General features: G+C 36.1%; 4 protein-coding genes across 7 annotated transcripts; 1 reads left to right on the forward strand and 3 right to left on the reverse strand.

Annotated features, from left to right (window-relative positions):
- Positions 1-230: 230 nt before the first annotated feature.
- Positions 231-6676, reverse strand: LOC306857444 (growth/differentiation factor 10-like). Its single transcript, XM_079397389.1, has 3 exons — positions 6290-6676; positions 4285-5156; positions 231-1434 (listed from the first exon to the last, which is right to left on the reverse strand). Exons 1-3 carry the CDS (start codon positions 6522-6524, stop codon positions 1243-1245), a joined length of 1299 nt encoding a protein of 432 aa, XP_079253515.1. The 5' UTR covers positions 6525-6676; the 3' UTR covers positions 231-1242.
- Positions 6677-36147: 29471 nt separating this feature from the next.
- On the reverse strand, positions 36148-55595 carry LOC306858099 (FERM and PDZ domain-containing protein 2-like; the record flags this gene model as incomplete). The annotated part of the gene is made up of 24 exons (XM_079398496.1): positions 36148-36339; positions 37864-37949; positions 38098-38191; positions 40436-40534; positions 41211-41389; positions 42046-42162; positions 42252-42359; positions 42442-42519; positions 43879-43964; positions 44047-44164; positions 44243-44402; positions 44969-45154; positions 47707-47859; positions 48671-48809; positions 48892-49027; positions 52221-52395; positions 52495-52566; positions 52661-52799; positions 52940-53009; positions 53116-53185; positions 54498-54671; positions 55029-55094; positions 55224-55387; positions 55475-55595. The coding sequence occupies 24 exons, from the start codon at positions 55593-55595 to the stop codon at positions 36148-36150; spliced, it is 2982 nt and encodes a 993-aa protein (XP_079254622.1).
- Positions 55596-63249: 7654 nt separating this feature from the next.
- LOC306858061 (mitogen-activated protein kinase 8) lies at positions 63250-82539 on the forward strand. 4 transcript variants are annotated; one of them, XM_079398436.1, is made up of 12 exons: positions 63250-63425; positions 67442-67621; positions 67727-67856; positions 68481-68539; positions 68778-68916; positions 70293-70458; positions 71740-71811; positions 74677-74859; positions 76350-76474; positions 76603-76666; positions 78795-78872; positions 80062-82538. In XM_079398436.1, the coding sequence occupies exons 2-12, from the start codon at positions 67500-67502 to the stop codon at positions 80190-80192; spliced, it is 1269 nt and encodes a 422-aa protein (XP_079254562.1). In that variant the 5' UTR covers positions 63250-63425; positions 67442-67499; the 3' UTR covers positions 80193-82538. The 4 variants fall into 4 exon arrangements, with proteins under 4 accessions (XP_079254562.1, XP_079254564.1, XP_079254563.1 ...); XM_079398438.1 differs by having other exon boundaries at positions 63263-63425; positions 80057-82539; XM_079398437.1 differs by lacking the exon at positions 71740-71811 and adding an exon at positions 72072-72143 and having other exon boundaries at positions 63263-63425; positions 80057-82539.
- Positions 82540-85654: 3115 nt separating this feature from the next.
- LOC306857795 (rho GTPase-activating protein 22-like) lies at positions 85655-113448 on the reverse strand (the record flags this gene model as incomplete). The annotated part of the gene is made up of 10 exons (XM_079397956.1): positions 113291-113448; positions 105767-105966; positions 102293-102380; positions 95377-95499; positions 93440-93647; positions 93225-93357; positions 92339-92412; positions 92134-92255; positions 87446-88241; positions 85655-85877 (listed from the first exon to the last, which is right to left on the reverse strand). Exons 1-10 carry the CDS (start codon positions 113331-113333, stop codon positions 85655-85657), a joined length of 2010 nt encoding a protein of 669 aa, XP_079254082.1. The 5' UTR covers positions 113334-113448.
- Positions 113449-119475: the final 6027 nt, after the last annotated feature.

Below are 119475 nucleotides of genomic sequence, written 5' to 3' on the forward strand. Positions count from 1 at the left end.
ATTTAACAACCCTTATTTACAGGTTCTTACAAAAGCAACTCCATTGTATGTTTGTGTGTGTATATAAGATGCTTCAACTAATCAGCCTCAGCTATGATAAATATTAACATTATATAGATTCCAGTGCTTCCTTTCATTTTTATAAACTTCAAAAGCTGGAATCTGGTTGTGCAAGGGTTAATGGGTCTGAGTTGAACTTTGCTCTATTGTTGCAAACAGTCTACATTCCTAATACAACTCATTAGGTCTTTATTCACAAAAAGTCCTCCAGGATTTCAGAAAAAACAGTGGTTTAAGAATCTGGCTAAAGAAATGTTTGCATAAAATTCTGTAAACAATACAGTTTGAAAAAATAAATAATAACAATTGACATGTAATTGCTATTAAATACAAAACTCTTCTTTGATAAAGTATCACACATCTTTGACATAACCTCTGGGATGTTGTTTATTTTAAAACTTGAATAATAATTAATATGTAATTCAATTGCTTTTCTATAGATATGGCTAATCGATTTATCTGCTCTAATTTAGACCTCATAGGGAAAACTTTAATATCACAAAGCACTAGATGGCAGCATTATGCTGAATTTCGTTCATATTATCTGTCTTCTCACAAATGACCAAAAATAATCTGCAGTTTCTCTCCATTCAAGATCCCAGGTGTTTAAATCATAGGTTGAAGTTCTACAAATCAAATAAAAACCTCCAGTTTATAAGGATTTATGGTAAGACTTTACAAAAATGTTTAATTTGTTAACATTGGGTAACTGCTTTAGTTAACATGAAGTTACTGACTTTGTTATTAAACTTTGTTTGTTCATTTCTACTAATAAGTTTTAAAATGAAAAGTCATTTGTTTACATTAGTTAATGCTCCATGAGCTAACATGAACAAACAATGAACCGTATTTTTATGAACAAAGATATATTAACAAAATATATTGCTCATGCTGCCTAATGCATTAATAAATGAAACCTTATTGCAAAGTGTTATGGGATTTATTTACAGAAATCCAATATCCAAACGAAAACAGTTCTGCTTACTATATGTTACAATAAGGTTTATATACAATTAATTCCAGAAGAAAGAGTGGAAAGAGGATACAATGTTTGTGTCCAAAGATCCTATATTATTTGAGGTGTTGAGGTCTTATTTGCAGAGATAAACGTTCATTTGTGTCACACGTGCTTCAGCAGTTCTTCAGCTGAGTTTGTTGTGTTTATTGATGTCCGTTAGTTAGTTATCGACAGGCGCAGGTCTCCACAGACATGCTGGGATAGACCTTCACGACCATGTTTCTGCTGGAGTCCAGGAAAAGCACAGCCAGAGAGCTCATCTTGTCCGGGACGCAGCACGGCTCTGGGACTCCAGGGACGATCCCTACGGCTCTCACTATACTCTGGATGGTGGCGTGATTGGACGGATGAACAACCTGCATTTAAAGAAGTAAATGTTGGAGAAAAACTGTTGCCTGTTAACAAGACAGTGTTACATGCATGAAAGCCTTTCTTAAAGGGATAGTTCACCCAAAAATGAAAAGCTCTCAGATCAGAAAGCTCTCAGATTTCATCAAAAACATCTTAATTTGTGTTCTGAAGATAAACGGAGGTCTTTGGGACAACTAATTAATGACAGAATTTTCATTTTTAGGTGAACTATCCCTTTAAGGCTGATGATACACAGGGCAACTTTTTTTGTGCACTTTGAGAATAGGTAACAAATTTCTATCTGGATACTTTAGATTGGTCGTGGGTTCTGTGTCTCACCTGGTTGCCCGTTGACAGCAACATTAACCAAAGTTGCCCCGTGTATCATCAGCCTAAGACCCATTCTCAGTAGGAACGATCACTTTAAAGAGAACTTTAACAATAACCATATTAGTGCCAATGCACAATAAAATTCTGCTGCAGTTTTATCATCTGCAACTTTAAATGCTCGGTTTTAAAGTCAGGTGGATTCTGATTGGCTGTCAGTGTTTTTATCATTCATCAGCTGAAAAAAAAAATCATAATTCCAATGATATTGTTCCTCTGTGCCTTTATTTTTTTCCCTGTTCTCTTCTTAAAATGTTATCGTTATCATTTTAGTTATCGTCTCTGGTGTGAACGGGCCTGTGGTCCCATATGGAGAACTATAATGCACAAAATATGAAAATATGTTTGATATTTTATATTTGATATGTGCATTCATGTCCTAATTTCGTATTTACAAGTTGGGAAAGATGTTCAGATGTAAAAAAAAAGTTTGGGAATGCCTGCATTGCATGTAGATAAGAAATAACATGAATTTGTGCATTTTACAGTAATGAGTTTGAAAGACAAAAGCCTTCCAAAGAAATAGTAATACATGGTTAAATAACTTTCTGAGTGATAATTCAAATATTTATCAGTAGTTGATGCAATGTTAAAACACTTCTTAAGCCAGATTTTATGTTTTATACTATATATATATATATATATATATATATATATATATGTTAAATTCTTTTTAACAAATTTACTATCAATACAGATGCTGTATTGATTGCATATGATGTCTTTTTTCACTGACATGCCTCCAATGATCCAACATGACTTGAACATGCCATGTTCTAATAACAAATTTGCACAGTGATTATATAGGCTATAACTGTCTCTTATTACATTGAGCTATGGAATACTTTATTCTCCTTGGTCAGTTACATTATTAAGGGCCGCCCATTCCAATGTGCTACTTTCCCATTGTTTCTCTGTGTAAACATGCACTAGATGGACTCGTATGACCAATTCACTCACGTCTTTTGCAGCGTCTCACACATGAGTGCCGAGTTTTTAAGACGCCGTGTCAAGTTAAAATTATTTCAACTTTTACAGGCAGCACCACTCATCAATGTCAGTTCCAAAACAGTGGACCAATCAGAAGACCCTAGAGGCGGGGCAAGCATTGCAAGTTGGCATGGCAACTGTTTTATTTGACTGCAACACAGCGGAGGTGCTCTGTGCTGCTCTTAAAAAACAAAAACATTCCTGAGCACTGCATCTTGAAGTATGACATGTTCTGTGTGAATGGCCCATCAGGACCTGATCCCATTGGCTCAAATAACGTTTAATGGACACTCTCTTTAACGCCTGATTACAATTCCTACAAAATCACCTTATGATATATGCCATCTGAACTATGTTACGTTTTAGTTAGGTTACATACTAGCATTGCATACAGATTTATGATTAACCTGATAGCTTCCCTTACGAAAATTAGCCATGCTTTTACTACAAATAAAACCAAAAAATCATGGCTACTTTAGTTAAACAATGGTAACCACAAATAAACAATGTTTTTGCTACACTAACCATAGTTTAACCATGGTATATGTAGTACAAATGTGGTTATAAAAGTGGTAATCAATGCGCCAAAAAAAAACATGGTTACTACACATTTACTACAATAAAACCATGGTTAATTTTAGTAAAGGTTATCTTATTTGCATTTACAGAAAATGTATTGACTGCATTCAGTGTAATTACACGTGTTAAATGGCCAAATACTCTCTCATACATACAGCTGGCACCATCGTGCAACTCATTTATCGATTATAGTGAAAATTAATTTTCAGTGTTAACTGACCCTTTGCAAAAACCCGCCCTCCTTAGTTACTGTTGCTATGTCTGACAAGCCATGCCACTCTCACACTTCACATAATGTTCTCACGCAGTAAATAATACATCGCGGAGCAAAGAGGAAACTGACAACACACCGCCAGACAAGACAGAGCAGGTTACTTCTGGTCTTTTTTTCACAAGAAATTTAAACAATAAATACTGTTTTGTGGCTCTTTAATGTGTCGTGACAGATTGCTATATTGTCTTAGTTCAAGCGGCATGTGAACTGAGAGTCTTTTCATGTTTACTTAACGTATGATATAAACATGAATGAACATCAGAAGGTGTTTTATTTCAACCGTGGAAAGACGTCAGTGTGCATTGACAAGGTTTAGTCCACCAAAGTTTATCTACTCTCCTGTCTGATTTGTTTGTCGGACAAGATGGCGGATTCAGCGTTATGATTGGTCAGATCGCCTGTCAGTCAAGCTCTTAGCGAACGGTCAGTTAATTAATCAGTGTTCATCTTGCTTGGACAATTGTGTTGTATGTTAGAACAGGCTATTTTTCTAAGACAATAAACAGGGGAAATGATTGCAGCCCAAATCAATATTTAATTTCCACATATTTATTTTCTCTTGGTGAGCCGTGGATTAAGAGAGAAAATGAACAGTCACCTGGTAATTATCACAAAATACACTGACCTTTGGGATTGGGAATCCGCACGTTCCTGCGCAGTAGTAGGCATCAAATGCTTTCGGCGCCAATATCCATTCGCTCCAACCGATGTCGGCAAAGTCCACCCTCAGGTAACGGCGCGAACACATTCGTGGCTCACTCCACTGCTTGCGTCTGGCTTTTTTCATGGTCTTCTCGTCAAAGCTGAGCTCCCTCAACCCTCTCAGTCCTCCGTGATTTTCCTGACCTTTCGACAAGGATTTGGGCTTGTTCACAAAAAAGGCATTGTCCCATATCTCCCTGCTCTTAGGATCATTATATTGGATGTCAGGTAGGTAGTTACTCTGCAGGTGATCTACTTCCCTTCTGATTCTAGAGTTCAGTGAAGATGGAGGTGCTTTGGTTCTGGTGTCCTTGTGCACAGGAGATGGACTGTATCTCTGTAGACTTACAGCAACACTGTTCGGCTCTGTTATGGCAATGTCATCGGCGTATAGAAGAATGAACGGCAGGCTGTGAGGAGACAAGCGATCCTGACGTCTCTGATGCCCAAAGTCAAACTCAACACTAATCGAGAGCTCGCCGTTCACACGGGCTTGTTTGATAGCTGATGATACGTCCGTAATCTGCCAAAGCCCCTTTCTATTAGGAGACAATGTGATGTTGCTCAGCTGCGAGGGGACGGCAGCGTTTGGTGATGTTCCCTTAATGATGAGATGTGTGATGGTAAGTGACTGAAGGTGCTGGAGACGGCATGAGGCTCCTCGGGAACGCCGGCAGGCCCAAGGCCGTTGACGAGCTTGTTGGTCAAGAAAGTGTAGCGTTGACATCAGTATCACCTCTGAATCGGGGATAGAGGTCAGGTTGAAGTGGAACACGACCTTGTGGTGGGAGATATCTGAAATACGACATTAAAAAACGGAACGAGAAGGTAATTGCTGCTCGTCAATATAGCGTTGGTTTTACGCTCATGCATGCATGTGATTGACCAGTAAAGTTTGCAGACAACATCCTCATAAACAACACATTTTTCACATTCTAGATTTAATATCTACGATTTACGAGGTAGTTTAATAAAAAGATAAACACGGCTCCCGAATCAGTTTCTGGACATATGGTAGTGTTTAGTGAGCGACTCTCAAGGTCTCTTTCTTTCTTTTTTTCTGTTTCCACTAATACCTTCTCAGTGTTTTAATAGCACACCTCCAGCGGAAACTTAGCAGCTCTGAATATATGGCCACCAAAACTGAAATAATGGGAAATTGCTTTCTGTGCATGTATTAACCAATGCTTATCATCAGGGACGGACTGGCCATCGGGAGCACTGGGATAATTCCCGATGGCCTGGAAGCCAATTTGGCCAGCTGCCCTAATTGGTTTTATTTATATATATATTTTTTATATTGTTGCTGTGTTTTTTTGTTGCCTGCTGAATGTACTAAAGTGATAATTTCCGAATTCACCATTCAATAATAAAACTCTAATAAATCATGAATTGGTTAGTCTTGACTGGCAACGCGAGTGGGTGGAAGTGCCCAGGTGAGGCTAAACTGTCCTGTTCAGGACTTCAACTTCAGGTCAGTTACCTGTAAACAAACTATTGTAGTTTTGCCTTTGTTTACTTAGTTAGGCATTAAACTGCTAGCAAATGTTAGCAATAGCAGCCAATTACTGCAAAATTACCATAAGGACATAATTACTATTTTGAATTTAGCAGACAAATATTCACATCGTTTTACAACAGGTTTAGAGGGAGCTAAGGCACAGACAGACAACAGCACAACACCTTCCAAAAATGAACCAAAAACCATGGTAACCACGGAATTATATTATATTTGAATATATATATATAACGTTGTTCATCAAAACTAAAATGATCATTAAAATCATTAAAACGTATCATTTTGGAAGTGAAAAAACAAACAAAGTGTAACATGAAATGTGATTTCATCAGCACAAACATTTCTATATTTGACGTTGTTTTTAACAGCAGTCTCAGACTTTGAAAGGTTTTTAGTTAGTTTCACTCACCTGGGACTCCTCTAAAGCTTCGGATTGTATTTATGCTCTGTTGTTGATGATGATGCTTCTTGCTGTATTTATCATAAACTCTGTACATGTTAACAGTCATCATGTCTCGAGCAGGACTGTGGAATGACGGCTGTGTTGCAGGAATATCTCCGTTCACTTCTGACGAGTTCACGAAGTAAACTTTGACGATGTTAAGATAGAGAAAAACGCGTGCCACCGCGCAAATTGATGCCATATTTATCCTCCGCAATCGCTTTAAAATGGATCAAACATGAGATGAAGCGGAGGAGTGCTGGAAAGCTCGGTTCTGCTGGTGAAATCCGTCTTCTGCAGCTGTGTGTCGGTGGAGGATGACTGGTGCTCGATGCTCTTACACTTGTTTCTCGCAGCTGAAGCGATGACAGATGATGACGCTTGAGTCATGTAGAAGCGTGAAGCATCATCCTGCGATACACTCTCTGTATTCCTCTGTCATTGCAATCGACTATTCACACTTTACCATTTAGCCTAAATGTGTGGACGCACTTAATCTGCTTTCTCTTTCATTTTAAAACGTTTTGAAATGAAGGCGATGCTTACAGCGTACACACATTTTCAAAACTTTGCCTCTTTTTTCTTTTTTTTTTCAGAACTTTACACAAATCCAAGAATTGCATACAAAATGCCTCACATCTCTTGCAAAATATGTTTTTATGCCAAAAATCATTAGGATATTAAGTAAAGATCATGTTCCATGAAGATATTTTGTAAATTTCCTACCATAAATATATCAAAACTTAATTTTTGATTAGTAATATGCATTGCTAAGAACTTCATTTGAACAACTTTAAAGGAGATTTTCTCAATATTTAGATTTTTTTGCTCCCTCAGATTCCAGATTTTCAAATAGTTGTATCTCAGCCAGATATTGCCTCAAATCTCAATTTAAAAAAATTGACCCTTATGACTGGTTTTGTGCTCCAGGGTCTTGGATATATCATATACACAGTTATTCAAAACCTAAAGCTCTTCTTTTATGAGCTCCATTCTGTACCAGATTGAAAGTAATTGGCAGAAAGATGTTGAAAAATAGATGTAAACACAAAAGCAAGATTGAAAGCAAACTTTTTTTTTACTGTAAGCATCTGTGGTTGTGAATACAGTATTACACAGTAAAGAAAAGCAATACATCAAGCTAGATGTGTAGATGTGTGTTTATAGGCCTGTTCTAAAGCATCTGTTCTGAAGTTGGGGTTCAGTAAAGCACATGTGAGGAGTTAGTATGAGGTGCTGAGGAATTAAGGCATTTTGATTGGTTGTGTTTGAAAAAGGAAATCAAGACACTTCCTGAATTGTGTGTTGTGTTTTGCAAAAAGTGTTTTATGAAATTGTAAACTGAGTCAAAGGCTGAGAGTTAGTGTATGGTGTGCGCTTCTGCTGTTTGAGAGTCATGTTTCAGAAAATATGTGACAAGTAAAGATTGTGTGTTTTAACTGCAAATGATTGTTTTAGACACGATATAATCAAAGAATCTTTTGTCAGAAAGTATTTGTTGTTTTGTCTTTCCTTTTCAGTACATAATTCCCATTGATATATTATTTCAAACTTAACATGCATTACTTACTTTTAAGGGGCATGGCCTTTTGTAACGTGAATGTCCAAGACTTCTGGAGACATTTGCTTCCAGATATTTTAGCTGTACAACTCGTGGGGCTTTCTTTGATATTGCAAACTGATATTTTTTATTACATTCTTTTATTGTGGTAATTATAAACGCACTGCTTTGTAGCACAACAGTTTTACCGTTTACTGCACTTTTTTCTAGTTATTTACCTCTAAGTCTCACACACACAGAAAACAGCCAATACATTTTCTAAATATTGCCGAAGGATCATAATGACAAACATTAATAATATATATATTTTTCTTTTGGTTTCTCTGTAGAAGACTCTAAGCCTTGTTAAAGAAAATCCAGTAACACTTTACAATAAGGTGCCATTTGTTAACATTAGTTAATGCATTAACTAACATGAAATAATGAACATTTAGTTTTTGCAGCATTTATTAACCTCAGTTCATTTTAATAAAAAAGTTGATGTTAGTTCACAATTAACAGGTACAACTTTTTGATTTTAATAATTTATAAATGTTGAACTTAACCTTAAATAATATTAATAAACCGAAAATCCTACTCTGATTTAGAAAGCTGATTTTTTTTTCTGAGATGGTAACTACTAATATTTTTTTATGCAATTGATAATTGATAAAAGTGTTTGTTTTATTGCAGTGTCAATGGCCAAACCCATCAAAAGCCCAGGATGTGGATTGCATGGTCTCACGAAAACACAAATGTTAGAAAACAAGATTAATTTGCATCAGAGGGAAGCAGCCATAAAGTTAGTAAAGTACATCTCAAATGCTTGTAGAATGCAGTGCATTTCTTAGATAGTGTGAGGAGGACAGATTACAGTGTAAATGTAAATGTAACCTCTCGGGAAGAGACTGTTTCTCTGGGTTTGAAGGGTTGAAAGAGGTGGTGACAAGCTAGTAAAATACTCCCAGCTGCTCTCTACAGCACAGTTAGGGGTTTCTTTTCACATGGGGCTCGACATGCCCTCATTTTGTTCTGAAGTTTGCCCCATAATGAATGATAAAGCAAAACGGTTTGTGATTATATGCAACATCTTACAACACCACATCCATTTCTGTATGCACGCCTTCACACAAGACGAAACCGCCTGACTTTATACATGCAGAGCTAGGCTTTATCCATTAATTCACCTAAACAGAGCGATACTTAAAAATGTCGCTATAATGATACATTTGTGTGACTTTATGCATTGCGCAGCCATAATCATTCATCTTAAAGGAGCAAAACTCAAGTTTGCAAACTCAACTGAAAGGTGGAATAATATAGGCTGATCTGATTTATTGATTTGCATTCATTTATGTTTCATGAATGTTTAAATGATGGAAAAAACAAACTCCCAGATCAAGAACGCTTCAAAGTAATAAATGGCTGCTAAACTATTCAATCGTTCCAGTGTTTTGGTCTGAAAATGACAAATATGTCTGGTGCCCTGCAGACCTCTCTGGACTGAATGCTAGCTCTCATTATTGAGTTTTTTGCATTGAATGCTCATCTAAACTAAAAGACAGTGTAAGCGATGTTGATTTTGGACCCTCACCAACCTCCCACTTTTTTCATTTCGCTGGCTCCAGCTAAATGACCATTTTGACCGATTCGGTCATGGATGTCCGTGGGCTATGGAAACCTCTGTTAACCGCCTCGCCTGTGCCAAGATTCATCAATGTTTGGCTTCACCTCGCTTCTCTTGTGTGGTGTACATCAGCGGCTTGCTTTTTGACAGCTTCAGTCTCTCAGAAATATCCGGTTGGTCTGTTGCATTTGCATATGGAGACCAGTCACGCGAAACGGGTTGATGAATAAAGCTAAATGAACTATATTTGCATTTCCTGAATTAAATACTAATGCTTGCATAGCAAAAAAAGTGATTCGTAATGCAGAGCTGCCTTAAACGTTACTGTGGCCCCTTCATATACTGTATATGCAAATAGAAGAGCAATGATAATTAATTATGCAAATATTATGATATAGTGCAGTCTTACTAAAAATGGACATCATGCCTAATTCTGATTAATTTTTATTTATAAAAAAAAAAAAAAAAAATAACAGTAATAATATTGAGGGATATACTTGAATTCTTAAATGTTTTAGAAAAATATAAATTTACTATACTTTTAAAATGTATATGTCATTGGGAGATTTCAAACTGAAAAAGTATAAAAATGTATAAATACCAAAAATAGATATCATATCCAATTCTGGTTTGTTTAGAAAAATTAAATTATATTAAATGCATTTGTTTAAATGCTTAAAAATAATTTGAAAAATAATTAAATATTTAATTTAACACTTACCTTTCTTAGTGAGAGACAAGCAGCCAACAAAGTATACAAAAGTTGTAGTTTCGTAAGAGAGATTTGTATTATTTTGTCTTTCTTTTGTCATTACATAATTCCCATACTTCCATGTTGCAAGTTTTGAGTTAAATTGAGAGAAATTTTAAGTCAATAGGAGATTTTAAACAGAAAATAAATACTAAATTAAAAATAAAATAAGATATATTTTTACTTTCTTATTTGTTGACTGAAGCACAGACTTGCAGAAAGATTTGTGACTATTACTGTAATTTACACAATAATCCAGACATATAAAATCGATCATCAATCATCAGGATTCACATCTGGAGCGAGGACAGACCACTGGAACGCTGACCACAAGGAGGGACAACCAGGAATGTCGTCCTTTCTTGAGAGACAGAACTTCACCAGAGGCACGTTCTGTCTACAAAACTCCACCACAATTATCCAGCATTTATTTTCAGAAATCATCTTCAAAACCATACACTTCTCTAAATCACATTTCTGAGCAATTCTTTCCTCCTCAGGTCATCATTTATTGTAATTTTGCTGTCAGAATCTCAGTTGTATTCACCATCAGTGAGATGAAAAGCAGGTTTGCTGTGTCAAAGGACATGTTGGATCATGGTTTGAAGTTATGAAGTTTGACATGATCTACACATGGCAGTTTAACTTGGTTTGCTTTGTAAAACAAAAGTGATATGAACACTAATCCTTCAATATAAGCACACAAAAAAAAAATCAAATAAACCTAATCAAAATTAAATTGTGTCATGTGTATTTTTTATGTATAGAGAAGGTTAACTTTTTTGTGTTTTTAATAAAAAGCCAAGACACTTTTTGTCAGTTTTTGGATATGATAAAATTAATAAAAGGATGGCTCAAGTATATCACACTTTCTGTGGAAAAAAGGGAAATGCACTTGAATGCAAACCTTGGCTAATGGGTCTGTTTTATAACAGATAGCTCTGATATGTTTTCTCATGAAAGTCTGCAAAAAGTTCTGTAAGTGATCATTATCATCTCCATTAGAAGTTTGTAGTCTGTGGACGTGGCTATATAACAGCTGTTTCTGTGGGACATCTAGTCAAAGAAGAGGCCAAGACGCTACTCCCTCCTGGTTTGTTTATCCATAGATTGACTAAAGGAGAGTGTGACTGGTCATAGGCCGTTGTTTTCTGTCCTTACCGCTATCAATCACTTCAAGGGCTCCTGAACCGGAGGGCCATTTTCCCATCATCACTCCCTCAGCAAGACCATTACACTCCACATTAATGCCTCTCCTCTGCAGCTCACTAGATCTGCTGCTTTCATTCTCCATAAATCAGCCTCACTCACTGCCAAAGCTGTGAAAGGATTTTCCTTTTTTCTCTTTTGTTCGCAGCATGTTTTTGTTAGTGTAATATAATGCATGAGCGGTATAACCTCACAGGTCAGATCGAACTGTGTTGGTAAAGTAAACAAGATGCTATCTTTTTTGGTATTTATTTGATTTTTTATTAAATTATTCTTACAGGTGAATATATAGATATATACATATACACACACTGAAAAAAATATTTATTTTAACAAACTAATAAATTTAATGTTATGCATATTTGTCAGTCATACATAAAACGGATACGATTTCTGTAATAGTAATAATAAATAGAATATGTTATAAATACACAGTATCCAGGTTTATATATTTATCTACAATCACTGCAGTTTGTTTAATTTTCATAAATTTTAATTAACTGATTGTTGCTTGTTTTTCCAGCTTTTTAACTGAATAAATTTTAATGGTTTCACATTAGATTCAATTTGAAAATATGATTAACTGAAATCAAATAGATGCAAAGTTAACACATTGATTTTATCAGTTTATGTTAAAACTGTTTTTATTAGTTTATGTTAAAACTGTTAATCCAAATGGATTTTTATATATATGTTTGAGTGTGTGTGTGTGTGTGTATATAATTTCTTTTTTTTCCCTTTTTGTATTATTTTGCACGTTTCAGTAAAAACAAACACAAATAAAACAAACAAACTTGTGGTTTCAATTAGCTTGCATTTAACTTCTTAAAAGTTAGAATAACAGTAAATGACTTTTAAGGTAATTACAGTTGAAGATCATGCTTAAACATTTCACATTCAGATGTATGCAAAAAAAATTCAGGACTAGAATTGTCATTAAAAATGATCACATGGCTGCATCAGAGGATGCTTTCTCTCTCTTTGGTCCTCTGAAGTGACTTCATCCCACATAACCACAGTCTGCACACACAGCATCGATCAGAGCGTTGAACTCTGGACTGCTGTCAGTCTTCATTAGTTCTGCTCTAATACTGCTGCCCTGACCGCTGTATGAAACAACCTCGCTGCTGTGCATGGTGTGCAGCTATCTGAACTACTTCACCAGCGTAATTTGATTATTTTCAAGCATGCAGATTGTTAAATGACATTAAATCTTACTTCTTTCTGAAAAACACACAATTGAAACTAAAACTTGTTGAGACATTAACTTAATATAAAAACAAAACCAACATGATAAAGTAATAGATTTATTTGGTTAGGCTTTTTGAACGTTTCATTTAAAATAAAAAAAGTCTCAGAATTGATTGTAAAGTGCATTTAAAAAATATTTTAAAAAATACATGTTTCTGGTGTTATTGTGATTTATTTGGTGCAAATTATTTTAAAGGGGTCATTGGATGCAAAATTCACTTTCCAAGTTGTTTGAACATAAATGTGTGTTGGAAGTGTGCGTACACATCCATCCTATAATGATAAAAATCCACCCAGTGGTTTTTTAAAATCCCCTTTCTCAAATCAGGCTGTTCTGAGATTCCTGTCAGTATGACATAGTTCTGTACAGACCCCTCCCACAATAGTTGATTGACAAGACCGTCTTACCTTAGACCCGCCCTGACTGAGCTGTAAACAGTCCGACCGACTCTGGTGCAGGGAAGACAAGATGTCTCAGATTAAGTGATTGAAGTGTTTTGTAGTTGGATGTAATGATGAACATAGCAGTTGTCATGTACTCCAGGCATCTGAGCTGCTGAAGATGCAGAGGATTAACGTTACTTTTGTTCTGAAGTGAATGCGCCGATCCTGATCTACATAAATGCATCTATGTTCGCGCGAATCATTCGTGATCTGGCTTCATCTACAGAAGAAGTGAGTATAAGGGTTTTTTATGAATCTTTGCAAATCGCCTTTCCTAATAATGTGCTAGTTAGTCAGTTTCGTGGGCCAGTGGCGGCTCGTCGCACAGCCTCCCCAAAATTTTCAGGTAAAAATGGGAGGAGGAGGACGATTTAATGTTAATAAAATTCACAACACTGTAAAAAAAAGAAAGTTGAGCCAACTTAAAATTTTAAGGCAACCAGCTTCAGCAGATTTTTTCAAATAATATTGGTAATATTATCAATATTACAAGGGTAATATTGAGTTGTCACGTCCCAAAACCATTCAAGCTGGTGGTTATTAAGCCTCTTATTAAGAAACAACAACTAGATTCTAATGAACTGGCAAATTACAGACCCATTTCAAATCTTCCGTTTATGTCAAAAATTTTAGAAAAAGTTGTGTCTGCTCAATTGTGTTCCTACTTACAAAAAATGATCTCTATGAAGAATTTCAGTCAGGTTTCAGGCCTCACCATAGCACAGAAACTGCACTTGTTAAAATTACTTCTTGCTTCAGATCAAGGCTGCATCTCATTGCTATTATTACTTGATCTTAGTGCTGCGTTCGACACTATAGAGCATGATATACTCATAGACCGATTACAAAACTATACTGGTATTCAAGGGCAGGCTTTAAGATGGTTTAGATCCTACCTGTCCGATCGCTACCACTTTGTTCATTTAAATGGGGAGTCATCTCAATTATCACCAGTAAAGTATGGAGTACCACAAGGATCTGTCCTAGGTCCTCTGCTATTTTCAATATACATGTTGCCCCTTGGTAATATTATTAGAAAATACGGGATTAGTTTTCATTGTTATGCTGATGATACTCAACTATATATCTCAACAAGACCAGATGAAACTTCTCAACTATCTAAGCTAATAGATTGTGTAAAAAATGTAAAAGATTGGATGACCAATAATAACCTATTAAATTCAGATAAGACAGAGATATTACTTATTGGACCAAAAAACAGTACACAGAATCTCTTGGATTACAATTTGCAACTAGACGGATGTACTGTTACGTCCTCTAAGGTCAAACATCTGGGTGTTATATTAGACAGCAACTTGTCCTTTGAAAATCATATTTCCCATGTTACAAAAACAGCATTCTTCCATCTTAGAAACATTGCCAAGCTTCGAAGCATGCTCCCTGTTTCTGATGCAGAAAAGCTAGTTCATGCATTCATGACCTCTAGACTGGACTACTGTAATGCACTGCTAGCTGGTTGTCCTGCATCTTCAATAAACAAGCTACAGATAGTCCAAAATGCAGCGGCTAGAGTTCTTACCAGGTCAAGAAAATATGATCATATTACCCCAATTTTACAGTCTCTGCACTGGCTACCTATTAAGTTCCGGATCATTTACAAATTATTATTACTTGTCTATAAGGCCCTAAATGGTTTAGCTCCTGCGTACCTAACTCATCTTCTACCACGCTACAATCCAACCCGCTCCCTAAGGTCACAAAACTCTGGACTCTTGGTAGTACCTAGGATAGCAAAGTCTACTAAAGGAGGTAGAGCTTTTTCACATTTGGCTCCCAAACTCTGGAATAGCCTTCCTGATAACGTTTGGGGTTCAGACACACTCTCTCTGTTTAAATCTAGATTAAAGACACATCTCTTCAGCCAAGCATTCACATAATGCATCTTAATCTTGTACTGCAGTTATATCTGATCAAATGTACATTATTATTATTCTTTAGCTTGGGTTGAACAAATCATTTTTGCTTAGATGGAACAGCAGCTACGCTAATTATGTCTAAGTATTTGTTTCTCTGTTGATTAACATCCCGTGGTAACTAGGAATTACAGAAGCTTCAGTCTGGATCCAACCCTTAAATGATCTGAGATGACCGAACACCTGAGAAAAGATAATGCCAACCCCTCAGAGGACCTCAGAGGATGCCACCGCTCAGACAACATACAGAATTACCAAATTTTGCCATAAGTTAAATATATTAAGGTTCTGCAATATATAAATATATTGTGGAAACTTACTTTCCTGTAGAGCTGCTTTGCAACGATTTGTATCGTAAAAAGCACTATACAAATAAACTTCAACTTTAACTTGAATTATATTTCTAAATGATTCCTAAACGACTCGTGCAAAGCAGTTCAGAGAATCTATCTCTTTAAACCACACCTTTCCGTGAGCTCTCGCTGCTGTGATTGGTCAGATGGCGCAGTCCTTTGTGATTGGTCTACCGCGTACGAGCGAATGACAGCCCATGGGCGGACATTATGCAAATGTGTTACTTTGTGACGTACAGCCGTAACAGAATAAGATTCGAATTCGAACTCGTTTAGGCGATTGCAAGCCGACTCTCTTTTTGATAGACAATAACTTTATATATCGTGCACTTTTGGCTTCACAACTTTGAAGAAAGTTTATGTTGAAAGGTAATATTCGAAAAGGCATAATAGGGGCACTTTAAAGACTGGCATTGTTACCAATATAATGTTTTGTGGACCTAGACAATGCACAGAAAATGTTCTGCTATGCAAACTATGTTTATTATTGTTTTATTACGGGTACTGTCGCTTTTCCTTTTTGCTTGCAAACTCTTTTTGGTTCGAGGTTCATTTTTTGTGAACTCACTTTAAATTTTGTTAATTTTGAACAAAAAATGTTCAGTGTAGCTTTAAAATGTACATAAAACACTCATAAAATCACAGGTAAAATTTTAAATCCAATTTCACATTGCATCGTATTTTAGGGTTGAAGGAAATGTCTAAATTTGACGGAAAATGTTATTTTCTGCCAGGACATTTTCCGTTTTCTAGAATTAGATTTTTTTTCTTACGTTGTGACACCAGACAGTTCTACCAGGGTGCTCCTTATTCAGTCATTTTTGATTACAAAATAAATGAAAAATGGGGGATTAGAACAGAAAATTATTGAAAATATTTAAATCAGGAATGTCAGAATCAAAATGTGTAGCTCGTGCATAAAAGGAAAAAACTAAAAGTCCGTCAAAGTCTTCCTGTTTCCATCAGAAAGTTTTTCATTTTGAAGCTTATTTCTTGGCTTGAATAAATGACATTACTCAGAGACTGACATGATTGGCTTGTCAAAAATGTTACATTCAGCTGTCGCAAATTTGTTGACTTTTAAAAATAAAGTTCTTTTTTTTAAATGTATTATAGTTTTTTCCAGGAATGGAGTGGTTTTGATGCACAAAGTTGTTTTTATTGTCTCTTATAGCATGTTTATTTTTTTATTTAATAAAAATATGTTTATTTTCATGGAAATGCAAATCCTGTTGTAAGCAATGGTGAAAAAACACTTTTTAAAGCTGTTGTTCCATCATTATCCCTCATAGACAGATAGATATAAACTGTGGAAACACACCAGAAACAGACTCGTCTAGCTGCTAGACATTCAGTGCTCTTTCTCGACCTCATTCTCTCTTTCTCCACCTGCTCTTTCTCGCTTTCCTCAATGAATTCTTTTGAATCGGAGGCCAGCAAAAGCAGAGGTCCAGCCAGCATATGTGAAGCTGATCAGACGTTTGGGCAGAGATGATGTAGACTGTTGCTATTCCCATTCAGCGGCTCTGTGAAATACAGCCCGTAGCAGGATGAATTGAAACGCAGCCGCTGATATATTTGATTATCGTTACTTTTTGAGATTCCCCAGACATCAGGCTCAGGTTCCCAAAGACGGAGTCAGTAATTTATTTGTCTGGGGATGGATAACATTCCACTTCTTCATTTCCAAATGGATGTCTTTTTCGCTTTTCTTTCCCTTTCTCTGTCCTTCCTGATAAGCATGTAATATTCAGACGTTTCTTTTTGGATGTTTCTTTTCCTTCACATCTCCTGTTCTCCTCCTGTATGGGTTGTGTGTGCGAAACAATGAAGTGTAAGACAAGTGATTGTTTAAACAGCTCTCGCGCTTCATCAGAGCGATGACAATGTTTGTGCAACGGCCATCAGTCAAGTACACTGACTATCTCAGCCGAATCCAGTAAGTCATCCATCTCTTCAGCCTAAGCACGGACTGCTTTACTTCATCATGAAATTTTTATGTGCAGAAAAATAACAAGACGGAAACCTGAGTGCTGTGATTTTCCCATCTTTTTTTGTTTCGGGAGAGGTATTTAAACAAAAGGCTTCTGTTGTTACTAAATCAATGTTAATTTGCGACTTGGCAAACGTTCGGTCAGAGGAAGCTTGTGGTTGAAGGATATTTCTTTCACATAGCTATCTTGTGTCTTTTTGTAGCCCAAATTCTATACTTACACTCAATATGACCTTGTAGATATGAGAGGAAATGCTTGAAACGTTCGTCATGGCATCTCAAGACGTAGGTTTTATTAGATTGTGTTTCAAAGCTAACAATGAAGTACAGCTACACCTTTGTCCAGACATCATAACATCCGATGGTCCCTTCTGAACCCAGAATCTTGAAGAACTGCTAAAGATTATGCAAGCGCCGCTGCCAAAGAAGGGTAGACAATACTGTGAAACTTCAGAACACGGTTAAAAAAATAATAATAAAATGAAATAATGAACTACAAAACCCTGACCACAGGCAGTCATAAATACAGTGTTGTTCCAAGACTTACAACACATGGACAGCTCTTGGTGCAGTGGAAACTTGCCCAGTTTATCAAAGGGAGATATTTGAACCAGACGACGGGCTGAAATATGGAATCTGAGACTGGGGTTAACATGCTTTCATCAGCTGGTACAGTCGGTATTGCTTGGAAATCTAGTTGGTTAGCTGAAAAGGTTTAAAGAAGCATCACAACTGCATCCTTGAGCTAATAATTTAAACTGACCTTGATTGATGGCAACTGCCTAAAATATGTTGATTAAATCAATTTGCATAAGTGTGAGTGTGACATGCATATTGTGTAACATTTATCGTAAGACTCTTATGCTGTTTTAAACTCAGTCAATGCACATTAGGATTATTATCATTAACTAAAACTGAAACCATATAAAACATTTCCATTTCTTGAAATAATAAACATTAACTGAAATAAAATTTATAATAAAGTAAACTTATTTCAGCTTGTTGAATTTTTCAGTTTCATGTTGTTTAATTTGAAGTATTAAAATAGCTAAAACTAAAAACAAATTAAAAACTAGGCATATTAAAAAAAAAACTATTAAAATGAGATAAAACAACTAAAAGTCTAATTTAAAATATTAGCAAAAACTATAATAGTATATAAATAACACTAATGCACACATTGTAAAAAAAAAAAAAAAAGTTGAGCCAACTTAAAATTTTAAGGCAACCAGCTTCAGCAGATTTTTGAGTTTTCTCAACTTGTTGTTTTAAGTTTATACAACAAAAAGTTGAGAATGTCCTGCAAAAATAAGTTGAGAGAACTCAAAAATCTATTTTTTACAGTGCATACATACATTCTATACTTTACTGTATTTATTTTGAGTCCTTAAATTAGTTTTTTCAGGGATTCTTTCTGAAGTTTACATTTTAAAGCCATTAGGTTGAGACGAGTAAGATTCTTTATGAGTGAGTCACTGAATTATTCACTCAACCAATATGCAGATTAGTTTAAAACAATGCTTCATTCAGAAACACAAGTCTTTGTGAGTGAGTCACTGAATTATTCACTCAACTAATTTGTTTAAAAGCACTGATTTATTCAGGAACAAGAAGACTGGAGACATGTAGTAAAGGTTATGTGGAAAGCCTTTATATGGAGGTTATGTTGTGTTCAAGTGACTATCCTTGGACAAATGGTTGTTCTTTTTTTCCATGTTTATATGCACATGTTTTGAATTAGGCTTTTCCCAAGTTTTTTCTGTGTGCATAAATACGAAATAATTTGTGCAGTTATTGACAATTACTGACAAACCACCTGCTCTTCCAGTTTGTCGTGCAAACCCCATGTTAAACCAGCAAAACTGACCAGCTTAACCAGCTCGGCCAGAACTATAGGTTAAAGCTGAAGTATTGCCGTGTATTTTTTTATTTTGAATTTTCATGATTGGGCTTATTTAAGTGTCAACATCTCAACATAAAAGATGCTAAATAAATATTGTAAGTCATCTCATCTTTAGTCTAGTTTGATCTATTTTCAGCTGCTAACTATGTTTACCGCATGTTTTGGTCTGAAAGTGGAAATCATAGTGGTAAATTATTGTGTAATTTGCAGATATCATCTTTAAACAGGAACATATGAGGTGAGTGTGAACCCGTTTTTATTTTTGAAAGAATCTGCATTTATTTTCAAAACCATCAATACTTCTATTTCCTCTCGTGTATTCCACTAGACCTGTGTTCGGTTAGCTTTTCTTTAAAGAAGTGAGTCTTAGACTCCAAAACTCTTTCGTTTTCCCCAGGTTTTGATTCTTGTGCTTTGACACAAAGTGATAGAGGCACAGTTCACTTTTCCAGTGATCATGATCCATTTGGAGTCAGAACATTGGTATTTTTCGCTGGGCTGTCTCACATCTGTCTCGGTCTTTATCCGAGTGATTTACTGCAGCAGAATGTTGACATCTGCAGATCCCATACAAACGAATCTACCGTTTCATCACAGAAACAAAAATCCATCATTCCAAAAACTGATCGAAATGGGATTCTTCAAAGCTCTAGACTGTGTATTGTGAGAAAGAATTCTGCCTGTAAATGAATGACTTCAGCTAGTTGATGGATGGAGGGAGTTGTGTTATACAGTGGTCTGTATTATGAGTTTTAGAAATGGTTTAGAAGTGGTCGGCCAATCTGCGCACATCTGGCGAGACGCGAGAGATTTTCAATAGCTCCGCAACAATTACTGGCAGTAAATAACGTGTGAGTTTTTATGATGTGTCTCAGGCTGATATCCATGCTTAAGACATAAAACAGCTCCTTAAAAGAAAATTCAGTCAGAAAAGTTGATGGACAAGCTTGTAATCAAAACAGCCTAATTATTCCCATCCAGTGTTGGATTGGAATGAGCTCAACGTGAGGCTGAGGTTTTCGTAAAGATTTACTACAACCCAGCATCTTGTTGCTGTTGTCAGTATAAAGTTACTTTGAAGGCTGTTGCATTACATGCGGTTTTGTGAGGAAACGAGTAGCTGCATGTGTCAACACCTAAATGTAATGCCTTTGTGTGGCTTTTTACTTTATGTATGAGTTTCTGATCTCATTGAAAAAATTGTGGTAAAATAGTATCATGATAATGTGGAAAGGTGATATACTAAATAAAATTCTTAAAGAACAAGTTCACCCAAAAATTTACATTTGCTGAAAATGTGCTCATCCTTAGTTCATCCAAGATTAGGATGAGTTTGTTTCTTCATCAGGTTTGTATAAATGTGTCTCTGCATCAGTGTCTCAGCAATGGATGCTCTGCAGTGAATGGGTGCCGTCAGAATGAGAGTCCAAACAGCTGATAAAAACATCACAATAATCCACATCTACACAGTAATCCATCATTAAGATGTTTTTGACTTTGATGCTTTGGACATGAGTCCATAATCCATAATAACTCTTCCTCCAGTGAAAAGTGTTCTGGCCTGAATCAGGAGAGAAATCTGCACAGATCAAGCAGCGTTTACAAGACTGGATTTTGATGTGAGAGACAACAGGAGATGCACTTTTTCACTTGAGGAAGCTTATTATGGACTTGTATTTTAGTTAAAAATGTCTTGATGGATTTGTTTGAGTTTTTGTCTTCTCCAGATGTTAACTGATGGACTGGAGTGGTGTGGATTATTGTGATGTTTTTATCAGCTGTTTGGACTCTCATTCTGACGGCACCCATTCACTGCAGAGCATCCGTTGCTGAACAAGTGATGCAATGCTACATTTCTCTAGATCTGATGGAGAAATAAACTCATCAATGTCAGATTTTTTTTTTTTAAATAATTAATATTGCGCTTTATATTAACATTATTCTTGTGTGTCACATATGGAATGCAGCTATGTTAAATAATTATTAGGAGAATGGATGGGTGTGTTTGGCTCACTGAGGTGCATTTCTGGTATCTGTAGTTGTGATGAAACACTGGGTCATTGTTTCGCACCCAGAATGGAGGGCCGTAGGGGGTCCCATCAGGAAGCCAGTTACCACAGACAGAGGGAAATTCCTGTCCTCCTATGAATGTTTTATTAGCCAGGCTAGTGGGTGTGTGCAGGTTAAAATATTCCCCCCTCACCACAAAACCAAACCAACTTATATGTGCTTGGATTGAAGCAGACATGGCGGTCCAACTGGCTATGAGCTTCTGTGAGTTCTCATGTGAAAAAAATGAGACTTCAGTAAACAATGTCAGTGATAATATCAAGCTTTTCAAAGCTCTGAAGAGCCTTGGATCAGGGCCGGTCTGTGGGTTTTTGCGGCCCCGGGCCAAATCATGAAAACGGGCCCCATCCGTGTGAAATAATTTGAGCTGAATCCATTCAGCAGCGCATTGTGATTCTTTCTTTAGTAATTCTGAATCAATCCACAAAATATAAAATTCTTTCAGATTCTCTAAATTTATATATTTTCACTGGCTCTACCACTAAAGATTCAACCTATTTTTATTTTTAAGCAATGCATTCTTATATTTCCTATAAACATTTATTTTTGTAGTAATTACGTGTTAAGGTTTCTTTACAAATTGTTTTATTCACTAAAGTATCATTAAGATGCTATTGTATATTTTAAATCAATATTTTGGATTAGTTTTTATTGTTATTTTACGTTTTCATTTTTAAAAGTTTTAGTAATTCTGTTGTGTATTTGTAATTTTTATTAGTTGTTTTTACTATGTCTATGCAGTGATTATTATTTTTTTTTTTCAGTTTATTTTAGTACCTCAAGTTAAACTAAATGAAAATGAGAAATGTTGCATTAGCAGCTAGCTGAAATACAATAAAGTTTGTTTTTAAATGGTTTTAGTTTAACCATAATAATAACCATTCTCCATCCTTACATTTGAGCCCTGTCTTAAGAAGTGCTTCTGTTGGTGCATTATATTTTTCACTTGAATTCAACTTATCAATTCTTTTAGGTTACCTGACAACATCTGCATGAATATATAGACTCTAAAAATGTTTAATGCAACAAAATCAGAGTCAACTAACAAGAAGATTTAAATCTAAAGTGTGCATTCACTGAATTAATTTTCTGTGTATTACTTGTTTTAATAGTCCTGGTTATTGTGATTTAATGTGACATTTGACCGATCGCTACCAGTGTAGAATGGGTGAAGTGCCTTGAAATAGGAATCTTCTCATTTATTATGAACCATCTCACGGGGCCCCAATTAGGGCCCTAGACGACTCCCTATGGAAGGGTCTGGCCCTGCTTGAGTCTGAACGTCAATGTGTTCGCTTCAAGCAAAGTTTTAATAACTCAGAAGCAACATATGGAGCATGTCTTTCATCATTCCCCTCCTCCGTTATACTCCTTCTGAATAATACTGCATGTATGGCCAACTCAGACCTCTTGATAAAGATCAATTCACAGGTTGTTGCGAAAAAGGTGACGTCGTTCTTGAGGACTGAAAGCATGCGGTGGGAGTACGACTTTTAGCCATCGATGTGAATAACATGTGCTTGCTCTGACGTCAGCGAGAGGAAGGTGTCTTGAAGTTCATTCCTCCGTATATTGAGTTGGCTGAAGAAACGACGGTACGTCTGGTGTCGCGTAAGTCAGGAGATTGAAACGACCTCTCAACAAGTTCACACTCTCGCTAAGCTGGAAAAACAAGGAGTGCATTTCTCGGCTTTTGAGAAGCATAAAATCTGCTGTTAATAATGGCACACTGATGTGGTTTGGCTCCTTCACGCTAATATGTCACTGTCTGGACGAGGTTAACGGGTATTTGGGGGCGACCTGTGGATCTCTGAGTGGTGAAAACTAAGATCACTACTGAATCTCTTGGTGCGGCTTCACTTACACGCCCAGATTTATCCTCTGAACTGAGCTTAGACCACCAGGCGAAGAAACAATAACCAGAGCCAACTGTGAGATATTACGACAGGAAAGCTTCCAGAAGCTCCGGTTCACACCTACTCTGGATTGGCTTATTTGTCATTCCCTATCTTGTATTTTCATACAAGTTCCTGTCTTCAGTATTGTGGCCTTTCTTTATGCCTTGACTCTTTTTGCTTTTGTAAAGTCTCTATGGCCTCTTTATTTCCTATTCCAGCACTGCTGCTGTTTAGTTTAATGTTAGCTATTAAAATTTACCTCTCGTTATGCCAAAATAAAATCATTTCCATCAAATCAATCAAATTTATGGCTGGTATCCCGTCACTTGTGCTCAATCTCGAGCCGGTTCAGTGACATGATGCCTTATTCTTCACTTTTCCTGCCTTTGCATGCATTTTTTCATGTTTAATTAAATTAAATTACAATAAATAAATAGGTGAGGGGCTGAAAATAGACATGCTGTTGGGTTGTTTTGTGAGTTTATGCATTTGAAAATACACACACGTCTTCTGAAGTCATGTGATGAAAAGACCAAAATGCAAACATTTGCAAATGTTCAAAGTTTTATTTGCATTTGTGTTTAGATTAAAAAATACCATTGATTCATTAATTGTGAGATTCAATTTTAGTATGCATGCACTTTTAGAGACTCGTTTTGGTCTTTTCCTCTTAATAAAGGTATTGCATGACTTGTGATTTTGCTGAATTGACTGCTTTTATGTAGTTTTCAGTTTTTTTGGAGCTTGACCGCTGTCGATATGAACTGTACTTCTCACAAACTACTGTACATACAGCTTTGAAATGGCATAAATGATGAACAGAACTGAACATTTTCGATTAGCGTTGTCTCAATATTTTCAGTGCATGAGGAAGTTGAAGGTTCTTGAGGCTCTTCATGGACGCTGGTTCTGGGACGGTCCAGAAAGAGCATCACAGTACGATCTCAGTTGCGAAGACAAAGCAGACGTGGCCCTGCTGGGAAGTTGTCTAGGCAGGAGCAGGAATTTGTCCCCAATCACTCTGTCATGTTGTCACTTCCCTCGCTGGGAATCAAATGAGAAACAATATGGCAACTCTACTGGATGAAGTTTCAGTGAGTACTACTTCATCCAATAGCATGCATCTAAATTTCTTAAAGGGGCAGTTTTTCCCAAAAGATGAAAATTAGGTCATTATTTACCTTGTGTCTTTACAAACCTGTATGAAAAAAAGTCTTAGTATTTCTTTTTTTCCATACAATGAAAGTCAATCAGGTCCAGTGTTGTTTTGGAATCCATTGACTGCATTGTTTGGACAAAAACAGTTCCACAGAAGAAAGTCATACAGGGTTGGCACGATATGAGGGTACATTATGACAGAGATTTTATTTAGGGTGAAATGCCACTTGTGAAAAAGTAGTACACATTAGCATACTTGTAAAAAATGACTTATTATGGAAGTAATGTACTTTAACAGAATATTAAGTGCAAAGTTCATATTGTGTTTTTGGACACAACTCATGCTACATGTTAAATGTATTATAATTAAAATTTATATGGAATGCAATCAGTTAAATTTAAAGTTTTTTTTACCCACTTAAGTAAGTACAGATACATCTAAACAAATTTGAATATCATGAAAAAGGTCAATATTTTGTGTCACTCATTTCAGAAAGTGAAACCCATATATTATATATATTCATTACACATAGAGTGAAATATTTCAAGCCTTTATTTCTTGAAATTTTGATGATTACAGATAGGCCAGATTGGCTTACAGATAATGAAAACCCAAAATTAAGTGTCTCAGAAAATTTGAATATTACATAAGATCAATAAAAAAAGGATATTTTATACTGAAATGTCAGGCTTCTGAAAAGTATGTTAATTTCTATGCACTCAGTACTTGTTGGTTGAGCCTCCTTTTGCATGAATTACTGCCTCAATGCTGCGTGGCATGGAGGTGATCAGTTTGTGGCACTGCTCAGGTGTAATGGAAGCCCAGGCTGCTTTTGATAGCGGCAACTTCATTGTTGGGTCTGGTGTCTCTCGTGGGGGAAGTCGTGGCCTAATGGTTAGAGAGTCGGACTCGTAATCCAAAGGTTGTGGGTTTGAGTCTCGGGCCGGCAGGGATTGTAGGTGGGGGGAGTGAATGTCCAGCGCTCTCTCCACCCTCAATACCACGACTGAGGTGCCCTTGAGCAAGACACCGGACCCCCAACTGCTCCCCGGGCGCCGCAGCATAAATGCCCACTGCTCCAGGTGTGTGTGTGTGTGTGTGTGTGTGTGTGTTCACTGCTGTGTGTGTGCACGTTGGATGGGTTAAATGCAGAGCACGAATTTCGAGTATGGGGGTCACCATACTTGGCAGTATGTCACTTCACTTCTCATCTTCCTCTTGACAATAGCCCATAGATTCTCTCTGGGGTTCAAGTCAGGAGAGTTTGCTGGCCAATCAAGCACAGTAACACCATGCTCATTGAACCAGCTTTTGGTACCTTTGGCAGTGTGGGCAGGTGCCAAGTCCTGCTGGAAAATCAAATCAGCATCTCCATAAAGCTTGTCAGCAGAAGGAAGCATGAAGTGCTCTAAAATCTCCTGGTAGATGGCTGCGTTGACTGTGGACTTCAGAAAACACAGTGGACCAACACCAGCAGATGACATAGTAGCCCAAATCATCACTGACTGTGGAAACTTCACACTGGACTTCAAGCAACATGGATTCTGTGCCTCTCCACTCTTCCTCCAGACTCTGGGACCTTGATTTCCAAATGAAATGCAAAATTTACTTTCATCTGAAAAGAGCACTTTGGACCACTGAGCAACAGTCCAGTTCTTTTTCTCCACAGCCCAGGTAAGATGCTTCTGACGTTGTCTCTGGTTCAGAAGTGGCTTGGTAGCTCTTTTCCTGAAGACGTCTGAGCGTGGAGACTCTTGATGCACTGACTCCAGCTTCAGTCCACTCCTTGTGAAGCTCTCACAAGTGTTTGAATCAGCTTTGCTTGACAGTATTCTCAAGCTTGCGGTCATCCCTGTTGCTTCTGCACCTTTTCCTACCCAATTTCTTCCTTCCAGTCAACAGCCACAGCTTTCAGTAATGACCCTCTGTGACTTACCCTCTTTGTGGAGGGCGTCAATGTTCGTCTTCTGGATCATTGCCAAGTCAGCAGTCTTCTCCATTATTGTGGTTTCAAACAACAAGAGACCCTGAATGTATACTGTAGAGATGGTCATTTATTGAAACTCAAATGTAAATATTCTAATATTTTGAGATACTGATTTTTGACTTTCATCAGCTGTAAGCTCTAATCATCAAAATTAAAACAAAAACACTTTTGAAATGTTTTACTTTACATGCAATGAATCTAAAATATATGAAAGTTTCACTTTTTGAAATAAGCTACAAGACATTTTTTTCATGATATTCAAATGTTTTGAGATGTAGCTGTATATGTTTATATGTCATTTTGTGATTACTTGTATTGCCTTTGAAATATTGTTGTAATTTTAAAATTTTAATTGAAACTTCTATGCCATATTTAAATATATTTGTAATTAGTCATTATTTAATTTAAAATATTTTCATTATAAATGTATATCAAATAACACTACAGTTAAAATTATAATCAAGTACTTTCGTATATTAGTCAACACATCAAATTAAGTGTATTTTAAAGAATGTCAAAATATTATTAAAACAAATTGATTTAAAGTGTCCTCTAAATTAAAACATTTAATTGGACATTATTTTAAAGTTTACTTTTTAAAAGTGTACTTAAGTGTGTTAAGAAATAGTTGTGTAAGTGTGTTGCCGCTTTAAGTGATCTTTTTATATCATTAATATTACATTATTTGCAAGTACTTAAAAAAAAAAAAAAACATACTTTTAAGATTTGAAGTACAATACAATTAAGTGCGCTTCTATTTCAAAAGGCTCCCTTTAAGAGCCGTTTTAGCAGTCATTTTAATATGCCAAGGGTTGTGATGTGACTTGAGTTTGGATGGACACCAAGTAACAGCACAGAAGGATAAAACGCAGTGACCAAAGAACCAAGACGGTCTTAAACGAGCTCGAGGTTATAGCTGTGTTTGACGTAGAAGCAGTGATTATGAAGCCCTTTCAATATCTAATCAACATGTCACTGCACACAGAGAGAAGCAGACAAAAGAAAGTCTTGTTATCGTGAATCATTAGGATTCACCCGAAGCGCTACGGCAGGCATGTAAAAGTAGCTTTATTCCTCTGCTTTGTCTCGTTATTCTGACAGTCGGTGTCATAAAGTCTTCTCTTTTTTGTCTTTACAAGCTTCTCTTCCCTCATCCATTAAACCCATCTCTCCTCTCCAGATCGTTCTGCTTGATCGGACATGAGCACAAAAGAGCCACAGTTGCATTGCCGCCTGCTTTCTTGCCTGTTGAAAGGTAGAGGTGGTTTTGTCAGTGCCTCTCAAAAGTTATAGTCGCTGTCGTTCAGCTGTTAAGAGCAGATTTAGAAAGTGCCTGGATTTGATATTTTCCAGACTGTTTTAAATCAGCTGTTGCACCATATTTTATATGTAAGGTCTAAATATATGTTTTGCATTACATATAATGTAAAGTATGTCTGGTTCTGTTTTCAAAGACTTTTAAAGTGTGCACTTATTTAATCACAGTTGTACTATCAGAGTTTTCAAACGCCTTTAAGTTTAGGCAAGAGCTTTTGAAGTGTAAATATTTTAGTATATTGAACTGGAAAACATGAAAATCTATCATATAGGCTATCATATTTCACAAAGCGGCAACATACTGTGAAACAAAATTGAATTGCTTCCAGTTTAGCTTAGAAAATAGCCATAACATTAGTGGGATTTTTGGGAATAAACAAGAAAAATAAAAAAGGATTTCTTAAAGAAAAATTAATAATCAAAACTTTACTTATTTATCTGTTTATGGCAAATCTGTAATGAATAACAGCGATCATGCGTGTTGCTGGGTAGCTGATTTTGCATGTGAAAACATTGCATGAGTTTTTAGAAAGAGTTGATTCAGAGCCGCACACTTTTTGACGTTTGGCCAGAAGTCGCCACAGGCTGTTTTTCTTCAACGAGAGCTTGCATCGCCCATTAACTTGCAAAATTACACCCAAAATTGACCATAATTGTTGCGATTATGCAAAATATGCGACGAGTGCATATTTTGTGCGCAGGATGCACACCTCCTCAAAAGATGTGACGTGTTTACGGCTTTTCTCATTGATATGATGTTTTGTTTCTAAGCCGCCAGAGCACAGCTTGAGGAATGGAAGTGTGTAATGTAAAGACAAAAGCTGTTTTAGAGCTGTTTGTTTTTGGGAAGCAGCAGGGGTGTGTATGCGGCTCGGGAGTTTTGCCAGACTGGAGGCCTGCGGTCATCCTCTTGACCACCCATACCGGGTGCCTGGAGGCCACAGAAATGTTCCCCTGATAACGCAGGCCCACCACAGAGCCAGAGTCCAAATCAGCGGTCTGTGAGAGCAGCACTGCCATATATTGTGAATGTTTGGTGATGCTGTGCATGTGAAACACACAGAATGCAACTGTGCATGTGATCTAGTTGTGATCTAGTAGTCTGCTCATTTTTTTTTATTATTTATTTATGTATTTATTTTGCCATAATGCTTAATCCTTTAAAAAATTCAATCAAATGCACTATATTTTATTTCGTTAATGTTTTTTTTATTTTAATATTCAGTATTTTTAGTCGATTTATTGGTACTAAATTATATTGATTGATGATTATGATCCTATTATTAGTTGTTAACCAATTTTTGAGCATAGACCTTGAATGCATACAGTCTTCAATGCTTTTGAGCATAGACTTAAATTTGGTCTCTATTTAAAGAAGACGCTTGAAAAAAATTGAAAAAGTGAAACAAAAACAAAAGTTTTAAGCTAATTCTTATGAAAAATGCACAAAATTACTATTATAATTTAAATGAATCTAAACAAGTTGCATTCCAAATATGAGGTTGGTATCTCAAAAAATTAGCTTTCAGTAAGATTTTGTTTGGGCGCAGTACCAAACATTTCCACAAGATGAAATTAATTTCCTACTCATTTCCAATGCAGACATTTTTGACTGTGAACAATACAAGTGTGCCAATTTTTTTTTCAGGACCATTTAACCTTTTAAAAAAATTTAAATTTTTTGGTCAAATGATCGAACAGCACCAGCAAGTTAATAATGTCTTCTTTATGTAAGCAATAAGGTATGAGAGGTTGTGCTTACAGAGTAAAATGATGGATGTATAGTACCATACCTGAAACAGAAAACTAATAAAATACAGTAATATTCCTGTATAGAAGATATGTGACACTCCTGGAGCATTTTGTTTGCAGAAGAAAAATCTGAAAAGCATGAATTTTCAGCAAGTCTCTATTTCTTCTCTCTTTAATCTCATTTAGAAACAAATGAGAGATTAAGTCATGCAAATTGTGTGAACATTGAAATGTGTTAAATTTTACATATGATACTCCCTCTTCAAAGTTCAACATTAAGCATGGTTCGGTTTTCTTGTGAATGATTCGTTAATATATCTTAAAAAAAAAAATTAATTTGCTTATTCGAAATGACTTTCCTTTTATAGCGTCTCTCTGAGATATGCCAAATTAATGAATGAAAATGGGCTGAAAATGGTGTCTCTCACCAAAAAATCTCTCCTGCTCACCAAGGCTACATTTATTACACCAGTCACAGATTGAAGAAAGATCTCCATGAAGTTCTGAAGAGAGAGATAATTGAGCTGAATGCGGAGCCAGACGTACTGCTGTAGCTGCCATGTTTGACATGTATGCAACAAGAATGTTGCATTTATCATAAGGATAAAACTTTCATTGTGATGGTTTATAAATAACTATATGTATCTTTTTTTTATACGAGTGCAGCAATATGAGGACATTTATTTGCATCATGTTCGACCTGGAATCATATAATATTGACTTTCCTTCAACAAATCAAACGGTTGGTTGATTGAAAAGTTCAACGAAGCTATAAACCTTTTTCTTATGTGGAACTGATGAATGATAAAGTATACCATGAATATAACCTGGCAGCTTTTTTTTACATTTAAAGGAGTAGTTCACTCAACAATGAAAATTTAATGAGAATGTGTTCACCCTCAGGCCATCCAGGATGAGTTAGTTTCTTCATCAGGTTTGTAGAAATGTGTCTCAGCAATGGATGCTCTGCAGTGAATGGGTGCCGTCCAGAGAAATATGCAGAGACACATTTCTCAAAAAAAAACAAAGTCATGGAATGAAATTGACTAGCACAATGTAAAATATGGACTTTTATTATACTTTAAAGAATTCAGCTTTTGTGTTAAAAAAAATAACAGTAAATGATGATATTTTTGGTGAATTATAAATGTAATGCTGCATGGACCTGCCTCATCCAACGTTTCGCTATGTATTATAAAAATGACAAACTGAAACGTGAGATCTGACCCTGTGTTGACTCAAGAAACCCTGAGTTTCTGCTTGAAGCTGTTCATCTGTTACTGTTCTCAAAATAACGCTTCATGGCTCATTTGCACCATCTGCTGGTAATTTACTTTACCATAAACACATCCTTGGCATTGGTTAAGCACCAGCAAATTATTATTGTTGTTATTTTTTGCTTGAAAAGGCCACACACATTCTTTTTTTGAAATAATGAATTATTTCTCCATTTCAATCATTTGTTCTAGACTGTAGAGTTAGTCTAAATATACTTCCAACTTTACTCAGTAACTGTGCCAACAGCCTCTAATGCGTGTAACCTTTTCTTTCTCACAGAAAATACCACTCTCACTTTTTTCCTGTTTAAGGATGTAAGAAATTGATCAAAAGTGACAGTACAGACATTTACAAAAGATTTCTATTGCATATAAATGCTGTCCTTTTGAAAGAATCATCAAAGAATCCTAAAATGATGCTGAAAATTCAGCTTTGATCACAGCAATCAATTACATTTGAACAGATATTCACATAGAAAACAGCTATTTTACATTGTAATAATATTTCATATTATTACTGATTTACACACACACACACACACACACACACACACACACACACACACACACACACACACACACACACACACATATAGATATTCATAATGCAGCTTTCTGTATGAATAAATGCAGAAATGAAGAAATGACTTTCAAAGGAAAATAATTAAAAAAATATTAAAATGATTATTAAAATAAATATTATTTTACAAATTCTTGGCGACCACAAATGTTTGAATTATTGGTTATTTTATGAAACACATTAATGTTGTATGATACTATAATACCTGTGGGTTCAAGTATTTGGAAATGTTGCATTAGATAAAAACATATCAAACCAAGTTTGATTTTTAGTGTTTATTTAATTTAACTCAATTCATACATTAGAGAGACTTAATGGCTTTGAATATTTTTTTAGGGTCACTGTATATGATCTGAGAGTTTGTGAATCACACTGGTGATTCTTGAGGATTGTGATGACATGTTTGTGGCATCTTCATATTCTCTGTATTAAATATCAGGAGACAACTGCAGAGCTGGTCTCAGATCAGTCATGTCTGTAGTATCCCTCTATGGTCAGCGGCTGATAGCAGACATGTGTGCGGTCCGGTCCGGTCCAGATGGTAAGGTCAGTCCTCGTTCCAGGTGAACTCTAATTAGCTTCACTTCCTCCTCACAGTGACTGCTTGTGCTCCACAATAAACAACGGGCATCCATGCTATAAGATCTAAGGCCACCCAAAAGCATCCCAGTGTGGAAATGAATGTGAATGTTTATTGGGAGCCGTAGTCCTTTTATAAAGCGCCATTGACAGATACAGCAGAGTGATTTATTCCTCTGTCTCAGCCGTGGCTCCTGTGGGAAACGTTACAGAATATTGAGGTTATAGAGGATGTAAAACAAACCCGCAGTGTCATCATGTAAGGCCTGTAAAGTGCAGGAACACGGCGCCTCAGCAGCGTTAAACTCCTCTCGTGCGCTGCTTAGTGGTTCCTCGTGTTCCTGAAGGGTAAGGGGCCGTTCACATGGAACCAGTCGAGCGTTTAAGAACAGATGGATGAAGCAAAAGAGATCACTGGGGTCTCAAGATGTACCTTTAGCTTTACACAGCATCTTCAAACACAGCACTTCTTGCATGAAACGCTGAGCAAAAAAAATATATTTTGTTCAAAGATGAAATTATTATTATTATTTTATTATTATGTTAAAATACATTCTTTTTTTTATTATTTGAACATCACATAAAATTGACAGACTTTTTTTTTTTTAAATGATCCATTTATTAGTACTACTTTTTGGAAGTATAGATTTTGTTTTAACCTTGTCCAACACCCAGGGGTAATTACAATTTTATTTGAGGTTTTATTGTTACCAAATTCTCTGTTTTAGCATGTCTAATCATTTGAATGCATAAAATCAAATTTATTCTTAAAATAGCCTTATGAAATGTTTTTCATATTCTGTGTTGTGTATTTAAATTTTCTGGTTATCAAATGAAGGCATAATACATTAATTTAATTTATCTTTTAAGTATTGAAAATTAAACAAACTTTATTTTTTGGCAAACAAAGGGGCAAATTCACTATTAACATTAAAACATGGAAGAATTGTTGTGTGATTATTCCTTAAAAATTTAAGTTTTAATAATTTTAGTAGTAGCACTAATAGTATTAGTAGTATTATGTACATTCTACTGAACAATATCTCTGGCACAGTGTCTACAAGTTAAACTGTACTTTTATTTTGCCTTGAATACCTCTACATTACGGTGTATATGATATGATGCTAGTTTTACTCAAATGAAATGGTAAAATGCTCATGAAGTGACTCTCAGAGCAGGTCTGGAGATGCTGTTCATGTGTTTATGTCCTCATTTAGTGAGACGACAGGTGTGTGTAGTAAACAAAACCACGCGTCTGCGCCATTCATTCACACAAAACATACAGGATTCATGTTTAAATAGTCTTTTTGTGGCTTAACATTTACAGATACTAGTCCACATTTAAAGTTGATATGAATCTTAATGGGTTTTAATGAAAAGTATAACGTTTGGTTAAAATTTCACAATGGTAGTGTAAAAAACACCCCTTTTACCCTGTTAAAGTCAGCTCTTTTCACAGCAACCCGTTTTGTTGCATTTCCCTTTAAATGCTAATGAGCTCTGCTCGCCCCGCCCCTCTCTTCTGTGCTGTTTATTTTATCCACAGGACTTGCTAACTAGCACGTTATAAAGAAAGGCGAATTTGCAAAGATTCATAAAAGAACCTTATACTCACTTCTTCTGGAGGTGAGGCTGGATCACAAATGATTAGATGCCTTTAAAAACACAGTTACTATTACTATCATTCTCTTGTTCTATAGTCTTTCTATCGTTCATTTGTTTGCTCTTTTCTATCTACCCTTCATTCTATTGTCCATTTTTTCATCCTTTCTTTCTATCATCTTGTCTTTCATTCTATCTATTGTTTGTATCTATGATTTAGAACTATGTAGATATCTAATTTGAGGATGACATGTTACATTTATTTGAAAAATAATCAAACAAAGAAATGTATTTAGAAACATTTCAGTCTTTATTGCAGGAACAGGCTGAAGCTGTAATACACACAGTACACACTTCAATCATTTTGACAGCAAGGCACTGCACTGATTGAAGTTAAGGTGATATAATAATATACAGAATAAATACAGTATTCAGTCTGTAGTAGGTTAATATAAAAGACGGCAAAAAACCTCAAAACAACTCATTCTTACAGACATGAAAAACTGTAATTTGTGAGTGACTATGGTTTAGTTGACATGAGTTGTTTGTGAAGCTGTATCGCCACCCTTTGGACACGTCTAGGAGCTGATCTTCAGTGCATCAGCATGAGCCAGCTGGTGGGAAATAAAAACAGGCCATGTTAACTAAAGCCATAGTCTAATTATTTATTTATTCAGTTAGTCATTAAGAACATTTATTTTTGCATTCTTTCATTTAAAATAAACCAATTAAAGGGACGGTCCATCCAAAAATGACAATTTATCATCATTTAGTCACGCTCATGTCGTCTCAAACCTGTGTGACTCTTTCTTCTGTGAAACATTAGGAAGATATTTTGAAGAATGTTGGTAATGAAATGGTTTTGGGTCCCAGTGACTTGTAGGGTGTAAAAATACTTTGGAAGAGAATGGGACGTCCATGGGAGTTTGATTACCAACATTTAAATAATATCTGATGATGCCCGATAACAACAGAATTTTCATTTCTGGGTGAATGTCAATTTTTGGTTGGAAATCTGTGTAATTCTGCAGAATGAATTCAAATGCCTATTTTAAATTTTAAAATGACCTGGCAAGTTGAAACTACAGTATGATCAAATTAGGTACAATATTTAATTACATAAGAGGCCATTGTCAATTCAACATCATTCAAATTCATGACACGTGATGATTATAGGATACAAATTAGTAATAAATAAGGTAGTGATGCACCAAAATTATTTACTGAAACTGAAATGAAAAAATATTTAATAATCAACTAATAAATTAAACGTATTGCATGTATGAATAAATTTTCATGCCAGATTTATTCAAACATATATTAAAGAGCATCAGAACAACATGTTGTTATTTGGATTGCTGATATTTGGGTGCATCAGTAAAATAAGAGCTTACTGAAGCATGCTTTTGTCAGGTATAATGCAGGAAATGATTGGCACACAGATGAACACTCAGTCCGCTTCTGCTCTCAATGCTCAGCCTTTCTGTCTTTCAGAGGACCTGTGGACACAGTCAATACTCTTTAGTCCCATTACAGTTTACAATCATTTTTGCACTATTAACAAAACCTTAATGCAATTTTTTAAAACAACTGATGATCAAAATGCACATTTTTAAAAACATGGATACAATTGGATACAATACACAGAAACCAAAGATCTTTTGTTCATTGAGCTAAAATCACCGGTTCAAAATAACACAACTTAACATCAAAGTATTACTATTTCAAAATGCACCTCCCACATCACATCTGAATTGAGTGTTTATTCATTTCATTACAATGATTAACCTTATTTTTAAATTGTTTCCAGTGAAACTATAAAAATATAGATGCTGCCTAAGTCACATTATAAATTAGACAAACAACAAGAAAAATGACATCTGGTATTCCTGCACAACATTGCACAGCATACAGTAACGTTACCGTTTAATCTTTCAAATAAATATGAAGTGTTCAATTTCCAGTAGATAGCAGCAATCACCACAAATTAAAATTTGAAAAAAAAGTGAATTTGACATAAAATGTTGCTATTTTAATAAGGCCAGTTATATACAAACATTACTAAATTAGCCAATTCAAATGAAAAATATAATAAATACACAAATACTACACAACTAAAACGTAAAAATATTATTAAAATGTGTTTTCTGGAACTCCAGACATTGTTATTACCCTGTTTTAAACTTTTAGGCTTAGACTAGGTCGGCATAAAGTTTGTTCACAAACTTTTACCTCATCTAGTTTATTTATGACCATCATCAGAGTTGGGTATAACACACTACATTTTAAATTTATGCAATTTGATTACAGTTACTGTCAAATTATGTTACTTAAGTTACAAATGCAGTGTTATAAATATGAAGTAAAAATCATGTTTTGATTTATAGAGTGTTTAAGCTGTCTGTCTCTAGCAAAGCTTAACGACTATCCTAGACAACATGTTAAAAACACGCTAGCAACATGCTAATCATGCATGTTAATGTTTTTTAAGAATGCAAAGAAACTTCTCACACCTGAATATTTACTTTCTCACCTGCTGATATTAACAAAATTCATCTTTAGATGCTAGCGAGTTCTGCAGTTCATGGTGCTTTTCTAACTAGATCTTTTCATTACCGTCCGACACGAAGCTGTAGTCTCTGGGCTTGAGGCCGAAGGATCTGGTCATGGTGATGGCTGGGCAGCTGTTCCTCGTCGCTGACCCTGCAGGACTGGGAATGCGGACAGTGAGTGTGTCCGGTAACGTGGGGTTAACAGAGCCTCCGTCTCGCTCCAGCACCAGACTCACCACCTGACAGCGATCAGATATTAGCACGAATATCAGTTCAGATGAAGCCTGGCATTACATATTCAATACAGATTTTTTCAACTGCTGACACACAAAATCTTTACTTGTCACATAGTTTCTGAAAGCTGAGACTCAAACAGCAGAAGCACACACCAAATCTGCAAAACCAGACACTAATTCACAGACTTTGACTCAGTTTTCAATTTTATAAAACACATTTTGCAAAACACAACACACAGTTCTCTATGTAACACTCACAAATCTAACAGGAATTAATATTACGGCAAAGGTGTTTGCAAATATTTGCTTTTGAGATGTTTTGAGTGTTTGTAATATTTTGAATTTAGTGCTTCTTTTTGCAAAAGATGTGAGGCACTTTGCATTTTGTGCATGCATTTCTTGGATTTGTGTGGAAAGTTTTGAAAAAAAGAGGTAAAATTTAGAAAATGTAAGAAGTTGAAAAAAAAAAAAAACTATAATAGCCAGAAAAATTTTATGTTTTGAAATGGAACAGTTTATAGAACCTTTAGACAAAAAAAAAAAAAAAACGAGTATCATATTTGATGCATCAGGATTTTATGGCTCATATAGTCTGAAACAGTGAGAATATGGAGGAAAAACGAGCCTGGTCTCATGAAAATGCATATAAATAGTAAGCCAAATAAAAACAAAAACATACGCAAAAATTGACTATGGCATGCATATAATATGCAGTTTTTGCATACATATGATACGCATCTACCCCACAACCCTAATCCTACCCATCGCTTATAGCATATGCACGCCAAAGTCAATTTTAGCGTATGAATACCACACGTTTTTGTTTTTATTTGGCGTATTATTTATACACACTTTCATGAGATTGGGTTGAAAAAACAGCTCAGTTTTATTCAGAGATTCATAGAAATCAATGAGATCTTTATAACAGTACAGCAGATACTGACGTAAAATTATATAAATATCAGTCATCACTCTATATCTCCAATAATATGTTTTAGTAAAATGAGATTTAAATGATCAAAACATAATGCAATGCAATCAAATAATGATTGAGAGATCTCAAAAGCCTGATGATCATATTTGACTCATATTTGAACATGATTATCCATAACACTTTTTTTTTTTAGAAAATAACAATATGAAAGTTATTCTTACATCATTTACTTGATAAAAATCAGAGCTTCGAAGACACATGAAGCTCGAGCTGAAGCTGGACGCATGTACTATTAAACTAAAAGAGCTTATCCTAGATAAAAAACTCTAAACTATCAATCAGACGACAGAAGACATGCAGTAGATTAGCATGGAGTAAAGTTTACATCATGCTGATCATTAGAAATGCGTTTACCAAATATGATACTGTGCTTTATAAGGTTATTTTCTGATCGATTTTAAATAGACAGAATCTAAGTTCAGTACGCAATAACTGAATTGCTAGAAGTGAGAAGAGATTACAGCTGATTATGTACAGATGGGTCTAGTGTGTAGATGCCATGAGAGAGAGAGAGAGAGAGAGAGAGAGATTACCTCTCCTGTTCTTGCCAAACATTCAGCCGCCTGCTGATCTGTGAATCCCTGCAGTCTGGTGCCATCCACTTCCAACAGCCTGTCTCCTGACACACACACACACACACACACACACACTATCGTCGTGACTCAATCAAACCGACTGATTTACTGAACTGAAGGAGCAGGATGAGTGCACTAAATCTCAGTTCAGTCCATCACACCTGTAACAGCAGAGAGAACAGGAACACTTACCTGTCTGAATACGTCTGTCTCGTTCAGCCGCTCCACCAGCTACCAGACTCTTGATATAAATCCCTCCGTAACGGAGGCCTGTGTTCACTCCTTCCTGTGTATTCACACAAGATACAGAGTTTTATACAACAGTTCGTTCTGGTTCTCAAATCTGATTGAGAACTGTGCAATATTGTAATGGTATCACTACAGGAACGTCCTCTCACAATTTTCTATCACTCCGCGTGTTCTAGCCGGGTCTATTTTTATTTCTTTTATTATCGTAGTATGTTAGCTAATCTAAGAAGAAACAAACTTTTTTTATGAATATTTCATTTGATATTAACTACGAAAGCTCAACAGACGATGAAGATGCAGGGGAATCTTCACTAACAGGTCAAAAAGCAAGAAGTGCAGTCATTACATCTGCAGATTTGGACAATTTAGGAAAAAAACAACATGAAAATAACAAGCTCAATATCGGCCAATATCGGTTAGCCAAGGTCAATATCGGCCAATATCGGTTATCCAAGGTCAATATCGGCCAATATCGGTTATCCAAGCTCAATATCGGCCAATATCGGTTATCCAAGCTCAATATCGGCCAATATCGGTTATCCGAGCTCAATATCGGCCTCAATATCACAGCTCAATATCGACCTCAAACACATGGAGAAATCACAAATGAGCTCAGTTTTGCGTGATTTCTATGGCTCCATTAGGACCAGTAAAGATGAACTGTATGTAGACCAGACGACATCTCACAACACAGACAGGACTTAAATATATATAATTAACGAAACACACACCTGGAACAGAATAAACTACTAATTACATTAAACGAGGACAGGAAACAAACCAAATATGGGCACGGAAACACAAGGCACACACAACAGAGGTCTGACAGATATTACATTTAAAGATAATTTTTAATTGTACTAAGCTGTGTATCATTAAAATGTGTAATTACATAAATACATGACATACTAGATTCAACAGAAATGACATTAAAATATATATTTTAGTGTATCACAAATGTGTGTCAGCAGCTATATATTAAGCTATTATTACTATATTATTATACAACTATATTTCAAAGATAATGGAAGTGATTCTGAAGTCCTGAAGGGGGTCAAAAATACTCTTAAGTTAAACAAAATGCATTTAATATAAATTAAAACTAATACATTTTCATGTAATTTAATGCAATTAAGTGTCAGGAGAGATTACATCTAGTTCATACTTAACGAAAATGTTTATTTTTATAATAACAAATGCCCTTTTTTAATTATTCAAAGCGTATAGTTGTTTTCAGCACAGAATAATGGATTCATCATTGTTTTTTGTGTCTGATGGTATTGTCTTCTAAACTCTGTGACATTTGTCCGAATGCCTCTCAAGCTGCTTAACCTCATTTAGAGAGATTAGCACTAGTCTGTATTTAGGCTGTGATTGCGCTTCGCTATAATCATGTGACCGCTCTTCCTCTTTAACCTTTGGCTGCCGATTCTCTTTGACCTTCTGTGATACACTGACCTCGTGACGCTGATAAAGCAGCAGATGTACAACAGATATCTCAGAATTTATTGGTAATGCTAAGGTTTTCTTCCCTTACAAAAAAGAATTTGCCATTAGTATACTTGGCTAGTTGGATTAGTCCCTTACAAAGATCATTTTATTAAGATAATATAGTACATTTTCCAAGTTTACTTAGTAAGTATCAATGCACTAGTAATACTTGTAGTACTTCTTTGGAGTAAGTTGGCCCAATTTTTAATATATAAAAGTATATTTTTAAGTGTACCAGTAGTAAACTTACTGTACAGAACTAGTTTTTTTAATCTAACTTGTAATATAGTATTATACTTAAGGCAAGGCAAGGCAAGGCAAGGCAGTGTAAGGACCTGAGGACTGGTGTGATATGCTCAGATTTTCTGGTTCTAGTAATACAGTTTATAAGTTTATAGTTTATTATAAGATATTCTGTTAAATTTAAGTAAATATTTACTTATGACCCTTTTTTTAAAGTACATTTTGTATAAGTATAGTTGCAATACTAAATAAACACTTCAATTTATAGCACTTAAATAAGTATACTTTTATAAACTAAAAGGTTAGCCTATTTAGTCCCAATAGGTTTTTAAATAGTGCACACAGAAGTATACTAGCAGTACACTGATATTAGAATACTTACTACGCTTGGAAAATATACTTTGTTTACTTATTTATTTATTTTTTGGTTGTTTTTTAATTTCTTAAAGATTGTCTAACTGACTTTATTTATTTTTTTTCAAAATTTGCACATACCCTCAATATTTAGTCTGAAAACCTATAAAAGTATGAAGCGCAGTGTGCTTACAGCGATCCCGATGCCCAGACTGCCTCCAGATTTCTGAAGCGTCACAGTAAACTCTTCAGGTCTCAGGCTGATCAGAGACGCTGACCTGGAATAATCCTCCTGATACACAAAAACCAGACCAAACACAGACAACTGGTAGTCTAAGCTTCATACATTTACAGGATTCTTTGATTGATATAAAGTATTTATTTGAAATAGAAATCTTTTAAACATTATAAATGTCCTTACCTTTTTGAATTGTATTCAAATTTTATTGTTTCTTTTTTATTTTTTCAACTGCTTACACACTAAATCTTTACTAGTCACACAATTTCTCAAACAGCAGAAGCACACACCAAATCTGCAAAACCAGACACTAATTCTCAGCCTTTGACTCAGTTTTTAATTTCATAAAACACTTTTTGCTAAACACAACACTATGTAACACACACAAATCTAACAGGAATTAATATTACGGCGAAGGTGTTTGCAAATGTTTGCTTTTGAGATGTGTTTGTGATATTTTGAATGCAGCGCTTCATTTTGCAAGAGATGTGAGGCATTTTGCATTTTGTGCGTGCGATTCTTGGATTTGTGTAAAGTTCTGAAAACAAGAGGCAAAGTTTTGAAAATGTGTGTAGGTAGTTGAAAAAGAAATTGTAAATCATGGTATCATGGAAACATTCTGACACTTTTTTTCCAATTTTAATTTTTCATATTCACACAAACATTAATTGAGACGCAACAACTCACATTTCCACAGCCTTTAAAGGAACTTGTTTAACATTTCCAGTACCTGAGCGTTTATAATGCGAACTTCAGGAACATGCAGCCGGTTGGTTCCTTTGGGGGTCATCATAACACTGACCAGCTCGTCCAGATCCTCGTCTCCTGCTCGACTGTCGGCCCGTATGGTGCTCTGAGACTCGTAGTTCCTCTCGGCCAGATGACCAGTGCCTCCACGCTTAGACATAGCTGATCGTTTCACAACACATTATTAATAACTTTGTAGAATTATATGAGCAATGCTGCCTGTCATTTATAAACTATACTCTAAAAAGAAATTCAGAGTAGCACAACTTAAATAAATGCATGGTTGTAAGTTAAAAATTCTAACTTATTGATAACCTTTAGTTCAATTCACTTTTAATTAAACCTTTTTAAGTTGCAAACATTATTTTGATGAGTTATAATAAAGTCGATCATTACATCAATGTAATATTGCATGTAATTTAAACCAAAAAAAAAATGTTTTAATAGGTTGTTATAACTTGAAATGAAATTGTCTTGATAACTTTAAAAACTAGGCAGTGGATAGTTCCTCAGATTATGCCTATGCCAGGCCAGTAGTTGGCGATGGCATTTTGTAAAGAAACACTTTGCGCTTGCTTATAGACTGAACATGTACATACACATGACATTACCTTTTCACAAATTTGGATTTTTGAAGATAACAGTATCGTTTTCAAAAACTTGCACTTGAAACCCATTTCAATGTTTTTATTTGAAAACGGCATCGTGTAATGCCCGTTTAGTTAACTACAATAACCCTGGTTAAGCCCAAAACACTTGTATTTCGAGCGTGCTGATGTAATATCACATGTGCAACAGAATATAAATGCATGCCATACCTTTTGGCTGTGAGACGATGAGCTGCACCTCTCTGGAGCTGCTCTGCATGATATCAGCGGCTTCGGTGAAGGACAAGCCCTCCAGACTGAGCTGATTCAGAGAGATCAGACGACCACCTGACGGAGACAAGGAGCTCAGCTTCACTTATGCTCAAACAGAGACCTCTGAGGTCATCATGACAGAACATTATCAATTCAAGATTCACCTGCTTTGATGCGTCCATCTCGGTCAGCTGGGCCTCCGGGTACAACGGATGCAATGAAGATCCCGAGGTCCAGTTTCCCAGTGCTTTCTTCTCCAACAATTACAATACCTAAAGCCATAATTAACTGAGAGTGAATTCATATTCATATTCTGCATATCAGTGAGTTATAATGAGTCCAGAATCCATTTACCGAGGCCAACTTTGGGATCCTTTTTGAGGGAAACACAGATTATTTCCCTCTCTGGTGGTAGGGCTCTTGTTGGAGTATCTGTGAGAAAAAAGACTCTTTGCTTTGTGCTGTTTGCCAACTAAACAGTATAATAAGTTAATTTTATACAACCCGAATTTCGGAAATCTTGGGACGTTTTTTACATTTGAATAAAATTACAACTAAAAGACTTTCAAATCATATGAGCCAATATTGTATTCACAATAGAACATAGATAACATAACAAATGTTTAAACGGAGAAATTGTACACTTTTATCCACTAAATGAGCTCATTTCAAATTTGATGCCTGCTACAGGTCTCAAAAAAGTTGGCAAGTGGCAACAAAGGGCTAAAAAAGCAAGAACATTTGAAAAGATTTAGCTGGGAGGACATCTAGCAACTAATTGACATCAGGTCTGTAACATAAAAGCTGTAGGATATCAGAGACTGAATTAGACAAATTTGAGATTCGATCAGAACATTGAAACATGAGAAGCTGAGATTCACAAAGAGGGACCCAGGACAACGTCATAAATCTGTCCAAATCCTAGTACCAACTAGTCTGAAGCAAGCAAACTAACCAGCAAGCCTCTTTCACAGAACACTTATTGATAATTCCAATTCAGGAAGGAGACTGTCAAATTTGGGGAAAGTAATCAAGACTGATGGTCAAAGAGATTGCCGTCACATGTAAACCTGTAATAGAAAATCACGAGCTACAGACTCTCTTGGGCGGGTCTTCCCCCATACAAGACAAAGACAGACTGGAATTCCATAGGAGACCTTTTAACCTCTCTCTGGTCGTCACAGAACATGCCTCTTATTCTCCATAGAATTACACACTAGAGACAATCTGTTCATATGCACTAAAAATCATCTTAAAAGGACTTATGAATTATTTCTCTGCATAGAAATAACCTTTGTTGGATGCCCGTGGTCTTCGGGCCCTCAGACAACGCTGCATCACTCATCGGCATGATTCTGCCATTGACATCACTAAATGGGCCCAGGAATACTTCCAGAAACAACTGTCGGTAAACACAATCCACCGTGCCATCTGCAGATGCCAACTAAAGCTGTATCATGCAAAAAGGAAGCCATATGTGAACATGGTCCAGAAGCGTCGTCGTGTCCAGTGGGCCAAGGCTCATTTAAAATGGACCGTTTCAAAGTGGAAAAGTGTTCTATGGTCAGACGAGTCCAAATGTGACAATCTTGTTGGAAATCACAAGCTCATTTTGTGCATAAAAATAAAAAAAATCTCAGTTTAAACATTTGTTATGTTCTCTATGTTCTATTGTGAATAAAATATTGGCTCATGTGATTTGAAAGTCTTCTAGTTTTCATTTTATTCAAATTTTAAAAAATGTCCCAAAATTTCCGGAATTCGGGTTGTAGGTTAATTTTCAGTTCATACCTTGTAACGGTGAGGACATTGAAGGGATGTCAGAGTAACGCTTTGGAGAGCAATAGGAGCTTCTCTGAAGAGCTGGACTTTGAGATCTAGAGGGAAAAAATATATATATTTGTGGATAATTTTGGCAATAGAGGGTCAGACAGAGGGATTTGTGCAGTTTGTTCTCACCCTGTGTGCTCTAGTAAGTCTCTCTGTTGTTTGATCTTTGCTTCGATGCGGGTTGTCACGTCCTCACAGAACCTGCTCATGGAGTCATCAGCGGCTGCATACTGCACAATGCTCTCCTCTACAGACACATGCACACACCTGGTTACTGTCATCAGACATGATAAAGCCTGAGTAAAGCTGTGTGTGTGTGTCTGACCTGAAGCGAGGCTGTGTGTGAGCTGACGAGAGCTCATCTCCCGGTCAAACTTGTGTTGAGAGGAGCAGAGCTCGCACAGGTATTTGGCAACTTTTGACTTCTCGGTCAGAAAGATGTGCTTCTTTTTGCTGCTGCTGCTCTCGATGATAAACTTACGTCGCTGTGTTGATGAGAACAGACAAGTCACCTTATTTATATAGCGCTTTACTCAATAATGCAAGAGGACATCTATCTATCTATCTATCTATCTATCTATCTATCTATCCATCCATCCATCCATCCATCCATCCATCCATCCATCCATCCATCCATCCATCCATCCATCCATCCATCCATCCATCCATCCATCCATCCATCCATCCATCCATCCATCTATCAAGAAATAATACATTAAACTATATTTAAAAATGTAAAAAAAAAAAATTGAATTTAGTTGAATATAGTGGAAAACATTTTCATCATATAAAACATGTATTTAAGTCATTGTTTTTATTAATTACATTTTAAAATAACTACACATATTTGGACAAAATATGATTATGATGTTATCAAACTGTTTATACTGTATACTATATATACTATTCAAGGACAAATCAACCTATGAACAGCTTACTCACACTGTGCACATTAATCTCGGAGAGGAGGAGTGTTTTAACACTTTTGCTTCTGTATTTCAACAAAAATAGCGAACCCTTTGAGTAAACGAGTAAGGTGTTAGTGACTCACAGCGCAGGTGATTTTGCTCGTCTCTCTCCAGTGGAATCTAAGGCTTGTGGTTCGGGAGTTATTAATAACTTCATACACAATGACTCCTTTGGCACACACTCCCAGCAGCAGCTCTCCGAACACGGGCTTCTTCTCGCGGCCGGCGCGGTGGAACAGCACGCCATACTCCGGAAGCTGCTGGACGCTCTGTGGATGGATTATAATGCCATCACTGCATCCACAAGAGCTGTTCAGACCTACTGGAGTCTGTATACATATCTGGCCTGCAGCCTGTGCAGTTATTATGGATTTGAAGAAATGCAAGATGGCGAGAGGATAAAAAGCATTTTGTCATGTTGCACAAGCAAATGCAGCTTTCACATTTTCCATCCTTCTCATTCTTTATTTTCACTCAAACGAGACCCAACAAACAATCTGGACACTTAAGTCACACTTAAAAATGTCTGAAATTCATTGCATAGAAGAACATTTAGAACATTTCCTAAACTTGTTACATCTGTTTATAATATAATCTACAACCTGGAAAATGTTTTTTTTTTGTAAAATGTACTGTATCTTTATTTCAAACGCATGCATTTTGTTGAATTTTTATCATCTAATGCAATAATGTTCTAATATTTTTAGTGTGACTTATCACCCATGAGCTTGTCACAACAATTATACAGATGTGCCATTGTAAAGAAAGAACATTTCTTCATTTGAAAAAGTGAAAAGTTATAAAATGGCAAACAAAACCAGCTGCTACACTGAGTAGCTAAATTAGAAATGTTAAAAAATATATATTTAATTACTATATTCTATAAGGAATATATAAAAAATATATTATGTTCAAAATACCAGACCATTCAGGGCTGGAAATGGTGGGGGACGGAGTCCAGGGAGTGAATTTCGAGGGGGGGCGGCGTTTCATTTCCAACTGGTTAGATTTATTTGAAAATTAAAGTGATTTCTATATTTTATCCATTCAAAAGACTACAAAAGCGAACCCAGTTCTGCATGAACCGTAGTGCAGTGCATACTAAACAAAATGTAGCAGGATATTTGTGTCTATGGTTTGCTGGCAATGCCATCTTTGATTGGCCATCAAGAGCAGACTGCAGCCAATGGAAATGCTTCTCTATTACTGCCATGCTGCTCCTCACAGCACAGATCCTGACAGCAGACTGCAGCTCCTCATTCATTGAAATAATAGATTCAGTTTGCAGTGTAGAGAGCTTCATCACTAAAATAGAAGTTTGTGAGATTGCGATGAACTTAATGATTATAAAGAGAATTGAATTTATACAACAGATTTATACATTATTGATTTGATTCAAAAGTTAATATAAAGCGACTCATATTTTAGGAACACTTGTCTGATCTGTTCAGAAGTATTTTGTTGATAAAATAAAGTCACTGCGCATCTCCAAGCAAACACAGCGCTGTTTCGATTATGAATGAATCTTTGTTTTTGAACAAATCTAGTGAGTCAATGATTCAATGACCCATTCATAAAGAGTCACTTGCTTCATTCCTTAATGAATCAGCCGTTTGAACGAATCGATTAGATGAATGATTCAGTGACAGACAGTGGCTTGCTGCCACCTACTGGGAGTTTCATGTTTAAAGTATACATTTTAATTGTTTAATATCTCTATATTCAATCTCATAACATTGTTTTTATTAAATGTATTAATGCCACCTCTTTTCTTGTTAAAAAGTCTGTAAATATTCCACATTTGTGCTCTTCTGTTCTGTGCAAAGATTAATTGTTGATGCTGATTTCAGGTTTTGTATCTTATTATTTTAAATGAATTTATTGTTTAATTAATTATTATAATTTTTTTTACAAAAAGTTAATAAATCTATTTTTGGCACAACATATGACATGCATTTAATAAAGTTAAAAATGGCATTACAAAGGTTAAAAAATGCTTTGAGGAGTCAAAAATCACCTTATAATAGTAAGGTTAATTTCTGTCATTGATCAGAAGGTGTTCCTAATTTATTTATTTATTTAAGTAGAAGCACTAGTGCTCCTGAAAAGAAACGTAAGTGTAGAGTCCTTAAGAATGTAATGTTACCTTTTAAAACTAATTGAAAACGTTTTTGCAAAGTGTAAACTATTAAATATAATCTACACATCATGCAATACTGTACGCTAAATAAATGTTACTTGAAATAAAATAAGATAAAAAATTCAACATTTTAGTTTCCAAGGCATCATTTCTCATTTTAATTTATTTTAACTTGATCTACTAAAATAACTAAAACTAAAACTAAAATAAAAATGAATAAAAGCTATATAGACAAAAAAGATTAATTTAAAAAAATATGCGAAATCTAAAAATTACTCAAAAATTTTTAAATACTAGTTATCTCCTTGTCATTACATATCTCACCTTTTTCTAGATTTATTTTATTTTTATTTATTTATTTTTAATTTGTTGTCCCATTTTTATTGGGTTTAATATTTGTGTATGTTACCTTTTTGTTGCTTCATAAATGTTATACTGTTTCATTGCAAAGCCTCTCTATTAGGCTGTTTAATGGTGGGTTCCACTGTGACAACTTACCCCATGTTGGGTGACAACATGCATTCTTGTGATTAAATGATGAATAGAAATATAATTGTCAAACAATGTATGTAATGTATATAAATACACGTGTGTGACAATTAGCCCAGGTCTGCTATACATACTTCATATGATGCTTTCCTAAGGAATGATGCTGTCAGTAAGAACAGAAGTGAATGTAACCTTGAGAAACTCGAGCTCGGCCTCCTCTGAACTCATGTTTGCATTGCTGGCGTGTAATCGGAGCAACTCTTCTTTCAGGCAAGGCATTGGCATTTTCTGCAGGACGCTCTTGGAGACGTAATGCTCAGGCTGATAGTAGTTCTTCCCATAAACCTGCAGACCACACAGAAAACAGCGCTTCAGTCATCCTGACACATGTACACGCTCATACATGCTATATACAGTCAAATGAGTTCATTACATAACCATCTAGCACCTGCTTAATATACATTTGATATTACATGTTCTCAATGCTTCCTGAAGAAGTAATATTACTTATTTTTATCTTCTCTGGCAGCACTGACAGGTGTGACATCAGATGAAGAGAATATAGCACACTAATGACTGTATGACTGTAACACTGAGAATAAATCTTAGAAATACCATCATGTCTTATTTGGAACTTGGTTATTATTGACAACTGAAACATGGCATGAAATAAAATACTTTACTATGAAAAAAGTAAAAAAAAAAATCATTATTTGATCATTTTTAAAAATAAAATTGTATACAAGCTTGGCTAACACATCAATCTATTTATTTATTAATAAATCAAAACTTTATCAAATAATATAATATAATTGATAATGGTAATTTTACATTTATAATCCGTGGTTTACAGTGAATTTATAACAGCTATTGTTAGGCAAACTAAAATCATACAAAAAATAAATGATAATAATTAAAAATGACTTGAAATTAAAGAAACAAACTGAAATTAACAATATAAAAAAAAATATATTTTTTTTTATTTAAGCTAGTTGTCAAGGCAACATTTCTTATTTTCATTTTCTAATTATTTAATCATTAAATAAATGATAAAATAAATAAATAATAAAAAACTAAAACTAAATTAAACTGAAAATATTAACAGATATATTATATTAAAATTCTAATAATATTTCTGAGTGATCCTGTGGAGTACCTCAGGCATACTGTCCCCAAACTCGGCTTGAAGAGCCAAGGCACCGAGAAACAAGCAGGTCTCCTCGTTACAGGGCAGACGGTCGTCCAGAATGTCCCGTCTCAGCTGGAGATAGTACTGATGACGGCTCAGCCGGTGTCTGTCGCCATGAAGAGCAGAGTTAGACAGCAGTGACCGATAAAAACACACCATCACACGATGAGGGAAAAGAAGAGACTCACAGAAGAACAGAGACGTCCTTCACAAAATATCTGATGCGGAAATGAAGCACAAATGTGTCAGTGGGCACTTTTTTCCAGGCGCAAGGGGCAACTTTGGACATTTTTGTGTCATTGTCAAGAAAGAAAAATTCATTATCTGAAAAAGAGAAAAAAATACTATAAAATTATAAACAAAACTATCTGACACAGTGACCTAGTTATTCATCAATATCGCGATTACAAATATTAAATATATTTTATATTTTTAATATAAATTAAAATATATATTTTTTAAATATATATATTTTTTAAAATGATTATTTAATTTAATAATCGTTTTTACATTTTACCAGACATGACTAAAATTAACTAAAATTAACTAAAATTTAAAAAAAATAAATTAAATTTTATATATATATATATATATATATATATATATATATTTTTTTTTTTTATATATATACACATATATATATATATATATATATTTTTTTTAAATATTTGTTTAAAAAATAAAATAACAAATGAATTCATTAAATTTTAAATTACCAGACAAGGGTTATTCTAGTAAAAAAAAAAAAAGTTCTGTTATTTGCAATTAACGTTAACAGAACTAAAATAAAATCTTAAAAAAAAAAACTTAAGTTGTACTGTATTTTCATTTATTTCAACTTATATATATATATATATATGCATATGCTGTAACAGAACTGTTTGTTTAGTTTCCTTTTTGTCCTTATTTGGTTCTTCCTGTTGTAGTTCATGACCTAGTTTTGTTAATTAGTTATATTCTTCACCTGTGTTTGATTAATCATCTTGTTTCCTCGTTTGTTCCTCTCCCTTTATAAGTCCTCAGTTCTCCCTCTGTGTTTGTCCGATCTTAAGTTAATATTGGTTAAGTGTGAGTTGATGCAAATAAATATATCTTTTGTTATTCCTCGTTGTGGGCGCCGATTTCTACAACCACCAACCGTGACATATGCACATATAATAGACATAAATGCAGTGCCGGCGCTCCGCACACGCACATCACGCACTGCGCGTAGGGCACCAAGTGCTTGGGGGGGGCACCAAAAAATCTGGGTCGTGAAAATATCATCACAATATAGGCTACTAGTATAAATAACAAATAAAATATTTCTAGCATGTTAATATACAAAAGCAATACAAAAGTAATATAGGCCTAGACCAAATTAGTCGAGAAAAAGGTGAATCTCTGTGCCAGTCTCCCTCTGGTGCCCCCCCTTCCCCACCTCCCAGTGGTCTGTTCAATTATGCTTCAATCAATTTCAAATTTGGCCGACACCGACCTCAGATATGGCCTCGAAAAGGCACCAAGAGTCGGGGGCGGAAAAAAGAAAAAAGAAGAGACAGCGGGATGATGCTCGCGGGTCGCTTGCAGGTAAGACAATGTTTTAAATAAAAATGTTAGTTTTGTGCGTGTAGTATGCATGTCCAGGGGCGTCGGCGCGTCCGCGTCGCTAGTAGTGCAAAAGATCCGGGGCTTTAGCCCTGCATGTTGAGTCTTTTATTTTAACGGGGTCCGGGGGTTTCTCCCCCGGGAAATTTTGAAACTTGGGCTGTTAAAGATGCAGTTTGTTTGAGAAGGAAAGGAAGGCCAATCGTTGGGGTCCTCATCGTCATATTTGAATGACAAATAAAGCTAATTTTCCCCCTAGGTAGGCTATACGTTACAGATGTGTGTGCATATAGCTATTAGTGCAGAACGTTCCCTATTGTAATTTCTTCGCTTCAATATAATGCCTATCTGCCTCTTGGTAAGGTGAACTTTAGAAAAACTCTGCAACTGAACGTGATGTGATTTTGCCAAATTAGACCGCTTAGATAAAGTTTTTTCGTTGTTGTTCTATGCGGTCATTTTCAAGAGGTTCGGCCAAGGGCGACATCTTTTGGTGAAACTGAAATTAGAAAAAAAAACCCCACAATCTCAGTGTTTGTATATTTTCATATTCACAGAGTTGTCAAATTATTAGGGCTGGGAAAAGATTAATCTCGATTAATCGCATCCAAAATAAAAGTTTGTGTCTACATGATATATGTGCGTGTACTGTGTATAATTATTTTGTATATAGAAATTATATATACAAAATAATTATACAAAATTATATATACAAAATAATTATACAAATTTTTTTTTTCAAAGCTGAAACTCATCAAAACGTACCTGCGTTCATCAATGGGGCAGGAACGTTTAAGTGGTCTGGCTGTCATCAGCATCAATGGGGACGTGGCTCAGAAACTGTCATATGATGACCTGATAGCTGATTTTGCAGCTAGGAAATGTAGGCGTGTGCCTCTGTAGGGCCTCTGACAACTGATGGTAGTGAAAATGTTTAATATAGTTCTATAGAATAGCAGAATGGTCTCTTTATAGAGATGTAGTCCCTCTGTTGAGTAAATTCTACTGTGCAGTTATGTATGGTTATTTGCAGTTTAAAATGTGCACTTTAAAATTCATACTTCATAAAATTCATACACTTATACTGTTATTTGCACTTTAAACTTTTTTTGCACTTTTAACTTTCTGTGTTTACATTGTTCTGTTCCAATTATTTATTTGCAGCAGTTATTTTGGAAGTAAAGAGAACCTAACTAAGAAATTCTGAATGGTAGTTATTTCTTTGGTGGTGGTGGGGGGGGGGATGGGGGGCACCGCCAAGCGTTTGTGCTTAGGGCACCCAAATGGCTAGCGCCGGCCCTGCATAAATGTAAACAAACCCATATGACATATTTACCTAATTATTCCCCAATATCAGAATTATAAATATAAAAACTATATACTACTTTAAATTATTTATTATATTATATATTTTTTAATTATCTGAAAATGAATATTTAATTTAATAAAGCATGTATTTATTATATTTAAAATACCAGACCAGGGTTATTATAGGTAAGTAAAATGAAAATCCAAATAAAATTACATTTTCGTTACACTAAAAAAAAAAAAACTATAAAGACTTTTGAAAATTAAATGGACAAAAACAACAAAACTTGAGAAAGTTTAATTAAAACCAAAAATGAAAATGGAATGACAAAAATAAAAACTAATTCAAAATAAAAATAAAAAACTACAGTAGTACACTGTAAAAAAAAAGAAAAGTTGAGCCAGCTTAAAATTTTAAAGCAACCAGCTTTTTGCTTCTCAACTTATTTTTGTAGGAGATTCTCAACTTTTTGTTGTATGAACTTAAAACAACAAGTTGAGAAAACTCAAAAATCTGCTGAAGTTTGTTGCCTTAAATTTTTAAGTTGGCTCAACTTTTTTTTTGTAGCTTTCACTGTAGCAAACCAAATATGCCTAGAGTCCAGTAAAACGGGTGTATTACCTTCACTATAAGCAAGGCCAAAGTAAAAGTGTTCGACGAGGTTTGCGTGAGCGATGATCATATCAAAGACGTGGCCTGCTCGGGATTGGACGTCACACTTGAGCAGAACGTTCTGTCCGTTTGGCATCAACACGGTCAAGTCCCTCTGCTTTGAACTCGACCTCCCTTTGTTGGACTATTCAGACAGAGAGCGAGAGAGAGAAAATAAGCGCTGAAGTATTACGTAACAGATCGCCTGGTGTCGCGCCAATACTTTCGCTCTTATTATACTGACCACAATAGAATTAGGCAGCTCTAAAAGCACCGGAGGCTCCTCCAGCATTCGGATGAACTCGGGGCCCGTAACCTGAGGACGAACACATGAGAAATACTCAATGAATACTCGGAGCGTTTCATAAACTGCGATAAGCGTAATGATGAAGGCACATTTAGTTTCTTACCTTTGTTTTGTGTTGATTAAGGCTAAATGAAGAGCTGAAGAGCTGATCTGAGCGTGAGGTGAAGTGACCGCATCGCTCAGGAGCAGGACTTCGGCTCAGAAACAAGCTGTTTTTGCTTCTTTGCTGTGAACTGTGACTTCTAGAATATGAAGAGTTGTGAGTTTGGATCAAACAATTCCCAAAGAATTAAATCAAATCCTGTCCTACAGTTCCACTCAGAAATAAGGCATGGAAGTAAAATGACTTGTGAATGCGTGACTGATGTTAAAGTGCTCTGACCTGATGAAGTCTGCGGCTGATGGTGAGCTGTTCCCTCTCAACGGCCAAACTGAGTTCTGACCGGAAGCACCTGAGGCAGAAGATAATTCATTTGTCCTCATTTTAAGAGTAATGCCACTTTGTGAGGTTATTTTTAAAACTTCAGTTGACCAAATAATGAATTTTGAGAAACACACCCCGAAGTCTTTCTCTAACCATCTGGCTTCGGTCTGTAAGATGAGCAGAATCATTTGGGTTTCTTTCAGCCTAGAAAACAAAAACAGTACTCTGTAGAGTTTAGGTTATGTCAGATCCATAATCAAGGTTTAAAACTGCTGTTATTTATTTGTAATTGAATGTGTTGCTTGTAATTATTGTGTTAGTGTTAAATAATGTTTGGATTCATGAACAACCCCCCCCCAAAAAAAAAAAAAAAAAATATATGAATTACTGGATTCACTGGATTATCCAAAACAGACATTAATGGCTCTTTAATATTGACTGGATGAAAGTAAATAAATAAACACTTGTCAGATGCAACAAAATAATTAATACTATAAGATAATTTAATTCACTGTATTATCAAGAATATAAAAAATTATTATATTTTAAATGTATTTAGAAAAATAACTAGGTTATTAACTATTAAACCTGTTTTACAATTCTGACTTTTTCTAGCAATTGCGAGTTTATATCTCACAATTCTGAGAAACAAAATCTGAATTGCAGCATTTAAACTCACAATTGTGAGATAAAACGTTGGTTACCTTTTTTATTTTTTAATCTGTGGTGGAAACGGGCTTTCATAATTGACTAAACTTGTACGCAAATAAACAAACAAACTCAAAAATACTTATTTAACACTATTTCTTTGTACTAATTGTGTCCCTGCAGCACAAAAGCAGTCATGAGTAACACAGGTATATTTGTAGCAATAGCCAACAATACATTGTATGGATCAAAATTATACATTTCTCTTTTATGACAAAAATCATTAGGATATTAAGATCATGTTCCATGAAGATATTTAGTAAATTTCCTACCATAAATATATAAAAACTTCATTTTTGATTAGTAATATGCATCGCTAAGAACTTCATTTGAACAACTTTAAAGGAGATTTTCTCAATATTTAGATTTTTTTGCTCCCTCAGATTCCAGATTTTCTAATAGTTATATAGTTGTATAATATTACGGTGGCTGAGAGAGCTCAACACGCTGCAAGTAGAAAAACACCTGCAAATTAAGAAAACAACTTCGTCAATTTGACAACACACACGCTGCAAATGCACACAACACAACAATGAAACGCGCTGCAAATACAATTCTTTATTTGTTTGTGTTGTGAGCATTTGCACCACCTGCTGTCAAACTGATGAAGATGTTTTCTTGATTTGCATGTGTTTTCTGAAGTTGCAGCATGTTGAGCTCTCTTGGCCACCATAAAATATTGTCTTATCCTAACAAACCATACATCAATGGAAAGCTTATTTATTACTCAATTTATAAAGCTTATTTATTCAGCTTTCAGATGATGCATAAATCTCAATTTAATGTAGATTAAATAGCTCGCGGTTACCTGCAGAACATCCTCAGCCATCTGTCTGATGGCTCTCTGTGGCCGGGGCAGGACAGAGCTCTTATGCTGCTGCTCACATGTCTCCAGCACCGACAGCAGATTCACTCGCTTGTGAGCCGCATCCTCACACATACTCAGTAAAAGACTGTTCAGGCTGTCGCTGAGCCGGACGGGCTGTCAGGAGACCAGGAGCAATACGTCATCACTTCACACTTGTTACAAACTCCAGGGGAGAGGGATTCTTGACATCATCCAAATAAGGATCAAAACAATTTGAAGTGATGTTGACTTTAACCCTCTGCTATTTCTCACTCTTGTGACCCTCGACGGTCAAAACTGAAGACAATAAGCATAACATTTTTTTGTTGGTTCCAAAAATATTTATTCTTTGATATTTTGATACTTTGATATTCACCTCCAAGGTTGGTATAGTTAACTAAACTAAATCTCTCTCTCTATATATATTCAAAATATACGATTTAAAAAAAATTTTTTGGAAGACAACATAGAGTTTATTGAAGAGGAACCCACCTGATTTTGTGGAAGATGATAATCTACTGTCCAATAAAGAGTCATGCCTAGTGAGTAAACCACCATCTAAAATCAGAGCAAATAAATGCTACATTTGGTCTTGATTTGCCATAAAAGCTAATCTTCTTAAGACACTCACCACTTCTTCTTAAGGTCAGGCTAAAAACTATCTACCATAACTGGAGGCCAGCTCACCTTCTCCGTGGCCTGTCTTCTGGAGAAAGGGTTGCTCTGTGACATTTCTGGAGAAGCGAATGAGCCAGCATCCTCAGATCGGCCGCAGCTCTTGAAGGCAACACCGCCGACTGCAGAAAGCAGCATGGATCCAGGACTGATGACACAACACATGTTACCAGGATCTGGAGAAAGGGAGGGAGGTGAAGTGGGGACAGATTACATGGCACTGAAGGATAAAAGCGTGAAAATGAGTTGAAAGAGCTCTATACCTTTACTTGAGATGTCTATCAAGGCTTCTGCAGCACCGAGGAGGAGAGCCCAGACCTCGTCCTCCTCCAGAGGAGCTCCCCGTGACTCCAGCACCTCTGCCAGGGTCACAAACATGCTCATTCTGCCAGACACAAGACACACACACACACACAAATGCATGGAAAAAGTATGTGAACACTTGGACTTCATAGCTTCAATAAAACCTAAGAATTTGCTGAAAATGTCTTCACTCTCAGGTCATCCCAGATGTAGATGAGTTTGTTTCTTCATCAGGTTTGTATAAATGTGTCTCTGCATCAGTGTCTCAGCAATGGATGCTCTGCAGTGAATGGGTGCCGTCAGAATGAGAGTCCAAACAGCTGATAAAAACATCACAATAATCCACACCACTCCAGTCCATCAGTTATCATCTTGAAACATTACATTACGTTTTTAACTAAAATAACTCAAAACAGGAGATGGACTTTTTTCCCATAATAAACCCATAATGAAAAAGTGAAAAAGTGCATCTGTTGTCTCTCTCATCAAAATCCAGCCACATATTTGTTTAGAGCTGTTTTGTCTTGTAAATGCTGCTTGATCTGCAGATTTCTCTCCTGATTCAGACCAGAACACTTTTTCACTGGAGGAAGAGTTATTATGGATTATGGATTATGGATTTTAGTTATAAGCATCTTAATGCTGGATTAGTTTCATCTTTTGTGTTCTCCAGATGTTAACTGATGGACTGGAGTGGTGTGGATTATTGTGATGTTTTTATCAGCTGTTTGGACTCTCATTCTGACGGCACCCATTCACTGCAGAGCATCCATTGCTGAGACACTGATGCAGAGACACATTTATACAAACCTGATGAAGAAACACACTCATCCTAATCTTGGATGGTCTGAGAGTGAGCACATTGTAAGCAAATTTTCATTTTTGGGGCGATTCACATACTTTTTCAACCCCACACTGTAAATGCTTCACTGTTTGTTCACACATCATTGTGCTTTACTTATTTACTGTATTTGCATCGTTCCGTCTTTGTTGAAGATCGGATTCAATCTTATGATTCTCCATTTTAAAGAACTGTTTTAGTCCAAAGTCAATGGAGTCCAAAACAACACTGGACTCCAGTGACATTCACCGTATAGACAAAAAACACCAACAGTTTTCTAAGTATCTTCTTTTTGTGTCTCACAAAACAATGTTTTGTAAATTGGAATGACATAAATGAATGAAAGAGTTTTACATTTTTTGGGTGAATGGCCCTTTAATTGTCCATCCTGGCCACCATTACTTCACATGTTGCCTCCACTGTATTTGCGTAGATTGGCAAGCTATAATTAACTAAAGTACAGTCTACAGCGTGCCTCTTTAATTAATTACCTCTTTAATTAACAGTTAAATGGGGAGCAACCTTACATAGCACGTAAGAGCCACTGCACATTTTCTCTGCTTCATCTCAGTCTTGTTTTCACACACTTGCAAGCCTTTTCCTCTAGTAATTAGCTTTGAGAGAGCCTGGTGGATTTGCTCTAATGTGTTTTCTCTTACAAGTTCAAACCAAAAAAAAAAAAGCTAAAAGAGGCAGCTTTCATTGACCTGGAATGCTGTATTATATGTAACAACATATGATAATTTCCTCCTCAAAAATGAATGGGGCAGTAAGTATTTCCAGTTGTCATGTAGGCTCAGAGAAAGGTTGATCGGTGCATCTTGTGCTGGAGTACTAATTAATATTTAAAAAGATTCAGACTAAATATTTTCAAGATTACTTTAAAGAATCTTATGCTACTATATAAATATGATATATATATATATATAGTGATTTGAATATATTTGCATTTATGCATCAACATGTCTTTGTTAACTCATTTGGTCACCAGTTGCCCTCTATAGTAGATTAGCATGACTTTTGCCCCTCAGGACTGACACTTGCCTTCACTTACTGGCCTTTCCATCATTACAAAACCCAGAGATTTACCTTGCTGTTTACCTTCGAAATGAATGTGTGTTACGATCTTCTCTTGATGGAATGATGCTAAGTTCAATGCATCTTCTGCACTGAAATACTAACTTAAATATCTTTACCTATCTTAAATGCTAACACAATATCATTACCTATCTTGTCAAAGCAGCTTTACAGTATCAAATAGGAAATAGTGTGTCAGTAATGCAAAAAGACAATAGTAAACGATCAATTTTCAAGTTGTATTGAAAAGAATCATATGTAATACTATTTTTAATGCAGATGATATTATAAATGGCTTGTATGAATAGGCAAAACACTGCATTATTGCACCTGTCATAAATCTCATAACTGGATCTATGTGTTAAAAAAGCATTTGCTAAAGGAAAATAAATAATTTATTACAAAAATGCGACTACTATTATATTATAATATATATATATATAGAGGGAGAAGATGACCATCCCATTCCAAACTTGCATAATGAAGAATATTGCTTCCCACATCTCTGACATTAAAGAAAGACATTAAAAGTTCAAGGACAAGTTGTGAAGCATGTTTACCTTTCTACATTCGATATATGCAGAGTTGTCCCCTGGATATCTTCAGCTCAGTATAAATCCTCTCAAGCATCTTGCTCTTTGCCTCTCACTTACATACTGAGAGACACTGTTATTATCGAGGAATATCCTCCATTGAAATGTTGTCGCCGCTGTGTTTTGTCTTAATTAGTCCTATTCTTAGAGTGCAGCCATAAGAACTCAATTGGATTAGAGCAAAGGTTTGACGGGTCAGTGGGCGTCCAAACGCCCCTCCAGGGCTCCAGTAATCGGACTCAAAAGACGTGAGGTGTGCCTCTGGAGATTTCATACTGTCCACTACAGTCTATTCTCATCATGACATTACATGATGCATTCTGGAAATGATAAAAAATTTGATAAAAACGGATCCCGTCAAATTAATTACTGAATTATTGTATTCAGCACTTACTCACTAAAGAAACAATAATTTTGCTTTTGTAACCCTTTTGTCCTTGACCTTTTGTCAAAAGGTCATATAGCAGAAACACATCAATGCATCATCATATGGCATCATCATACTAAACATGATTTGTCGATTAAATGCACAATTTTAAAAGCATAAAAATAAGTATTTTGGATTCAAGAGTTGCTTGAGTTTGTGATATTAAAAATCACACACCCAAAATAAGTATATTTTATATATATAATGTGACGGGGTGAAAGAATCACACGACAAGGAGCGCTCAAAATAAATACCCCGGAGGGTGGATTTATTCACAAACAAGGGCGGTAAGGTGCAGAGTGGGTCGCTGAGGTGGGTACGTGCTCTCCGTGAGGGTTTCCTGTGAGTGGTGATTCCGTGCGGTGCTCGTGGCGGTGCTGATCGGTCACACAATGGAAGTCCTGGAGCGTGAGGAACCACCGCGTCACTCTGGTGTTGGTATCCTTCACCCTGGCCATCCACTGTAGGGGCGCGTGATCTGTAACGAGAGTGAACTTACGGCTCAGCAGATAGTACCGCAGCTCCAGGACTGCCCATTTTATGGCCAGAGCTTCCCTTTCCACCGTGGCATAGTTCTTCTCGGCTGCTGTTAGCTTCTTGCTAATGAACAAGACGGGATGTTCCTCACCCTCCTGGATTTGCGACAGGACAGCTCCCAATCCCGTCTCTGAAGCGTCCGTTTGCAACAGGAAGGGGCAGCTGAAGTACGGGGCACGCAGGACCGGTTCCACAGTGAGCGCCTGTTTGATCTCGTTGAACGAGTCTTCTGCCTCCGGTCTCCAGATCACACGTTCGGGCTGCCCCTTCCTGGTCAGATCTGTCAGGGGGGCGGCTAAAGAGGAGAAGTTAGGGATGAAGCAGCGATAATACCCTGCCAACCCTAGGAACGCTCGTACCTGAGTTTTCGTGCCGGGTCTCGGGGTGGCATGGACGGCTTCTACCTTTTTCTCCTGGGGCTTGATAAGGCCCCGTCCCACCTGAAAACCCAGGTACTTTGCCTCAAAGAGCGCCAGATGACATTTACGAGGGTTGGCGGTGAGTCCAGCCCTTCGAAGTTCCATCAGCACCCTCCGCAGCCGATCCAGGTGGTCTTCCCAACGGTCCAACAACTCTCTGTTACCAATGTCGTAATTGCGGTTGGTGGGAGATAATCGATGAGAGAAAAACGTGAGGGATGAACCCTGTCGTCTGAAGCAGCACGCTGAGATAACACCGCACCTACCCCCACCTCCGACGTGTCGACCTCCACCACGAATTGACGTGTGGGATCAGGGGCAACAAGAATGGGAGCCGAAACGAAGCGGCTCTTGAGGTTGGAGAATGCGGCTTCAGCTGCACTCGAACACCTGAGCGTCACCCTGGTGGAGGTCAAGGCAGTCAGAGGAGCTGTTGGCTGAAATTGCGAATAAAACACCTGTAGAAATTGGCAAACCCCAGAAACCTCTGCAGGGCCTTACGGGAATCTGGGGTTGGCCAATCCACCACAGCCTTAACCTTATCGGGATCCATGCGTGTCCCCTCGGACGAGATGATGTAACCCAAAAACGGAACCGACTGTGCATGAAACGCGCACTTCTCCGCCTTGACAAAAAGCCCATTCTCGAGCAGCCTTTGGAGCACTCTTCTGACGTGCTGATCATGGTCCTGGAGAGAAGAAGAAAAAATCTATATGTCATCCAGGTAGACATGTATGAACTGATCGACCAAGTCTTTCAGCACGTCATTAACGAGCGCCTTGAAGCCTCTTATGCGGACCAAATGATAAGCATTACGTAAGTCCAACTTGGTGAAGAGGGATGCTCCCTGCAACCGCTCGAAAGCTGAAGACATCAACGGCAAAGGATAAGTATTCTTTACCGTGCTGTTGTTCAAGCCTCGGTAGTCAATGCAAGGTCGCAAGGAGCCATCCTTCTTCACAACGAAAAAAAATCCTGCCCCAGCTGGAGAAGAAGGACGAATGAACATGGCTGCCAGAGAATCAGAAATATATTTCTCCATGGCCCCCCTTTCTGGAACAGAAAGTGAGTATAATCTGCCTTTAGGCGGAGACTTACCTGGAACTAGGTCTATAGCACAGTCATAGGGACGATGTGGAGGGAGAGAAGCAGCCCTGGACTTACTGAACACCTCCTTCAGGTCGTGGTACTCTGCGGGCACGTTAGACAGGTTCATCCTGCAACGGAGAACAAGACACAGGGGAACAGGCAGACAAAAGACAAGACGCATAACATGACTCGCTCCAAGCAGACACGGAGCTCTGGCCCCAATCGATCCTGGGACTGTGTTTGGTGAGCCATGGATGGCCCAACAAGACAGGTGCTAAGGGAGAGTCTGTGAGAAAAAAAATAATCCTTTCGGTGTGATTGCCAGACGTGATGAGGGTATTGGGGGTGGTGGAGTGCGTAACAGAAGGCAGTGATTGTCCGTTGAGTGCCTTAACAAAAATCCTATGGTCGAGAGTGATAATGGGAATATGAAGGTGTTTGGCAAAAGAAAATCCAAAAAATTCTTCTTTTTGCGGTGACCGGAGAAAAATCTGGAAAGAAAGACAGCGTTGCTCTGTCGGAAGTTTTCATCGGGGCATGAAGCCTGGCGGCCGCAGAATGAGCTCCCTGTCCGTGTACCGCAGAAATTTAAAGATGAAAACCCATGGTTTAGCGTGATTTGAGGAGAGCCTTGTGTACACGCGATGCACTCGCTCCACTTCAATCTCTTTGCCCGCCAGACACGGGAGCCACGGCGGTAGCGATCTTTTCAAAAAGCCCATAGGGTCGTCCTTTTCTGAACCTTCAGGCAATCCGACCAGACACAGATTGCTGCACCTATTGTGATCCTGTAAGTCCACAACCTGTTGCTCGAGCGCGACTACTCACCTATCGTGATCTGCAACAACTTTCTTTTGTTCTCTCATCTCTCTTGTAAGACGTTTTATTTATTTATTTTTATTTATTGTCACATCCGACAATGTCAACATTGGATTTTGAATAAAATAATTTTGACACGTCAGCCCAAAATTCCTTAATAAGGGGGCATTTAAAGAAAAGATGATCAATAGACTCAATACTGAAATTTCAGAAATTACTATTCAAATGAGGATTACCAAATCTGGATGTAATCCCATTAGTGGGGTATATAGTATGCACAATTTTTAAATCTAATTCTTTTACTTTGTTGGGGACACAGAATTTATAAGGTAAGAGCCATGATTTTGTCCATTTAATCTGATCTATTAAATAATTCCCCCCCCAAAATGTCCCCATCAAAGCGATTAAAAAAAAAATGCTTTATTGATTCAATGCCTCAAGCACAAGAGGTATTACATATTCACATGATCAAATTAACATCAGCTGCCAGAGAGAGAAAACAAAGAGAAAAAAACAAAGGAAGACATTTACATAAATTTCAATGCTTTCAGAGCATTACATGTTTTCAATGCATTTTTGTTTTTAGTTTGTTCCAGGAGATTTAAATATAATTTAAAGTAATTTATAAAATGTGCAAAAGTTGGTTTACATTGAGCCCATTTTTTCTTATATATATCGAATTTTCCTAACAAAATAAACAAATGTATAACATATCGTTCTTTACAATTCAAATTGTAATTTTCTGTATAAAACAGTACATCAAATATACACATTTCTATCATACACTCCATTTTTCTGTTAATATAGAATTCCAAATCCAGCCAAAATAATCTTGAGTAAATACAATGAAAAAAAAAAAAGATGCAAAGGTTTATTTTTCTTGATCACAAAATTCACAGGTATACGAAATATTAAGCTTAAATCTTCCAAAACATGCTTAGCAGGATAAATTCTATGAAGTATTTTGTAAGACACTTCCTTAATTTTGTTATTGATACAAAACTTATTTGGCAATTTCCATGCTTTAACCCAAGAGATAATCATCATGTCAGTCATATTACAGCCAATGAACATAACAGTAGTCATTCCAATATCTATTATTCCAAATAAAAAAAAATCTGTTTATAAATAAGCAACAATGTAGAAGCACCTGCCTGTGAAAATTAGCTTAATGTAATGAGATCTACTTCTCCAAATAAAATTGACAATATTTTTTATCAACTTCCTTAATTAGGTTATTAGAGACTTCCAATGAAATATCAGGATAAAGCAGACGAGATAAACCTTCAGTTTTTGATCAAATAATTCTACCGTTCATAGACAAGTCTCTCATTAACCAGAAATCAAATCTATTTTTATCATAGCAATTTTTTTTTAATTTTTATTATGAACATTGTCAAACAATAAAAAGCAGTTACAGTACAAAAATACAAAATAATAATACTACTAAAAAAAAGTTATAACAAAAATAAATTACTTGACAGGGGTATAAAATAAAATATATTGCGTTCAAAGGAAAATATTTATCAGTTTACAAATCTCAACAGTTTTTAAAGCCTTCTTATTACAAGAATTAGAAATAGTCTCAAAGTAGTGCTGTATGTCAGCAAGCAATACATAAAACAATGGCTTTTGTTATTTTTTAAATAATTAAAATTTTATAATTAAAATTTTAATTTAAAATTTTGTTAACAAAATGAGATAAGTAAGTACAAGTATTTTTCTGTAAATGCACTTTTTTTTTAACTAACAAAACCAATCAAAACATTTTCCCAAAGTCAAGTAAAATCTTTATCAATATTCTCAATAACAAATAAGGATAGGTGTTTCCACAACAATTTAGGGGAATGGCAGTGCCAACATAAATGCACTATAGTCTCTCAATAATCAGCAACGCGACGTCATCGGGCAAAACGCAGAAACTGCGCACGTCACATCCACGCGGTGACGTAGTACGCAAGTGTCCGCAGCTGAAGGCCTCTGGACGGAAGCAGAACGAGCGTCTTCAAGTGGAAAACAAGACGAATATAACATACTCCTGAGCTCAGTGTGAAGACACCGGTCCTTTTCTAAACCTGCTCTAGAACTGGCTGCGTCTCTTTTAAGAGGGTGAGTAAACATTCGCAGTTTAACCGCTGATGTTTTTAAGGTGGGTTGTTGTGGGGGAGGGTAACGCACCACAGTAAACTAGCACCGCTGACTAGCTGCTTTTAGCTGGTCATTTGCTAGAATACACCTCTTACTGTGTTCTTTCACTTAGTGGGGAGTATTGTGTTTAACACTCTGTTGTACAATACAGTATTATGATAAGGCACATCGGCTGATCCTGGCGTGATGGTATTAGTACTGTGGTACTCTGATATATACCATGGTAACGTTACTGGATGATGAAATACAGTCAAACCAAAAAGTATTCAGATTTTGCTAAGACACTATCGTTTGGTATTATCCAATTATATGCTTAAATGTAACAGTTGAATAATTTTTGGTTGATTGTAATCCACTACACGCCTTTATATCAAAGTTATCTGACATTATCAAGATGAATTTGTTCTGACACAGAGTTCTTGTTATATTTTATTACCATTTTCTAAACGAATAAACTGATAATGTGAATAAATGTTGGTATACTTTAAAGAATACCATAGTATTGCTAAAAAGTAAACGTGGTGTTTATGGTATGTAATCAATCTGTAAATGAGAAGATCCACGTCTAACATTGGCTGTGTCTCAAACCCTAGTGAGCTGCCTAGCTTGACAGCATTGCCTGTGATGCCCAGAAATGCTGTCTATGTAGGGATGTTTTGAGAGCCGTTTGTGTCCATGCATAACTCACTGTGCTCTGATTATACAGATAGTCTTTCACTGCATAAACCGGCTTTGATTTGATTTGGATTCAGTGTAATGCACTGGATGGAGCTGAGTCCGATCTGAGAGACTGAGGTCATTGGTTGTGGATGGTGCTTTGAGATGTTGAATTCAGGGCATTCGGGTGCGGTTCTCCGTATTATTTTAGGAGATGAGATGATTGACACTTTTCATTCACATTGATGCTAAACAATGCAATATCTGAATTAAAATGTCATTAAATGCAAAGTCCTGAATCTCTCATTAAACGGTTTGCTAAAATGGATTTAAGTATAATTCAGTGCAATTAAGGGCTACAACAATTAATCAATAAAAATCAGTAATGAAAATAATGACATCCACCAGTCACCTCACTATAGAGTAGTGAATGAAATATTTATATGGACAAAATGCATCTGAAATATAGCGGAGGACATGGACTGAATGGTAGAAGTTTTGTTTTCATTTTTTAATTGTTTTTAATTTAACGATTAAAAAATAAAATTTGAAACTTTTCCAAAGCATTAACAATTAAAAACTTCCTCTTTTTCCTTACACGATGCCTTTCCACCAAAATAATTTATAATATACATACAAATATTAAAATAATAGTAATAATAATAACATACAAAATCAGGATAATGTACACTTTTATGAGAGAACATTCATGTAACAATGTCTGATTTAATTTAGTTTATTTTAACTTTAAAATTGTGGGCAAGCTGTTTTTTTTAAATGTAATTTTCATTTTTTTGCACACTATATAGCGTAGCCTACACATGCATTCAATATATTTGTTTTCAATCAGTATATATTGTTTGGAGGACGACATAGGCTAATATTTATAATATAATAAGTTATTTATTCACACACAAATAAAATATAGTTTGGCTTTTTATCCAGTTAATTGGAAAAAATATTATCGACAGATGAATCTATAATCAAAACACTAAGTTGTGAATTGAGTATGTCTTCTGCATATCATATAATGTATTTAGGTTAAAATTAACCAGAGTTCTTTCTCTTTTGACTCTGCAAAGCATAAAGACGCTGTACTGTCCTAGTAGGTCGTATTGATATGCCTTGAGTGAAAACAATCGCACGAATGCAGCACATGAACAGAAAATCCCATGTACAGGGCTGAGGCTGTGTTGATCTTAATGGAAAGAGGACAAGTCACATTTTCGGCTGCCCTGCTGTCACTGCAGCATCCTCAGCTTAATATGCTACATTTGAGTAATGACCGTCTCAGCCTGGGTCATTTGTTTTCTCAGTTCCCTGAGCAGTGTACCTGTTTAAATATGTATTTCTGCTTCAAGTCACTATAGCGCTGACGATGCATTAAGACGAGGCTGTGCTGCTGCTGCTTAGCTCAGATTCATTACTCGCTTTCACAGTGTTGCAGTATTTACATAGACTTTCATGGCAGTACGTGAAGAAAATGTATTGATATTTTGCAGCATTTTAATGCTCTTCAATATTTATCTTGATATTGATGCATGTGCTCTGAATTTCTCCTATCTAGTTAAAAATAAAGCATGTTTTTCACTAAACCAAAATGATTTTCATTTATATGTACACTGTAAAAAAATAAGTGTAGGGTAAACGTACCTATTAAGCTCACCAAAATCTACATCGAGACATTTTTAGTGCACAAGATATTGGTTTCGGTACAAAAAGTTATTAAATCTCTCACATAATTTTTTTTTATTTTAAATGACAAGCATTTTGATTAAGATATCCATCATTAAATGCAAAAAGTCTGGCTGTGCTTAATGGGTAAAATGAGTTATTAGACATTTTATAAAAATTAACTTAAAGTGACAACCTTCAGTTTATATGTGAAGCCTGTTTATGAAGTATTAAAGAGAGCACACTGAGCTTAATGGGAGCAGCAAATATTTTTATTTATTAAAATGACAAGATTTTGTTAAATCTAGTTCATGTATTAAGTTCATACATATTTTAATATGAACAACTTTTATTAGCAATATCTATGAAATTATATTTTTTCTTATTAATGTCACACTGAAGCTGTGATTTTCATAGTAGTGCACCCTTTAAGATCACCTTACAATAATATGACATCTTTAAAAATTGCAGCACTGTAAAACCACAGACCAGCAATAAATAGTCAATTTATAATATTATGGATATAAAAGTACAAGCCAGTAATGCCTGTGCAGTATTATATTAGCATAGCGCACAATCTTATCCAGCTAGTCAGCTAACTGTGTTCTGTAGCATCTGTTGCTAAACATATCTTTTGGGTCTAATGTAATTATTTCCCACATCCAAGTTCCAGGTTATAATATGCAAAAGTCTAAACAGTAATCTCTTAATTTTACAATAAGTAGTGAAATTTACCCGAAATAAAGGTTTAAACATCTAAAAAACACACATTTAAGGGGCTCCTCTTTTGGTGAGTTTTTAGACCGCTTTCTAAACGGCTGCCAGACAAGCAGTTTTTTCTTTTTATAATCTGAGATCAAAAATAAGTGAGTTTAATGGGTACGTTTACCCTAATTTTAACTGTAAAATTGAGCAAAAAAAAAACTGTTAACAGTAAGTTCCCGTACTATATACAGGGAAAAACTGTTAAAGACATTTAATGTAAGTTTACAGTAAAATGCTGTTAATTGAACAGTTTTTAGAAGTAAATAAAACTAATCAATGTATAATTTACAGTCAAAAACTGTAAACTGATATTCCCAGAATTCCTTACATTTGAAAGTATTTTGCTTAAATCATGTTTTTTAATATTTTTTGTTATCAGTTATGCACATTTGGGCTTTGTTACATCATCTGTTTAATGCATTAAGTGTGATGTGTTACCATGATGGTGTTTAGTGTTTGCATGAATGACTCTTCTATATATTAGTATATACTTCTGCTTGTGATGAGCTTTGATTCTTCGTGTGGCTTTCTCGTTCACCGCCTGCATTATTATGGTGGTTGTCAATATGTTAAAGGTACAAAACAGATTTTAATAGCAGTGTGTGTTGTTGAATTTACTGGTTTACATTCAAATTTTCTAGTTTGTAAATTACAGTTTTATACTGTAAAGTTGACAGTTTTTGGCCGTAAATGTGTTTACAGTTTTTCTGTATTTTCTTACAAAATTATTCTGGCAACCACAGCTGGCAATTTTTTTGTAAAAACTTCAATATAAGATGAATATAATTTGTAGTTGTAATGCACTCTTGCATGATTTTACATGTAGTCTAGTAATGTCCCAAATAAATGTAGGACATTCATTTATTTGTTTGTCTTTTCAGATTTTTGAAGGGGAAGTTCTTCTTGAATGCCCAAGACACAGTCAGCACGGTTTTCACCATGAACAGGAATAAGCGTGAGAAGGAATATTACAGCATAGATGTAGGAGATTCAACGTTCAACGTCTTGAAGCGATATCAGAATTTAAGACCAATCGGATCTGGAGCACAAGGCATCGTCTGGTAAGTTGAATTGCTTTTTTTAGTCTGTAGAAACAGATTATTATTAAGTAGAAAGTGTGGTGAATGAAAAGCTTATGTTTGGCTTTTTCCTGTTTGTTTTTGTAGCTCAGCGTATGATCATGTCCTTGAACGAAATGTTGCAATTAAGAAACTTAGCCGACCCTTTCAGAACCAGACCCACGCCAAACGGGCCTACAGAGAACTGGTCCTGATGAAATGTGTCAACCACAAAAATGTAAGACATGTTTTGCTCTGTCTGTGTGTGTATGTGTAAAAAAAGTTTGGTGTCTGAGAGATTTGTAATGTTTTTGAAGTCTCTTCTGCTCAGTAAGGCTGCTTGTATTTGATCAAAAGCACAGTAGTATTATGAAATATTATTACAATTTAAAACAGCTGTTTTCTGTGTGAATATATGTTGAAACATAATGTATTTCTGTGATGCGCAGCTGTATTTTCAGCATCATTACTCCAGTCTTCAGTGTCACATGATCTTCAGAAATCATTATAATATACTGATTTACTGATCAACAAACATTTCTGATTATTAGCAATGTTGAAAACAATATTTTTGTGGAAACCATGATATACTTTATTTTTCAGGATTCACAGATCGCATTTATTTGAAATATAAATCTTTTGTAGCATTATACATGTCTTTACTGGCACCTTTGATCAATTTAATGCATCCTTGCTGAATAAAAGTATTAATTTCTTTAAAAAAATGATCTGACTCCAAACTTTTGATCTGAAGTGTACATATGTACTATTGTACTTAATTTTGTAATGATGTATTTTAGATTGTATGAACTTGATATCAGCACAGGGCACATCTTTTATGCAGTATGCTTTAATTTCACAGATAATTGGCTTATTAAATGTGTTCACGCCACAGAAGACACTTGAAGAATTCCAGGATGTGTAAGTTCTTTCTGCTCTGATTGTAACGGTGTATTAGAATGGAAGTGAAATGTTCTTTGGCTCTTAAAATCTATGATACATAAAATAAATTTGGTCGAGGATGAATTCAAATGGGTTAAATAAAGGGATGTAACAAGGTATCGATGAGTTCATGTTCAGTATGAACAGTAGATGCAACTGAAAACCTGCATAAATCACACATCTCTGTTCTTCGCACGCTTGCATCTCCTGTCTGCAGGTATCTGGTGATGGAGCTGATGGATGCTAACCTGTGCCAGGTCATTCAGATGGAGCTGGACCACGAGAGACTCTCATACCTGCTTTATCAGATGCTCTGCGGCATCAAACACCTACACGCTGCCGGCATCATACACAGGGTACACACACACACACACATCAAAGCTTTATCACTTTGTTTAACTAATGACTTGATACTCTAGTGCAGGAGTTTTCAAATGTTTTGATGCCAATGATCCACAAAAAAGATGATCACTTACGGGAGTCTATAAACCCATTTATAATTTTAACATGGAAAAAAAGTGCTGTCAATAGAATAAAAAAAAGCAGTTACTCTCTCTCTCTCTCTCTCTCTCTCTCTCTCTCTCTCTCTCATATTGATATTTTAAGCACCTTATATATTTATCTTGAAACACATTTATAATCAACATTTCCCTCTATTCTGTTGTGATGCATTTCAGGATGCATTATTCAAGAAAGATATACGTGATGCTGCTTTACAATTTGGCCAAAATAAGATATTTTATTAAGAGAGCATAATTTGCTACCAATATTCATGTAGAGCATGATGCCTAAAAATGTTGTCTAGGTAGGCATTGCACATTTTTAGTTTTTCGAAAAGACTCACATGTTTCTTAAGGCACTTTTTTTTTTTTTTTTTTTTCAAGAGGAATATAACCATTTTTCTTCCAAGTTTTAAATCTCTGCATCTCAGCACATTAGAATGGTTAAATGTTTGCTTGATTACAATTTAAAAGATTTATTAAATTGTTACTGTTTTATTCCTTGTTTTGATACGTTTGTATTCAACCATAAATCTAGAAAAATAGATTAAAATAGACAACACAGAATTTCTTTGAAATTCAGGGAAAAAAAAAAGTTAATAAATTAAAGTTTTATGAATTCAATTGTTTAGTGCTTTTTGATTATTCAAAATGTAATTAATCCATTAAAACATAATCCAGATAGACTAAAACAAGGAAAATGAATTTGGGGAAAAATAAAATGAAAATTGTGAAAAAATTAAACCGATTTTATGGAGCCCAAAAACATTTTTGGTAAACTTTTTAATAAATTGTTGTTTAATTGCAAAAGTTTAATGATTTAAATTAATTCGACATGCTTTTGATTACTAAAAGTTAAATTAACCATTAAAGAAAAATTAAATCCAGAAGAATAAAAAAGAAAAAATGGAGTATGCTTTGCAAGAAAACATTTGGGTAGCACTTTATGGTACAGTCCTGTTCCTCGTACATACTATGTCCTTATTGTAGTAATTACAATAGCTAGGTACTAACCCTGAACCTTCGCCTAAACCTAACCCTACCCCATGTAGTTACCTTATATTACCAGTACTTTAAGTACACTAAGTACTTGTACTGTAAAATAAAGTGCAACCCGCATTTCAGTCTTTCTACTTCAAAATTTCATGTTTAATTCAATGTGTTACTTGCCATTTCTTTGTAATTGTGAAATTTACCAGCAACTTCTGACCCCTGACCTCTTCACTTCCCAGGATCTGAAGCCCAGTAACATAGTAGTGAAATCCGACTGTACGCTGAAGATCCTGGACTTCGGTCTGGCTCGGACGGCCGCCACCGGCCTCCTCATGACTCCTTATGTGGTGACGCGCTACTACCGTGCCCCCGAGGTCATTCTGGGCATGGGTTACCAAGCCAATGGTGAGTGCTGACCTGATGTCACTGCATGTAAAGGGTCCCACCTGAGCACCTCCACACCATTCTGCTAGAACAACCTCGACCTCACCGCGTGTTTTAACGTCAAATAGGGCCCTATGATTTCCACGATGCGGAAAACTCGGACGGAATCACGGAAGTTACTGTATAACGTGGAATGTCACGGAATTGGTCAAAGTTTGGATGAATTAATCAAAAGTAGGTCATTACACTTAAATCAAATCGCAATATGGTCTAGTATCTGTAAATATTAAGCCGCGAAAAGGCTTTAGATATGAATACTGTATGTTCTGTGTGTCTGTGTGAATGAATGGCGCAGACACGCGGTTTTCACTAAATGAGGACATAAACACATGAACAACATCTCCAGAACAGCTCTGAGAGTCACCTCTTGAGCATTTTACCCTTTCACTTGAGTAAAACTAGCGTCATGTCATATACACACAGAAGCGTATTCACGGCAACCCGTCAAAATAAAAGTTCTGTTTAACTGGAATAAACTGTCAGAAATATATTATTGTGCAGTGGAATGTACGTAATACTACTTCTACTATTACTACTACTAAATTATTAAAATGAATTTAAGAATTAATCACACAATATTTCTCCCAGGTTATTGTTTGCCAAAAACAAAGAATTTCTGGAAAAGGAAAAACAAAAGATTTTATATGGCTATTGTAAAAATACATTTTAATAAATTCAAATAATGCTTAAACACGGAATTTGGTAACAATACAACAAAAAAACATTTCATAGGGCCCTAAAAATTTAATTTTGTTGTTAAACTTTTAATATATTGATGTTAAATTGTATAAGTTTCATGATTTTAATTAATTAGACATGCTTTTTGATTAATACAATTTAATTGAACCGTTAAAACGGAATCAATAATAAAAAAAACGGAATCCAGAAAAATTAAAATGGAATTTGGAAAATTTTTTTACGGATTTCATAAGGCTCTAGTCCAAGTCCCTTGAGGGATTGTTTTGTCCAGCTGAACTAGTTTCTGCATGCACAAGCACACTGGATGGGTTTGCCTGTAGCACTGAGCATCTAGACAGGAAAAGCATTAGTCACTGAATCTTACGTGGGAACTGAAAGTGGTTCGCTGCAGTACAAAAATCAATTTGAAAGCCAAAAACGCTGACGTTTAGTCCTGGATGGTAGCAATGAGGAAAAATTGGCACGGAAAAATCTCAAGCAGTCGCGCTGCCCATTATGCTTTGCTTATTTCTTCTCTTTTTCCTCTATGCTACATTGGTGTAGTGGATATTTGGGCTGTTGGCTGCATTATGGCAGAGATGGTGCGGCACAAAATCCTTTTTCCAGGGAGGGACTGTATCCTTGTTCGGCCTCTAGTTGTTTGCTTGGATGTTGCACTGTTTTGTGCAAGCAGAGCCGTGTCTTGCTCTGTTATGGATTATCGGCCTGTGATTCTGCCTCACACACACTGAGATGTTTGCATGCACCTGTCACCTCTGTTGCATCCACATCAATGCACCCTGTTCCTTATATATATGTGTGTGTGTGCCTGATTTTCAGTTTTTCATTTGTAAGATTTTTGGCATTTTAATTTGGTTGTCATTTTCATTTTTCAGTTGATGTCTGGTCTGTTGGCTGCATCATGGCTGAAATGGTCAGAGGTAGTGTGTTGTTTCCCGGCACAGACCGTATCCTTACCTGGTCGTCTTTACTGTCCCATTCTAAGTGTTGTTTGTTTCTTTTGTTGAGTTATTTTACCCTGGATGTGTGTTTTGTCATTGATGTGCGAGACCTAGGGCTGGGCGATATATAAAAAAAAATGTGATTTTTTTTAATGCTTTTAAATAATAAAAAAAAACTGGATTTTCTTTTACCCCCATTAAAATTTTTTTTTTTTTTTTTTTAGACAGAACAGCTATTGTTACAAAGTAAATACAAAATGTTTAGTGCAAATTTAAGTATTTAAAAAAAAAAAAAAATCTAGACCAAGTGATCACTTACTGCTTTTTATTAAATGAACGCATGTATATGTAACTGAAGTGATGCAAAACAAGTACAGAACGTGCATTGTCAACTTTTTTTAGTGCATGCAATTGACAATTTACACTGTGCAAATAATTAAACTGAGATACGTAGTTCTTTTTTTTACAAGTTTTTAGCTAAGAAAACAAATCTGTCTACTGTCTCTGCTTTAAGAGAAGCTCTGTGGCATGAAACGGTTCCCACAGGCACTAAAAACCCTCTCAGATGGAGAGCTAATTGGTGGAACACCGGTATTTCTTGGCTAATTTGGCTAATTTGGGGAAATGTGGACGATCCACCACCATGAGCACAAATCAACAGAATGTGGACTCATGCATGGTTTATTTTACCTCATCTAGTGTACTGGTCGAGAGACGCCTTCATTCAGATCACTAAAGTCCAGCTTGTATGTCGGTGATTTCAGATCATCGGTGGCGGCGCTTCCACAATGAGGAGCGAGCACGTGTGCATGGTTGCCAGATTGCTTAAAATAAACAAAACACCGGGCAGAAAATGTATCCTTGTAACAGGGAAGCTCTGATTCGGGAATTTGAACTCTTGATATCTGGCAACAGCACTAATAAAAGCTACGTCTCTTGCGCGGTAATACTTAAGGGACGTAATATTGGACGTTCAGCGCGTTCTTTTGGGAAAGTATGCTTGAATTTGAAATATTCACGATATTTCCAAATTTGACATCGTCATCATAATTATCGCTCAGCCCTAGCGAGACCTGATTAAAAGAAGGTACAATTTTTAATAGAAAGTAACTCTTTGCTCCGTTACACAATAAAATGTTGTCAATTTTATTAATTTCACCACAGTACAATCTCACTCCACATAACTCCACATTTTTGTGTAGCTCTAAGCAGCATTGTTTAGTTTATTGATTTTCATTTATTACAGATGTATGCAGGGTACAGAAAAATTCATTAAAAAAAGACTATTTATGCTTATGTACTACACAACATCCATAACTGTTTAAGCAAACATATTTCAAATAATAATTGGTTTCCATATTTGATAAAAAAAATGTAGTTTATATAATACATATTTTTCACCCTAATAGATTATATGATAATTTATTCCTCCACCATTTTAAAGGTTCATTTGCCATATCGTAATTGTAAATTTTATTAATATTTCACAGTAACACTTTACAATAAGGTTCATTAGTTAACATTAGTTAACTATATTAGTTAACATGAACTAAGCATGAACAGTGCTTCTACAGCATTTATTGATCTTAATGTTAATTTCAACATTTACTAATACATTATTGAAATCAAAAGTTGTATTTGTTAACATTAATGCACTGTGAACTAACATGAACAATGTATAACTGTGTTTTCATTAACAAAGATTAATTTGATTAATTTTTGATTAATTTTTAATCATGTTACTTAATACATTTAACTAATGTTAACACATGACACATTGTAAAGTGTTACCTGTTTCACAATATTTCTGTTTTTACTGTGTTTTTGATCAAATAAATGCAGCTTTGGTGAGCAAAAGAGACTTTCAAAAACAAGAACATTTAAAAATCTTGATAATGTTAACATTAAAAAGAAAAAAATAGTAGTAGTGTTTATACATGCATTTATATTTACATATGTGAGCCTGGACCACAAAACCAGTCATAAGTGTCAATTTTTCGAATTTGAGATTTAATCTTTCCATTGATGTATGGTTTATAGGGCAATATTTGTCTGAGATACAACTATTAGAAAATCTGGAATCTGAGGGAGCAAAAAAATCTAAATATTGAGAAAATCATCTTTAAAGTTGTTCAAATGAAGTTCTTAGCAATGCATATTACTAATCAAAAATGAAGTTTTGATATATTTATGTTAGGAAATTTACTAAATATCTTCATGGAACATGATCTTTATTTAATATCCTAATGATTTTTGGTATAAAAGCATTTAATATTTAAATTATAATTAATACTAATATATGTACACACACACACACGTTAATATAACATTTTCACTTTCAACCGGGACTGAAAAAAAAGACTTGACACTTCATGTCAGATCAGGAAAATGTTATGTGTCATTCTCAAATTAATAAAGAGGTTAACTGCATAATGAAACATAATTCTAGCTCAAAGTGAAACATATGTATGTGACTTGGCAGTCAACAAATCTTAGTCTGGTAAGAGAGTCAGTAGTTTTCCTTAGCTTGCATCTGAAGACATTGACCAGTGGAACAAGGTGATCGAGCAGCTGGGCACACCGTCTCAGGAGTTCATGATGAAGCTCAACCAGTCTGTGAGGACTTACGTGGAGAACCGGCCTCGCTATGCTGGATACAGCTTTGAGAAGCTCTTCCCAGACGTGCTCTTCCCTGCAGACTCCGACCACAACAAACTCAAAGGTGAGGGATGCTTCTTCAACATTTAGACCTGACACAAAGCTTTCTATTGCTTTATAGTGCTCTGTTTACTCTGTAAATATTGTAGATATTGTGCAATTAGAAATGGATAGTTCTGATTGGATGAGCCATGTTCAAAGATGCAATTAGCAGGTATATGCACACTTCTGAAATATATTTATATATAAATGTAACATCTTTTTTTAAAATATATACTGTACATGGATGTGAGTGTATTTATATACACATAATAAATATACGCAGTACACACACACATTATGTAAAAAGTTTTATTTGGGATGCGATTAATCGTTTGACGGCACTAAATATAATATTTCTTTATTATTATTATTATTAATAATAATATTAATAACTGTAGCACCTTTCAAGTTAAAAGTTGCTTTATTAAAGCGCCTTAAAACAAATACCAAAAAGCAAAAAAACTAAAGCAATACAAACATTTAAAGAATACAATAAAGAATAAGAAATTATATAAATAAAAAAAAAAACAATTACAGCACAACAAAAATTAAGAATAATATCTCAAACTCTTCTCTGTGAACATCAAGTAGGGATAAAATGATACCAAACCCAATTTCAAGCGTAAACATTAGACACTGTAGGAAATACTTGGGTATAGTTCACAGCTGTAAACTATTGGCTATTAATATATAAAAAGGTCTGAACCCGTTCAAATGTGCTGCCTCTACTGCTTCAAAGTGAATGTCAACACTGTGCTCATCAAGCCAATTCATGGGTCTTTAACTGGGGTAAAATTACTGTAATCCATGGCTAATTGCTTTAATTAAAGGTGCCTTCATTTCACAATTCTGCTTCGCTGAAGTCCAGACACTGTTGTTTGTTTCCCTTCATTAAGACCAGCATTTTTCACAAAACTTGGAAATTAAAAAGATGGTTCTGTTACAGGTGTGCGCCCAGTATGCCCTTTTCTCAAATAATGCTGCTTACCTTTTCTGTTTTGTCTGTTTTCCAAGTTGTTGTTATATAATCTATAAATAAATATAATTTTACTTGTTTGTAACTTATGTCCACTCAGACCGCTGACTCGTGAGATAATGCGCTCAACATAGCGCTGGATGGTTTCTGTTCTCGTCTCCCGCAAACTCCCTTTTTTTAATTAGTCTTTGATCTCCGGCACATTTGAGCGTATTATCTCAATTTCTATTCTTTTATCTCTAATCGTCCATGGCGAATTTCCTCTCAATTCAGTTTCTGATTGAAATGCAATTAAATGTTAAATACATTAAATGTTCCCTTCTGGTGAATGACCTGCACAACTCAATCCCAGCAGCTGAGTCCTTAGCCATCTTCAAGAATCTGCTAAAAACACATCTCTTCCATCTTTACTTGACACTCTAACTCTAGCAATCTCTATTCTAATTCTATTCTTTAAAAAAACCCTTTTAGACATAAAAGCAAGAGATAAAAGCTTCTGCTAAATGTAAATGTAATGTAAATGCAATATTTTGCAGCGAGCCAGGCGCGAGACTTGTTATCCAAGATGCTGGTAATAGATACGTCTAAACGAATCTCGGTGGACGAGGCCCTCCAGCACCCCTACATCAACGTGTGGTACGACCCGTCAGAAGTGGAAGCGGTGAGTGTTGATCCAGATGGAGCTCGAGCTGCACGATCTCTCCAGAGAGAAGGGCTGATGGAGCGAGTGACGTCTGCTTTTCTTTTCTTTGTGACGTATCTGATTGATGTTTATCTGCTCTGTTTCAGCCGCCGCCGGCGATCACGGATAAACAGCTGGATGAGAGAGAACACACAGTGGAGGAATGGAAAGGTGCGCTTTTTATTTTAAATCATTGATTGTCATAAACTCATAATATTTAGTTTCTGGTGAGTTAAAGGTTTGACCAAATTTGATTAATTTTTGATTAATTCCAATTTTATTTCAAACTAACTACATATCACAATAAATGTATGTGTATATGTGTGTGTTTCTATCTGTCTGTCTATCTATATTAGTGCTGTCAATCGCTTAAAAAGAAATTAACTAATTAATCGTAATTTATTTCTGAAATTAATCGTGATTATTAGCGATTAATCCCACCTAACATTAAAGTTTTTAAATATACTTTTATAATTTTATCAGCATATATATATATATATATATATACTGTAGCACTCTGATCTAATTCTATTTTATCTATTTGTTGACTTAACCCTCTAACACTTGCACTCTCTATTCGTTTTCTAACTCTCATGAGTCTTTTATGCCTTTGATTATGCACTTTCGAGTATCAAAGTCCCTTGCTATAGTCCTTGCGAGTATCCACTAGTAAAGCGAAAGAGATGTGCTGCCGCTTCGCTTGATCTGAGGTGTCTACAGCGATCTATCATGCCACATTAAAGAGTGCCAAAATGGTATTTATTGCTTGAATTTCCTAATAAAATGGACAGAATTTGAAATCTGAGGCTTTGTTCCGTATCGAAAGTAATAAAGCACTTCGACTATTGCGATCTATTGGATGGGAGGCGCACTATATGTAGGCTACTGTGCATTCATCAAATGAAAACCGCATCGATTGGGATTTAAAAATAGATATCGGTTCATAAAAATGAGAATCTATTAAAATGGAGAATTTTTTTTTTTTTTTTTTTAACCAGCCCTAGCATAAATTGTTGTTTTTAGTGGCCTCCGCTTTCACTGCAGTGTGTGCTGTTGAACATTAAAAGTGACGCACATCTCTGTTCATCTGTTCTCTTCATTAATAAATAAAAGCATAAGCCTATATGCTCGTCCTCTAGGTTCATTATTAAAACATGAACAAAAATAAAAGCAATTAAATGTGTTGTTACAATTAAAATATGAAAATTAAAATGACAGGTAATAATAGATTGACAGAATTTTTACGATCCTGTCTGTCAAAATGATGGACGATGTTAAAGTCTAATGCAACCTCTGAGATGGATCGAAAAGACGTTCTGCGACTTAATAAATGCACTTCTTGTCACGAACAAATAGACCGAAACAGCAGTTATGTGTGGGGAGGCCAACCCTAGGCCCCGCCCCTGCGTTAACGGCGTTAAATATTTTTAACGCGATAAACTGAAAAAATTAATCACCTGCGTTAATGCGCTAATTTTGACAGCACTAATGTATAATTTACATATTTAAATTTAGCAGACGCTTTGAATGAATGAATAAATGATGCATTTATGTATTGCTGAACACCCAAAGCGCTTTACAATCATGAGGAGGGTCTCTCCTCAAACACCAGTGCAGCATCCACCTGGCTGCTCACTTATGCCTATTGCTTTTTACATACATTGAATCACATTAACTTATTTTATTTCAAGCTGACGATATATATCACAATGTCTTTTTTTCAGGTATTTCAAAAGATAAAATTTTTCAATTATTTAATACATTTTTTTTTTTTTATTAATTTAATAATGTTTATTTTTTAAATCTGTTGAATCAATCAAATAAATTTTATATCAAACGGTATATTAATATTTGTTTTCAGGAAATTCAGCGAATAAAAATATATTTTTTTCAATTTAATGGAATTTATCTGTTATATAATTCCATGCCTATTTTTAAAATCGATTGAATCAAATTATCTTTATATGAAGTTAATGGTATATAGCACCATTATTTTTTATTTTTTCAGAACATTCAACGAATATTTTTTTTTAATAGTATTTATTAAATAATGCTTATTTTTCAAATCTGTTGATTTAGTAAATTCAACAAACAAGTCGATTTAATTTTTTTTTTTTATTTATTAAAATGTATTTATTAAATTACAATTTGATTATGCCTATTTTTTGGAATCCATTGGTTCATATGCATGATTTTCTCCTTTTATTTGGATCTTAATGGGCACAAAGATATAAGATTATACGTCATCGCATCAGGGAGACTTGTAATTTTAGCTCTTCTGTATCTGTTCCCTGATCAGAGCTGATATATAAGGAAGTGCTGGACTTGGAGGAACGAACGAAAAACGGGGTGATCCGAGGACAGCCGGCCTCACTAGGTTAGTTTCCTCCTTGATTTTTAAAACCAGCTCTGCGTTCAGCTTTTCTCACGACATTAACCCTGGGTTAATCTGTTTTAAACCTCAGGTTAAGGGCTTTAACCCTGGCTTAAATTATATTCAGGTTTAAAGAATTTTCACATGCCGAAAAAAGTCAAACAAATGAATTATTTTATTAGAAAGTAGTCCATATAATGTCCAATCAACCTTATTGACTAAATATTCAAATAAGAACATCAGTCCAATGCTTACAAATGTATGGTGAAATCTCAAAACCTGGCTACCTAGGATTCATTCATTTATATGTATTTATATGAATTATTATGAATTTGTTTATCTTAAATATTTTATTTTATGATCAGTGATTTATTCATTTTAAAAAGTCACCATATATCAATTAAGATATTAAGACTTGTTTTCAGAGAATATGTCTCGTGTTAGAATGTTTATTTTCCTTCTCATGCTTTTACCCTGGTTTTAATCATATAGTAAGGTTTATGCCTAAAACAGGAAAATACAAAACATTTGCACAATCGTACTTCTGAAATAAGATGAAAAAAACCAAAATTGTAACTTTATTAGTGTGCCATTTTATCAATCTTTTTCTTTCTAGTAAATACGTCTAAACATCTTCAATGCAAGATTAATTTTCCTGAATAGTCACATTATTATGTAAGACATTAAGACTTGTTTTGAGAGAATATCTCTTGAATTAGGTTTATTTTTCTTACCTCGTGTTTTTTTTTCTTGTTTTATGGATCAATCTAATTCAGTGATTTTACTATTTATTATATATTAAATATAGTATATTAGTTTAGTACGCCTAAAACATTAAAAAAGAACTTTATGCACTGTATTCTCTAAAACAAGTGATAATATCTTAAGTAAATTGAACATGAAAGGTGTTTTTCTAGTAAATGTGTAAACCTCTTTAATTCAAGATGCATTTACTTGTCAAGGAACATTATGTATATTAAGACTTGCAATATGCCTTAATTTTTTTTTTTTTTTAAGCACAAATATAACTTGAGGAAACGAGTTTTAATGTCTTACCCAGTCTTCTGAAGTAAACCGATGCTGTAAAGATGTCGGGTAAAAACGAGTCTGGGTTTACAGTTTGAAGTGTGAAAGTCTCCGAGTTTCCACAGTACCTGTCTGATAAAGATGGGATCTGTTTCTCATAGCACAGGTGCAGCAGTGAGCAATGACTCCCACGAGCCCTCCACGTCCTCGTCCTCCACAAACGACGTCTCGTCCATGTCCACCGACACAGACAGCAGTCAGGAGGCGAGCGCAGGACCGCTGGGCTGCTGCAGATGACTATCTTCCTCCTCCTCCTCCTCCATCATCATCATCATCATCATCATCCTCCGCCAGTCCGGAAACGCGTCCTCCTTTCTGTCTCAAACTGACACGTTCTTTTGAATTGACAAAGTGTAAGAACGGAGGTAAGAGTTTTTGAGGGCATCTTCAAAACCAGCATTACTTTGCTGCACCATCTTGCCATTTGGATGTGGAATGATTTGAGTTCATCTATATTATAAAGATGAATGGGGAATATATTTTTAAGGTGTTTAATTGTTTTGTTTTTTGAGAGAGAGTCACTAATTAGTGGAAGTTCATTAAACGGCACATGTCTCCTCACTGTTACTACTGCTTTGGAGTCGGTGGCGTATAAAATCGTTTGTTCTGCGGCAGAGGCGGTTTTAATATGACCTGATTTTAGTTGGACGTTTTAGACGTTTGTCTTACAGAAACACAAGTTCTTTTAGGGTCTGTAAGCTACTCTTTTCTCTTTCTAATGTCATTGCACATGATTGACTTCAAGTAGTATTCTCTGTTAAAACACGTTTGGGTTTTCAAACGTCACTGTATGTAATCTAGTCTGTAAATATTTCAACTTTAAACACAGAAAACAGTAACCCACAGCTTTCATTACGCTTCAGCCTGATGTAAAGGTGTTGTTTGAACACTTCATTATCATGATATGAAACCGATATTGGGTATTTGGCCCATGTATATGAAACGCTTTTGATTTGTAGTACTTGTTTGCATTTACAACCAACCTGTGATCTTATTCATTACGCTAGGAGAATGGGTGATTTTTAATAACGTCGTTTCAGATGGAGCAATCATGCTAAATGAATGGAGATGTATTAGATTGGAGGTTCAGAAAGGAACTGCTGCATTTTATGGCTGTCTAACGCTAAAAAATAACCCATCAGTATCAGATACGTTCCATTCTAATGCTTAGAAAAATGTAATTGTGTTTACAGTACTAGTGTATGTAGTGTAAACTCTGCTCCTCCTGAAACACAAACGAGTGAAATCCATCGCTAAATTTGGAAATTACTAACTACGGTTTTTGTTTTGCTTTCAAAATGGAGAAAGTGCCTGAGTCCAGCATTCGTTCCTGAATGATTAGAAAGATGAAGAAATTTGGGTGAGGTTTTTCAAAAGTGATACTGTTCATATCATGTTGGGAGTGGCTATTTTTCTATCGTATTGGACGCATGTGATGTCGATTGAAAGGTCGGGGCATGTTGAGAAGATGATCTGTAAAGGGACGTTTCCTCAAGCAAGGTCTTTCATCAAAGTAATAGCAAATTGGAATCTTTTTGGTATGTGCGTATGGTTTGCAGCTTTTTGTTTATGGAAATATGCAAGATATTGCATGAAATGCTGTAGGTGGGAACTCCATTTCCCATGAGGCAGTGCTTTGGAATGTACATGCGGGATTGATGGGAGTTGTAGGAACTAAAGGTTTGAGTTCGCATAATGATCAGCATATGTATTTTTTTTATTATTTTTCCCATTTTAAGTGCTCTTAATTTGTCTTTGCTGTCTGTAGGGAAGTTAAGGAATTTTAACTTGAGATTTTTCATTGCATTTGCTTTTATTTCATCTCTCAAAAATGTTATAATTCAGATCAAAGTAGGCTTTGATGAACTACCTCACTCTAAATTTCTACAGATTTTTTTTTTTTTGTGCGACGTAGCTGCCCGTAAGATGGATGTTAATACAGATTTCATTATTTATTTATTTCTAAATTGAACTATTGTCAATAGTAGGCAACGTATAGTTTTGTACATTATGTATACTTCACCTAGAAGTAAAAGAACTGAAATGTAAATTTGATCTTTTTGTTTAATTTTACTTTGTACTCATTTTTTACAGTTCATGTGCAATACCCACTGCTGTCGTGCTAGTTGTAATCGATAGATCTAGACTTATTAGTTGTATGTACCCAGAGGTAGAGATATGTTTGGTACTGTCAGATAAATTCATGTTTGTCTTTTTAAATCTGGATTATTATTTTTGTTCCTTTGGCTTATACTGTCAATGTTACATAACCCGTCTTACCAAAAACAAAAATCTGTGGCTGATGTTAGCAATTTGTTAAGTTTAGCCACTGGACTTCAATCAACCTGGTCAATCCGATTCAAAAGCATCTGTAAAATATCTTGAAATACCACCATGTTAAGGTTTGGTGCTGGTATATAATATTTGCTAGCAATGCCAGCCATATAGTTAGTTATGAATTGCTAGCTCTGTGTGTGCTAAACAGCATACAGACTGAGAAGTGCACTACTACAAAGAATGCACTGGGATCTTATATCAATTGTACATGTACTGCAAATAAACACCTGTTTGAATCAGAACGCTCTCCCCTTTGTCTCCTTGCCTTTACACCACAGTTTAACAAGACATTTACAGGGTTTCTGCAGGTAAGTTTAAGACTTTTAAAAAAATGTAAGGAATAAACTGAATGAAACACAATACGCCATTTAATTTTTCAGAACACAAGACTTCATAATTTCAGTTTCATCTCAAGTAAACATATCTTAATTTAACCTTCTGGTGCTGTTCATTTTTGACCTGAAGATTTTACTTCATTGTTTTGTTTAACTTCATCAGAATGGTTCGAAACTTGGTGCATATATGGCACTTCCTTTGTGAACACAAAAACATGGACATGATTCAAAAAGGTTAAATGGTCTTGAAAAAAATGGTCACACTTGTTTGTGGTGAAAAATGACCTCTTTGGAAATGAATGGGAAGCTAATTTCATCTAGCGGAAACTTTTGGTGCTACGCCCAAAGAAAATCTTACTGAAAGCTCCGTTTAAATGTTTTTTGAGATCAACCTGAAATTTGGAACACCACTTGTTTAGATTCATGTCTAGAGCAAAACGTGTTTTTTTTTTTTTTTTGTCGAATTTTTGTGCATTTTTCATAATGAACTTTTTTATATATTTTTTTTTTAAGTTTGTTTTTTAACATATTAACTTCTTCAGCAATAATCTGCCAAGGCATTAAAAAGAGACCAAACTTAAATTTGTGCTCCAAAGGATTAAAAACTTATGACCGTTTAATTGAAGGAAATTTCATTTTTAGGTCTGTGCTCAGAAAGTGGTTAACGGGCAATACATGGATCATAACTTTTCCAGAAATATAATTTAGTTCCGTAAAATCCCCCAAAACTACAGAGTATTACATAAATCTAGTACATTCATTTCATGAAAAAGTAATTTTTGTCCGCAATGCAAGCAGCACCAGATACTTAGATATTGGAAAACAAAACAAAAATACTGTAGAAGAGTGCATGCAACCTTTAATGCCACAACTTTAAGAATTTACGGTTTTCTGCTCTAATTTATGGCATTTAAGACAGTAATTTCTGAAAGCAGGAATTAAGACTTTATGAAATGCAGAAAACCTTTATATTGAGTAACTTACATTTGTGACAGTATTATCAGTTAATATGTATTTTCCCAGTGGCATTACTGAATGAATGGTTGAGTAAATGTTTCAATGACTCATAAAGAACATGATTGAGTTCATAATAGCATACTACTCATAAATGTCATACCAAGAGCAATAACTATATAGATAACTATTCCAGTTATTTAAGCTTGTTTTGCAGCTCGATATATTATAAACACTGGTTTGTGTTTTTACCACTAGCTTGCTTCTGTCTTGCAAAATAAAGAACTGCATTTGCTGTGTTCCTTGTTTGAACGAATCCGTTGAATGAATGATTCAGTCTTGCTTGATGACAAACCATCGTGGAGTACATTCCTTTCAGTTCATTTAATTTAGTCCTTTGTGAATAATTACATACCACCACAGTGACACTTGTTAACATTTCAGCACAGCACACAGTCTAATCGTCATGTATGACCGCAGTACAATAGTCTAATCATGATGTATAACATCTTCACATACTCTAAATATGCATTAAAGTCCTTTGTAAAAGCTGTTGCTCTAGTAAAATCCAAATAATATCGAAATGGATTGATAACTGAAACGTATTGAGCAGCAAAAAGCACTCGAGGGCACAGTGGTGATGTCCAGTTTCTGGGTCTCTTCTTCTTGAGATTGAACCTGAAACATTCATATTAGCAGCCTGGAAAATTAACCATTAGGCTACGGCCATCATGCTAATATATAACATGACCTACTATGCAGTTGGAAAACAGTTCAGAAAACGAGCCGAGTCTACAAAATCTATAACAGTATTTGACCACTCACATCCACAGAGCATTTCTAGCCTTTCTATACACCTAAATAAATATAAAATTAGATCAATTGACAAAAGTCACATTTCAAACTTTTTTTTTTTTTAATGAAAGTGGCATTGGCGGTCACTTTGACAGTCTTGAAATACCACAGAATATGCAAGAAAACGGTTTCAATGCCCAGATTTGGAGCTATTTTAGTCATAAATGCGTGCATTAAAAGTTTTGTGAAACAGTGGCCTGTTTAAAGGTATAGTTGGCCCAAAAATCTAATTTGCTAAAAATGTACCCACGCTCAAAATGTTGGTTGAGTGTGTTTCTTCATCAGGTTTGGAGAAATGTGTCTCTGCATCAGTGTCTCAGCAATGGATGCTCTGCAGTGAATGGGTGCCGTCAGAATGAGAGTCCAAACAGCTGATAAAAACATCACAAGTTATCATCATTAAGACATTTTTAACTTCAAACCACTGCTTCTGGCTAAAATATTAGTCCATAATCCATAATAACGCTTCCTCCAGTGAAAAAGTTTTGTCTGAATCAGGAGAAAAATCTGCAATCCGCATCTGTTTACAAGCCAAAACAGTCTAAAACAGCTCTAAACTAATATCGTTATTGGATTATGGCCTCATATTTGGACCATGAAGTGATTGTTTGTATTTAAAACATCTTAATGATGGAATAATTTCAGCTTTAGTCTTCTCCAGATGTTAACTGATGGACTGGAGTGGTGTGGATTATTGTGATGTTTTTATCAGCTGTTTGGACTCTCATTCTGACGGCACCCATTCACTGCAGAGCATCCATTGCTGAGACACTGATGCAGAGACACATTTCTACAAACCTGATGCAGAGACACACTGGATGACCTTGGAGTAAATTTTCAGCTCATTTCCGTGCCAAAGCCAATGACTCTGCTCTAACTGTCATTATTATCTCTCAGACTGGGAACCCTGAACATGCAAAAGATGCATGATATCATTTGAACTGATTTCAGGACCAGATTCAGACGTTCCATTTGTTTCTGTGTCACCTGAAACTTCCAGAAAGAAATCGCTTTAAAATGGCTTCAGTAAATGCTACACTGCTGAAATGATGGGAACATTCTCCTTGGAAAAAGAAACCAGTAGAACTAGTGTGATAGTGGAAGGCCTTTAACTAGTTGAATTTTAGAACACAAACATTTTGCAGACTGTCCACATGATTCATGGAGACGCCTGAGTGCTCTGGTCCTCATTACTTTGGGTGTGTTTATTTTTTTGCATTAAATGTCACTGGTACGGCTTCCAAGAGCCAGATCCCCCAGCGTGGAGAAGAAGTCTTCCATTTCCTTCTCAAGGAGGCGATTGCGGTTTTCTGCATCCTCACGGGCCCGTTCAGAGTTTCTCAGTTTGATCTCAAGCATTCGTTTTCTTTTTCTCTCCTGTTCCATCTCTTGCTCAAGTCTCTCCATCTGCGCACACAGGGCTGAACTCGACTCTTCCAGCCTGCAGAGGGCAGAACACAGATGAGTGAGTGGACAATACAGATATCACAACGCACAGTTACTTAAGAGGTTTTCAGACTAGGGTTACAGGATCCTGAGGGGCCACAGTTGGAGAGAGAAAAAAATAAGTTTTTCTCATGATTAATGTAAGATATTAAAAATGTAACATTTACCAAATTTGATGATATTATTGTTTCATTTGTCTGGACAGACTAATTATTTGATTCTACTGACAGTAAAATAACAATACATTGCTTTGGTTAAAAAAAAAATGTATAAATTGGTCTTTAAACAATAAATTTACCAAAACTACAGCCAGTTTTTAAAAAAGTACTGAATCTGGCAATAAATATTTTAAGTGAAACACTTTTCAGGACAGAATTTGTTTCTAAATAAAGTTTGTCTTACAATTATTAACAGATGGTAATGTTAATGGAAAGAAAAAAGTATTGTAATTTTTTCTCCGCTCTTGTTGGAAAAATGCTGTTTCATTAGAATCAAAATCACAAAGTACATGTTTTCTTCCTAATAGGACATATTTTCTCACACAGTATACATGGATCTATAGACATGAAATGTATATGTATATTTATATATTTTATGAATGTGTACCTTGCAAGGGCATCATATTATTTTGGAGTTCTTGGGTTCAAAACATTTGAAAACCCCTGACTTATGCACTTAGATTACATTTTTTAGTGCAAATTATGCTAAAAATACAAATTAATACATGTATTCAGATTTGGTTTATGTTTGTCAACAATAAATTTTGAATTTATGGAATTTTAGGAATTTTGAAGAGTGTTGGTAACCAAACCGTTTACGGTAGCCTTTGACTTCCATAGTATGGAAAAAAACTAATATGGAAGTCAATGGCTACCAGCAACTGTTTGGTTACCAACATTCTTCAAAATATCTTCTTTTGTGTTCAGCGGAAGAAAGAAACAAGGTTTGGAAACAACTTGAAGGTGAGTAAATGATGACAAATGATGATTATATTTTTCTTTGGTGCACTGCCTCTTTAAGCGCAGAAGTAAGTTTACATTTTTAGTTCAAATGATGCTAAAATACAGGTTATTTTTATATGTCTGAGAAACACAAATTTACCTGACCTCTTCTCAAATAAATTAGTCCTACCCGAACAGAGCTTAAAGGGGTCATATGATGTGATTTCAAGTTTTCCTTTTTCTTTGGAGTGTTTAATTTACTTGTATTCTCACTGCAGTATTGTTGTCGTGGAGACGCTGTGTGTTTCCATCACATGCTTGAGGTATTCGGCCAATCACAATGCACTGGATAGCTGGCCAATCAGAGCACACCGCGCTTTTCAGAGCGACAAACTTTATAAAAACGATGGGTTTCAGAAAGGCGAGGCAAAGAGGAGTAACAATAATGTACGGTATGTGGAAAATAATGCGTTTTTTGAACTTTAAATCGCGTAAACATTGCATTACACCAAATACACAAAATAATGTAATTTTTAGCATCATCATATAACTCCTTTAAATACAGGTATCATTTTCAAACAATTCCAACCGCCCTTGACATTTAAAAAAACAGCAGCCTTACTTTTTAATTCTAGATTCATAAGTCTGTTTCTGCGTCCTCAGCTCTTCTTTCAGTTCTGCCACGACGCTGATCAGAGACGAAGGGCTTTCGTCTGCTTCTCCGTCTTCATCCACGACTCTAATGACCGGTGCGATGCTCCCATTGTCACCGCAAAAAAAACTGCTCGCTCGCTTCTCCTCAGCGTCGTCCTCGTGTTCACCGGGCTTGGTTTCCTCCTCGCTCCGTTCCTCCGGAGCGCTTGGCCCATCTTCTGTCCCCAGTGGCTCGCCTCCAGAGTCTGGGACGGAGATCTCACAAGATGAGGTGGACCACGGCGTGCTGTCCATACTCAGCACGCTGCCCAGACTCGATGAAGACGTGACGTTGTCGTAAGTAGACAGTCTCTGAGAGGAGCCCGAGTCCCTGGAGCGTTCGCCGGATGAAGTTCGGCGGTGTCCCCTCAGTGAGGACAGACCGTTCATTAACCAGTTCCCACCGTCCACTGCGGAGGCTCCTTTGGCTGAGGAGCCTTTGAAGGTGTACTTCCATCCTGGAAGCATCTTGGTCTGCTTACTAGGGCTGACGGCTGTCTCTCCCTTTCCCTGAGGCGAGGGCTTGGAGGCTAAAGCGGTGTCCGCAGACGGGCAGGTGTGGAGATCCTCCTCAGAGATCCAGTCCACCAGGTTGGATTGCTGAAGTTGCTGGCTTTGGTCCTTGAGCTCCGTCTGGTTCTGTGATGTTTCTGAGTCTTTTTCAGTGTACAGGCGTTCGTGTTGGCTGATGAGCAGCGTCATGAGATGTTGAACAAGGGAGGTGCCTATAAAACACACACACACACACAATGCTTTATTCCATCATCCTCATCTATAAGTGATGTTTAAGTTGTAAATTAGGATGCAAAGTCCTAAAAAAATAGGTGAGAAACAGTTTTCACCCAGAAATAGTCAATTTCACAAAAAATTACTAAGCACTAGTAAGTATTAGTAATGAAATCAGTAGAAAGACTGACATAGTATTTTCTTGTAAAATGTATTCTTATAATCTTTGTTTTATTTATGACTTTGAAAAATATTTTTTTTACATTGTGGTTAGTTTGTAACTTGTGACTTTGTGTTTATTTTTGTTGCATCATTAATTCTTAAATCAGAACTTAATCTTTATATAAACGTGTAGTTCCCATTTTGTTGTTCACTATGAGTTATGTTGTGACGACATAGGGGTCTTACTTGGGAGCTCGAATCCTTTCTGATTAAGAGAAAATGGCAATAAAAATTGGCTGGTGGATTTTGCATGCTGAGCCACTCGCTGTGCACACGGGTATAAATAGGCGGCACCTTCTGTCACTACACATCCCAGTTTATCTGTCATGAGCAGAGCACCGCCAGCTAGTGCTCTGGGTGATCTGAGGGTTACAGTGAGAGCCTCTCCGTTGGGCCAGTCCCCGCAGTCCTCTCACTCCTCCCATAGCAGCTGTTCTGTGCAGCTCCCCGGTGATTTTGCGGAGCCGTCTCATTGCATGCCCAGTGTTTCATTCGACGCGCCGTTAGAGGATCAGATGTCAACAGCAGCATCGGGGGATGGGCTATCGTCCTCTGAGGATAAAGATTTGGCAGGGCTGCCCCCCTTGGGTGTTTTCGCCACCGCCGGATTGGACCCAGAGTTGAAGACCATGCTTTCCCGGGCCGCCGTGAGCATCGGGCTGGATGTGTGAACACCTCTCAGTCCGAGCCCTCATGGCTGGATGATTGGTTTCTCGGCACGGGCCGTGGCTCGCAACCATGCCCCGCCCTGGTTCCTTTCTTCCTGGAGGTGCATGAGGACCTGACAAAGTCGTGGATGGCCCTTTTTTCGTCCAGAAGCCGCTCGTCTCCCTCCTCCATCTTCCATCCTCGCCACCCTCGATGGCGGGGCGGCTAGGGGTTACACAGACATTCCCCAGGTGGAGACAGCGTTCGCAGTGGACTTGTGCCTGTTAAACGCCGCCACCTGGAGGAATCGTCCGCGTCTCCCCTCCAAAGCCTGTAGGACCATGGCAGCTCTCGTTGCTAAGGCCTACAGTGCTGCGGGCCAAGCCGCCTCTGCCCATTGCTCTCCGGGCGACGAAAGTCATGGTGCGGTCCCTTGGGAAGGCGATGTCCACACTTGTGGCCCAAGTGCGCTATCTATGGCTCAAACTGGCCGAGATGAGAGATGTCAACAAAATGTGCTTTCTTGACACTCCCATCTCCCAGGCTGGGCTATTCGGCGACACTGTCGAGGGCTTAGCCCAGCAGTTCTTGGCAGTACAAAAGCAGACTGAGGCTATCCAGGACATAGTCCAGCTGCAACCGCTCCACCACGGGCTACGCCTCTGCCTGCCCGTCGCCGAGGGTGCCCTTCTGCGGCCTCCAGAACTGCTCCGCCCCGTGCCAAAACCACATCGAGGCCAGCGCTAAAATCACCACATCCTCCCCGTCGGGCTTTCCCTGTCCCCCCGTGTCTTTACGAAGGTCGTGGAAGGCGTCCATGCCCCTTTACGGGAAATGGGCATCAGGATCCTCAACTCATCTTGACGACTGGCTCATCATGGCCCAGTCGCGAGAACAGTTGTGCGATCACTGGGACCTGGTGCTCCGGCACCTCAGCCAGTCAGAGCTTCGGGTCAACTGGGAAAAGAGCAAGCTCTCCCCTGTGCAGAGGATCTGTTTTCTCGGACTCTGTGAGTATGACGGCGTGTCTCACCAACGAGTGCACCCAGTCAGTGCTGAACTGCCTGAGTTCCTTCAAAGGCAGGACAGTGGTTCCACTGAAACATTTTAAGAAGCTCTTGGGGCATATGGCATCCGCAGCCTCAGTCATACTGCTTGGATTGCTTCATATCACTTCAGCACTGGTTACACTCCCGAGTCCTGAGATGGGCATGGCACTGCGGTACACTTTGCGTGACCATCACGCCGACATGTCGCCGCTCTTTCATTCCCTGAACAGACCTTGCCTTTTTATGGGCCAGAGTGCCCTTAGAACAAATGTCCCGGCATTTTGTTGTCCCAACGGATGCCTTCAGCACGAGCTGGGGCGCTACATACAACGGACAGGCAGCCTCGGGGCTCTGGACAGGGCCTTGACTGCTTTGGCACATCAACTGCCTCGAGCTGTTGGTAGTTGGCAGTGGCAGTTCACCTCTTGGTGAACCTGTGTCTTCCCTTGACAGACCCGTTCTGTCAGTCTCTTCTGGCTGTCCTTCCTCCCTACTCCCAGGTAGAACCTGCCTCAGAGACCATTCCATATGTAGTACTGCCCCCTGGGTCAGTCCACAGCAGAGTCTGCACATGTCATCTCCCTGCGGTCAGGATGCGGTCTCCATAGTGCCCTTCCCCATTGTTACCGCCAGCTCTGTGCTCAGGAACAGCAGCATGGCTATCTCCAGCAGCAATGTACTCACCCTTTTGGTCCCTGCGGGCGCCAAGGTCAGTGAATTTGCTCTGGGGCATTGGGAAGATTACGACCTTTGCGTAGCATTTGTCTGACACGCTACAGCTTGTCAACATTTGCAATGCCACAGGGTTGTGACAGGGTTCATCTTATGGTGCTTTCTATAGACCCCTCTGTTGTCACGACATAACTCGTAGTGAACGAGAGAAAGGGATCGTCTCTGTTACATACGTAACCCTCGTTCCCTGATGGAGGGAACGGAGACGTGATGGACCATCGAACCATTGCTGGTTGCCAGGGACACGTTTTGAGCTGATCAGCATAAAACCTGAAGAGTGCATGTACCTGTCGCCTCACGTTTATATGCATGGGGAGTGGCTGAGCAAGCAAAATCCACTTGCCAATTTTCATTGGCGTTTTCTTTTAATCAGAGAGGATTCTGGCTACCAAGTAAGACCCCTAATGTCGTCACGACATAACGTCTCTGTTCCCTCCATCAGGGAACGAGGGTTACATACGTAACCGAGACGTTTTACATTATGATATTTACACATTTTCCAGAAAAAAGGTTGCACTGGGTCAAAACTGCATTGTTGAGAGGAAAAAAGTTGCATTGGTGTATAGGTGAAATTTTATTATTACATTTAGTAATGTAAAATGCACTATAACATTATTTTTTGAAGTTGTAAATGAAACAAATATTATTAGAGTATCTTTACAAGAAAATATTGTCTTTCTACTTTAAAATTTCACGATTAATTCAGTGTTTTACTTGCCATTTCTTTGTAAATACTTATGAAATTTACTACCAATTTCTAGCATACTTGACATGAAATACAAATAATTTTGTATGCTTGACATTAATTTCATTATCCAAGTTGCTTTGGAATACAAGTGCAGCACATTTCAGATGTAAAAAAAAAAAAAAACACCACAACTTTTATTCCAGAATTTTATTCCTCCAAATTTGGAAACATATGGAACGTATTTGAAACTGTATCTAAAATAAATAAGGGGCAATAAATTAACTCCAATACTAAAAAATTCTAATACTAAATACTAAAAAATATAATGCTAAAAAATTTATTGAGACAGGTAAAACATGAGCTACTTCTGGATATATATAGGCTATATGTTTGATGGTACATGCTCAAATATTTAGGTGTGTGGTAGATTATAATGCCACAAATATAGGCTACATTAGGCACAGCTGAGGCAACCATCCTGCAGGTGTCTAGTTTTGAAGTGGGTTTTGTTCTACAAAATAATGGGTTGGAAATTAAATAATAAGTGCTTACCTTCCATAATAGCTACTGGATCCTCCATTTTGGGACGGAGGATATTTGGTCCAAACACGGTGGCCAGGTTCTGCACACACATTTTGTTTTCATTTGAGTGAGACTGCACCTCATCCAGAAATCTACAACAACAGAGCGCACTTTCAGCACTGAAGCATGAAAACGACTGACAAAAATGTGTCTGAAATGATTATGTTGGACATACTTGCATATATATTTCAAAAGGTTGTAATTGGCAGCTGGAAGGGTCGTGACTAGCTTCCCTAATTCTTGTATTCCCTGTGGAAACATGAAGTCATTGAAGTGACCAAAACTCTCGTGGTTTGAATTCAAGTGAAAATATTAATGGTCTATTTTATATTTAAAGACTTGAGCTTCACGCATCCTCGGCATCTGCGCATTGCATCATGTCAGCCGTGAAATATGTGGGAGGAATATTGGCTAGCAAACCACATACTGACTGAAACGGCTTTCTGTTTCATGAGCACACCAACATACATTTTGACAACATAACTGCTGAAATATTATGTACTAATACCAGCAAACAGCTCAACAGCAAGCTAATTCTGTAAGTGTGTGAGTATCCCTGTACATCATATGATAATTCATTAAGCTTGTTCCAACACAGCAGCTGCGTTCTTTGGATTCAGTTTTAAAAAAACGCAAATGTTCAAAAGTCTGTTCAACACATCAGATGGGTCATTATTATTGTCATCAAAGTATTATTTTCCTATTTTTGATTTGTGGAAATAGTATAGGTTTATGACTACAAACCACAATTTATTTCTAAACTAACAAGCTTTTAATGAGTGACAGCTTTTAAGAAATTAATGTTAATAATTCTGGTGCAGATTTTATTTATTTATTTATATATTTTTTAATGTTACACATTTTTGACAAGCTTGATGTTTTCAAAACTGTGCTTAATAATTATATATATATATATATTTAATTAACTTTCTTTGCTTTATACATCATTCAAATACATCTAGCAATATTTATTGCTAGAAAATATCTAAATTACAAAAACAACAGTGTTCACTTTTCTTGTCTACACTGCCTGTATGTTCAGATATGGTGCGGTCACTAACCTCCTCCTCATCTTTGGCCAGGAGCTGAGCACAAGTGAGAAAGTCCTCATACTTGCAGAAGGGAACGACGGGCTCGGGGAGCTCCCTGAGATACAGCTTCAGCAGGGAAGCCACAGTGTGGACATCAGTGTCACTAGAAATGCCAATTATAGGGTTAGTATGAACAGTTGGTCACGGTTTATTGCTCCATGTCTGTGCTCGGAGTAGATGCATACCTGTCAAACTGAGGTTTATCTCCACAGTCAAAGGCCTCCTGAAGCTCCTTCACGAGGCTGGCTTGTCCTGGCATCCGGAACAAGCCTTCTTCATCAAGACCCTGTTCCCTGATGAAATCCACACACTGCTCCACTAACAGAGGGGCGAGACGAGGACCAAACTTCCTTTCATACTGTACAGTGTCCTCCAAACGCTGGCCAAATATGCCTGTAGAGATGAAGCAGCTCATTTTTAGCTTATATCAGTCAAAACACACACAAAAAATGTACGGTACAGTGATAATACTATTGTACAGTGTTGGGAAGGTTACTTTAGAAATGTAATAGTTTACAGAATACAAGTTACCCTATTTAAAATGTAATAAGTAGTGTAACTATTTCAATTACTGTATTAATGTAACTGATTACATTTGATTACTTTTCTAAATTTCTAACAAATGTTAATAATTTTGAAACATATAAAGCAGGAAGGGTTAATCTTGCAGTAGAACTCAACACTGATTTCTGTCAGACTTTCAAAATCCTTCATCACTTGAATTAAGATCATAATGATTTCATTATAAAGCACAAACACAAAATCAGACTTTAGCACCTGTTTTTACTTTGAGATCGTTAAATACAGATGTAACATCATAACTAGATATAGTTTAATAGCTATGATACTGTTTTTGAAATCATATTTTTGCATAGCTACGGCAGGAAACACTGGCATCTAACAATGGCTTTAAAAAACAGTTCATCCTGAAAAATAAAGCATATACATAAACCTAAATAGGAAATAAAACAGTTATTGAATAAGCATGTGTCCTAAACTCCTAAAACACTGGTGTCTCATATTTTAGAGCAGTCACTGCAACTTATGAAAGAAATCAATCATATCTGTGTCTCTGAAAATATTCAGATGTAACCCCCTTTGTAATCGTTAACATCTAATTTAATTACACATTTTTCTCAGTAACTGTAACAGATTACAGTTGCATTTTTTTTGTAATTAAATTATGTAATTCTGTTACATGTATCTAATTACTACACTGAATGTGAATGCTACAATAGCAACTTATAAGCTGAAATTCAACAGTATTTTACGCAATATTTACCTGAAATTCACCACAAGTTGTTTTATTATATATTTAATAATACTAAATTGTAATTAAATATATAATCAGTTTGTTGTCAGTAATCACGAGACATTTGTCATGCCGTTTTCACCTGTACTTTTCTGACTGACAGCTTTACTCCAAACGACAGAACAGCAGCAGGAAGAGTCACACTTACAGTAGACCTCGAAGTATTTCAAAGAACAAGCAGTACAAAGAAACACTCGTTTTTCACAAGTATATTCTCTTTCCATTGATGTCCTCTCAGCGCATGTTTCTCGTCCGGGTTCTCTCAGGTAAATCTTGTTTGTGGCAGAAAGTTGTACAAACTATTTTCAAATACTAACGACAAGAAGAGCACAATGAAGGAATGTTTTGATGTGGATATAGTCCTCAGAAGATGTCTTAGGCCTAGTTGTCTTAATAAGGTCGATCCAAACGTAGATTGAATTTTCTTCTCGGCGTCAGTTGGTGCCGCTTTCAAGACCACGCTTTCCGTGTTATTATTCATCTAAAGATAACATTAACAGGGCTTTTACAGATCTAGCTGCTAATGGAAGTGGAGACACATTGCCACATTGTCTATACTGAGAGCTGATAACTTGAACTTGCTTTACATTACTTGTTTGAACTTTCTATTAATAACATGACTTTGTAATTTAATCTCTGGATAGTGAGGCATCTACTCTGCTCAGTGATATTTTTGTGAACGTAGACCACTGACAACACTGGTGATATCTTGTGAACACACATGAAACATCCGATGGTGGAGAGAAGTAATGACCAATGTGTAACTAACTAACTGTGACACAGTATGTGCATTTTAATTTTGTGGTTTACCTCCTCCAAACGGAGCCCAAATGACCCGTCTGATGGCCTTCACCCAGTCGTCCATGTCACTCTGGGAGTTGGCCATGAGTAGAAAGGACTCATGGCTCATCGCAGCCTTGTCTTTCTCACCAGCTGAGACAGAAAACAAGAGAGGTAGCCTGTCAGATGATGGAATTACCACTGCATCTCTGTTTATTACTCAAAGATACATATCTTCCATTATATATCTTACTTGAAGAGTTTCATTTTAAATAAATTCTAAAGTAAGGTATTTTAACAAATTGCAAAAAATGTAAAAATTCTTAAACATTGCTGCTATTGCTTACAACTACGATTATGTGCCAAGATAGGAAATGGCCACAGAGCTGCTAGCTTTATGTTGTCCTTTTTTAGATCACATGAATAGCACAGATTTTTCCCCAAGATGGATTTAGATGTTGAATTATATTTACACACAAACAAATGTCATGCAGTCATTGTACAATGCTGCTGTAAAGAGTTTATCTTGAAATAATAAAAGGAGCATATATTTATTGAGGTGCTGTAACTGGTTGCAGTTTTGTTTTACACATCATTCTGTCATGTTTTTATGGAAGCTTTTTTCTAAGAATTGTGTGATATAAACTCACAGTTACAAGTTATACATTTAGAATTGCAAGATATAAAGATATAATTTTTTTGAGTTTATATCTCATGTTCTGGCTTTACATTTACATTTAGTCATTTAGCAGTCATTTATATGTATATATATACATCCACAGTATCTCACAGAAGTGAGTACACCCCTCACATTTTTGTAAATATTTTATTATATCTTTTCATGTGACAACACTGAAGAAATGACACTTTGCTACAATGTAAAGTAGTGAGTGTACAGCTTGTATAACAGTGTAAATTTGCTGTCCCCTCAAAATAACTCAACACACAGCCATTAATGTCTAAACCGCTGGCCACAAAAGTGAGTACACCCCTAAGTGATAATGTCCAAATTGGGCCCAATTAGCCATTTTCTCTCCCTGGTGTCATGTGACTTGTTAGTGTTACAAGGTCTCAGGTGTGAATGGGGAGCAGGTGTGTTAAATTTGGTGTTATCGCTCTCACTCTCTCATACGGGTCACTGGAAGTTCAACATGGCACCTCATGGCAAAGAACTCTCTGAGGACATAAAGATGGCGTAGGCTATAAGAAGATTGCCAAGACCCTGAAACTGAGCTGCAGCACGGTGGCCAAGACCATACAGCGGTTTAACAGGACAGGTTCCACTCAGAACAGGCCTCGTCATGGTCGACCAAAGAAGTTGAGTGCACGTGCTCAGCGTCATATCCAGAGGTTGTGAGTGCTGCCGGCACTGGGGAGCTACAGTTCATTGAGGGAACCATGAATGCCAACATGTACTGTGACATACTGAAGCAGAGACTGGGCCGCAGGGCAGTATTCCAACATAACGACCCCAAACACACCTCCAAGATGACCCCTGCCTTGCTAAAGAAGCTGAGGGTAAAGGTGATGGACTGGCCAAGCATGTCTCCAGACCTAAACCCTATTGAGCATCTGGGAGGCATCCTCAAACGGAGGGTGGAGGAGCGCAAGGTCTCTAACATCCACCAGCTCTGTGATGTCATCATGGAGGAGTGGAAGAGGACTCCAGTGGCAACCTGTGAAGCGCTGATGAACTCCATGCCCAAGAGGGTTAAGGCAGTGCTGTATATATATATATATATATATATATATATATATATATATTAATTTTGCCAAAAGGAAATAACAGGTTCATGGGAATATAGATAAAATATATTGTGAAAAAAATGCATATTAATGTATTTCATGAGCTTCTTCAGTTCACTTTATACGCAATTGCGACTTATAAAGAATTATAAATTGTAAGAAAATGTAAGAATTGTGAGCTGACTTTTTTCCCTCAGAACTGGACTTTATAACTCGCAATTGCAAGTTTATATCTCACAATTGTGGGAAATGACGTCAGAATCGCCAGACATAAACTCGCAATTGCAAGAAAAATTCAGAAATCTTTATTTATTTCTCGCAATTGTGAGTTTATATCTCATAATTCTTTTAATCTTGCAATTATGAGAAAAAAGTCAGATTTGAGATAAAATGTTGCAATTATCTTTTAATTATTTTTTATTTTGAGGTGGAAACTAAATTCCACACCTTTTAGATGGAATATCTCTATTGTCATGTATCAGTGAGATTTATTTCAGTATTACTTCAAGGTTTTAGTAGCAAACTTGTTGTCCCTCTGGCCATCATTGGCATGAAAAGTTGAACTTAAAACAGACTTAGAAAGACCAAAGTAACAAAGACTTTTCCAGTTACCCATTGGGTTTGCAACAGTAAAGGATAAAAAATAGAAAACCTCCACAATGGCTTCAGTTCAGAGCTTCACAATGATAAAAAATCAGAAGCATTGAACAGCCAATACTCTGCCGGCCAGATAAAATGACTAGAGGAATATGTCATGAGAAGATAAGTGTTCACAGCAGTGTCGACTGAACGGAAAAAAACAAGTACTGATGCAATTAAGATAAATAAGAGAAGCAGACCCAGCAGTACGTCTGAGGCTAACGCTCTCACACAGAGTGGAATCTGACTTGAAGGCATAATGAGGAACCTTCATTTCTCACCATGGTGTGGCATTTTGTTAGCATTCATGTCTCTATAGGAAGTGTCAGAATGTCTGCCGAGCTTGTGGGGAAGATAAAAATGGGCTTGTGGTGAAAGAACAACAGTGATCTGATTAAGTGAATTCTTGGGACTTTTTCCTTTTTCAAACAACCAATTTGTGTTTAAGCATGAAATACAGATTGAGTGCAATTGTGTTTCATCTGTTTTATCCGTGAATTTGGCAGCATTTTATATTCATGTGTGTTCCTGGGAATCAAATCCATGACTTTGCACGTGATCTGGATTATGAGCTGTGTAATTATGCACAGGACTGAAGAAGCTTATCTCAAATTGACCTTTGGAGAAATATTACGAGCAGGAGTGATTATGCTCCTTATTAACATCAACTGACAGATGCTACATAGCAGGCAAACACTACATGAAAACAAACAGGCTGGAAGTATGAGGCACATCAACAGCCATTACACTTCTTTGGAGACTATATTATCTTTTTTTTTTTTTATTATTGGTATCTGATTGGTATTGATAATCAAAGGACTTATTTTGCCAAATCAAACAGTAAAGGTCATTGCACACAGTCCGAAATTTTAGCATGAGTTTTTCCGTTTTTTCGTATTCCCCATCCTTTCCTATCAAGATGCATGCTACGGATGCGAAAACGTAGAAAATCGAACCTGATCCGAATATTTTTTTGACAGACGAAAATTTTGGAGGCAGTGTGCAAACATGATTGACACAACGTGAGGTCGTATTTTTTTTTTAATGTGCGAAAATTTCGGACTCAGTGTGCAATGACCTTAAATGTTTTGTATACATACCTGCAAACCCATGGCCTTTCGACGAAATTCGCCATTCTAACACTGAAATAGGCCATTCAAGTGATTCATCCAAACCTGAGGAGTTTTTATTTGGGGAAGTGAAACTGACTGTCTTCAGAAAAGTTTCGATGGCATTTTCTTTTTATATTACCTCCATATAATGCCTAGTGTTTATAAACACAGTGCTTTGCGTATAGGGTAACTGCTCTATTTCTGCTTTTCCATAAGAGCCATCTACTGTGCTGTTTTATTCAACCCGTCTGTTGTTTTTGTTCAGACCAATGTTTATCATTTTATAAACTTTTATTTTTTGTCAAAACTTGTATTATTTGAAATGTAAAGTTGTTTAAATAATAATTTTTACTGTATTCTTTTTATTTTTTGTCTTTTATGTTACCATAGATATTATATTTTAAAAGAATGTTGCTGCCTACAACATGTAGTTCCATTCTAATATCAGATTGTAACAACTTCATCTTCTGATTCTAATTATTTATTTATTTTAGCTTGCGGGTATATGTATACCTAGTTACAAAAACAACTAACAAGTTCATTCATCTTATTTATCATACGTAAAAAGGGTTCTATCTCTGGTTTTATTATTTACTCCGTTTGAACACTTGAAAACAACATGCGGAAGGGTGTAGAGATACAACTTCGGACATCATCTTGATTTAAAAATAAAAATACCTTAAAAAATGAACTTTGCATAAACATTATTGAACAAGCAATTGCATTAAGAACAAACTATTCTGTACAAAAATAACAAACCATAACCCAGCATTTCTAGGCCTTTGTATATTATTTATTGACCCAGAATTGATTTTTTATTGATCTAGAAAATCCTCATTACTTCGATTTCTGCATGTAAGTGCATGAACGAAGGTATTACCTTGGTTTAGTGTTGGTTTGTGCTGCGGTGGTTTACAGCAGCCCTGCCCCATGATGCACTGGAGGGATTGAGCTGGTACTAATGCTCTGCCATGTCTCTTACTCCAACAGATTGGCCATTAACCCAAACGCAGCTCAAGTAGTTCATTCATGCTGTAGATGTGTTTGCATCAAACCGTCGATTTCAGAAACAAATCTTCAATAGTTGTCATTTACATCTCATCTCAATCATCCCAGAGAGGATAGGATATGAAAAATCAAGATCATGCTAGTCCATGCTGTAAATCCTGGAAAACCAGCGAGTAGAAAATCCTTTTGATATCTCAGTTCAGCTCAAGCAGCACCACTTGACTTCTGTTTCTCTCATTCCCACTGACTTCTCACGGTAGACTGACAGAAGGAGACGGCCTGCTCTGTTAGTCCTTTCTAAACACCTCAGTGCACTTAAGCAAACAAACAGCACACCAGATGCATCGATCTCAGAGGACCTGATGCTTGGAGAAATCCTCTTCACTAGCAGAAATCTCACTAAATATCACAACTTTGTATAGCAAGCATGGGTTAGCAGAGCCAGAGGCTGCCAGGGTCTCGACTCGGGTCACAATCATGCTCTTTGATTCTGTATTCTAAATGCCTTGAAAACACAGAAGCATGAAAATCTCCCAGTAATGCCATGCTTTTCCCACTGGTTTAGATCCCATTTTTGTATCAGCGCTTGTCATTTATATCCCCGCAATGAATGGTGCCATTGTTGGATATTTTTGGATTTTATTTTCCTGTTAAACACAACCTTCTTTACTAAACTGAACATATGAATAACTTTTATATTGTTTTTATTATTTGAAGATGAACACTTACTGGACTGAAACAACTTAGATTTACTTGATTATCCTTGCATAATTTATTAGAAAAATCAGTGAGTCTCAAATATAATCATCCAACGCTATCTCACGACCAATTTGTACGTATTTTACGAGGTAGCTGATTCGTACGAATTCATACCTCACTCGTACGATTTTGTACGATTTGTCTAAACCCCAGTGACGGGTAGGTTTATGGGTGGGGTTAGGTGTAGGTTATTCGTACAAATTCATACGAATTGGCAACTTGTATAGCAAAACTCGTATGAGTGAGGTCGTACGAATTCGTATGAATTAGCCAAATCGTAAAATATGTACAAATTGCCGTGAGATCAGGATGGATCATCAGGCTTTTGGCGAACGTTTACTTGTTCATCTGTCAATCATCATTGCATTGCATTGTTTAAATTGCATTTAAATATCATCTTACTCAGACATATTATTCTAGTGACAATTGATATTTATATTGTTTTATGTAAGCAGTCTGTTAAACTGTTATGAAGATCTTGCATTACAAACTACCAGAATTTCATCTTTGTGGCCATATAAATATCAACATCTGCACCAATTTGCATAATTTTCATTCAGTTTGGGCCTTTGAATGTTTCTGAATGTCAGTTTTTCCTTGATTCAGTTTCGAGTCTGTGCAGTTGTTAATCAAATCTTTCCATTTCTTCATTGTTTTTGGAACTTATTCATTTTCAGAGTCACAATCAACAACAGGCCAGACATCTCCAGACAAATGCTGCACTCATTTTAAAGTTGAGAAGCATGAGGGAGCTCTGAAATCTGCTTTGTGTCATGTTATTGTTTGTTTTGCATGGAAAAGGGACTTTGCCAATAAGCTTGTTTGACTCAAAGGAGCATGCTGGTCAGACGGAGACTGTGGTTAAGGGCTCCTCTCTGGGGAGGAGATGGTGTGTTTACTGATCTGACATGAGAAAGTGCTGTTGGGTGTAGGGAACTGCTGCTAATGTCCATGCTGTATGCATTGGGCTGTTTCATTTATTGTGTTTAGTGCATTACTTAGGCTAACACCAAATTCAGTTATCTAAATGTTTAATATGCACTTTAGGGGTGAAACATGTATTCACTGATGCATCCTGATTTTTTTTCTTAAACTATTCTAGATCGATCTACAAAAATGCATTAGAATTTTACATTAATTATATGCAAAAATATTCAGCAAATTGCTCTAAGTACAGGAAAAGAATGCATGTTTACCATCAAGGATTAGATCATTTGTAACTTGGATCTTGCACAGGTTGATTTTATTCTTATTCTGCAGTTGTTTTTATTTTTGTATTTATATATTTTTTTTTTGTCACATTGCTGTCTTTGGCTTGTGCAGACCAGGGCTGCATTTTCAGAGATAAGAAATTCAATACTTTTAATGTGATTATCACGTGCAAAAGAGAGAATTTAATATAAACACTGAATAGATTTGGAGGGCATTTGGAGGTCGACTCCAGTTTTCTTTGCTTTATTGTTTAGAAAAAGAAGCTCTGGTGGGTGTCACACTCATGTGTTATTTACTCGTCATAAATAAAACACACACAGTCTGCATCAGTAAATCATGTTGGGGCAAAATCAGCCGTCTGTAATCAGTATATTCTGGAAAGCCTATTCGATTCCTGACACTCAAAAGCCATGCATGCTAGTTTCAGTACAGGACATTGATTTGATGATTTAATATGAAGATCTGCTCACCTGGCACAATCTCAAAAAGGTGTCTGCCGGGTTCTTCTGGGTTGGCTGTCAGTTCATTCACTTGGCTGCCCTTCAGTGAGATGCAGCCCTGCACAGACGAATAGTTAGAAATGCATCACGTAACCTTTACTGACCTATTAAATCAATCAGACTTAATTACCATGTAAACTTCAATGTAATTCTTTAATCAGCATCAAGTCTCCTAGTCTTCTGGAAATGTGTTACCAGGATTTTGAGCCTATTGTACTATCAAAAGCTTGAACATGTGGCGGTTTATCATACTGCACATTTTCTGAGTGCCTCCTTCAATTAGATAAACTGTGAACTGAATGAAGTTCAGAGATTATTCACCAGGGCAACAAAATGAATAAAGATTTGGGAGCTGAATCTGTTTGGCAGTACTCAAGATATTTTCCTTTGGTCGTTGTTTTTTTTTTTTAGAATATTTTGATTGGATTCCCCCCCCTGTTGGTTAATTAGAAGAAGTATTTTATTTTTGACTGTTGAATCTCACAATTCAGAGGCTGGATTAAAGGAAAGAAATTAAGAAATTTCTGTAAGAACTTTTGTAAGAATGTTAAATTCTTGAAAAATTCTTTAAGAAGTTAAAGAATATATCGTATTCAAGTATTTTCTCAAGAACATCTTACTTTCCTTAAAGGTGCCATAGAATGGAAAACTGTCTTTACCCTGGCATAGTTGAATAATAAGAGTTCTGTACATGGAAATGACATACATACCTTCTTATGTAAATCTCATGAATGCAAAAGACCACTGAAAAACAGGCGAATCAGAACATAACACCGACTGTGACGTTACAGTCAGGATCACTAATAGTTACGCCCACAACATTTGCATATACCTATTCTAGGCCAGCTGCCAGCTGAACTTGTGAAGAAATACAAGCGAGGACAACTGCGAAAATGGCAGATCATGGAAATAAATGTAATGTTCCAGGCTGTGCAGGGGATGTGAAGTGCAGGGATGGGTTGGTGTCTGTATTCAGAAAGGCACGGAAAACAAATAACGCGTTCTAATAAAATAACTCGAACCGGTAAGGGACATGGTTAGCTCCTTGCTAGCTGCAGCCTGTTACATTACAGTACAAAAGATTTATCTTACCACATAAACAGAGTAAGGAGAGATGCCTGAGGATGATGGCAAATGATTTACAGATCCTGAGCACCCCTGACAAGGATCTGATCTTGTGAAAATACTGCTGCTCCATAGTATAAACGAAGTACATGCGATCGCAAATCTCGAAAGTGAAAGTAAAACACGATCGTGCATTCCAAAGCAGTTTCAATGCCCCGCATATTAATAGCGGCTCCCTGATGCCCGCATTTTATTTACAGTATAATTACCCAATGATACAACTGCGCAAGAAAATACTGAAATATATATATATATTTTCCCTGTGTTTCATTCTTGTGAGCTACTGAAATGAGCCACACTGTGAAACAGCCAATCAGAGCAGAGCTCAACATTGAGCTGCACTGTGAAACAGCCAATCAGAGCAGAGATCAACATTATTATTCATAACTCTTCTAACTAAGCCACTAACAGACTGTTCCATTCTGGAGAGAAATCCTAGGGTTGTAAATGGACATGTAAAACTGTTTCTGGATATTTTTTGCCCTTACCTTCTATGTAGATATCAGAGAACAATTTAACATATTGTATCAATGCATTCTATGGTACCATTAAGAAGAAAATGGCAAGCTTTGGTATTATCTGATTGTATGGATGGTCTTTGCTCTGATCAACTTGAAAAACAACTCAAACGTTTTTTTTTTTTTCACTCTACCTGCATATTACTGTAATAACTACAATAGCGTGACATTGTTTTTTTCTGTGTATGGCCGCTCCCATATTTGCTAAAAAATGACTATTTTTAAAATGTATTTATTAGATTTTGTTTTTTACTCGAATTGAAATTCTTAAGTTTTGTTTAAAAAAAAGATAATAATAAAAAAAAAGTGAATTTAGTAAATTAGAAAATAAGAAGAATATACTGTAGCAGTTCATTTTATTAAATTCATGAATCTAGCCCCAGTTCTCCTCCTGAACCACTATTAAATACCCCAGATCGTGATGCATGGGACGTAATGTTCAATACGGCCCGGTCTCCACTGTCTCCTTTTATCTCAGTGTGTGGTTTGCTATGAGATTTGCCTACACAGGTCTTCCACATTGAATCTCATTGATTAAAGGCAGGAAAAGTGGGAGGGATTGACATTTGCACACACATCCTGGCCAGCGCAGCATGAGCACAGATTAATGGTGCTTGGATGAGTATTGACAGTCTCCTGTGAGGGACGCTGTTCATCACACTCGTCAGTCTGACAGAAGAAATTACCAAGGCTGGACCGTATTGATTGCTTAATATGAGATGGTCGAAACCTGCTAAAAGCAACATGCAGGCTCGGATTGTGGTGGAAATGTGAAGCAACTGGGCATAAATGGAGGAGTTCACATTTACTAATAGCTCTTTGTCAACATGATGCTCTAACATAAAGTGACTAGAATCTAGAAAGTGTGCGTAGTGTTTAAGAAGCAGTTTAGTGATGATGGCACATTTATTGACTTTGCTTTTTGCCCTCTTTTGTTGGAGATCTGTCACACTCACTTAAATAGGCATGGCTTGTGACTCTCAGTTCAGAGAGTCAGTATCTGCGTGTTTTGCATTGAGATAAAGTAAAATACTTTGAATACTCTTGGCAGCATCACAACACAGCTAGTGCATTTATAGTGTGAAACATACAGTGAATATTTGTTTACGATAGGGAGACCACATTGACTTACAGTTTAAGTTATTCAAAGTTAATTATTACATGTACATTTAGCATTTGTTGCTAGCATGTTTTTAGCACGATTAACATGTCGCTAACATATGTTGTTAGGATGTTTCTAGCATGATTAGCATGTTAGCATCATTAACATATTTTAGCATGTTATTAGCACATTTCTAACATGTCTTTAACACGAACAGCATGTTGCTAACATGTTTCTAGCATGATTAGCATTTCACTAGCATGTTTTTGGCATTATAAGCATATTGTTAACATGTTAGCATGATGTTGCTTACGTGTTTTAGTATATTTTAGCTAGTAGCATGATTTAGCATGTTGTCCTAGGATACTCATTAAGCTTTTAAACACTTACAAATCTTATTGTAGAAATAATAGTCCTCCTCAATAATAGTCAATAATAGTTTTGATCATACGTTTAACGAAAACCGTAAGTCCAATCAGCAAGAAAAGATATAGCATGTAGCTCACAGTAGGTCTGTTTTTAAAGGTTTATGAGAGATTGTTAATTATCAGTTCCTTTATGGAGTAAATGAATGGACTTTTTATGTACTTTGCATGTACCGTAGAAGCCATTGGACCATCTCAGTAGAGCAGTGATGCAAATTCAGAGTAGTTCAATCGCCAGATTCCTTTTCATAGGCATATTTTTGTTCGAACACACCTGTGGTTTGGTCTCCTCTTCATCCTTGTAGAAGTAGAGGTGGTCAGCACGCAGCACAAACCAGCGCAGCTGCCAGTTCTTCATGATGCTCCTCTGCTTCTTCAGCCAGCCGGCCTTTAGCACTCCCTCTTGGAGACTCGGTGAGGTGGGCTGACATGAGCCACGTGATGGCTCTCCCATCACCATGCTCTTGGACCTGGCTGCAGGTGACGAGAAGAGACGTACATGTCAGTGATCATCATCATCATTTCTAGTCATGCATGATTTAAGGATGACAAGCACTTACAGTAGCAGAGGGGAAAACTGTCATCATTTACACTAAAGCAGAACTGTAGGCTATTGTATGATTTCAGAAGACTTCATGAGTCACACCAACCACTTTTTATGAGACTTTTGTGGTGCTTTTGAGTCTTTTTTTGAAGTTTGACAGCTTCACTCTCCATTCATGGCATAAATGCATGGAAAAAGTGATCTAAGCGATTTCTTTAAAAATTCCTCTTAGTTTTTCACGGATGGAAGAAAGCTTCACCAAAAACATGTAGCTTAGGGATAGGTGCTGTGTTTAACCTGTGAGGCAGTGATTTATACTAAATAATCAGCGAATGATATACTCAACGATTCAAAATTATTTTAGTATCATTGAGATCATCATTTATTTTTATTTTTCTATTAATTTTTGGTCGAGATGTTGGTAATTTAGTTGTGTTTTTGTCATTTTTATAAGTCATCTTATGCCTCTGGGCTGTAGGCTCAAAATCAATGTGTGGCCTTCAGAGAAAGAGAAGAAATCAATGGTTTTTTTTTCTCATTTATATTATTATATTACATAATTCTTCACTTCAAATCCACTGATGAGCTGGAAAACTGACTGCTCCTTAAGTACCAAATTCATATAGGAAGTAAAAATACCATTAATTTTATCCATAGGGAAGTTGATTTAGAGTGATAACTTAAAAAATGCTTGTTAGTTTTTTAGTTGTTTTTATTAGTCAATTAGGTAACACTTTATTTTAGGGTCTCTTTTTAGCATGCATATTACTAGAATATTAGCTATTTATTAGTAGTAATTAAGCACATATTAATGCCTTATTCTACAGCCCTAATCTTACCCAATACCTAAACCTAACAACTACCTTACTAACTATTAATAAGCAGCAAATTAGGAATTTATTGATGGGAAAGTCGTAGTTAATAGTGAATAAGTGTTCTATTAGATATTTCTATATAGTTCATATTATTTCTGCTAGTTGAAATAAAATGTACAAATATTTTATTTTGTTTCAGTTAACATGTATTTCAGTTGCAAAACATTTTTTTTTTTTAATGGTTTTAGTTATACAAATTCATAATAACCCTGCTATACGCTTCTTTGCTTTGTGTGTTCAGCTTCATCTCCTGCAGCAGAATATGAAGATCCATCCTCTCTGGTCTGTACCAGCTACCCTCTGGTAAATTTATCTGGGATTCTCCAGTATCTCTTTCCCAAAGGGAGTGAGTTCTCATGCTCTAATTGGATCTCCAGGGAGGCTCACTTGATATAGAAACCTCTGCAGTTTGCCATTTCATGTAGTTAAGATTTTTAAGGACCACTTTTCGGAGTGTCATTTAACAAAAACAGAAAGTACTATCCTGTATCTATTCCTTAATGGCAGTAAATATATAAAATGTTGTGAGAAGTAAACAGATTTAGATTTTTCTGATTTTGCTCTGATACAGGCCATGCAGGCTTAAAGCTGGACTACTGTATGAACAACCTGTGTCACCATTGATCATTTATAGGAGTCTGTGCAGCACACACAAAGTCATCTTATGCCTCTGGGCTGTAGACTCAAAATCAATGCATGTGTAGCTTTCAGAGAAAGAAAAAAAATCAATGTGTTCTTCTCATTTATATTATTGTATTATTTTCACTCCCAATCCACTGGTGAGCTGGACTGCTGACTGGTCTTTAAGTCTGTAATTCATATAGAGTGCAACAGTCCAGATCCGGAATTGAAAATTCCATATTTTCTCCATACGGAAAATGCTTTTGAATGGTAACTTATAACCATTAAAAATAGACCTACTGTGAGCTAAGAGGTTGTTAATTGATGATGTATGCATTTGGTGAAGCTTTCAGCCTGCATATTAAAAACATGTTTTAATTGTGTTTAACAGTCCTGGTGAAAAACTACATTACCCACGATTCTGCAACGAAATCTCCACCAATCTGAGAATCAAAACAAGATAATTACAGCAAAAGAACTGGTTAGCGCTACTCCCATAAAGCACTGCGAATTACCTCCCTATGCTCTTAAACTACTGAAATATTTGTATTAAGGTGCCTATTTTGCAATAAATGGATTGTAGTCCTCAGTAAAGTCGTACACATTTGTAATGTGATTCACTTCATAGCTGGTTGGTTTGGTTCATGGCTAATAACTCTTTAACAACAAATGAATGGGAAAAAATACTTCTGGATCCAAGGCCACTGAAAAAGTGGGCGGGCACTATTACACGGCTCTATAGAATACTTCTGATTGGTCACAGCATTTTGTGCTCAACTGTTGTTGTATAATTACGCTAAATTGCATAATTGACCATGGTCTCAAGCAACTTATTTCCAATAATGTTATGCAATGGCTCTTGTATCATTCTACGATACACCTTTGTACCTTATTTACCCCAAATGGTGCATATTAGTACCTTAAGTGTATGCATTAGTATCTTTTGGAAAGGGTACCATCCCAGTGATGGATTGTGGAGAGTGTGTGCAACAACAAAAGCAATCTGACTGTTTTTATGTATACTTTGCTTTCTCCACTAGAATGAAATGTTGAGTACAGATGTGGAGGTACTGAGTCAGGCTCTTAGAGAGACAAATGTGTGATGGCTCGAGGTCTGTCTCCAATGGCCTTCTTGATTACATTAGCCGTGTCTGTGGGTGTGGTGGCTTCTGTAGCCCTGCTCCGTCTGATGGAGACCAGAGGAAGACAGTGGGCTGCAGCAGGAAAACAAGAGGTATTTGGGTATCTAACTCAATGTGTTTGTGATATGGGCAGAACTTCCATGTTGAGTATCCTGACTGGTAAAACTGGCAACATTTAGCTGGCGTAATTATAGTTAGCCATCTTAAAGTCATAACTGGCTATGTTAGTATAAACAGGTGGTTTTTGCAGTTTGGGCTGGGTGGTTAGTCTTGTGTGAAATTCATATTAGGCATGGGCCGGTATGAGGTTTTAATGGTACTATATGATGTTATGATATGATATGACCTTAAGCAAAAATATCATGGTTTCACAGTTTCACAGTATTGTGATTTAAGCCCTAAAATGTGTTATTTTTAAATGTCTGGGTAAAAAACAACTACTTTTTTCTCCATTGAATGCATTATATGTATTTTTATACGCAACATACAGAATATTTGGAACAGCAGTATTTTTTTTTCTTTGATCTATTTCTCAAATGTTTGTTGAATTGTGGACTGACCTGCGGCTTTTGATGTGGATGGTTGATTTGCTGATGTGTGTGTGTGTGTGTGTGTGTGTGTGTTTGTACTTGTTTATGCTATATTGTGGGGACCAAAAATATAAAAAAATAGTATATTATGTTTATCTGAAAGTGTAACAATTCAAATAGGTTTTCTATCAGGGGCAGGTTTAGGGTTAGGGGATAGAAAATATTTTTTGGTCAGTATAAATGTAATAGAAGTCTATGGAAAGTCCCCACAATTCACAGAAACAAACGTATGTGTGTATGTTATAGTTGAACCATTAATTACATAATTTGATTTGATTTAAAAACAATTATTGTTATTTTAGTGTTGATGCACATATGGTGATAAAAAAAATATTTAAGCAAGAGACAAGAAAGAATTAAAATAAGTACATAAACAAGATGTTTGCTCTATTACAGACCAAAATCTCTGTAGCCATTTAAAATTATAGTCAACCACTGCATTTTAATGATGGTCCACACATGTAGCATGAGCAGTTTTTGATTTAAATTAGATTGTATAATTTTAAAATCAGTTCTGAGTTTAGCTTTGTGAAATTATGCTACATAACACATGCATGCACGAAAGAGAAACAGCAGATGGGCTGAATGAGACACAAATTCCCTCTCTGACAGCAGGTGGCGCTTATGGAACAGCAGCAATGCAGCATTTTCTTGGTTACCACTGTAAACAAAGCATCGCTGCGCTTATATGGATTATCCAGAGGCAAGGCGAAAAAAAAAATACCATCTAAACTTTTCTGAAGACAATCAGTTCCTCTCAGACATACAGTCATATAAACCAAAAATTCAAAATTTAGGATTTTCTTCCAATATTTCAATACCATGCTCTGCCTGCTACAATATTTTTCTCCTCTGCATCCGTCTTCAGCGTCTCTGGCCTCTATGAACGGCTGTTTGCAGACTTTGTAATGACATTTTTGAAAATGATTGCAATGCAGTTTGTGCAAGTCCAGAACAGAGATCGGCTGAAATAATCGTGTAAGTTCCAGGGGACTTTCTATATTTGAAAAATATGCTCATAGCGCAGGAACGGTATAATGGAATATTTTAGTGGTTTTGAAATATATACCTCGAAACCGGTAATTCATATTCCGCAGCCCTAACCATGCACCTGGTAGTGGCAAATGCAAATCTCAAGTTTCAATTTTTAACATCGTTCACTCACTAAATTTTATGACTTGGTGGATTGATTATTGCAGCCTTCATTTCAGTATTTAAAGTAAATTTAAGCTAAATTTGCATTTTATTCTTTCATAGGTGAACACTGTAGGAATAAATTTGCTTGATGAGTATTCCATTTTATTTCTGTGAGTATTTTGCTGTATAAATTAGAAAAATATAAATCCTGCACACTACTCAATATTGGATCATCACAAAAATATTTTAATGAGCAGCGTTTTGGTCAGTTGACTTCCCACAGGCTTACAAAACATGCAAAGTAGAAGCACATTTAAGAACACATCATTTATAGTGAGTTAAATCAGCTGTTAGTAATCATAATAGCTTTCTTCATCCAGTGCACCTACGATTGGTTCGGTTGTGTGGGGCACTATATATATATTTTTTTTGTGAATATTATGCAGAAGTAGGAACTTTCAGCTTTGACGTGTGTAGCAGAAATGCAAACATTCAGTGTTTTAAAACTGTCGCTCAAAGCTGTAAATTTGCGGAGCCCATGACAGAAAGGTTTTCACTGCACTCTGGTTTACATGAGTATTTAGTGCCCATCGGTTTTGAGCATTTTCAGTGCTGAAGTCAAATGGAACAGAGTGCAGACACCCAGTTTACAAATCTCTCTACACGATGATTCATACCTTCCCACTTTGTCTTGGGCGTTTCTAGGTTGTGGTCACCAAACTGCCTGTTTTGGCACGGACAGGATCAACTCTGAGAATAGTTGCCTCTAAAGTTGCAATTAAAATATAGAGGAAAGAATGTTTTCAAGTTGTGCATGATGACAGTGTCAGTACTGGCACCATGATTGTGGCATATAAATTTGGCACCTTAGATAAAGTCCAGCGCTGGTTAAGATTAGCAACTGCAAGAAACAACCTAGAGCATACTTTAAGACATGAACTCCAAATCAGTGTTATTTTACTATCATTAAGGTACTATTATAGCTTTATATATATTTTACATTTTTCATTTTATTGGTTTTCATTCTAATTTTAGTTTTGTAGATTTTTTTATTACTTTTTACTTTAGGATCTATCTATCTATACTGTGCGAGAAAAATAGTATGTGTGATGTTACGTTTTTTCCTAAATTAAATAATTGGTTTGATTTTGCTATGAGACAAGCACATTATATCTAGAACATTTTTATTCTAGATATGTAAATTATAAAAAAAATTAGTAGGATTCTAGCAACATTAGGGTCCGATTAGGTTCGATCTCCAGGGAATGCATGAACTAAATCAATGTATACCTTCAATGCAAAGTCAATGCGAATATCTTTGCATAAAAGCATGTGCCAAATGCATGAATATAATGTAATGTCCATTGGGAAATAAATAAGGTATAATGTACCGTCAGGTGGCCATTATCGCAAAACAAACCCCTTTGGGTTGACGTAAGACCCTGACGCAAAGCAGAGAGGTCTTGAACCGCCCTGAAGGGTTTATTTTGCGATAATGTCCAACCGACGGCACATTATCCAGCATAGTGCATGTCTTCTACCAAATAAATGACTGTAAGTATTAATCTGAACAAGAACTGTTGGAAATCGGTTACCTGAGAGGTCAGTTTTATAGCTTGATACTCTTTATACAATAAATTTGACTTCTGCAGAATGCTGTGATTGACCAATGAGAATCAAGCTTTCCAGAGAGAAATAAATAAATAAATGCATCGTTCATGGTTGAACATCTTCCAGCAGATGCTGTGATGTTCAGCAGGTAGTATAAGGCTGGTGGGGGAAGGGCAGGGAGCTATAGGCAGGTTTGAGAGGACATAAAGGGATAAATCACTCAGCCTTTTACATGCATTGAGCTTTGCTTATTAACACAGCGTCATCCATCAAGTTGATGCATGATGAATGAGACCTTGTGCTCTGCCTGTATTTCACATCTCAACCAAGCCTGCTACAGGCTGCTGACGAAGGATGATCGGTGCTCTGTGTATAAACGCCTCAGCGTGCTGCAGATGATAGTGGGATGTGTGTAACATGCAGCGCTGGACGCTCGTGGTTTATCGTATGGTCAGCCACAACATAATGAGAGTGAAGAGATAACACTTACTGAGTGCATTTGCATTTATATTTATCTGTTTAGCAGACGCTTTTATCCTAATCTTGTTTTAAATCAGAATTGTGATGGCGTAAATAGCTGAATTATCAGTCGGACAGCTGTTTCACATAGTCATCGACCGATACAGGTATTTATTTATTATAAATATTATTATAAATTATTATAGATAATTATTATATAATATAAGGTGAATACAATTGAATTACATTAATTGGAATGTAAACATATACACCGAAACTATAACATTTTTTATAATCAATAAAAAGCTGACATATAGTGGCTATAAAATTTAATTAATTTTTTTTATGTATATAATATTGATATGATCATCAGAATAACATAAAATATATAAAATTAGCAGCAAAATATAATTTAAATGACTGTTTTCATAACAGATACATATATATTTGTGTGTGTGTGTGTAATTTAATTAATTTGTAATTCTTTCAATTGTATATCATATTGAAATGATCATCAGAATAATATAGCATAAAATATATATAAAATTAGCAGCAAAATATAATTTAAAAGCATAAATATATATATATAAAAAAAACAATATTATTTATTTTTATAACTAATATCTATCTATCTATATAAAATTATTATATTTATTTTTTTCATATATTTATAGAAATATTGAATGTCATAATTGCAGAGTTAAAGTATCATGAGCAGAGATGATGGCGTGATGTGCTGCGAGCAGCTGAAGCAGAGATGCTGTGAGATGAAGCACGTTCAGTGTGTGACAGATGAAATACAAGCGCAGCGTACTGTACCTCTCCTGGTCTGCCTGATCTTTGGACTCAGCATGGCTGTCATCGATGGGCTGCGCTTCCTCCGCTCTGCATATTCCTCCTCCTCAGATCTTCTCTCGGTACATTCTCCCTCTTGCTCCTCTCCTCCGTGGCTCACTCTTCTATCCTCCTCGCTCTCTCCTCTCTTCTCCGCTAGCTCGCTGACCTCATGTTGCAGGCTGGTTGGGGGCTGGGGGAGGGATTCCTCTCTCACACACACACACACACACACACACACACGCTCGCTCTCCGCTTCTTACTCACAGACACACACACGCGCTGGTCCACACCCACCAGGCGATGCATTATTCATCATCGCTCCTCTACATTGACCAGTCAGTGTGTGTATGATTACAGCAGGCTGCCCTGAAGAGCAAAGCGCCCGCCTCTTAATTGGCCTCAGGCATGTGTACTCGCACTCCTCCGTCTCTGGGGATTTCTCACCCTGCCTGCCTCTTGTGCACACATATCTCCATTAGAGATGTGCTCTACTGGACCCAGCCACGCTGTAAAAAATGACTGTGAATTTAACAGTAAAAGACTGTAAAAATGCTACCGTAAAAACCTGTTAAATGGTTAACGGTAAGTTCCCCTACTATATACGGTTACAAACTGTATTGGACACTACATGCAATTTTACAGTAGTATACCATTTTTGAAAGTGGAAAGATAATGTATAATTTACAGTGAATAACCATAAATTGACATTCCCAGAATTCCCTGCGTTATTCAAATTTAATGTTTTTTTGTTGTTGAAATAACTATGTTTCTTAGTTTTTTTTTTTCTTATCAGTTTTGTACATTAGGGTTGTATATTACATCTAATGTTGTTAAATGAATGTGTATTGCATTATTTCAGTTTCATGTGTGTTATGGTGTTTAGTGTCTAGTGTTAATGACACTGTGCATCTTCTATATAGGCTAATAATTAAAAGCTGCTTGTGAGGTTCTTTGGCTCATCACATGACTTTTTCATCACCACCTGCTTTGGTGGTTATCAGTGTATTACAAAGGTAATTTCAGTACTTCTATAATGAAATTACAATATTTAAATGTAAATTTAAGTTAAAACCGTAAAACCTAAAATGTTGCTACCGTACTTTTACAGTAAAATTCTGGCAACCACAGCTGCCTTTTAAAAATATTTACCGTAATTTTTTTTTTACAGGTCAGTACTTAATCTGCAAGTAACTAGTCACCTGGTAAAATAGTACTCAAGCTATTCATGAATTGTACCTGTAGGCACTTTCCCATGTAGGTGTTAGGTGGTGATGTTATCGTCTAACACAGCACGTTTCATATCCTGAATATAACTATGCTTTTATTGTTTCACATATATCACCATTATGTTTCATTAATGTTTTTATTTGCTCTCACATACAGGTAGGTGTGCAATATTGGCAAAAAAAATGTAATCTCAATATTAATTGGGATTTTTTCAATAACAAAATTTAACTCTTTCTCTACCAGTGTTTTTAAACAAATAGTTGCCAGCCACTGCCAGCAGTTTTGATCATTTTCACAAATGTTTAATGGCAGCCAGAATATTTTGTTGTTTGAATATCTGACCATGCATCATGTCAAAACAAAGAACAGAGCCTAACAGAGTCTAACAGTAATATTCAGGTATACAACAGAAACTGAATTATCAAATAACACAGGCATAACTGTATATCTAAATACATAAATCCTTACCATTAAAGTTACAAAAGTTATTTAGTCAAGAGCATTGAGCGAAAGTTATTTGCTGAACACTAAGGACACAGAAAGGAGCAGTAGGCTGCTGTCACTTTAAGACCTATATATATTGTTACATTTTTTTCAACTGTTTACATTCAATGAAGATACAACTAACTGTGTTCACATGAATACTCAGCAATATTAGTATTTTGACATTTTGTGTGCATTTTACTTTAAGTGTGCACTCACTCCTGGAGTGTTCATGAGAGTCCAAACAATGCCTGGTTTGTGAATATATTCTTTATAAATTGTTATTGACAAAATTATTGTGACTTCTGTGGAAAAGAGGAGCCATAATATTTAGATGTTCCACAAGAAAGTCATATGATTTTGGAATGACATGAGGGTGAGTAAATAATGACATAATTTACATTTCTGCATTCATTTATTTATGTTTGAATTTATTTGAATTAATTAATTCATTTATATATCCATAACATAGATGCTTCCCATTAAAACATGATCAAAATAATTCTGTTTTTCACTTTTAATTAGATAATTACTAGTGCATTCGCATACAAAATAAACGTTTTTCTTTACATATGTGTGTGTATTGTGTATATTTAGTATGTATATATAAATACACACACACACATGCAGTATATATTTTGAAAGTATTTACATGTACATATTCATATAATTTATATCATATATAAATATATTTAATAAACATAAATTTTTTCTTAAATATATACATCCATATGTGTGTATTTATATATAAATAATAAATATACACACATATATTATGTAAGCAAAATCTTTTATTTTGGATGCAATTAATCGTTTGACAGCACTAATAATTACACAATTATACATACAAATTAATTAATTGAACTATCCCTTTAATGCCATTAATCCCTGTTTAATCTCATGAAATTAAGTTATTTTGAAACTGTTGAAACCAGGAAATGTAGTCTGTAATGATTTTGAATTGTACACAATTCTCATATATTATGTGTTGTCTCATAATCGTGTTTTTTTTTATATTAAATGATTTTCACATAATCCATTACTGGTTTTTACTGGATTACTGGTGTTATTTTACTGGATACTGAAGTGCTCAAGTACAAAATTTCTCAAATTGCCCGTCTCAAATCTCAATTTAGCATTCTCTCCACCCTTTTTCTCCTCCTGCCCTTGTCTTCTTTTTCTTCCCCTGTCTTTTTCCTAAGCCACCCCCAGTTTGGCAGATAATAGCAGCGGCTCCACCAATGCCATTCAATCCGCTCAGCCCTGTAGACCACAGCTGCTCCTCAGAAAGCATGGGGATGGTAGGAGGCCTAAATGAGACGGCGATAAAAACCTCATTCAACCGCCTCTACTGCCACCGGGGCCGAGAGTAACCAACACTGACCTGCCAGTTCCCAAATACACTCTACTCTCTCAAATAAAGCGCTTTGTTCTCTCCCAGCGCGTGTTTGTTCAGTCGTGCCCTTTGAGGATCCATTGTCATGCTAAAGATTAGATGGTGCATTGATTTTATATATTCAAAATATCTTTCTGTAATTGCAGTCCAGCTAATCTGAGGTCTGCCCGGAAAAATGCCATCTGCGTTTTAACAAAATGATTTATTTCCCATAAACATCCTCTTTGGCAGATGCTCTTTTGGAAATGCACTTAGATGGGATGCACTTGACCGTCTGGTCATTTTATACCCACATGAACTGTTTAGTTGAGGATTTAGCTGTTTGTTTGAAATGCTTCTTTGTCTAATGCGACTGGTCAGGATGTTTAGTCTCCCAATTTAGTCATTCTGGTACTTTCAAAATATGGCTTTTGTTTTATTAAAGAACCTATTCTGCTCAGGCTTAAAATACACTTGAAGCTGTACTGAAAAGACTGGCTGGTTTTAGCTTTCAGATAGCAGTCATTCATATTTAAGAAAAATGTTGTCTATCACATTATTGTTTCAGGTTCATTATGACATTTGGGACCGAGTGTTCAATAGACCTTCGATCGTTCAGATGAATTCTGATTAGTGCTGCTGTTGCTCTGTTGACTGAGATGCAATGTCACATGACTTATTGATTTATTAAGTATTAATAATTCAGGAGGGCACCTCCAGAGACATCACATGCGGTGATGGAGCAACAGGGGATGTTTATGGTAGATTTTCAAAATGATAATGATGCAGAACTCATATTTGTACCACAAGAGTCGGAGATTGATTGATTGATTAAATGTATATATTTTTCATATTAAAATAGTTAAATCTCATGAAATCAACTTATTTTAAAAGTCTTATGTTTGTGAATAAAACACAAATAATTTCTCCTGTATTGTGCATCATAATATTTTAATATTTTAACATTTTGAATTGTTTTTAAGTAATCCAATACAGTTTTTTTTACTGTATTATTGGTGTTATTTTACAGAATTTATTCACAGATCACTACATGCAGAGTTAGTTAGTTAATTTATTTATTTTAATGAAATTAACTTATTTTGAAACTATTATAAAGGTGATGGAGTCTAATGTTTGTGAATAAAACACAATATAATTTCTCATGTACAATGCATTATAATCATATTTGTAAAATTTTTAACAATTTAACATTATTTAAGTGATTTTTAAGTAATCGTTTGCTGGTTATTACTGGATTTCTTGTTATTTTACAGCTCTTGAACTTGGACCACCATGGTCGGAGACTATTTTCTGTGGCACATGTTTATTCTTCCATAATATTTTGGCTTGACTTTGATAATAGCAGTGTTGAGTTTTGTTTACTTTGACTTCTGCTGGGAGTAATCGGATTACAGACCTCATTCAAATCACTCATTTCAAGACGTGGACACCAAATAACAATACTCCAAACTTCCTATGCTCAGGTTATTGCTGTTTATCCAGTTAAGAATAAGCATGGGTTGGTTTGGCAGTACTTCAGTCTTTTAAATCATACAATGTATGGTGTCTAACACTTGTATACTGTACCAAAAGAAAAACAAATGTCACCAATCTGGACATTTCATTTATCTCATATTACTCACAGATTTAGGTTTGAATGTTATGTTTTTTATTTGACATGTTAACTAAATAAACAGAGAGCAATCTTTTCGGACATTTAAAATGTCACTTTGTCATGTCATGAGCAGATCTTCAAAACAGTGCCAATGTGGGAGAATCAATAGAATTGAGCCGAGTGTTAATTAGGGAACTGTTCCTCAAGAGAAATGAGAAATAAATCAATAAATCAATATGGACATAATTACATTCACCAGCACTTGTTCTTCACAACAGAAGTAGATGATTGTGAAAGTAATTCATGTGTTTGTTGAAGCTCTGTCATAAGTATTTGGAAGGTGACCTTACAAGCTCTTATAAATTTAATTCTGCCCAGATCTCTCTCCATTTACAGCCATTAAGCTCATATTGACATCTCCCTTCAAAGTGATTTCCTGAATGAATATTTTAATAATTTACATCTATATTTATTAATGTAGCCTAAAACTTCAGCAAAAGTACATATCAACATCTTGACCCCTTAAAATGACAGGTGTGGTGCTCACACTGTCCAGATGTGATAGTAATGTTACTGTAGCTCCTGTAGGGGGCAGCAGAGAGAACTGCGGCTGTTTGGAGCTTTGCTGCTCCCTAGTGGCGCACATAAGCTATTACACGATAAACCAGAACACAATCTTACATGCCTGTTTCTGATTGATAGTTCAGACATTTTCCATATTCTCACTATGCTATATGAGTCATAAAAGCCTGATGTATCAAATATTTGATACAGTCTGTCATTTGAGTCATTGTTAATGATCTGAATCTCGTTTTTAATATGTGATGTTAAAGTTAATGATATACCAAACAAAAGACAGATACCTGCTCTTTCTTTCCCCAGTCTTTTAATGTTTTAAAGATTCATTGGAGATCCCTTTATGAACGTGCATTTTCTTTAAATGCTGATTTATTCTGATTTCATGAAATTAAACAGTAATGCAGTGTTTAATGCAAATTTATATGCACATTTATACAGGATTTAGACACATTCAATACGAACCAGATTAAATCTTTGGGAACAAACTCTGAAGTAGTTGAGAAAGACTATCTGAAAGTTTGAAGCAGCTGTAAAAGTGTGAAAGTTTAGATGGAGATTAGATAGATGTTGCTAGCATATGGCGAGAATGATTTATCACCTTGCTAATATGATTTAGCATGTTACGTGCTGTAGCATGTTGTTAGCATGTTTTAACACATTGCTAGTATGATTAATGTGTTGTTAATGTTAATATGATGAACATGTTATGATGCTGTTATCATGCTTCCAGCATGATTAGTATGTTGTTAACATGTTTTTAACATGATTAGCATGTTTTTAGAATTATTAGCTTGTTGTTAACATGTTACTAACGTATTTCTAACATAATTAGCATGTTTTAGCATGATTAACATGTTGCTAGCATGTTTCTAGCATTATTAGCATGTT

This window comes from Barbus barbus, assembly GCF_936440315.1.
Source record: "Barbus barbus genome assembly, chromosome: 38".
NCBI classification, from domain to species: domain Eukaryota; kingdom Metazoa; phylum Chordata; class Actinopteri; order Cypriniformes; family Cyprinidae; genus Barbus; species Barbus barbus.

What these genes read in the sequence shown, in the direction of transcription:
- LOC306857444 (XM_079397389.1), bottom strand. Translation starts at nt 6,524, where the DNA reads ATGGCATCAATTTGCGCGGTGGCACGCGTTTTTCTCTATCTTAACATC. An exon ending in AAGCTTTAGAGGAGTCCCAG is followed by an intron (nt 5,157 to 6,289) that starts GTGAGTGAAACT and finishes GTCGTATTTCAG; the next exon opens with ATATCTCCCACCACAAGGTC. An exon ending in GCGGATTCCCAATCCCAAAG is followed by an intron (nt 1,435 to 4,284) that starts GTCAGTGTATTT and finishes CTTTAAATGCAG; the next exon opens with GTTGTTCATCCGTCCAATCA.
- LOC306858061 (XM_079398436.1), top strand. Translation starts at nt 67,500, where the DNA reads ATGAACAGGAATAAGCGTGAGAAGGAATATTACAGCATAGATGTAGGA. An exon ending in CCTTTTTCCAGGGAGGGACT is followed by an intron (nt 71,812 to 74,676) that starts GTATCCTTGTTC and finishes TTGCATCTGAAG; the next exon opens with ACATTGACCAGTGGAACAAG. An exon ending in ACCCGTCAGAAGTGGAAGCG is followed by an intron (nt 76,475 to 76,602) that starts GTGAGTGTTGAT and finishes GCTCTGTTTCAG; the next exon opens with CCGCCGCCGGCGATCACGGA.